This window comes from Melozone crissalis, unplaced genomic scaffold (genome assembly GCF_028551555.1).
Source record: "Melozone crissalis strain CALT ecotype California unplaced genomic scaffold, PUWL_Pcris_2 ptg000005l_1, whole genome shotgun sequence".
NCBI lineage: Eukaryota > Metazoa > Chordata > Aves > Passeriformes > Passerellidae > Melozone > Melozone crissalis.
In genome coordinates, this window is record NW_026535783.1 from 50200052 (window position 1) to 50344230 (window position 144179).

Genomic DNA, 144179 nt, shown 5'->3' on the forward strand with positions numbered 1-144179 from the left:
ACCTGGCCTTGAATATTTCCAGGAATGTGGCATCTACAGCTTCCCTGAGCAACTTCTTCCAATGCTTCAATGGACTCACAATAAATAATTATTGCTAATATCTAATATAAGCTATCCTCTTTCATTCACCCTTATCCTATAATTACACTGATAAGAAACCCCTCTCCATCTTTCCTGGTCCCCCTTAGGTACTGGGAGGTCTCCCCATTACCTTCTTTTCTGCAAACTGAACAACCCCAACTCTCTCATCCTTTTCACATAAGAGAGGTGCCACAGCTGTCTGGTCAGTTCTGTGGCCCTTCTCTGGATCTGCTCCTGCAGGTTCATGTCTTATGCTGGAGGCCCCTCCGGAGGTGCTGTGGCCCCTCAGGCAGTTGTGACATCGCAAAGCTGGCTGTCATCAGTCAGCCTGATGCAGGTGCACCTGGTCCCACTGGCTGTGTCCCTGACAGGGATGTGAGTAATCCTGGCCCCTGTGCAGAGCCCCAGGGAGCACCACCCGGCGCTCCTCTCCACCCAGACTCCTGGCCATTGGCCATAACTCTTGAAGCAGGAGCGTTGGGCAATTCCTTACCCACTGGGTGGTCCATCCAGGGCTCTCCACTGTAGAGTCAAGGGTGCGCACAGAAGCATCAAATGCTTTGCACAGGTCCACTTAGATGACATTTCCTTATCCACCCAGGGTAGGAGGCCACCAAATATGTCAGGCATGATTTGCCCTTAGTGAAGCCATGTTGGTTACTCACATATGTAAAGTCAATGAACAAGCTTTAGTGCTTTGATGCACAAAACCAATCTTTGAAGGCTCTTATCAGTACACAGTCAGTGTCTTACTGTGCTGCAGTCTTCCAGAAGAGGTGAAAATCCAAGATGTTCTTTGGGCTGTTAAAGTTTCTGTAAGGCATTCAGCGCACATGGAAGAATTTGACCAAATTTCAACCTTGAGGACTGCAATTCCCATTAGATAAATTTCCTGTGCCAAATTTTCCCTATGTTTTTCCTTATTGTTTCATGTCAAAAGTGGTCGTGCTGTAGCTATGCACTGGCATACAATTGCCTTGCTCCAGTGTGACAACAATGGCTCCTTGCGCTGACATTATCACCAGGGCTGCAACAGCTGGAGACCACTTTATTTCCAGCATGGCCACATAAGTAGGGATTATGATCAGAGTAATGTCACAGAGGAGCACACCCACACAACATCTCCCAAGAGCAGAAAGTATTTCTGCCTGGCCTGACATGGCCTGTTAAAGGTTGCTGAGGTAGAGATGCCCTGAAGGTATGCAGAGAGTCTATTATCACATAATTGTGGTCACAATTGAAAATTCAGCTGCCTGTTTGGCTGATGGGACATGAGACCTGGGTTTTCCCAGGTTGGAAAAGTGACTTATGCACCTCTGTCCTCATGCTTCTGCAGAATGAAAGCCTTGGTCTGCATGTAGGAGAAGTGCTAGAAATTTTTGAAAGACTGATTTCACCAAGAGAATGGCAGTGGGTTTTGTGATTATTTACAGCTTCATCTAAGTAATCTAAGCATTTCTTGGGCATTCAGAAATCTCTTTTTCCGTGCATACCCTCCTCTCAGCTCCTACTGTGCCAGAAGTTGGAAGTAGTCTGGAGGACTATAGCAAGAATGACTTGAGGACCTGAAAACATGGTTGGGATGACAAGCTAAATAATTTGGTTTATCAGTTCTTAAAAAACAAAAAAGAGTGCATGGACAAAGAGTTTGCAGGCATGGTGTTGAAGAGGATGATAACCAGTTGTCTACCAAATTTATGAGGGAAGAAACTAGGATGAATGAGTCTAGTGTGCAGCACAAGATAACTGGATTTGGAAATTTTTCCCCTTTCATGGGTGTCATGGAATCTCTAGGCAGAATGCACATTTATTGTAGCAAGTTGCACAGCTGTCCCTGTTCAATGAGTTCTTCTTTTGTACAAGGTCTTGCTTCCAAGAGGGCAGCCAGGGTAGATGTCCAGGAGCTTCTTCCAGGCCTATTCTAACTGCTGTTGTGTGCTGCAGGGAGCATGTACAGGAGCAACTTTGTAATGTTGTTGGGTCACTTAAGTAGGCAGTCAGTCAGGTCACCAGCAGATCATTTCACCTCTTGAAGTGCCCTTTGCCTGCAAACCTAAGTTGTAGAACACTTGTGTGTGGGTATGCTTTTTTTACCATGCACCTCATCCTATTATCAGTACATCTTTCAAATTCAGGCATTTGCAAAAGCAACAGAAACCTTTACTTTTCTGAACTTATTTTTTTGAACACTTTTTCAGAGTTAAATGAATTCACATGGTGCCACTGACCTCCATACTGTGCAACCTTTACATCTTGATGGAGTTGGACTCCCTGTTTTGCATTTTATTTCAGGGTATTCTGTGAGACTAAGTGGAACTTACTAGGAAATTGATTTTTTCCTAAATTATTTTTCTAATTTATGTCTCTTGTTCAGGTTTTCCATTTCATCTCTGATTTCATAGATCTCTGTGTTCTTGGTCTCAATTTTTCCTGCTGAGAAGTGCTGACTGCTGTGTAGCATACGCTTTTCTTGCAGCTATAATAGTAAAAAAAGAAAAAAGAAAATGACTGTCTTCATATTAATCAGGAAAGAACGTGTCCCTGGCAGCTTCTGTTCAATCTGAGCCCAACATGGAGGATGATATAACAACTTGCAGTACTGATTTATGTGCCACATCTGTTTCTGAGGAGTAAAAACCTGATAAGTGAGCTTTTGTCAAGACCTATTTACACATCTAAAAACTTAAAGGCATTTTTAATGTATAAGTGTAGATTTAGATGTAAATCAGCATAGATCCAGCCATGCAGTTTTACATCACCTATTGTGTTTTTGCATGAAACACTGTCCTTCATATTGGGAATCTTACCTCTAGCTGTGTAGGACTATAATTCGTGCATGTGTGGATTGGCACATGTGAATGGGGCTAAGCAATCCTCAGCAGGTCAAAAGCTCTGGAGCATGGTTTTCTTTAAGGTTGGCCTCATTCTCCAGATCTACATTGCTCAGTTTTGATGATTTAGCTTCCAAAGATTATTCAGTGTGAACTAATGCACATTCTAATAAAGCTACCAGGACTCCTGTTGCTGAAGTCCTCCACGAATCTAATGCCTCTTCAGATTGCTTTCAGAAAATTTGGAGAAGTGAATTCCAAGCAATTGATTAGCACCTATTGTGGCCTGATGTCTGTCACACCTACAACTCCTGGGAGCAGGTGCTGTCTTCACATAACTGATGTGGGCTAATTAGAGTGCTCTAGGCCTAAATGCAAACTTTGCTTTGGGCTGAATGGCTTATTTCAGCATAAGCCTGTGCTCTCTGACCCAAAACTGATGAAAATACTGGGTTTAAACTAAGGGACGACTGGTTTTTGCTGGGTTTTGCACTGAAATCACTTCTTTGAAAGAAGACACCAGAGCTCTGCATGCAGACAAGCCTTTAAGCTTCAGTTTGTTTGTGTGATATACAGACCAGAGAATACAAAGGGCATCCTTATTCTCCCACCAGTCCTGATTCACACATCTCTCTTTACTTGTTGTTCTCTGCTGGACCCATGAGGTCATCTCAGTTTGACTGTTCATTTGTGACTGCAGTAATAATATTTTAGAAGATTACACATGGTGAGAATACCTGTCCTAATACTGTTAACAGCATGGTGAAAGACAGGCTGATCACCTGGCCAGGGCTGAAAGTAGACTCTAGAAGTGCTGTTTTCCTTACCTGGGGCTGATGTCATTCTCAAGTCTGTTTGCCAGTGTAACATGCTGACATGCCATCAGATTTCCAAAATACTCAGAGGAAGGATTTGCACTGACAGCTGCACTGATGAGTGCCCCTTCTGATTCCCCTCCCCCAGCTCATTAACATGCATGTCTTCCCTTATTAGTGTTCGTCATTATGTGAACAGCTGGTAACTGTTCTGTTTTTCTTCTCATCAAAAAGAGGGCTTCACAGCCATGAGGAAAATTAGTATTAGGTACAAGCAATTTTTAATTCTGACTCCAGGTTCATTAATTTTTTCATTATCATTCTCATCATCATCATGGCAAGGGTGGACAGGTAGGCTGCAGGCCTGATCCTCATCTCACTGGGAGGAGTATGAAGGGAGAGAAAGTCTTTCAAAGGCAGCAGGCTTACACCAATGAAAACTGGGGTAAGTGCAGATCAGGGTCTGGCCCTCATTACATTTTTCATGTCTGCCTTTAAAATATGAGTAGTTTCTCTTCCAAATCCATTTTAACTGTAATTAACTGTAATAAAGGGGTTTTTTTTCTCTGCTTGTATTTCTGAAATACATGCTCCACCAAAGGTTTTAAATGACCCCTCTGCTACATATCTTATAATCAAGGTATAAATTATTCCCCTCATGTATTTAAGGAGAAGATAAGAAACTAAAAGATAATTGGTAACTAGACACATCTGCTGGGGTTCTCACTTTGATTTTTCTCTCAGTAGATGACTGGTTAAGAGGGAATATGCATTTTTAGTGGACCTGTGTTCAGGATTCCAAGCAAGGACAGTCAAAATATTTTGTGAACAGTCTGAAATACTCCAGCATTTAGATATCCAAGTTCCAGGCTCTTAACCATTTTGGAGTGATATTTTGCCCTGGATTTTTAAATTACTTAGGAGGGTTATTGTGTTCCGTGCTTTTCATCCAGCACATAAGATATTTTCCATTTTCTCTTCTCAATCTATAAGCCTGAGAAAATAGTAATTTTACATATGAACCCAAGCAATATAGGCATGATTTTTTTTCTGTTGTGGGAAACTTAGTTAGATAAGATGTAGTAGAGGTAAGAGAGTATAAGAGATGGACTTTTGTCTGACAGCACTAGTTAAACTCTTTCTAACTACAAGTGCCTTTATTATGGCAGTCTCCAGGAATAATGTCTGGTGGATCTAGAAATGTGGTAAATATATGAAATTTCCGTAGGAAAGAGAGGTCTCATGCTATCTCAGGTGATTTTTTTTTCTTTTAATAGTGTTTTTAAGTTCAGGTGGGCTTGAAACACCATGTAGCCCCTCCCTCAAGACCCTCTCCCTTCCCCTCCTACCCTGGTGGAATGGGGAGAAGAATTGAAATAAAACTTGTATGTTAAGATAAAACCAATGTAATAATTGAAAATAAAGAAAAAAACCCACTAATAATAGTAAATAATAATAAGCAATAGTAGTAAGAAGCAACAAAAAAAAGTGCTGCACTCTGCAGTTGCTCAACAACCAATAACCAATGCCAGACCATCCTTCCCAAACTTAGACTAGCCCCTCTTCTGAGTCACTCCCCCCAGTTTATATACTGGGCATGACCTTCTGTCATGTGGAGTACCCCTTTGGGCAGTTTGGGTTACCTGTCCCAGATATGCTCCCTCCCAGTTTTTGGTTTTCTTTTTTTATCTTCTCACTGGCAGAGCACGAGACAAGGGGGAAAAAGGAGTCTTTGGCTTAGGATAAACAGGACTTCGCAAAAAGCCAAAACATCAGTGTGTTATCAACACCATTCTCATTTGGAATCCAAAACACAGCACTGTCACAGCTACTGAGAAGAAATTAACTCTACCCTGGCTGAAACCAGGACAAACAGTACACTGTTTTTACACTTCCTGAACATTGAACCCAACTAATAACAGACTGTATGCCAAATATTCTGCCAAATAATTGCAGAAAAGAGCAAACATGACACATATTCTGTACATAGGTAAAAATACTCTCATATGTAAAATTAAGGGGTTTTTTTCTGGAAAAATAAGGAGCTATAAAGCTCTGATGTATGAACACGACAGATTAGATCACTCTCCACTATTTTTCCAGGTTAAATACAAGTGCAAAACAGTGAATAGCCTTGCATTGAAACCAAGTAAATTCAGTATGTTATGCAATTAAATTAAAATTTACTTTGATGCCATCCGTATACTGGAAAGCATTTCAAATTTGACTTCTGCTCCCTCCATATTTCCCTCCCAATATTATTATGCTGTCATTTTTTTTTTTTTTCAGTTGATTCTAATCTCACATTCCAAAGAAAATTAGTTTAAAACAAATTGGTAAAATAGTTTTAAATGAACACAAGTTTTGAACCAGTCAGATGACGTGAAAATTAAGGAAATGCTGGGAACAAAAGACATGAAGAAAAATAATTAAATTGCGTACAGTCATCAATTGTCCAGACAAAGTCGGGGAGACACTACGTTCTCCTGCATCCTCACCTCGCGGGACGGCGTTTTCGTCTCTGGAGCTGCTCATTCTGGGCCACCAGAGGGTGCTCAGACAGCAGCATTAGTGGGAATTCGCACGTCGTCCTTTCAGGGATTTGGGGCTTGTATGCAGCTGGCCTTGACTTTAATTCTCATGTTCCTACCTGTTTTGGCTGGTTTGTTCATTTGCTTTTTTTGTTTTCTCTGTGTCTCTTTATTTAGAGTTTCTGCAAGGTGAGGGGTACTTGCTGAACGGCTTAGTTCTTCATCATCTTGGAGTTATTTTAATTTTTAATGATCAGCACAGCACAAATACTCTTACTGCATTCCTCCTCCTATGGCCAGACATGCCTTACTACTCTGCAAATGTGAAATCAGCATTAAACAAGAGCTTCCAGGTTATTAAAGTAGATGTGATGGAATCCAGGAATTCAGAACCAGGATAAGCAAACCTGTAGTACATGGCTCACTCCCTTCTCTGTCCCCTTCTGAGAAATAAGCATATATGTCTTCTCCAAACATACCAACTTCTGCTTTCCATGCAAGGAGGCATTCCATATCCTAAAACTATTCACTGTGTCACCCATACTAAAAAGCCTATGCAAATGCACAGAACTTGCATAAGCCTCATGCATGATGAGTGTTGCCACCCTTCTGTAAGTAAATTTCACTGCATTGTATAATGTTATCCTGTGTTAAAAACTTCCACCAGGTGGGAGCATTTGTGGTGACTTAAAATACTTTGTGTGTAGACACTTCTATAGTTTCCAGGGTCAAAGATAGGAAATTTTACATAATCAGAGCATCTGAGCAGCTAGCAATCAGCCTCACAGATTAGCTAGGCTTTGGCAGTAATTGAGTAATCTGTGGAACACCACATACCTAGACAGTGCCAAGAAAACCCAAAAAACGTTATTTTTATTCCCCGTTTCTGCTTCAGTCTACAGGATAAGTTGAGAAACTCTAAAGAACCATTATTTAATTAAAAATTGGCTTGAGAGATTATAGGTCAAAAAAAACCCAAACCAAAACCAAGCCCGAGGAGATTCCTGGAATGAATGGACTGGAAGGAAAGAGAGCATCCAAAGAGCAAGAGGAAAAGTATGTATGACTGTAGGCTATTGGCAACTTCCAAAGATAGGTGAGGAAAAGGAGATAAGGTCTCTAAAGAAAGCACTCCAGAAAAGTGCCTGACCAGCCTGTGGGTACAGAACTGAGTGCCTTTACTGAATACAGCTCTGCAGGCATATTGTGGATGAAATTGTTCCAGAGTAAGCCAGAGTTTTTAGTTACTTGGGTTAGAATGTAATTTTTCAGGGACAAAGATAAGGAGTTTTCTTAGAGTTTCAATGAATTCACTCCTTTTGAGAACAGATTGTACTTCTGATTCTTTTTTCATTGTCCTGTGTAGAACTGGGTATCACAATTTCTTCAGAGAGGTTTTTCTGACCTGCTGAAGCAAATGTACAGTTGTGGTCGTATTAAGTACTGATGCTAAACTACTCCTTGTACAAAGGAAGATGAGAAAGTCATCCATCTGCCTTCAGTATTTTTGATCTCTTTTATTTCAGAGTCATGTGAGTAGAAGAGCAGCAGTAGCTGTGGATGATGATCTTGCAATGGGCAGAAGTATGTAATGTATGCAGCTAGATTAATTTAGTTTTGATCATTTTAATTTTGACTCTTGGTCATAAGACAGGATAAATATGTGGTGATGGTCACAGATAGGAGAAGGTAGAACTGCTTTGGGATAATTTTTCTCTCTTGGTTTTATTTTGATAATTTCTTTTTTGATTGATCATTTTTGTATTTAGAATCCTACTTCTGGTTGTGCTCAATCAACTGGAAATCATGATTGTCCTGTGAGTGAATGGTCACTGTCACTATTGAGTCTTCCAGCAATATGGAGGACTCTGATAGAGGGGGATATTATCAGCCTTTAAAAGAACTGATTGATGGATTAGCAAGAAAGCAGAAAGCTGATTTAAGGGGTCACCCCTTAATTGCAGGAAAATTAGGCAGCGATAGCAAACAGCATAATAAAAAAAAAATCTTGGCGGTGAGAGAAAGATGGTGTTAGAAGGCAATAGTTTTACAAACTATTACTGCTGTGGAAAAGGTTTTTTTGAATAGAAAGTGAAGGTGTGACCCTGTAGACAGGTGGGACAAAAGGGCAAAAACTGCAAGAGAGAAAAAGTTCACAGAGGTGGAGAAGGACACAGGGAAGGGAGAAGCAATGGGATGAATTTGGAAGTTTGAAGGGAAACTGAGGCAGGGTACTCTCTGCAAAAGCATATTTTAATAAACATTAGTGGGTACTGTCATAAGTCTAAGGCAGCACAGTTTTTTTACTGGGGTTTGTTCCTTTCTTTTGCTGAAGTTAAGGCATTTGTTAGTATCTGAAATAACCCACTATGGAAAAACAATCCCTCTCATACAATGCACTGAGAAACCCATTATGTCATTTTAAAGTCAGATTTTAAAATGGATTTGACTTGGTTTATTGATACAAGCCTGTAAAATTGCACACAGAGATTTGCAGCTGCAAATAAAGAATATTTTACCTTCCTGACTTGCGGATGAAAATGGTTTGGGTCAGCAACAAGTTGCAAGGAGTTGTATATTGTTGCAAATGGTCTTGCTTCCCTAGGTTTTTCTAGGAGTGTTTTCCAGAAGTAGGTTGGACTGCCCTCTGATCTGTGATCTCATGTGTTTATTCTGCTACTGGAAATAAGCTGGGGAAGAATGGCAGTGTTCATACCTTTTGTCCTTGAAGTTATCACTCAACTGAGTAGTACCTTTATCTATGAGTTCTGTGAGGAGTGCTTTGCTTCTGGAGATCTCACAATCTGTGTGATGTGATTTTCCAGGCTAGGGGACCTGTGAGAAATCAGCCTGTCTCTTAAAGAGGAGCTCATTCAGTTCTTGTAAGCTGAAAAGCCATGCAGAGCAATCCAGCACTATGGCAAAGAAGGTGGTAAGATAGGTAGGACCTGGTTGCCATTCCTCCAGCAATCCATCCATACCCATTTGGAGTCTACAGGCTGGATGAACTGCAGACTAGGAGTTCTTGGCTTGGCAGATAGCATGTTGCCACTTTGTGAGTAAAACTACTGGTATGCAGCAAGCAGTTCAGTGACTCTACCCCCCAGGTTTATGAAATTGGAGGCTGCCTTCAGGAATGAGGCACAAAGGGGTAGCTGCACCTCTTTGTTGCTGCCCTTAGAGCATTATGCCTTGAACACACCTCAGCTTTTTATGCTCTCATTTGCCATGTGCAAAGGACTTCTGTGCCTTTTGTACAGATATGTTTTTAACACACCTACTGCCACAGCTGGGAAGAAGGTAGTGAAGACGCTGCTTGGATGCTTCTTGGAGGGCAACACAAGTCATCTTCATTGCTTGTGGAAATAAACAGATTGCAGCTGTTGTACTAAAGACAGGACTGTGCAGCTCAGAGAGAAACGTGTGGTTCTGCTACCACCAGATCCTTCACAAATTGGTATGCTTTATTATGCTCTTAATGGGGTTTTGTTGGGTTTGATTTTTTTTTTTTTGGAAGTGTTGCTTTTGAAGTGTTTTCAATTCCTGCTCTGGAAATTGTTTTTCTCCAAGCCTGACATAACTACAACTAATATGTAGATACCCTGAGACTACTGTATGCAAAGGATATGCAATTTTAATGTTACATGAAATAGAATGGTTTGGTTGCTTTTTTCCCTGCCAGCTGCTGGACCTAAGGAGCCTTCACTGTATTTCTAAGATTGAATCACTTTAGACATTCCCAGAGTAGCTCATTTTCCTCTGTGTGCTACACTAATTCATCTAAATGTAGAATAGAAAGCAAAAATGCCAAAAAGAGAGTCAGACTTTCTAAACTGTATTTATTTGTAGAAAGCCATGACTTGCACATCTGTAAACACTATTTTTTGGTGCAATGGCTCTGCGTTAGACATTATAACATGCAACAGAAATTATTCATTCTGCTGTGTCTGTCTCATTAGTTGTTTAGAACCAATTGTGTTTGTGCATGTTCATTGCATTATTGCAAAGAGGTGAAAAAATTAGCTTATTTCTGTACAATGAGCTGGGTAGTGGTTTAAGCAATAACATTGAAGAGTTTTCAAATGCACCTGTTAAAATATTTGTATTCTAGCAGGTGCAGAAGCATTCATTTGTAACCATAGAATTAATACACATTTTGCACATATATTGTTTTTTGCCCCAGAACTGATGAGTTTTTAAAAAGTCAGTGACTCACGTGAAGTTTGTATTCATCATAGTTACCCTGGCATGAGCCCTGTGCCTGTCCATCCATGCATGGGTGTCACACAAGTACATAGTCTGTGATGTAATAATCATCTTTGACAAAGGATTGCTTACAACATGGTCCTGCTGTGGAGTGCTCTAAAATAGTGAATTCATGTTTGTGTGTTTGAAGCATTACCCTGAGAGATTACTGGCACAGAGTGATTCATGCCGCTTCCTTCTTTTGTGCCCTAGCCAAGTAACAGCATTTTGCCAAGTATTTGTAGCTCTTGAAAGCCATGTTCATGTCTTTCCAGGATGGAAGATATTCTCAGTAAGCACACAGCCTGCCAAAATGAGAAGAAGAATTTCCCTACAATGGCTAAGATGAATACTCCTAATACTATTTTATAGCAAAATTTATGTCAGTGAATACTCAACAGCAAATTCCCAAAGCTATTATTTACTGTTCATTTGTGGGGGACAGTAAAAAGTACAGAGAACTTTGCCCGAGCTAGAGAAGACTTTTTATTTTACACTACTTTTAATATGAGTTTTTTCTGTAATTCCTTTTTTTTTTTTTTAATTTAAAGAATACAGTGCAATGAGGAATTACTGAGTTCCTTTAAACTATTTCCCAATTAGAGAATGTCTCCTTCATCTGATTCTATTAGTAGTATGGCTTACTACAGAACCAGGACTGGATCATATGATCCACCAGTGATGCTTAATGATAGAACAAAACAATGTCCTCATGCTGACCAAAGGACCTGTCCTTATGTTTCCTAAATATACTTGAAAGTAAGAAAAGCTCATCTGAAATGTAGTGAAATGCATGTTCCCTATTCTAGACAAAAATATCTCAGAATAATTTATTTTGCTGGTCTGGCTCCTTGAATTGGGCATTTCACTATTTGTAGTTCTTCTTCAGTGTTGTGTAATGTTCTCTTCTGATTTGCACTAAATCTAGAGATAAGTAATATCCCTCATGAGTATTTGCCTTGTGTGATGTTTCTGGCTTTCTAGGTCATAGTTTACAAATTTTGCTGTGCTATTTCTATAAAATTTTTATATTTATATTTAATTTTTTTTTATTCATAAGAATATAAAATAGTTCCATCTGACCACGTGTGTAACAAAAAATGGATTGTCTTATCAACCAATGAACCACTTCAAGGCAAGAAAAGAAGCTACTGTGTGTATTAACTGATGCAATTTATAACATCAGCTCATATGTACTTTAAATATTATGGAATTGACTGCATACAGAGATTACATTGTGAAAGGTTAACAATGGCAAATTGAATAATTGATACATTCTGAAGCCTATAGATAAGAGGATTAGTGAAGTATGCTGTAGCCTTTCACTCTTGTTAGCAGACTCCTGTCAAAGTCAAATGATATCAGGACTGTCTGAAGTCTGCTGGAAACTCTTTGAACTGACACCCCTCACTCTCAAGTGACCAGCACTTCTGTTTCATCCCCCAAGTCCAGGCTGAAGAAGATGGACTGGGACTGCCCAAGAACCAGCCACCTAAAAAGCAGCATAAAGCGCACAGCTTTGTCACCTTCATATTTTATATAAAATGGCAGTGAATTGTCCAGGAATGTAAATCTGTAACTGTTGTTGCTATTTATTAAAATTATTATTAGTAGTAGTAGTAGTAGTAGTAGTAGTAGTAGTAGTAGTGGTGGTGGTGGTGGTGGTAGTAGTATTACTATTACTGAATGACGTTTGCTCTCGGAAGAAATGGTTCCTTCTTAGCCACAAGCAATACGTTTCTGAGCATGCCTCACATGATAAATCTCTGTCAGGCAGTGTCCTGTTCATCCAGCTGTGCTCTACTAGACAGTATTGTTAGATATCTGTTTACTTCAGCTCCTAACATCAACCCTTAATGATTTTTTTTCCGTTTGTTCTTGTGATGGTCTGAAAACCTGTGGAGAGATTAAATTCTAGCTGGTGTATAAGGACTGCATTTAAAAAATAATGAAGGAAATGCAAGGAAAGGACTGTGAGGAAACTGCAAAAAGTCTATGTTGCTGTATCCAAAACTTCATGCTGGGGGCCCTTGGAGCCCCCTGTGTCCAGATGACCACTCTGCCCTTATTGTGATGCCATGGCTGGGTAAGATACTTCTGGGTTTTTATTGCAAAGACAGCATGGCTGCACAGAATGGCAAGAATAATTAATTCATCCCTAATTTGTCCACCTGGGGAAGCAGGGTACCAGGGCAGACTGTGATGCTTTCTTCCCTGACAGTTACTGGAAATAACTGAGCTAAGTTGATTCTGAAATTTCCAGTTGGCTGACTGATACCTGGTGCTTGTGCAGAGGTTCTGAAGAAAGAAGGTTATGCCTTCTCTGAGACTACATCAGGGCTGCTGTACCAAGTATCCAAGAATATGGCTGTGTGCAGCTGAGGCTGTAGCTAACCTCCCACCCAGCTCATCCATGCAGGACAAAGACCTTGAGAGAGTTTCAAGGTCTCTCTGTCACATGAGCTCCCAGACAACAGTTCTTGCAGATGTATGGCCACAAAAAGGGGGATGTTCTAACCTGCTTTTGAGGAAATTCCAATATATGCACTGTCTAGCATTTCTGGGGAGCTCAAAGATTGTATTTGTTGACTGTGTGTCTTTTTCACTAGAAATAGGGCAGATCTTCACAGTCCCTAGCCTCAATCTGGCATAACCTGCTGATCAATGCTGGTTCTGCGTCTTCTGTCTAGAACTAATTTTCTGTACAGGTTTAGTGTGTTGGGTTTATTTTGTGTAGTAGTTGAGGGTTTTGGTTAGACAGTTGCTGTGACTTGACCACTACTTGTCCCAAAGCTCCCAGTCATCCTTAATGTTGCTCTGCATATTGTGTATGCACATGCTCTCCACTGCCTTGTATGCAAGCCTTTGATTTTTTTGGGGTAGGGATTGTTTTTTATGGTGTTGTCTGAGTATCTTATAGAGTTCCCTCATTGAGGCCTTGAGTACCTTTACAAAGCATTGACTATATTAATGAACTCTGTTCAAATGGAAAAGAAGACATTAGCATTTTTAAGGCATGGAGGGAAGAGTAATAAAGTGAAAGAGTCAAACCCAAAGATGTCATTCCCAAGATGATGCTCTCCACCTACCTCATACATGCTGTATACTAAGATATCTCAAAGATTAATATAGGCTGCTTGAAATATGTTTGCAGTCCCACCTCTGGCAGTTTAGATTTGCTCCAGATCGTGGCTATTCTACTCCTTCTCAACTCCAGGCAATTTGTGTCCCTTCTCCTTGAGTGTGAGGCTGGGTTGTACTGGAGGATCCTGAAGAGCACCAGCAGTGAGCTATCAGTTCTGCATGTGGATTTACCACTCTCTCTCAAAGAGAGCTGTGTAACTCTTAGCCATGCGAATCATGCTAGCCTCAGAGCACTTGGCTGGCCGTACTTTCCCCGGACGCTTTACCCCATAAGTAAATGTTCCCGGTCAGGGCAAACAATGATCCAGCGCAGGGACAAGAGAGGAGGCCCGTGGGGCGGGTAACTCGGGGAAGTTTCTGCGCCCCTTCCTCACGGGAGGCTCGGAGGCGAATCTCGTCTTCCTGGAGCGCTTCCAGCAGAGCGGGGCCGGGCGCCGGGCGGCGGCGGGAGCTCCGGGGGCGGGCCGGCCCCGAGGAAGGCGGCAGCGGCCGCCGTGCCAGCCCTGCTCACCTGCGCAGCGGCGCCCGCTCTCCGGCGCCGCTCCCTTCCGCTCCTTGGAGGATGAACGGGCCGGGGAAGAAGGTAAGGGAAAGCCGGGAGGGTCGGGGGCTGGCGGGACGACCCCGCGGGCTGCCCCCTGCTCCAGGGTGCTCGAAGCTGGGGCACCACGCCGTCGAGTGCTGACACTCCCCGGGCGTTCTCCCGCTCCGGTCGGCGCGACTTGAGGAGATGTGTCCCACCGCCTCGGCCGCCTCGGCGTCTGCCCGGCCCCGCTGAGCACGGCTCGGCTTTGCCGGGAGTTGCGCTCTGTAGTGCCCGGAGCCCCAAAGCCAAGGAGTCAACCTTTCCGGTGGTGCCGTGACCACCCGAGAGGGATTTTCTGTGCAGATATTCCCGGGGAGTAATAAATCAAGGGAGAAGAGTTCTTTTGTTGAAGTAATAATAACGAGCAAAGAAAAAGCTGCTTTAGAGGAAACGACCACCAAGCGCTGCTTGGGGGAACTGTTCAGTGCTGTCAGGAGAGCTGCAGCTGCATTTCTTAGCTTTTGAGTGTTGTGAAGTATTTGATTCCAGCCAGCCCACAGGTACCCAAACCAAAGGGTCTGCTCGAGAGCAGGAGCCTAAGCCTTTTAAATGTGGTGTGATCCATCTTGTTCTAGAAAATTTGCCCATAACTAGAAGTATGTGGCCACTGTCCTGCCAGAAGTTCGGCTTCTCGGGTAAATGCTGACACCCGTTGCTCCGGCTAGTGGCTGAAGACTGCTGTTGCTAAGCATTTCTATATGTTACTCTTCCTCTTCAAAACGTTGTAGTAAAAACTGCGTCTCTCGAAATAAAGCTGATAGTAAGGACACTACCATTTTGGTCCATTCCAGGGAACATGACTGCACGTGTTCATCCCCAGGAGGGAATCTGCATCCCTGTACCTCATCGCCTCTCAGCAATGAGGACTTCATCTTCCTCTTCCTGTAGGGAGGAAGAAACAACTGCGGACAGAGAAGGGCAGGCACCAATTAACTTCCTTGCTCACACACAAAGCGATGGAGAAGGTAGAGAGTAAGAGAAGGCCACCTGCCCCTCTGTTGCACTCTCAGAACAATTTGTGCCTGGCATCTCATACAGTGGCAAGAGGTGCTAGTGGAAGGGAAACCAGATTGAGTTTTCTCTTCAGCTTTGCTCCCTTGAAGCAGGTTTCTTTTCCCACTTGCAAAATGTCCATAATGTCAAGTATTTTAACTTCTGAGCAAAACTGAGATAAATGGCATTGTCAAAGCCCATCAAAAACTGGCTGTTAAAGGGAGATCAAAGTCAAGTTCTATGGTGAGATTAGCAAGCAATTCCAGGAATCTCATTCTATTGAACAGTACCTACTGGAGGGTATATTTTTTGCGACTGGGAGACAATTATTTGCAGCAGTCACAGAGACAGTGTAACAAAATCAAGGTAAATTAAAACACAGTTTTGCTGCCGTGAGTGATTTTTCAAAGTTATGAAATTAAAGGAATTTGGGGCAGGATTTTTTTTTAAAAAGGATTCTTTTGTTTTTTGGTTGAGTTTGAGAGAGGTCATTACTGTTAGTAATGTTCCTCTTCATCTTTGTTGAGTGAGTCATTGGATTTGTGGACTGAAAAGCACTCTTTGCTCTTTCTCAAGCAAAAGTAACCTTCACCTGTTGTATTTAGTATATTTTTGACTTCCAAGTGGCACGATTTCTTGTATTGTTGATAAGTAAAAGCATGAAGTTAGTGTTTGATAATATGTTATACATTATCAAAGTACCATAAAGACGGGGGTATTTTAACAAAACAGTGGTGTACCAAGAAAAGTTCTATTCTAGCTGTAATGACTATTTTTCTGATATCTAGTTTAAGTTAAAAATGGTGCATGGAATCTGGATAATTTAAATAGTTTTTAGGTATTGACTTTGCTGTAATCTGAGTGTACAAGATGTTATTTTTAACTGTAGTTAAGAAATTTGTTGGACCAATATGAAAAGACTGAGAAACTGTTGAGCCTAAGAGCCCAGTAAAATTTTTTTTTTTTTTTGTACAGGCTTATTTATATATTCTTAAACTAGTTTTACAGTAAATGACCCATGAATAGAGGTAACTGTCTTCAACAGTGGGTTGTCGAGTACCAGATTTTCAAGTCCCTGTAAAATAGGACCTCTGAAGTAGTATATTCTTACTGCAATGAACTGGGATTTATAGATGATACTTCCAATAATACCAGCATAAACTTTGCAATCTACTCAGAGCACAAAGCCTTAATATTGAAGTCAAAGTGAAGCCTGTGACTGGCTTTGGAAGGGATATAAAGTTTTGAGGAGTATATTTTCCTCATTCTGAAGGGATTTGCAGGTGTAAACACCACAGAGAATGCATATCCCCTGCTTTCTACTGGAAAAAACCAAAATTACTAGATGCTTCAGGGAAACCTCTGGTTTCCAAAAGCACTCATATGCTTCAATTCATCATGCTGAAATTAGTTATGTGTAAAAAACTGGTTTCCTGTGAGCATAAAATTTGTTAGGATATATATTGTTGCAGTTAAAGCCAGCAAAAGTTCTTTAGTAGTGGAAAAACTGATACATGTGAATATTTTTCAGTGCCTGGATCCACTGACTTCATTCTGGGGCCATACTAAATATGCATTTCTGCAGGCAGATTCTGCTTCAATATATCTGTTTCTTCTGGACGTCCTTGGTTGGTGCATGCTGCTCACAGTAAAGCCTTCTGCTTAAGTGCTCATCAGTCCGGGCATACTGCAGCAAGAAGACTTCAGGAGCATGACTGGAGTGTGCTGTAAGAGGTGTGCTAGAAGTGTGCTATAAGTGTGCACCCTTTAAATATTCCCTCTTTCTCCTTGTTCAGTAAATCCATGGTTGTCTTCTCACAGGCAGGATGCAGAAAGAGCACTGATGGTAGGAAAAGGAGTCTTAACTTTCCTTCAGTTCATACTTCCGTGACAGACATACTTCCCCTCTGCAGCCACTCAACTCTGCTGCAGCTTCTGCTCACACTGATCATCACTTACTTGTTCTACATTCTTGTGTCTCTAAGCTCCTTCTGAGCACTGTGCTTCTGAGGAGAGGATGAGAGTTGAGACTGTTGAGCAGACTCAGGGCATATCTCATCAATGTAAAACTGAAGAAGGGTGCAAGGTGGATAGACTTTTTCAGTGGTGCACAGTGACAGGTCCAGAGGCAATGGACATGAAAGAAGCTGTAAAATGGGAGATCCTCTCTGAACATCATCAGGGAACTGTAAGGGTGACTGAGCACTGGAATGAACAGGTAGTCCAGAGCTGTCATCTTCATACTTGGAGATACTAAAAAGTACATCCAGATACACCCATCCCAAGCAACCAGCCACACACCCTTCTTGGGCGTGTGCGGGATTTGACCAGATGACCCTTTCAAACTCAACCATCCTTTGGTTCTAGGACTTTTTGAGTCAGCTGTCAGGTAAAGCATTGTTACTCTTCACAGTTTCCTATTGCTTTTCAGCAGTCCACATAGCCCCCCATCCTGCAGCAGCCTTCACTCCTCTCAAGCATTCTGGCACGTTGCACAGAGAGGCTTATCCTCTTTAGTTGTGCTCTTTCACCATAACCCTAAAGTAAACAGCGTGGGGGTTGCTGCTTGAGGGCTGCATTGGCAATGCTTCTCCAGAATTGTGACTTCTATTCTTACAGCTTATTTTCTGGCATCAACTCAAATGTATTCTTAAGCAAGGGAAATCCATGTGAGAATTGGCAGATTCCTGCAATGCTGCCTGAAACCAATAGCAAAGTTGTCACTGAATTCAATGGGAGCAAGGCAGAAACTGAAATACTGGGATGTTAAGGAAACCTGACCGACTGACTAACAAAATAACTTATCTGATAATTGATATCAATTCAGAAGAAGGGACTGTGAATAGCTAGCAACACAGTTTAGGGTATGACATAATATTTTCACCAAGCTCAGTCTGCAAAGTCAAAATATGGTTATGTTCCCATCCTTTATTAAAAATCTAAATGCCATTGATACCTGGGTAAAGTCTCACGAAAAACATCTCAAACTAGATAGTCACCAAATCTTAGAAGTCTTTTGGGTAACATCGCTTACCCAAAAACAATAGGTTTTGGATGTATCCTGTAAGTATATGTGTTCTGAGTGGCATTCCTGAGCTCCTGGCTCTCTTCCAAATCTCAGTTGTACTGTAGGGCAGTCAGCTCAAATCCCCAGTTTAAGTTTCCCAACCATTAATAGAAAGGAAGAGAGACTTGAAAGTATTGTGATTAATGCATAAAACTGGCTGCTCCTGTTATTAAGTGAGGTTTTAGGACACATTCATCTGCAACTAAGTGCATTATGCTCTGGGAGGCAGTGAGGTCTCATGCAGAACTGCAGTCTAAGCAGCAAAAAAGGCTGCGTGGTTGAGTGATGAAGCACAGTCTCCTTCATTTACTTATACTGAGCCTATCTCCAAGGTTGTCCTCAAAGATAGCCACCAGCAGAGCACTGTGGCAGTGGGCAAACATGCAAATATGTAGCATGTACAGGATGTAAACTACAACTTGACTTGTGAACAGTGACAACTAGTGGGGAAGACAGTTACCTAAAAAATTGTGATTACCAGGGCCAACATGGACTCACTGTGGTAACTGGAAAACTGAAAATACTTTGTCAAACAAATTGAAGACCTCAGTCCGGTTTCTTGATGGACTAGTGCCTGTCTATGTTGCCATAATTGCAATGATCCATGCACTGCATCAAGACAGGCAGAGGCTAAGGCTCAAAGTCTTTCTGAACTGAGGCATTTTAGCTGTGAAATCATCACTTATAAGTAAACTGAAATCTAATTCATGAAAGTGCTTCAAAAGCATTAAGAACCAAAAATAACATATTCATTTTGTTGTACAACATCCCAATTCTTGCACCAGCCATGCTTCATGTTTCTAGTATTTTTACATCATTCACTAAAACTAGGTGGAGAAAGAGTGGTCAAACATCAGGTAATATTCCAAGAGGAAGAAAAGGTATATACACAAGTGTTCCTTGATGGCTGGTTTTCAGATAAATGCTTTATTAGGCAGGAAGCATACTGCTTGGATGACATTACCAATTCTTGAAAAATTTATTTGCCATTTGAAACAGAGGGATTTAAACTAAAATCTTGCAAAGACTTAAAACCTCCATGTTTAGCTTTATACCTCCTACATAGTTTCACTGTGGTCAATGAAACTATTCACTGTGGAAAGCTAAGAAGGTGTGTAAATCTCTGTAGCATTAAACATTTTTCTTGATTATCTCACCAGGGACTGGAAACAGGGATTGGCAGCTATCAGACACCAAGGGTAAAATGGCAACTTGTGTCACTGAATATTGACTTAATTGAAAAGCAGCATTAAGAATTGTGAAACAATTCTAGTCTTTTTTCCCTAACTTGCAGTGGATGCTATGTGGCTCTAAACTGCTTCCTTGAGTACCCCCAAACAACTGAGATTTGCTCACCCAAGAGTAGGGTGCATTTTCACTGTCAAAACAAGTCTTTGTAACTTTTTTTTTTAAGTATTTAGCACAACTGGAGTTGCTGGGGACATATGTGTGTATGTATATGTGCGTAATGTCCCTACGGGAGGCTTGAAAACAGACTCTCTGCCTAGGTCATGAGGGGGCTGCACCAGCAATAATCATTCTTCTCACCCTTCTTCTCATTCTTCTCCTCATCCTTCACATCCTTCTCCTCATCCTCCTCCGCCTCCCCCCACCCCAGGTGAACACAGCTCGGTGGTCGCCGGCGCTCCGTAAGACGCTGCCGAAGAGGGGAAGGGGCTTAGCAGGTCTGGGGACCCCGGAGGCAGCGCGGGGAGCGGGCGGGGTGGCGCCGCAGGGGCGGGAGTGGCCGGGGCAGCGCCAGCGGCGGGGGGAGGCGCCGGTGCTGGAGGCGCGGGGTGCGCGGCGCAGGGGCGGCGGCCCCGCAGCCCGGGCGGGCGGCAGGTGGGAGCGGAGCGGAGCGGAGCGGCGGTGCAGCGGGGCGGGGTGGCTGGGAAGGGAAGGGATGGGCTGCGCACCCAGCATTCACGTCTCGCATAGCGGTGTGATATACTGCCGGGACTCGGAGGAGTCCAACTCCCCCCACCAGACCACCACGATCTCGCAGGGCACCACCACCCTGCACGGCCTCTTCGTTAAGACAGACGCGGCCGACTCCATCCCCTCCGTCCTCGCCTACCAGAGCCGGCAGCCGCCGCCCTCCGCCGGCCCCCGCCGCAAGGAGCGCAGGGAGTCCGGCGGCGCCTCCGCCCGGTCCAGGACGCCCCGCTGCTGCAGCGTCGAGGCGGAGACCCAGACCAGCAGCTCCAGCGCCAAGGTAAGGTCGCCGCTCCGGAGGGATCTCCGGCGGTCCCGGTGCGGGTCCCCGCCGGCCGCGGCAGAGGGAGGACGGTGCGCGGAGCCAGCGCCTCCCCCGCCGGAGGATGCTCGGCGGGCGGGATGCAGCTGGCAGGAGCGGTGCCCTGGTGCCCACTGACTCACCGCAGCTGCGGCGGCCGGGCCGGGCCGGGCTGGCACTGCTGCGGGGGGGCCGCCTCGCCTGGAGCTCGCCGGGGGGAGCAGCAGCCGCCGGGCCCCTCGGGCTCTCTCCGCCTTTCTCCGCCTCGAAGCACAGCCTTGGTGCGGCTCCGGGGCGCCCTGCGCTGGGATCGGCCACGCACACCCCAGCAAGCGGGGAAAGGCTTGTTTTGAGCTTTGTGGCTGATGGCAGAGAGTACTTGGTGCTAGCTTTATTTACCTCATCCCTTTTTCTTCCCGCCGTATCTGTTAAAATGAACTGTTGCTTCTAGGCGTGGGTGTTCGGCTGAGAACCGAACCACTATGATCTGCATACGTACGCTGATACACCTTGCTGCTGTAGAGCTGTGGAGATGCTCCTGGAGGAGCGGGCGGGGGCTGTGTGTGTACGGTACCTGGAAGACTTGGTCCCCCTCTCAGTGGCTAAGGCAGGCACTGCTGCAACCTGCCTGTCAACGTCTTCGCTTAAGTTTAGCACTTCCAAAGAGATCATTGCGCTGGATTTTTTTTTTTTTCCATGAGGTTTGTTTGGTTTGTTGGGTTGTTTGGTTTTTTTTTTTTTTTTAATATCAGAGTAACTTCCCTGGAAGCCTTTTAGAAATTAAAATTTGTTTTGTTGCCTCCTTCCAAAGTTTATAAATTAAAAAAAAAAACCAAAAACACACACACACACACACACACACACACACAAAAAAAACCAAACAAAAAAAACCAAAAAAACCCCCAACAAAAACCAAAAAACAAAACTGGTATCATGATCTTAGCTGCATCTTAGGTTACTTTTCTGTTGTACTAAGAAAGCAGGATATCATGTCACAAAGCAATCCTAGTATTTTGTTAGAATATCAGTAAGAAATTCCAAAGTTATAAAATATTCCTTAATTATTTAAAAATTCAGAAGCAGTAGGAAAACTTAAGGAAAACATAAGTGGGAGAAATCACAGATAAAACCCCAAAACCCCCATGGCCCATTGTCAGTTTGTTAGTTCAAATGCTGGGTAAATTGTAGAATTGTCTGCAGTCACATTTACTGTTTTACTCATTCAGATCAGGAGCATGCATCATCAACAACTGGGACAAAATTCAAGCATTACTGGAGTAAAACAATTCTTGTATTTCTTGGATTTATAGATTTTTTTTTTTACTAGTCAGAGTGCAATACTTAAGACAAAATATTATTTTTTTTAATATGATTTCTTTTTTCTCCTGTTAAGAGGAGAGCAAAATCAAAACACTTTTACAATTAAGATGAGAATTTAAAAGAAAATAGGAAGAATTGGGAAAAAAAGTTTTTTAGAGTCATAACTTGGTTCTCAATAATTGTTCACTATATATTATTACATTAGGTGCTGTTACAAACAAATATATTTCCCAGCTTTCTAGTTATTTAAACTGCATGTATTTCAGATGGTTTTGACCTTTCTGATTGGTATTGTAATGTTATGGGTTCAACAAGGCCCAGTGCTGGGTCCTGCCCTTGGGTCACAGCAACCCCAGGCAGTGCCACAGGCTGGGGCAGAGTGGCTGGAAAGGCCCTGGGGGTGCTGGTGGCAGCAGCTGAACATGAGCCAGCAGTGCCCAGGTGGCCAAGAAGGGCAATGGCATCCTGGCCTGTGCCAGCAATGGTGTGGCCAGCAGGAGCAGGGCAGGGATTGACCTCCTGTACTCAGAAAAGGTGAAGCCACACCTCAAATCCTGTGTCCAGTTCTGGGCTCTTCACTACAAGGCATTGAGGTGCTGGAGTGAGTCCAGAGAAGGGAAACAGAGCTGTGGAAAGGTCTGGAGCACAAGTCCTGTGAAGAACAGCTGAGGGAGCTGGGGGTGAGAGAGAAGCCTGAAGAAAAGAAAGCTCAGGGGGGACCTTCCCACTCTCTGCAACTGAAAGGAGTGTGCAGCCAGGTGGGGGTTGGTTTCTTCTTCCAGACAACAAGAGACAGAATGAGAGGAAACAGCCTCAAACTGCTCCAGGGAAGGTTCAGGTGGTACATCAAGAAGAATTTCTTCACACAAAGGATTGTCAAGCATTGGGAGTGACTGGCAGGAAAGTGATAAAGTCATCATCCCTGGAATTGTTCAAGAAATGACTGCATGCAGCACTCTGTGCCGTGGTGATACAGTGGTGATTGGTCAAAGATTGGATTTGAATTTGGATGTCTTTTCACAGAATTAACTAGGTTGGAAAAGACTTTTGAGATCATCAAGCCCAGCCTATGACTTAACATCACCTTGTCAACTAGCCCATGGCACTAAGTGCCATATTCAGTCTTTTCCAATCTAAATGATTCTGTGGTTCAGAATTGTGATTATTTTTGATAGCTTCACTTCTTTTTACAAATTATGAGTTTGTTAGGTGTCTGGGGTTTTTGAAGTTATGTAACAATTATTTCAATTATTTAGTAGAAATATTTTCATTCTTAAAAGAATTAGGATCTGTAATTTTTTTTTTTTTTTTTTTTAGTTGAGTTAGAGCTGCCATTCTTACTGCCAGTCTCCTGGCCTGATTTTGTACATCATACTGAAGTATTGACTACAACAGGATTGGGTTATTACAGAACTATCATAAAGGCAAAATAGTATACTGTACTTGACAGATTATAAGAAGTGGAAAAGTGTGGAAACATGTTTCTGCAGTAGTACATGATAACAATATTTATTTCCATAAAAGCTCAAAAGTGAAGAAATATATCGTTTATTTTGGCATGGAAAGAGTGTCCAGAAATACCACTTGGTTTTTGCTGCTGTAGTGTTTGGTTGCATGTATTAGCAATATTGGATATTCCATACTATATGGCATCACATTTGGGGAAAGAAGGAGGAAGGCATGGGGGACATTTGGAGTGATGGTGTTTGTCCTCCCAAGTAGCCAGTGCACATGATGGGCCCTGCTCTCCTGGGGATGGCTTGACACCTGTCTACCCATGGGAAGTGGTGACTTAATTTCTTGTTTTGCTTTGCTCATGTGTGCACCTTTTACTTTACTTATTAAAGTGTCAAATTCATGAGTTATTTCAGTTTCACTCCTCAGATTCCTTCCCCATCCTCTGAGTGATTGAGTGAATGAGCAGCTGCCTGGGGCTTAGTTGCCCTCTGGGGTTAAACCACCACAAAATCTCATCTAAGTGAATTAGAGGACAAAACCAATATACTGGCTGTTAGCACTATTATATAGTAAAATATATATATATCTCTGTTCTGTAACTGCTCAAAACACTCAAACCATGTGTCTTGGTTTCAAAAGACACTATATTGCTTGGTGTGTCTTCATTTTGTGTTCTAAACTGCACTTTAGTTGTTTTCACAATCAAGTATTGCGCTTTACATTTGATCCTGCTTTTATACAATGTTTTAAAACTCATCCACACTATAGTATGAAACGAGCCTTAAAATAAATCAACCTGTAGTAATATCAACCCTATTCAATTCAAATAAAAAATAAAAGCCAACCAAAGAAAAAATGATCCAATGTCACTTAAAATATATGGCTTATCTAAACCTTACTTTCAAAGTATTTGATCTGTATTCATTTGGTGTGAGGTCAGTGTTACAAAAGATAATTTATTGTTTTTTTCTTTTCTTCTTCTTTCCTTAATGAAAAGTTATGAATTGTTCAGAGCATTGAGATGTGTTGGTCCCATCCCACTGGCACTGTTTGTGAGTAACCAGTCAGCAGTTTTGGTGGGTAGGTGTGTTTCTTTTGATCTTGAAAGCCTTGTAAACAGTTATGTACAGGTTGCCTGACAAAGATCTCAAGTGGACTTGTTACAAGTTGATTTGGGATAGGACCCACAGTTTCTGGTGCTCAGCCATACAATCTGTTCTTGAAGTACTTGGGCAGAAGCACTCAATTGAAAAAAACCAGCCATTCCTTCCCCTTGTACCCTCCTTAACAAAGCAAAACAGTATCATGAAAAGAAAGAGTATTAATATCTCAAATGTTCCATCAGCTTTCTATAAAGATACAAGGCATTTAACATCCATCACAGAAGCACAACAATGAGCTGAGAAGATGCTGACTGTATAATGGCTGCTTGACCCATTGCTCAGTTACTGCTGGTTCTGAAGTGCAGCTGTTCTGAAGTACCAGCTGTTTAGCAAGAAGTAAACAGTCTTTTGGACACTTCCTTGGGGATTTGAAAATGTAAATCCCTTATATATGTTTACATCTTTTAATTATGGCCAAGTCTTAAGCAGAAGTTGTGAAAAGTTCTGATTTTCTCGACATCTTGGACTTCAGCATTAACAAAACTTTACAGCAACAGACAAGTTTCAAAGCTCGTGTTGCTAACATATTAGCTAGATGGAAAAAACCCTGCAAACAACTTGCAGACTTCCATTGATTACTTTATCATATTTTTCTTCTTAAAATTACAAGAACAGCAGATGTAATGATTTGGTTCTTCTTATGCTGTCTTCTTTGTAGAAAAGAAAAACTTGTTTATGAGCCTCTCTTGATCAGTCACAATAGCAGTAGAATTTCACCATTTTCAGGCTTTTCTGTAGCAAGAAAAGCTCAGAAATAAGCAAAAATACAGTGGGACAGTATCTCTTACCAGTGCTGGCTGTGTTAAGTTCCAAGGTGGAAGTGTTGGGACATATCCTCTTCAAAATGTCAAGGACCTAGGTTTTTTTGGATTGCCTTGATTTGAAATACAGTTGTCTTTCAAGCAGTACCATGTATAAGAAAAGTCAGGGTACTTCTTGCACTTCTGGTTTTGTTTGAGGTGTACTATGGTTTAACTGGTTAATAGTAAGTTCTGTGGCATGTGGAACACACCAGATGTAGTGTAAACTTGGAAAATAAACCTCCCAGCTCTGTAACTTAGTGTGATGAAGGTTCATTTCACAACTCAGTAGGACACCTGAGACATAAGGCACTTCTTGAACATAGCTGAGGACTGCAGAATTGGCAGAAAAAAATTGAGCAGGCCAAAAACTGTTGAAATATATTACAGTGCAGGACCTTGTTATTTTAGGCTAGCTGTTCTCTGAGAGGTGCTGGCCTGAATAGCTCTTACCCTAAAGAAAATTACTAGCATAGAGGTGTTATTCTGTGACTAAGCCCAGGTATCTTAAATTAATACAGTAAATTAATACAGTTGCTACTCTGTATCTGACCTTTCCATTCCTTCTTCAAATGATGCAGGTGAACTTTGGCAAGCACTGTTGTTGTGCTCTTAAGCAATGCTAGACAGAAGAACTGTTACAAAACAGATAAAACCATTTCTTCAGAAAATATTAAACCACCTGGCAAAAAGAAGCCTGATTAATGACTTCACATTGAGTCACACAACATTCTGGACTTCCACAATTGCTCTGGATGATATGCATTTATATCACTAAATATAAAATGAGCACACGTGCATGCGCACACACATGTATAAGAAAAGAGAATTGCTGAAGGCTTGTAAGAGAACAATAAGCCTCAAGAGTTTCATCATTAGAATTCAACAGGTCCAGGACGCCTCTAAGTCCTTCAGTAAAAATGTATTTTAAGACTTTGTCTTTCAGTGCCCAAAATACCAAGTGGTGTTAAACTGACCATTAGCAGCATCTGTTTTCCCCTTTTACTGTTTGATATGAACAGAATGAGACTGAGATTTTATCTTCAGAGGAGCTTGGTGTGAATCTTTCAACATTTTCTCTATTGTCCATGTAACTTTTCTAAAAGTGCCTTTAGTGAACACTGGATGTACCTGTATGGCTGCTAGAAAATAACATGTGAAATGTTTTATGATGCAGCAGCATTTGCCTTTTTTTTGGTGAGTCTTGTCAAACCCAGGATTATAGCTTAAGAAATCAACAATCACATTTACTCATGTAAAGACCAAAGTACAGAGCATAGTGAAGAGCAGCCTGTGTGTTTGAAGTGGTTGAGGGCATGAGCTTACAGCTAACTACCACCTGATGATCTCTTGTGTAGTACTGTCTCCCTCTGGCACAGATCAGTAGGTGTATTTCTAGCCCAGAAAGTCACCAGCAGTCACCTTGCTGCAGGGCAGCAGCACAACACATGGCTGTCTTCTTGCTTGTTTGAGGGCATCTTCTCTTCTCAATGAGCTCATTCTACGTTATGGTCTGTGAGATTGTACAGACCATAAGGTAGAATGAGCTCATTGTGCAGGAGCTTCCACAGCTCCCCAAAACACCAGTGCTTTTGGCTTATGAAGCTTGAGTCACATTTCCCTCTATGTGAGCAAGAAGTTCTGTGCAAAGATACATTGTTAATTCTGATTTAAGGTGATGTTCTGTACAGCTTTTTGGTGGCAGTGTCTACTCCAGGTAACTTTCTTCACTTGGGAGGACCATTAGTCCATTTGCCAGTGAACTTTATTTTTCCCTTTCAGTTCAGCCATTTGTGTTAACCACAGCGCTCTCCTTCAGCATCCAATTATTTATAAATGTCTTTCTCACCCTTGTTGTCAGCTGTAAAAGAACAAAATGCATTAGAGACATGCTGTTCCTTTATATTATCTCTGACTCTTTGAATACCAAGGTACTCTGGAGAATAGTTTTAAAAAATCCTTGTATATCTCTACCCTGTAAATCTCTGACTTGGCTATCCAATGCCAAATATTTCATATCTTGGATGTAGAAAGGGTAGAGTGCAGATTTATGCTGAGAAACCCTGCATCTAAATGGTGCTACTTCAGAAACTGTCTCAATATTAAACTCTTAATAACATGAGTTATTCACTTTGAAAATGCATGTCTAATTTTGATGTAGATTTACAATTAATTGACCTTTTATCCTGGATTCAGATTGCATCTGAGGAGGCAGCTTTTGGTCCAAAAGGATGGGAAAACTGGACCAATGCAGTTGGTTTCATAGCATGGAAAAATGGAGCAGGAATTGCAGAGATCTGGGCCACCTGGATTCCAGTACATAGAATTCACAGACAATACAGCCAGGTGTGAATGTGTGTATAGATATTATTAAACGACATTTAAATAAGAATTCCAAAGGAACAATGGATAGTTGAGAGACTCTGCATCAGTAGGGTCAGTAACATCCACTGATGAAATGGACAGAAGGGAGTTTTAAAGCAATATAGGTAGTAAAAATCAAGCTATTCAACATCTGTTTGTAAGCCTAGGAGAAACTGCTCACAGTCAGTTTTCATATAGAGCTGCAGCCTGTCAGATTTAATTACGATTAATTTGTTTTTATTTGGAAGAGTGAGGTCTGATTCCTGTCTTGTTGTATGCATGTTTTCATCAAATAATGATATAGTTACAGGTGGTATACCTTTCAGTGCTGTAAAAAAAAATCAGTGTAATTGAATGTGGCATTGAACATGAGGTCTCTGGTGTTAGCTAATTCCAGCGCTCAATTTTCCCTTTTCTCTTAGGTTAGCCATTTTGCTACAAAAACAGCAAGAGAGGCTTTCCTCCTCCTCTGCTGCAGATTTAGAAGGTTGTCTGAGGGCACTGTGGACTTGAATGTTGTCAATGATCATTTTTCCCCTGCAGTTATCATGTCCATTATAAAATGTAATTTATCAAACCATTGTGCTAGCCCAAAAACCAAGAAACCTCTTTTAGAAAAAGAGAGAGAAAATTAGGTTTAGCTTTTTGTGTGCATTCTTTTCCAAAGTTAATAAAATTTCTTCTGAGACCCCAGAATAGGTGTTAATGTGATGACTCAGGTGTTTTCTGGATAGACACCCAAGCTCAAGTCTCTGTTTTGCAAGTGTGTAAAAAGGTCCTCCCACATGAGTACACTTCTCACTGGACTGTTGGCTGTTGTGGCTTTTTCTTTCTCTCACTTTTAAGATTGCTTCCCTGAAATCCATGCATTCCAAAGAGTCCTGCCTGATGAATCATTACTTCCTCCTTGTCATAAAGACAAATCTTTCTTAAACAGCTGTCTAATTATATTGTGAAAAATCACAAGATTTCAGAAAGGTTGGTTATATTACATTCCAGAATAAATCCATTCACATGTGTTAAATGTTTAGGTCTGTGTTAATGTTCTAAGCAGTGTTGTGGCTCATGAAAGAAGTCAGTAACTGCTGTGTCAAACACCTTTGCCATGGCCTTGTTTCAGGCTGCTGCATTTTACCCCAAATTGTAGTGTGTAGACTAGGATAGCAAGACAAAAAAGTTAAGATTTCTGGCATTCTCATGGTTGTGGTTTACTGATCTGCAGCTGCTGGACAGCTCTCCTTCCCCTTGGAGCTCTGGATGGCAGCCACAGGGTGCTGGTGGAAACCTGGGAAATCTTTGGCTACTTTTGTCAAAAAGGTCAGCTGGAGTACTATGATGGTGTGGTGGGTGGTTAGAGAAGAGATGGATGAAGTGAAGATCTGAAATGGACTAAGCAGGTGAGATATCATTGTTCAAGTAGTAAAAAAATGATCAATCTAGCCAAGCTGGGGTGATTGTGGATGGGTCCTGTGTTATGGGCTGGAGGAGTTCAGGGCAGAGATATGCCAAAGGGAATGGGGCTTAAGGGACATGTAGGTAGAGAGGTGTTTTGGAGGGAAATAAAAGTCTTTTCTTGGTGGCACTAGATTCTTTGATGCTTTGAGTCTTGAGGAGATGTGATGTCTGAATCTAGAGATTTCTGTCCAAATCTTAGAGCTGCACAACAAAAACGTATCTTTACCACTCAATGCTGCTGCAACAGAAATTGCCTAGATGATGTTCTGTGTACAAAACTGTACCCACTACTGCTTAAAGCCACTTGTTAGTCTGTGCTTGTCTCTGTTTTATTAATGAGCCCATCACAGTAGCAGAGGACTCCTGCATCTTATAGTCAAACATTAGAAAGCAAGAAAGAAGTACCTAATATTAGTCTAGACAAACTGAAGATCACTAACCACCTGCTTTCTGAAAGAAGTTTTGACAAAAAGAGGCAAAGATATTCTCCCCAAAACCAAAATTACAACAACAAAATAACACCAAAGCAAAACAAGTTAACACTAAGAATCATAATTGTTCCAAAACGGTGATATGACTGATGTAACTGGTTTTAGTATAACTTCTGTGATAACTTTGTTAAATGTCAGCAGGGACTTGTGTATTGCCATCCCAATTAGGACAGAATTCACACAATGCGTTAGCTCTGTGAGTCTGGTGCATGGGGATAATTTAAACTTCATGGTTTTTTGGTTTTGTTTTCTTTCAAATGTAACTGTATAAATGGTATCATTTTGTTTGGAGCAACGGTTTCTTTGATACATTCTGGGATTTTTTTTCGTTCTGTGTGACAGAGCTTTTACCACTCTAGTCCTTTAGGTGAGATTGGACTGAGCAACGGAACTGGGTTTTTTTTTTTTCCTCACACCATTACTGGGTTAAAAACTATGTGTTTGATAGATTTATTTAACGCTCACACTCAAGACAAGAGTTGTGCAAGTCTTAAAGACAATATATTTTAAATGTCATGATTTTAAGTTATATTCTGTGCATCCTGGTGGTAGAGATGTCAGACTTTTTCTTTCAGGTTTATGAAAGTGAAATATAAAATTACTGAGACCAGAAAAACTAGTGGGACTGATGAGTATTACAGTCAACCAGAATGGGTGTCTGGTTGCAGATACACATTAACAAGAACAGCTCATGCACATACAGATGTCTCTCAGCCCTCTGCCATTTTAGTGGCTTAGGGACTATCTATACAGTTCAAAGAGTTCAGTAATGAACTGTCTTCAAAGAAGGGAATCTTTTTCATGGGTTCCACTGCATTTATACAAGAGGCTATTTTTAGATGAAGCATTTTTTGCCCCTTTGGAGCTATAAGTTATCTGTGGCCTCACCTTAGATTTGAAAAATCTGCTGTGCTGGAAGTAACTCCTTTAAGGCCTCCTTTCATGTTCGCTTTATTGTTATTTTTCAGTTGCAAATATCCACAGACCTGTAGATAGTTTTATACTGGAAAAGGTGCTGTATTTCTGTAGCTCACATGTGAATTCTTGTCAGAGAATAGTGTTTTCCTGCATGGCTGATACACATGATTGCCCATCAAAGGATGACCTTTAATCATCTGAATTTTTGTGTATCATTTCCTACCACTGAAGAAAGAGAAGCATTTTATTTAAAAATCTAATGAATGAGCTTAAAATACAGTGTTTACTGTACAAAACAATGTTTAATGATGCAACATTAAAACTTGGTGCCATTTTGCACTTCCAGCCCCAGTGTAGAAATGTGAAATGCATACATATAGTCCAGTAGTACAAATTCAGAAGTTGCGACTCCATATGTTAGAATGCAAATCATGCATCTGGAAAGATAACACTGACATCAGTGAGATGCTGATCTGGCTTTTTTTAGATAGGCAGTGGGCAAAAGGCTATTCAGATTTTTGGAAAATTTCCCCACATTTTATTTTTAATTCAATAGGAATACATGACTGGGCTGCAATACATTCTCTTGTGGCTAAGGGGCTAACAGGGATCAAAACAGCTGGCATTATACCTCCTACACAGCCTTTAGCTATTTTAGCTGTAGTTGAGCTGTGCTGCTGCTCCAATTGGCTTTTTTCTAACTCCCCCTGATAACTGTTCAACATTTCTTGGTAGGTGAGGCTGGTAGTGGCCAGGCATTGGTGCAGCTACAAGATTTGCATCACTTGGAGATGTCAGCAGTGCTTTCTTTCATTGATCTGCCACTCTCCCTGTCACAGGATTTTTGGTTTTCACCTGTTCTTTCAGCATAGGATCACTGAGGAAGTGGTAACACAGGAAGAGGATAGTTTGCCTTCTTTGAACAATAGGAGATTTTTTTTATGTTTGTACATATACTTGCTGCATTCTTATCTGCAGGTTGGGTCAGCTGTCTGCTGGCATCTTTCCTCCAGTTTTGGTTGACTTTATTCCCAAAATAAATTTTATTTATTTTATTGCCCCTCTCCTTGCCCTTTCAAATGGTTGCAGAGGTATTGCCATTACTGAAAATGGGATCAAAGCAGGATACATTTAAATGTGTGAATTTCTTTGTTCTTTTTGGTCACAGTTCACAGCCTGCTTCTACTAGCTGCTAAGTATCTTCAATCATTCTTCCTCATTCTGAAGAAGGGTTGTTCTTTGTGTATTCCAAGTATTGACTGAAGTGGTTAGTATCTTACAATACAGGTATATCTTCTTTTTTACGATCAATATGCATGCCATGGACAGGCAAAAATCATAGCATAAATGTATGACAGAAAAAAGTACCTTCATGCTGCCTGTCACAGAATTAAGCGTAAAACAGGGAAGAGCCTTCTGTACATATTCTCTAATCTCCTTTCAAATGTTTCCTGCTTGCCTTCTTAAAAATTCACTTGGCAACTGATTTGTATGCTAATGGGAAATTAGTAAGAATTGGATTTTCTGTTTATTTGAAAATTTTGCTTCCACAAGAGAAATATTTCAACCACAAAATTCTGGGAAAAATATTTCATTTATTCATGAATTAGAACTTACTGTAGTCAGTTTGAGATTCTGGTTATACTCTGATAAAAACATTCACCTGATTTACAGCTTCTTCAAAAGGCTTTATTTCTAATACATTAATATCTTCTATTAGCTGGGAGGATCCAGCTGAAAAATTTCTCCCTCTCTGGTACTGCTAACTTCATGCTGCAGTGCGGAGGTCCAAAGGCATGTTACCATAGAGATACCTACAGTAGTTTTAAACCAACTTTAGGTTACTAAAGCTTGAGTGCTAATGATAGCTGCAACATCAGCTGCAGAATGCACACTGTCAGGATGGATACATGCTTCAGCAGGTGACTACACCTAACTACAGCCCAGTGAATTTCTTTTCTGAGGTTGGAAGCATAGGATTCAGACTTACAGCTCTTGCTGAGACTTAGCCACTCTTGTACTAGGGCACCTCACCAAGTGCATAAGCACCTCAGCTCTGACACTATTATAAGGGTGGTGTGACGCTATTATAAAGGTAGGTGGCATTGAGCAACTAGACCAGATCTAAAAAGGCCCAGTGTCTCCCAAATGGAATTGCAGTGCTTGCTGCTCTTCCTCCTTGCTTGGTAATGGACATGGGGTTTTTTAAAACGTTTTGTGATGATGTATTTCACACCTTGGGTAGAGGTTGCACTGTTAGATCAATATTCAGGGTGAAAAATAAAATGAGTGATTATTTACTCATCTCACCATCAGCCATAACATCTTGTATGTAGTTACAGATTCAGCTCCACTGTGTGTTTAATACTTGCAGATGTGTTCAGTGAGCACATACTGAAATGGAAGTTCATTCCCTTTTGAAGAAAAAGATTAAGTGGAGCACTAAGGTGAAGAATTTAGCAATCAATCTTTAAATAAATATGGTTTCTTATTTGGTTTGCTTCTGATCCCAAATCTGTCAAAAAAAACTAAGCAAGGTAGATGAGTAGGCTGTTGCTGATTCTGTTGTCATTAAGTTTCTTTTCGTGGAGAACCTAGTCATATGAGGCAGCACATGGATAAAATGCTTTCCTGTTATTGCTGGTAGCAACTGAAGGGTACAGTGTATGACAATGGGTCGTGTATGTTCTGCTGTACATATAAATTCATGAAGACTGCTGTGCTGCTTCATACTGTACACATTTCAGTGAGAGTAATAATCTCAGGTAGGAACAACTGCAAGTCTACCTGTCAGGGGCAATCACAGAAAATCATTAAACCAAGCCACCTTAAATAAGATGGGCACTCTTGCAGCTGCTTCTTTCTCAGAATCAGTGTTTAGTAGTAAAACATGCTTATAAATTTTTTCAAATTAGAGTGTATTTATCCTATTTGTACAGTCACAGCCTCTTCACTGGTCTTCCATGACAATGGAATAATTTGTCATGGGTACCAGTGAAATTACTGTGTTCATAGTATAATCTAGTTACTTTAACGTGTGTAAAGACTGTGCAAACCTGTGCCTAAACCTGTGTAAATACTGCATTTTTGGCAAGTGTCTCATGTAACAAAGAAAATTCAAAGTAATCGGTATACATGAGAAATGCAGGAATAGTTCTTATTTGCTGTAATCATAGGTAAGGCTTCTTCATTTTCCCAATGTGGTAACATGATCAATAATGACAAAGTTATTTTATTTTATTATATGCAGAAGTAGGGTAAACTCTTTTATGATCTGATATAGGAAAAGTTTGTAATTTCAGTGTCCCAAGCTCTGAGATGGCCTAATGCCTTTCATGCTGTGGCTTTTGCCTCCCCAGAGAACACTGAGGAGACAGTTTCTGCTTTGGGATGAGGATTCCTGCAACACCACAGAGGTTGTCTCAGTGTGACCAAGTGGGAGCAAACTCCCTTGGCTGGAAGGGTAGTTTCAAGGCACAGATGAAGATCCCACTCTCCAAAAAGATGGGAACTGTGCCTAGCCTTGCCTTTAGCTTGCCTTTGTAGACTTCCAAATATATATTTCTTAGCTTATTCTTAGTAAGTGTTTTGAGGCAATCATATTTTGAATGTGGTATAAGTGACTGGATAATTAAAAAAATATCTCTGCATACATCATCATTGAAATTAAAATGCAAGATTAGAGAATGACTTTTCCTTTAATTTTCATTTTTAATGGCATAGTATATTTTTGGAGTGTTTTTTCAATGAAGTGAAATATTAGAAAGCCAGTTAATACAAAGGCATTTCATTTAAACTTTTATGGGACAAACTGTATCTGCAAATGTATGTGTGTCTCTGCTAGAACCTGCAAGGGGAATTGAAACACAAGAAACTTTGATAACATTAAGGATAAGCCAGCACTTCAGACTTTTATGGGGAAATGGCATTTTCTCAGCATTTTTTTTGTATTCAGTGCCTATTTTCATAAAAATTGATGCTGAAATGGGTGTGCAGTGCATGCTTCTATAAACTCTCCATAGTTCTCATGACTTGCAAAATTACTTCTCACCTTCTTTCTCATCTTTCTGCTAACTTTTGTGGGGGCTCTTTTCCTGAGACCCCCTCTTGTCCACTGGAGTACACAAGGCAATTCCCCATCTCAGAACAGATCTCTCTGCATGGTAAGTACACCATGCTGACTGTAAAATTGCCTTTAAGTCTATCAGAGCTGTTGTCTCTGACCTACTGCAGATTCATACCTACTGCAGTGGTGTGTCAAGGCCACTTGTTTTTTTGAGTACACAAGGCAAATTCCCATTTCAGAACAGACCTCTCTGCATGGTGAGTCCACCATGCTGACTGTAAAATTGCCTTTAGGACAATCAGAGCTGTCATCTCAGACCTACTGTGGATTCAGGGTATGTTGATTCACACCACCTTTGAAAATACAACTATATCTACCTAGAGGACTTAAAAATGTCTTTGCTTTATTTTTAACGACAGTTTTCTGAATAATCTGTATCTGTTACGTGGTGGTCTCTATGAAAAACATAATGACTGCAAATTACAGAATGTGTCACGCTGTGCTGTGCTTCTCAGCTCTATATAAAAAAGGAGGTAGTGTTCCATGGTGCACATAGCATGAGTTCCCAGGAACAGTACAAAAGCAAGTAAAAGAGCTTTTTTTTTGGGAGGATTAATAAGTAAAAAATTACTCCTGTATGTTTTGGAAATGTCTAAGGCCTTCAGTAGGGAATGGATGTGGGCAGTGTCACACGTGCTTATGCTGGTCTGGTACAAGTTATCCTGTGTGGGCCATTCTCAGAGATATGATGTTAGTTTGGTGGCTTGATATGACCCTCTGCAGCTGTTATGTCTTTACAATCCTGATCTTCATTGAAGCCTGACTTAGCAAAATATTTAGGGGCACAAGTAGAACCATCCAGCTTGACTGGAAAAACCAGACCACTCATTTGACTTAACTTTTTCTCAGGGTCATTGTACCCAGAAGTCTAAAATAGCCCTGGGGTGGTTATGACACATGTCTGGCAGCAAAATTTGGAGCAGTTGGTTAGGTCCATGCCATTGAGGGGTAAAATGGGATTTCTCCAAGAACTGCATATGTGAAAATTCATTGTTTTAGTAATTTTATATGAATCTGAAGACTTGAGGTTTAAATTCCGTAAGGGATAGTAATGATTAATTTGCAATACCACAACTGAAAAGGTATGGGGTGCTCTTTTGTTAGTCAGTGTGAAGATCCAGCAATCTGCATTACCACTTCATCACAGGGTTTCTACCAGTGGGACTAGTGAGCAAGTCAGAGTGTTCTGTGTGTGTGCCCAGAAATGACCTTTTTATGTTCTTTGACTGTAACAATTACAGACATTTTATTACAGAGGAGAAGGCCTCCCAGCCCAGAGTCTCTTATTTGCTTTGGGAAAGCATTTGATCTTTAACAGCAACTTGCTATGTGAAGTAAAATGTAATTTCTGGACTCTTGGGTCAGATAGCTGGCCCTTGCAATTGTTGGAAGCCACCTCCTGTATCTTCTTCAGTTTCATCAAAGCCTTGAAAAAGTTTATTTCTGGTCTATGATTTACTGATGGGAGTCCTAAGCTGTCATGTCTGCTTTTTCTGTTGTATTCAGCTAAGAAACTTCTAACAGATAGCAACATAGCTCTTTGTATTGTTTGAATTTCACCTCATTTCTATGACTCCTGCAGTCAAGGCTCTCTGCTACCCTACCTAACTTGCAGTTGGTTTTTTTCTTCATTTTCTTTAATAGCTTTGCCTGTGGCATTCCAAAAAACCCTTTTCAGCAGTCTTGAACAGGACTAGTTTATTATATTTCTTTCTCTTGAAAATGTATGATTTTATATGTTTTTAATATATATTTTTATGAATATTTAAATATGGTTTTATCTGCACTCATTTTGGAGTGACCCCATATGTTTTATAAAATTATATTCTATTGCATCTTTTGTTCAATATATCTCAATATTTTTGTTCTTCCATAGAACTCTGTTGCAGCGTGACACAGAGTAGTAAAAGTGGCCTGAGTGCCCAGATCACTTTAGCTGCTCTCTTGTCATCTCCTTTCCCTCAGTTTATGACAATCAAATATTTCTTAACTTCTTTGAAAACTGGATGGGACCCAGTAGAAACTTACAGAAGTTACTGATTCCTGTCTTGTGACATGCACTTGTAATAAGTACAATATTAACAGGGAATACAACTTATTTCCCTACAGAGTACCTCCAAAGATAACTGTAAAATAAAGAGATATATGAGAGATATACAACAGAAAACTCAGCAATAGCTTTTTCTGTTTTAATCTCATGGACTGTAGTGTAACAGTGTGAATAATTTACACATAAGCAATTATTCATTGGAGTTGTCCATGATACAGGGTCTAATCTACTGAAGTGAAGACATTGTGCCTTATAAAATCTGTGATGGTGCAAATGTTTGTCTGTGAATTGAAACTAAAATATTTTATGGCTCTCAGGGGCTGGATTTCTTAATAAAGGTGATTGGAAAGTGTCAGGATTCTAATGTCCATGTGATCTCTTGAAGAGGAGATTGATACTCTTACACAGTTCATGGCAGCTATATGGCTCCTGTTGCTTAGTAAGGGCTTAATTCAGTGAAGTCCTGAACATTTGGACTATGCTGCCTTTAACTGCACAAGAAGCCCTTTTTGTCTCCAGAAATCTTGCTCATAAAATAGAATTAAACAATTGCTGAGTTGGGTTCAACTTCCACAGTATTGAAACTAGGCAATTGCAACTCTTCTTTGGGGAGAGAAAATTTGGCAGTTAACATTGCACACAACAGGCAGAACTTCCGCTTTTGATTCTTAAGGGCGGAAGTTTATGCTGTGGATGTGCAGAAGCCATGGGAGAAAACTGATTGGAAAGACATTTGCAAGAGGGTCGTGCTTCCCTGTGTGTACAATTTTTTTTAATCTTCTCAGTAACATGTGGGTAGTAAGTTGCATAATTACATCCTCGTAATGAACAATCCTAATGGTGGAGAAAAATGACTATATTATGTTCAAAGAGATGCCAGTACCTAAAAACTGGAGTAGTAGTAAGAGGTCTCTGTAGAACATTTGCATGAGTTTTGTAATGCTGGTTCTGAACCATGGCACTTAATTTAATGGCACTTCTCTTTGGTAAGACTGGAACAAAATGTCCAAAAACAAACTTTTCCAGAAAACTTTTAATTTCACATGCACATACTGTGTAAGTAGTGGTAAGTAATACCAAAATTATTATTGCTTATTGTGTAAGTAGTAATTTGCACTGGTTCAGCAGACCAGGTGAAGGTCTATTGTATGCCTTCTTTCCATGATTTTGCAGAGCTTATTTGGATTGCAGCTATGTGCAAAAGTTAAATCCTAAAATCAGATGCTTATGCTACCTGCCTTTATATGAATAGAATAATGGCAGTCAAATTTTCATGACTGCATTCAAGTTTGTAAGACTGGGTAACTAAGTTTCATCAGAGTATTTCTTGTTTCTGAGGTATGAATTCTTCAGGTGCATCTAACACCTGCTTCTCTGTTCCTCTGAGTCAGAGCTTCCCTTTTCTTTACCATTTCATGTCTGTCACTTATACCTACCTTGTATAAATGCTCCTTCTACTCTTCCTCACTCTTCATCTCTGTTTGGGTAGCCAAACATCTCTGTTTGGGTAATCTGCCCATGTGCCCTATTAGAAAAGTCTTTTGTCTTTGAGAATTGTAAAATAGGTGAGATGACCTTTGTAAACACTTTAGTCTTGAACGACAAAACACAGAGGGTGGAAATGCTGGGTTTGGGTAACCCAGTCTATTGTGGCTTAGTTTGATGACTCACAAGTGGGCAAGGCACTGTGCATATCACAGAGTGTGATATCTGGGTATCAGTCTTGGAGTATTTGAGATGTGACTGCTGCTGTCTGGATTTGCTGCAGTGGCTTTGTCAAAACTAGAATAGAAACTTGGACTGAATTAAATGTGATCATGAATTATTCAGTCAGCATAAGAGCCTTGGAGCTGTTTATTTTGATGATAATTTGGCTTTGATTTTCATTGTCTGCACAATTTTTAGTGTGAGACATGGCACAGACTTTCATGTTGATAATTTGTAGTTTCACAATAACAGACAGTGCTAAGCTGGAGGCTTTGTTACAGGAGACAGCATCACTCATGATACTTGAGATGGTAGGGTCTGCTCTGGGAATAATTCTATTTGTGGGTTTCTAACTAAAGGGTCAATGGCAAAGTAGTTAATTTTGACATGTATTTAAATACTGGTTTTGGATTTTCAAGTCAATGTTAGACTGTAATGGGGAAGGTGTCCATAGATGTCTGTTATCCTATAAACTTGGGAAGGTTTAATTTTTATTGGTGTTTGTACTGTGAATTTGCAATTTGGAGTGTTGTTGGGTTTTGTATTTTGATGGAGGTTTGGGGATATTTTCAATAGAGTTCCTAGGCATAATTCTAAGACATATCTTGTGGATGCTAAAGTTTTAATCAGAAGCCAAGCTAGTTGTTTTCCACTGCCTGCTCCCAAACTCAACAGTCAAGACAGAAGTGCTGCAAAACAAATGCTGTCTGACAGTGTGAAGGACCAGGGAGGAGAGAACATTATGTTTTCAAAGGACATGTGTCTGTCCTTTATGCACAATGCCCTGTTCTTTAATGGAGTTTATTTTGGTTTTTTTGTAAAATATAGGTCAAAGTTCAATGCTGAGGTTTTTTTTCCTAACTGCAAGACAATTCAGAAAACTTCAATAAATGACTCACTCTCATCAGAACATGCTTGTTCTGGGGTTTGTTGGGGGTTTTTTTGGCTTGTTCCAGCAAGAGGAATATAGTGTTTTATAGAGGTTTTAGGCTGAGATAGTATGTAGGTGGCTTTCAGGAGCTGGCAAAAGAAGATAGGAACAGACCTCTTTGAACCAGGAAAAAATGCATTCCAGCAATGCCCACCCAAGACAGGAAGTAAGAGGGGGTAATACAAAGCCAGCACTTGGATGGTGACATCCATCATGCATGTCTGAAGAAGCAGCCTGGTAACCACTGCAGCCTAGGGCTGGTGTTGGAAGCTAGCAGTATCTACAATGAATAGTGTTGGAAATATGGTAGAACAAAACCACGTGTTGGTTTTGCACAGCCTGGTTTTTGGTAGCAGGGGAGCCACAGAGGTGCCTTCTGTGAGAAGCTTCCACCATGTCTGGCAGAACCAATCCCTGGTGGCTCTGAGGATGGACATGCTGGTGGCCAAGCCTGGACCATTTAGAGATGTTGGTAATGTCTCTGTGGTAACATATTTAAGAAGAAAAACAAAACAGAGTGAGCACAGTTTTTCCTTGCCAGAGAAGAGGAAGAGATGAGAACATGTGAAGGAAACAACATGGAGACTCCAAGGTCAGTGCAGAAGGGGGGCAGGAGGTGCTCCAGGCACTGGAGCTGAGATTCCTCTGCAGGCCATGGTGCAGACCATGGTGAAGCAGCTGTGCCCCTGCAGCCCATGGGGATCCATGGGGGATGCAGAGATTCACCAGCTGCCCGTGCTGGAGCAGGTGGATGCCTGGAGGAGGCTGTGGCAGGGGGAGACTCTATGGAGAGAGGGGGCCTTGCTTCCAGGCTGGAGCAGCCCGTCCTTGGAGGACTGCACCCCGTGGAAGAGCGACCACACTGCAGCAGTTTGGGGAGGACTGTCTGCCCGTGGGAGGGACTCTCAGCAGTTTGGGAGGAATGCTGCTCGTGAGATTGGAACCATGCTGGGAAAGTTCACAGGGAGCTGTGTCCTGTGGGAGGGACCCCACGGCCTCACTGGGAAGGATTCCTACCCCTGAGCAGCAGAAGAAAACCTCGGGTGATGAACTGACCAAAACCCCCACGCCCTGTCTCCCTGCCCTGTCAGTGGGAAGGAGGGAGGGGTTGGGGGGAAAAGGTGTTCTTTAAGGGCTTGGTTTTACTTTTTATTACCTTCCTCTGATTCTGTTAGTAATAAACTCAATAAATTTAATTTTGCATTATTTTGCTCTTGGAGTGTTTTCTCCCAGTCCTTATCTCAGCTCATGAAGCCTTCACAAAATTTTCTCTTTTCTGTCCACCTGTAGCAGGAAGGGTGAGTGAGAGGTTTTTGTAGGTGCCTGGCATTTGGCCAGTGTCAACCATGACACCACAGCACATGCCTTGAGTCAAATGTTTTTTTTCCCTTTTAACCTTTGTAATAGGGTCCATAATTACCTACATGTGTACTTGCACACCAGGATTTCAGGTGCTGCTTCTGACTGCTCTCAGACTGTTGAGGTTCATAATCTTAGTGATTTTGTTTACTTTCAGTAAAATACTAAATAGTTTATTCTAAACAGTGGAAGCCAAGACAACTACATTTTTCAGGCTATCTACTACTATAAGAGTAATGTTAATTGAGGAGATAGCTCAGGTGTATGCAGATAACCTCCAGATGCATTTTCTTAATCAGTGTTTGGAAGGCAAAGTAAATTTTGCATTTTAAAATTATTCTTTGATTGCAGACTAGCAGTATGAGTCACAAGTTATGAGTATTTACCTAGGCCAAGAAGTGATGGAAGACTGTAATGACTATTTAGCTAATCTCTTCCTGCAAATTGTGTTCTAGCTATTTCTGTTCATATTTCTATGATTGTATTACCTGAAATATCCAGCATTGAAACTCATTTATTGGTGTTTTTGTATCATTTTTAATAGCCATGCCCAAGAATTGATCTACTATTAATCTATCTAGATTAAACCATGAGCCTGTCTGCCTGTTATCTTGTCTTGGGCAAGTGTAAGGAGCCTCAGGCAACAGAGAGAAAAGAGTGCACATGGAGAGGGATCACTCCCTGGGCCTCTCTGAACTTATAACTGAAGGGCCTGCCAGTTGAGGTTATGTCCCTACTGATGTCTTCTGCAGCAGCACAGGGGCCTACCTTTGGTAAGTTTTGTTCAACTGCTCTTTTAACAATGCCCCTTCCAGTGGCCTGCTCTAAGTGCAAGCATCAAATTTCTTGTATTGGGAATACTCTTGGTGAGTCATTCTTCATTCTGCTCTAGCTGCTCCTGATTTCATGGATACCTGTCCAGTTCCTTAGGAAGCTCTCTTCCTAGAAGAAGCCGCCTAAGATATCTTGAAATTTCATTATTATTCTTTTTGGTTAAATTTTTCTAGTTTTCATTAATTTATCTCAAGGAAAGCAAAAGATATGTACAACACTGGAAGTGTTGGTTCACCATAAATTTACATGGTAGTATAAAGTTGTTTTGTTTGGATCTTTCTTCCTATCCTCACACTGGTTGCTTTTTTGACTACCTCAACATACAAAGATGAAAATATATATATCTCTGTATCTATAATCTTGGATTTTGCTCTCTCCCAGACACCAGTGCATGTATTTTTGAAGCAGCTCGGTCTCAGTTGGTGTGCTTTTCCCCAAGGTAAAGAAATTTGATCGGATTCCCCAGTAATGTGTGTGACTCATGCTTCTGCGAAGTTGAGAATGGACAGTAATGACAGATGGATTTACAGAAAGAAGTCTCACCATGCCAAGATCCATAAGTCTGCACATACTCTGTTCACTTGACAGATGTTTGTAAAGTTTGTTTTCCCTTCACCTCTTCACATTGCAAGGGCGTTAACATAACTTACCTGCCAAGCATATTCAGTGAAGTGAAATCTGTGTGCTAACAAAATAATTATACTCTCAGAGAAACTTCTGTTGATAAAGTCAAAAGTATTCAAAATAACCTTGATGCATTCTGTAGTTGTTTTTCCTTTCAAAAATCTTACATAGTAGTTTGGAAATTAAAGCACTAGTCCAAAAATGGATTTTACTTCCCGTCTTGTCAGTACAGGCTGGAATGTGATTGCTGAGCAGCAGCCATGATGACAAGGGATGGGGAAAGCCATGGCTGACCTAATAATGCATTGCAACAGCACCACTTGAAGGGACTAAATTGCCTTCAGGGGTCCCTTCACAACAAAAGTTTTGTGATTCTTTATTCATTGGAGTTTCAGTGAACATCTTAAGCCCTTACCCAAACCCTTCTTATTCATGCTCCCAATGTCTGGGGGAAGGGGAGGAAATTTCCCAGTGCTGTGAGTTTTGAGACACTCTATATGGTCAGTGAAGAAAGGGATTGTCCTTATTTACATGTCCTGCTGCTTTGTGAGCAGAAAGGCATAAGCTAAGACAAGCTATAAACAACAAGGTTAAGGGGTATAAGAGACAGTGTCACCCTGTGTTTGTCCTGCTTTTGCATTTTCCAGTTTTGCATCTGCTTTTGGCCACTTGTGAAGAGAGGATGTTGGACCAAGATTAGTTGGTTTGACTGATTCTTTTGATTGTTCCTCACAGGTTTTTTTAGAAATGGGAATGTGTTTAGAAATCTCCTTTTTGGATTTTATAAAGGATCATCCTATCCCCATGTGTTCAACCAACTGTATCTCAAATACCAAATTTATTCTATGTTGATACCAAGAACCAGAATTTTGGTACTGGTCCTAATAGTAGATCATGATCCTTGAATCCATATAAGAAAAATCTGCATGGTGAGAAACTGTGTGTACAAACTGCATGACTGCTTCCAGATGCTGTTGAAAGCCCTAACCTGCAAATTATAGGAATAAATGAGATGTGGACTACCCTCTATGGATAGAGAATTTCTGAGTCTTTTGCAGCCTTGAAAGGTCTCAGAGTAGCTGCTGCTGTGAGGATTGAGGACTGCTCAACAATGGTAGTTTGTATGCCAAATGTAGCACCATAATGGCTGAGCTAGTGTCTTTTCTGCTTGTTTGTTCTGTTGTCCTATTATGATAATGTATTCACAAGGAAGCTGCTACCAAACTGTGAACAGAATTTAAAAAGTCCTAAAATAATATTCTTTCTACAGTTATCATTTTATATCAGATACACGTTTATTATCTTAAACCTCATAGGATTATTTTACAAGTGTCAGCTTGCTTGTTGAAGTCATCTAAAATCTCTATTAACTAGACACTGATATTAATTTCTCAATTTTTATTTCCCTTAGGATGATCCACTACTTGTGACCTGTTGGTGCTAACTGCCTTTTGTTTCCCTCTCTCTTCCCCATGTCTTTCAGAGGTTTACCTGCATCCCCCTAGTTTGCTTTTCTTCCCTTGAAACTGATTTTAAATTGAAACAGGAAGATTATATGAGCACTACTCACTCTAGTTGCTTAAAAATGGATGACATCTCCTGGGCATGACAAAGGGAGTGAGAAATAGAGAAGAAACAGATTTGTGGTTTTGACTATTTGTTTTTCTAATTTCTTATTGGAAACACAAGCTAGGAAACCATATAGTGAGGAATGAGAATGAAGGAAGAAGGAAATCTTAATATCTGTTCCTGAAGCTGATTCTGAGACAAAACTTCTCAGCATTGCACAAAAGGAATTTGTGCAAAGGAGAAGCAGAGTTTGAGAACGAAACACAAAAAAACCCAACCAACTTAGCCATTCATTATATTATCAACTGTGTAAATCACAGAAGTTCAATTTTAAGCATTTGATCCTTACTTTGAAATTTTTATGAAGGCTTCTGCTTATCTCCAGAACTGGTGACCATCTTATCTCTACTAAGATATGAATCTTGTCATATGGCTCACACTGAAGAACACGTACAGTTTGCAGACTGAGGCATCTCTATGGCAGGTCCCCTTAGGAACCCAGTCAGGCTGGTATTCAGAGCACAGGAGAGATGCAGGGACTGCAGTGGGCTGGTGGATCTGATATGAGATATTCTATGCCTAGCCATGCTTGGTTTAAAATGCTTCACTGCTAAATTAGTACTCTCCCTCCAGGTGAAGGCAAGATTGGTAGGGAAGAAGAAGGTGGGAAAGAAAGTTAGGGTCTAATGCTCCCTTTCAGACACAGGTCGCTGCAGAAAAGGAGCTCAAAGGTCATGGGTGAGAGTACGCAACAGGAGCTGAATTTCATCACCCAGAGGTGAAAGTTGTCATGGAAGGAAGGGCTAATCTTCCTCTTGACTTGTTCTGTTCCCTTGTAAATGTCTAATTCTCTTGTGTGCAGTGACATAGCTTTAACTGGGGGTATTGATATGGTCTCAGCCCAATTCTGCTTGCTTTTGAGAGGCAAAAGAACCACATGCAAGTTTGTGAACACTACCCTTGACCTACATGCAGACCCTGCCAAACCTACAGGTTTTGGGGATTTGGGGTCCCATGTGTTGCCTGTGGATGTATTATTTTTATGCTGCATGCCTCAGTGTGTGTTGTCACAAATGTTGTTAGCAGGCCACAACTTCCAACTGCCCGTGTGTATTTTTTATCTTAAGGGTCAGACTTCTCTTAGGAGTGCTTGCAGAGACTGCAGTGGCTGAGCCAGCAGTGATAAAACTTTATTTCTTCTAAGTAGTATGTGTTTGATCATTGTTTTCAGAAAATAAAATAGCATGACCTTGCATTAACTTCGGGGTTGAGCTGTCCAACTATCTAATGCTCCTCTGGACTCCGTGGAAAAGTGGCAGTCGTCTGGCAAGAGGGGAGCAGCTCATGGAGCAGAGTGAGTTGGCAACCCTCTAGTGGGGCTGAGGAAAATGAAGGGGACCAGCAGCTCAGCAAGCAGATGTAAAAGTTAACTGGAAACCACATCAAGGAGAATCTGACGGGGAAAAAGAAGTCGAAACAACAACTACAAAACCCAACAGAATCTGACAACAAGGTGGAAGAGAGCCATCTTTCCTGAAAGAGAGTTGCTGTAGTTACTGGGACAACAGCTGTTCTGGTGGGTGGAGAGGATAAAGAGTCAGTCAAATGTATGAGGCAGGGAAAGATGGTGTCTGAAAAAGCTGGGGAGGTCAGACCACAAAACCATCTAGCTCAGGATCAAGCTCCAGCAGTAGGAGTACGTACTGTAGGAGTGATTCATCCTACTTAGTCTCTCAGCCTTTGCCAAATTATCATTTAGGGGTTTCTTGACTCAGAGGTGAAAAGAGCTCTCCAGTTTTCTCCCATAAATCTGCCCCTTCTTTATAAACACAAATTGCTAAACAGGTCAAGTGATACTCTCTGTAACTGTAGAAGCTGACAAAGAAAGAGGGAGAGACTCCAAACAGAGAAAGAGTGGCCAAGTGTTAAACTATACAAAAATGCCTGTGGAGTTGGAGGCACCAGAAGTGAAAAAAACTAAAAGAGGAGAAAGATTGTGATATTGTTCTATTAAGGAAGACTAGACAAAGAAAAAATGGGGAAGGACAGAGGAGTGTATCTTTGCTGAACAGCAGAGTTGGGCACCGTTGTCTGATGTGCTGTAGCAGGCAGAAGTGCAGGACACCAGCTCCAGGCCAAAGGTGTTGGACATCAGCTCTTGGCCCTGTGTCTTGTAAGGGAATTCATGCAAGACTAAGGCCAGGGTTGAAGTCATACATGGTTGTGGACTGCAGTTTGGCTAGGAAAAAAAAAAAGCCAAGGGACTTGAGATAGAAAATAGTGGTACAATCAAACATGAAAATGGTAATAGCCAAGGAATAGGTCCCTCCAGCTCAGTTTCTTCTATCCACACTTCACCAACAGTGTGGATAGAAGAAACTGAGCTGGAGGGAAGTGCAAAACAGCCCTGGCAAAGATGCAGCCAGGGGAGCACAAGGCTGAGGTGAAAGCTGGGTCAAAAAGAGATTCCTATTACTGGCTTGCAAAATCAAAGAGACAGATGTCTGAAAACACTACAAAGCTGAATGAAGGGATGCACTAATGAAAGGGAAAGGGAGGAGGGCAGGAAGCCTTCAGGGCAGAAGGATGTCCAAAGGGACCTTGGCATCTGCGTGTTGCTTCTCAACTGGCACTTCCGTCCTGAGCCTTTTCAGGAGGCTGCATTCACCAACACCTTTGCTTCACTGCTTGGTTGGCTCTAGCTGCTATTGTTGCTCTGAAGCAGCACGGAATTATGCAAGAAGATTTTGTTGGACTAATTCGTCTGTACTAATTACAGTGGTGTGTTGGTAATTATTGATGATTCATAAACTGCATGGGCTGCAGCCATACTGGGGTAAAGACTTTTGTACTGGTGACTTAGAAAGGTGAAAATTCAATGAAGTAGTAATGCATTTTGCTTAATGACACTGCTATGATAGTAAGCTATTTGGTGATCACTGGTTTGCACAAAAGCATAAGAGCTAAGAAAGTGCTATTGACTTTGTCTAATTATTTGTTTCATAGCTGATTCCTGGGGAGAATGCTAAGGAGATTACAATGATACTGAAAATAATATTGGGCAGTTAAAAATGTTAAACTTCTTTTTTCACTGGTTTTATGCTTTTATTTTTTCTCGGTGGTTATTTCTTTGCTTTCAATACAGTGTCTGTTCCTCTGTTCACTGAAATTAGGGGTTTCTCACTGGCCTCTTTGGAATCAGGCTTGTCTCTGCATGTTTTACCAGAAAAGTCTGTTATGAGCTACTACACTAATTGATTTAGGTTGCTGATCTATTAGCAGTCCTTCCTGGCAGTCAGTCAAATAATGAGAGCTTTATTTAAATTGGAAATCATCAGTAATGTGCTATTCACTTAAGTGAGGAAATGAACAGAGGTATGGTCATGGTATCAGTAATACGCAATGTCCACATGGTCAGATTCTTCTGGGAGTTCAGACGATGTGGAATTAGTTCCTTCAGGCAAGTGAGAGATCTGTAGGGCATTTGTGAAGGCCAGGCACACATGTCTTTGTTTTTGCTGCCTCCTTTAGCTGAGTTTGACAGAGGAAAGTGAGTCAGTCACCTATACCTACAGCAGTTTGGGCATATAAATCCAAGGGTCTGATTCAGGTTGTGAAACAAGACTCAGAACTTAAAGACCAGAAAGGAGGACGTCAGACATATTTTTTGCTATATCTAATGGGAAGGTTTATTTATCCTTCCCATATTCAGGTTCGTTACCAACCTTAATTTGTCCCATCTGTTTCTGTGCATTGTATAAGTAATGAAGTTGAGCATCTTAGGAACTCAAAGACAATACATAGCAATCTTTCAGGTAGAACAGCACCTATTCTGCATCCCTCCATGGTTCTGACCCCATCAAGTCTGCACTGAGCAGTACAGGGACATCTTCACCTACATCAGGAGTCTCTGATTTTCTAATTTCACCTAACTTTCCTGCTATTAGGAAAGGCAGGAGCACCCTGAATCTGGAAGGAAGGGAGGAAGAGAAAGACCCTGATTTTTTTGTCCTTCTATTCAAGTGTTTTCTATTCATTCATGAGGCTGACACAGAAACAGCCGGGAGAAACACTCTGAGTCAGAGTCTGAGTGAGTGGATTATTTTGTTGCTGTTGTTTTAAAATAAACAGGATAAGAAAAGTGGCTACTCTATATAAAGTAATATCTGTAAAGGACTTGATAGATTTGCCTGCATTGATCTGTGTCTTGGACACAGTTATTCCATTTTTGACAATACAGAGTGACTAACTCTGAATATCTTCTGAAGCAGTAGAAAGTGGAAGGCATTCATTTACAATGTGAGTTCCCTGATATTTCCCTGGCATTAGTAAATAGAGAATAAAATAAATATCTGTGTCCTAACACACATGGATGTGTCTGCATTCTTCTTTTGTACCAGTGACTTCTTTTGTTGAAGAATCTCATGCTTTTCATCCACACCTACTGAGACAGTTTGAGCTATGGATTTTCAAAAAACACACTTTTGCTCTGAGACTGACTGAAGTCTGTTGTGTAGTCTTACAGATTTGTCTAATGAGATCACTTTGAGACTTTTTTTTAATCAAAGTGTATGATAATAAAATATTTATTTAAGAGTTTCCTGTTGAGTATCATTGGAGTTTGAATGTGCTGTTTTTCTCTTTTGGTTCGGGGGAATAGGAGATGTGAGCTTTCAGAGAGCTGTTTCTTTAACTTACTCTTAACTCATGGTTGATGATGGGTGCTAACTTCCCTTTCTGTTCAGATATGCTTACTGGAACTAAGCTACATTCAGCTACAGCAGGAGCTCTAGTGGGAAGTGAAGCTTTTCTGTGAGAAAAGGAGAGGTTAACTACACTTATATTGGGGGCAGTTTTTGCTTTGGAAAACAGTGGCAGGCTTTGTAGTTTAATCTTTTGGAGCCCTGCCCGTTACCACCTTCTGACGTAGGTTGCTGGGCTGAGAAGAATCAATGCGCACTGGTGCATGAAAGTCCAACGTGTCAGTTGTAGCTATACATAGTGCCATTGTCTCACGTGCAGGCCAGGCTGTTAATGCTTAACACTGCATTGTATTCTCTAAAAGAAAAGAGTAGAATACTGGGAACTTCATCTGTTTTAAATGTTTATACACATTCCTTTGAAAAATACATTTTTAAAGGATTAAGTATTGTCTGTATAAAAGGCTCAGACTAATGAACACCACAGAGAAAAATGCCACAGAAGTAAGGCTCCAGCATTCCTATGTGCCTTGGGAATCTGCCTACAATTAGGGTTTTGGTCAGATTACATGTCTTGCAGGGTGATTGCTTTAACTCATCTACACCTGGGGCACCTGGGGTAACTGGTGACCATGAAAGCAAGGAGTGTGCCCTTTTGGAGATTGATAACTTGCGGCTAATTCTCCATATGCAAAAACATTGTAAAGGTTTAAAGACTCTTCTCATTAAGTAGGTGCACCTGTGTGAGGGCATATGTATTGTTCTGTTGCTTAACAACCTTTTGTAGCTAATGGTTTGAAGTGAAACAAATCAGTAGTGTACAGGAGAAGTGTACCGAAATGTATCAAGACACAAAAAGTATTAACGTAGTCCAGCTCCTAAGAAGTGTAACAAACAAAGCAGCCACAGCCCACATGTACTGGCTTTCTTGCAGCAGGTTTAAATTATGGTGTGCTATCATATCTTCTGAAAATGTCATGGCTCACATGGTAGTGATATTTTTACCTGAAAACTGAAGGCTATGGTTCAGGCAAACAACTCTCAATCTGCAACCCAAACAAATTCCCTTTTCTCAAAAGTCACTTCTTTCCCTATCAATCCCACTAAAACATTATTATTTAGAATATTTCACAAGACCTTTAAAAAACGTTCTGTATTACATTCTAATGAATAACTTTTGGCCAGAGATAAATAGCTTTCTAGTCTCCAGCAAAAAAAAAGTCCTTCTATATAACCTAGGTACTCTGTTGGGGAAACAGGGAAAAGAAAGTGTTTCTTGCTTCCTTATTTAAAACCCTAGCATTTTTAACTTACAGGCAAGTAATACAAAAATAGGAATTTGGTAAAGATTATCATGTGAGATGCACTTCCAAGTAATGAAATTACTGCTGTTCATATGCGAGGGTGCTTTTTAGCATCTTTCATGGTTCTGTTTGACCTTTAATTCTTCTATGTAAAATGCTACCTTCTTAAGAATGACAATGAAAAAAAATCTGTATTTCTTTATCAGGCTTCAACTGCAGAAGTACAAGTTGGGCCCATGAGACTGACACAATACCCAATTCAGGTAAGATGCTCCTTCAGTTTCTGACAGAGCCAATTCAGTGTTGATAGATGAAGAAGTTAAGGTTCAAACTCTTTAGTTAACTATAATATTTTAATTTCACTTGTACAAGGACGATAAGAGGGATGATGTGTGTTTTGTGTATCTGATTGCTTGAGAAGACCTACAAGTAAATTAACTCAGTAAATAAGACCCTTAGATTTCCACTAACATCCCCTCATTCCTTGTTTCTGTCCTACCAGTAGGAGTGTGAGTGTATGTGCATCAACCAGGGAAAGAGCTGCCTCTATGGATATTACAACCTGTTCAGTTTTGCTATACCACAGCAGAGAGCTTCATGAAATTTAGGTATATGTTCAGTTTTGCTGGGTTTTGCACAACAGGACAGAGAACTGTAACAGGACAGAGAACTATGTTTTACAGACCACCAATTCAAGAAATGTCCTCCAAGAAGACAGGTTCAAATTCAGCTAAGGAACAACAGCTTTTATCCATACATCCTTCATTTTCTGTTCATTTTGTTCCTGTGATAGTATCAGATACCAAGTGTTATTTTTTTCAGCTTATAGTGGATGTTGGAACTCTCGGATTATAGGAAATTAAATAGCCTTTTAGTCTTTAACATTCTTTTAGTGATACATAATTCATCTGAATTAATTTATGAGTTGGTTAATTCTGTAAAATGCAGACACATTTAGTCACCAAGCACCCTTTCTGTGAAAAACATTTGTGTGGAAGAAAAGCACCATAAAGCTTTACATTTTTATGGCTTTACATTCAGTCTTGAATGTAAAGCCATATGAATGGCTTTATGAATGTAATCTCCATGATTATTCAATCTGATGAAATTACTTGTTTATATTGTAATAAGACTGAGGAGCAGTGACTTCAACAACAGAACAACCTTCAGTTTTGCAGGGAATTTTAACATAGAAATGTGTAACTTTTCACAGAAAAATATTTTTAGATCATGTTCATCTTCAGAAAGATTATCCAGAAGATATTTAGCAACTACAAATACTCTCAGTGCTTTTGTCAGGATATTACTTCATAGAAATTTGATTTGCCCAAGGCAAAGTTGGATTTTTCTTGTTTTCAAAAATTGACATTCTTCTTGGTATCTTTTTAGATGGGGGTGCTATTTTGTCTTTACATTTCACAACTGAGAATCTGTGTAAGAAAATAATCTGTTTTAGGCAGAAATTATTAAGTAAAATCATTAACTGAAGAATTTTCCTTAAAGATGTTGCCATACATTAACTTACTTTCAGTTAAGTAAAACATTTCATGTAAACCCACCTTGTGTGTTTGTGGAACAAGCCACATTACCTCAGATAATTTGTCAAGTAATGCACAGATCCCCACATTAAAAAAATGAATGCTAATTTTTTATTCCATCTTGACAATACAATTATGTGGTTCTCTGTGCATTGCAAACAGCTACTGAATATCACATTTTAAATGTCTGTTTGTGGATGATTAATCATGTTTACAATTGTCTGAGAAGTTAAGTTCCATTTGTTAAAACAATTGCCACTGAGGCTTTTCTTAGCAAACTTCATTTTATTCTGCTGTGTGTTATGCTGTTATGGGACACCTGTGCAACCTCAAAATGGCACATATTTTTTGTCTGAGAAGTGACCTCACTTGTGCCTGTGACCTGCCATAAAACCATTTAATAGATTCCCCACTGGACTTCATGACCATATATGTCAGAGTAAAAATTGGGTTTCATTTGTACAGAATTGTGACCCAGGTGCTCCTGGCCTTAAGAGGCAAAGGGAAGAGTCCAAAGCAAACCAGCCAGCTCCAACCCTCCAGACATCCCATATACACATTGCACAATTGCCTCAACTTTGTACCAAGGCTTGTAAATAAGAATTATTTGATTTCAGAAATGACCATGCTGAAAGTACACAAAAAATATGCTTTCTCCAGGGGACACTGGAGATGTGGTTTTTATAAACAATTAGTGCACATAAAAAAGGTGTTGGATCCTCTTGCAGAAATGTTTGCTCATAAGCGTTTCAGTGTGTTCCTATTCAAATGCTGCACCCTCTCACCTTTTAGGACATTTGTTTGCCATCATCTCTTTCACAGTGTTGACACTGTGATCTTCCCTCATGAGCTGCAAATGAAGCATGATGATGCACAGCATTTCGCTGTTGCCTCATACCATTATAACAGGTATCTCTGTAACTTTATTCAGAGATCCTATGTCTTTTCCAATTTGAAAGTCTCTTGCTGGGATATGATGATTTGAAAATGATTAAGTAGCTTCTTAAGTTGCTGTAATTTTCTTTCTCCTTTTGGTAGCTTGTTTATCCTCAGCTGATGTTTCTTGTATTTCAAACTCTTTGAAGCAAATTTCTGTCCATTTTCTGTATTTGTATAATAAACTTGGAACTAGATGTGCAATAGTTCTGTCAAGCAAATACGTAGAAAGAGAGTAAAAATTTCAGTACATTACCAAAATCGGAAAGGCCTCTACAGAGAAAGTCCATGGTATTCCTAAACTAGGGCAACACTGAGTAAAATTATCTTTTTACAGTAATACTGGCAAATCATGCAACAAAAAAAAAAACTACATGAAGTTTTTTTGGCATGGAACACAGATTGAATTTAAGCATTTCCTTGATCATGTTGTTTATATGGATTATTACATTTTTGCCTTGACTATGACAGCATTGTTCAAATATACTTCTAGTTATATTCTGTTTTGATGATTTATAGTAAGCTCCATACAAATGTTAATGAGAAAGTGTAGTAGTAATACCTTAAAACCACTTTTAAAATTAATATTCTCAGAAGGATTTGTGCACTGATAATCAGCTACCAGGGAGAGATTGTATGGTTTAATTAAGCTCCATTATTTTAAAGATGAAAAATTACTGCATTTTGCCATCCTTTATTTCCAAACTGGGAGTGCTGAGAGAAGGAAGGTATCAAAAAACATGCCACCCCCGCCCCCCTCAAATTTTCTTTCCCCATAACATTTCGAACTAGGAACAAAATAAAACTAATAGCATTTGGAACCAAACAGAAAATTGTATCAGAGTAGGGACTTCGCTCAGGAAGTAGAAAATCTGCAGCTCAGCCACGTCACTGCTTTCCAACTTTTTGATGGCTTGAAAAAAAACCCTCAGGGATTAAAAAGAGTGACAACAGTTACCTTGGATGTTAAGTGTCAGTAAACCAAATCTGCTTATTGATAACTGCATTTAAAAACCCTCCAATACATTGAAACTTTTACCTTCTTAATATTTACAGAAATTGTGAGCATATGATTTTCTTCCATTGTTTAATGAAATTCTGACTGTCACAGTAACAATGATTGATTTTTTTATTGTTTAGAATTCAACAATCCACGAAGCTAAAGATAAGAAGAAAGCTATTGTCACCTTTGCTAGCTTCTAGACTGATGGTGCTGCAATTCATGTGCTGACACCACAGCTGCATAAAGCAAGGTGGATAAAGGTTATTGGCCTTTCCTACAGGCATTTGGAGCAAAATTTTGCATATTTTTCTTGAGCTCATTGTTTCAGTAAAGTCAGGGAATGACTTTTATTTGTGAAATGAACAGGATTTTGCTTTATACATGACTAATCTCTGGCTGCTGACTTTTTGTGCAATTTTAATAGCTGTGGATAAACTTTTGACTTTTTGAGGCCTTGTTTTTCACAGCATATTTGCACTAAATTAGCCCTATTCTTCATCTGACACATAGGGTAGCACGGGTAGTTATCAGTCGCTATGGTAAATACCTGCAACTGTAATGGGGAATGTCTACATGATTTAGATTAATAAATGGACACTGATAAATTGTGTGTTATGGGGCAAGGATGAAAAATTTATTCTCTCTGAAAAAACACTTTCTTTTACATGAGAGGCACAGAAATACAGCTCTTTTCAGCTTCTATTCTGTATGTCAGCTTGCAAACAGGCTTCCTGCAGCATCTCCTTGATGTTCAGAGTGGCACCTCTGTACACTTCTTACCTGATCTTGTGTGAGCATTTCCTTAAGTGTTCAGTTGAAATTGTCTAAACTACTTTATATGCTTAGGGACAGTGTGGTACAATTTATTGGGTAAAAAATTCTCACATTTGGATATTTTTCCTCCTGTACATACCTTCTTGCCTGTTACTCTTTTCAGCTTTGAAATAATATTAGTTAACTCCACTTTTTGTGATTAAAGAAGAAAAGAACAGATAAAACTGTGTTTTTATTTGCCCATTCTTCAGGGAATGTAAGAGGTAATTAAGGCAGCTGAATTTCAGACAGTTCCTTACTATCAAAAGTGTGTGTAGCTTGGATGAAACAAGAATGGCAATGATGTTTGAACACTCTGGTTGGTTGCTGATTGATTTGGAACAGGAGCTAGGAAAAAATCATCGTGTGGTTTTGTCCTAAACTTTTAAACAGTCCTTGTTTAAAACCATTAACTATTTATATAGTTAACTATTGTTAACTATTGATTATTTATTGATAACTGTGGTATCCATTAAGAAAGGTGTACTACTGCATTGATTGTATTACAACCTGTGGTTCAAGCCTCCCACTTTTAAAGCAGACATTAAATCTTTCAAAGGGCAGAAGCATTTGTTAAGACTTGCTCCATGCAGAAGACTACTTTATGTGCTTAATGTGGTGCTGCTGTTTTTCATCCTCTGCAGGTTTTGCTAATCTTTGCAAAAGAAGACAACCAAAGCAATGGTTTCTGGTGGGCTTGTGACAAAGCAGGATACAGGTGCAATGTTGCCTGGACTCTGGAATCAGCACTTGAATGTTTCCTGGATAAGCACCAGGAGATAATTGTTATAGATCACAGGAACTCCAAGTATTTTGATGCAGAAGATATCTGCAGGTAACGTAAAGCACCTTATGCTTCTCTTAAGCTTTGGAATACGTTGTATGAAACCAAACCTCCTAATCTGAAACCAAAAAATAGGGAAAAAAATAAAAACAACAAACAAAAAAGGAACACCTAAAATTGTAGTGGAATGGAAGTTTGGGGACTGAGGCCAGGAGGTTTGCACATATCTACAACAATATAAAAACTACATTATGCCAAAGCTGAACTGTAGAATTTTCTTTAACTCATGGGGTTTCTATCAGAGCATAAGCCAAAGCTGTTGTGAAACCATTCCCTGCTGTGGGTGCTGCTTCTTTCCTGGCTTACTGCTGCAGCAAAATCTGAAGCTGCAGACTACAAAGGAATGTGTTTGTTTGTGTGAATGTTGTGCACAAGGTCAAGCACTGCCAGTTCTTTGCAAAAGTTTGCATCACTCTTCTAGTCCACATGGTTGTGCCTAAGCTGCTTTAAGATTGCAAGTGTTCAGTATTGGGATCCTTTGCTAAAATACACGGTTTCAGCTGAAGCATACCGTTTGCACCATACTGTGCTTCTAGTCTGCCATGAGCTGAAAGTTGCCATGTTTATGACAAGGGGCATTTTAATGCTCAAATATTTGTGCTGGTCTTTCTTCTAAAAGACCAACAGATAAACATAAAGATTGTTTATTCAGAACAGTGTAATATGAGTGAAAAAACCTTATCATTAGCCAGTAAAACACAGAGTGTTCTTCTGATAGCTTGTCATATCTTTTTTGATTTCTCAATAATATGCAACGTGGTAAAATTTTGTTTATTCAGTATTTAATGAACTGTAGTCTTTTGTAATTTGCTATGCCCAGTTTTCTTACTTTCATATCTTGATAGCACTTCCCACCCTCTAAACAAATTTTGCAATGTCTAGAAGGACAGTGGTAAATCTGAGAGGGGGTAGAGATGCTTGTTTAAATTAGTCAAGGGCGTTGAAGATACTTTGCATGTACTGACCTTTCTCAACTCATGCATTCAGGGCAGTCTGCCCCAGATAAGCCAAATACACAGGGGAAACCTTTGCTAGGTCATAAGAGTGGGTCTGAAAAGTGATGTTTGTACACTGAAGTTTTGGAGCTTTTGCCTTCTTACCTCCATAGAGCAAAATGAGAAATCTGGTGCCAAAATGAAAATGGCTTGTCTAAATGGGGATAGTTAGGTTTGGCAGTGCACTATTGTATTGTCTAGCCTCAGTGGTGTCTTTCAGTCCTGACTTTCATTTATATTTTCAGTGAAGGTACTCAGAGGAATATTGAGAAAGCATTCAGTATAACTAAGAAATTTTTGTTTCCTCAGGTCTATTCGTGCCACAGAGCTATCAGAGCATACTGTAATACTTGCTGTGGTTCCACGCACGTAAGTATTACTAGTTTGTGAAAGATTTTTTATTTTACTTTATAAGAACAGTTACCTAGTCTATAACAGTTTTTTAATAACAGAAAGTATCTTACTAGCAAATTTTACAGAGTAAATGTAGTATTTTTCATCTGAAATGGGCTAGTGATGTTTGATGTTTTATTTGAGTGTTCGACATCTTTCCTTTAGTGCTGACTAGTATTTTCCTGTCACCTCATGATGGGTTTTATAGTAAGAAAGCCAGACATATATGTGTTATTTCTAAGAGGAAAGGAAAGTACAAATTCAAACTAGAAAGGTGTGTATTACTTTCTAAAGGAAATAACTAGAGAAATAACAAATTGTTGTTTATTGAACTGGGTGATGGGGCAAACTTCAATCCAGCTGATGCTAAATTCACCAGAATTTTGTCCACAAACCCTTATTCAGTAATTCATAACCCATGCATTTAGGAAGAATTCTTACTTAAATATATATTTATCAAATATCTTCAAATACCTTTGTTAGAAATCCTACATACTACTGAATCCCTTACCATTCTTATTCATTTCCTAAATCAATTAGAATATTAGGAAATAGAGTGGAAGGAGAAGTATTACTACCAAGATTTGAAAATCAATTAAATTTGCTACTGAACAAGATTTTACTACTCAGCAAATACCTTTATCTTAATAATATTTTTTTAGATTTTTTCTCATACGATATCACAGAATGTCTTTTTTATCTTCTTTGTACTTTGTCTTGCTATCCCCTTCTGTGAATGTAGAGAGATACAAGACTTCTCTGGAGAATCTGTCAGGGTTGCCCCAGGAGTAACTATCCAGTTGTATAGAAGCTGCAAATACCTATAATAGAAGAGTGTAGCACCAGCTTCTGTAACAGTAAGATTTTTTGTATGTATTTAAGGAAAAATTCTTCTCACTGAGTTCATTATGTTTAGAGAACTATGTTAGATTCATGCCATCTAATCCTCAAGTGTTATGTCCTCTTATAGTAAATAATATACCAGCCCTGCTTAATATCTATATCAATGACCTGGACAAGGGATTGAGTGCACCCTCAATCAGTTCACAGGTGACACCAAGCTGGGTGGGAGTGCTGATCTGCTGGAGGGCAGGGAGGCTCTGCAGAGGGATCTGGGCAGGCTGGATCATGGCTGAGGCCAATGGTGTGCGGTTCAACAAGGCCCAGTGCTGGGTCCTGCCCTTGGGTCACAGCAACCCCAGGCAGTGCCACAGGCTGGGGCAGAGTGGCTGCAAAGGACCTGGGGGTGCTGGTGACAGCAGCTGAACATGAGCCAGGCTGTGCCCAGGGGGCCAAGAAGGGCAATGGCATCCTGGCCTGGATCAGCAATGGTGTGGCCAGCAGGAGTAGGACAGGGATTGTCCCCCTGTGCTGGGCACTGGTGAGGCCACACCTGGAATCCTGTGTCCAGCTCTGGGCCCCTCACAACAGGAAGTATGTTGAGGTGCTGGAATGAGTCCAGAGAAAGGCAGTGGAGGTGGTGAAGGATCTGGAGCATGAGTCCTGAAGAGTGTGGGGTGACTGAGGGAGCTGGAGATGTCTAGCCTTGAGAAGAGGAGCCTCAGGGAGACTTTGTTTCTCTCTACAAGTACCTGAAAGGAGGATGTACTCTCCATACCAGGTGGGGTATATTTTTTCTCTCCGAAGTATCAAGGGATCTGACCATAGGAAATGGCCTCAGGTTGTGCTAAGAGAAGTTTAGATAGGGCATTAGGAAAATTTTCTTCCCTGAAAGGGTTGCAAGCATTGCAACCCAGGCTACCCAGGACAGTGGAATCACCATCCCTGCAGGTATTTAAAATATGTGTGGATGTGACACTTCGGAAGTGGTTCACTGCTGTTCAGTGCTTAGCACTGCTGAGTTGAGAGGTTGGACTCGATGATCTAACAGCCATTTCCAACCTGAATAATTTTGTGGTCGTGTGATTTTGTTTTGTAGATCTGCTGACCAAGAAGAGACTTCTGTTCTCCCCCTTCTTGATGCAGGCTTTGATAGGGTATGTATAAATTGCCTATGTAATATAGAAAACATAGTAGCTTCATAAATTACAAACACTTCTGCTTCCTCAAATTGAAAAGTACACATCCTCTTCTGTTAGAAATTTTTTGATAAGAAACCAGTGGCAGTTGATTTAGTTTTCCTTTCAGGAGTATTCCAGAAGCATATGAAACAAAAAGGTCTGTGATCTAGGTAGTCCTTTCAGAATAGCAGCTGTGCTGACATTACCTTCTTGTGGTCTGGCTGGGTAGCGCGTGTGTTTTATGACTGCACTAAGAAACAGGGGTGGGAGGCTCTGATTAACACATCACAGCATGCTGACTCGTCACCCAGACCCCTCCATGTGTCTCAGGCTGCTGGGATTTCTCTTCTAAAGGGACTACAAAGCTGGTCCAGCTCGTGAAGATTTTTCCCCCATAATATCTGTCATGTTGGTTTGCACAAATTCTTCTCAGTACGGAGTTAGAGACGCTCCTGTACCAGAAGCAGAAGGGAAGATAACTGTTCATACTGTTCCTCAAAGGGCTTTGTAGGAGAGAGCAGAAAGGCAGGAGTTCTCAGCTCTGAAAATTTAGGTTGCTTACCCTCTCCCAACATTCGTGTGAATGGCTTTGGTTGGATATTAATGTTATGTTACTCTAAAATAAACCAGCTGCATTTTTTAAGTTAGCCATTCATAAGGAAGGATGTGTACTTAGGCATAAGAAGCACATCTGAAGAATTAGTTAGAATTAACTGTATATATTTTCTTTAAACTATACATATTTAGGAAAATTAACTGTAGTAAGGAAAATCAGAGAAGAGATGGAATTAATCCAAGCAAAAATCTCATTCTCCTTTGCTCATACTGAGTCCAGTGTCTGAGCCAACTCACATTCAGCCCAAGTTTGTTTATACAGCAGAACATGAACCAGAATTACTATTTTCAGATGATCTCCCGAAAATAGAGGTATAAGATCTTGCCTGTACTGCAAGAGTATTGTGGGGCCAAAGCATTTCTAGAGTACTTACATGCTCTGAAAATTGGAAATGTTAGTCTAAGAGAAAGGTCAGCCCAAGAATGCCAGTGCTTTATTAATGTGGTTTCTCCCTCTCCCTCTCCTTCTCCCTCTCCCTCTCCCTCTCTCTCTCTGGCTGAAATATTTTTCAAAGAGAAGTTTATTACTTCTCAGGTCTACTGTTTCATTTGAACACAATGCAGGGCAATGTGTTTTGTAAGCTAGATTAAAACTGTAGGTGTAGTACTGAATAAAGTCAGAGGAGACTCTCTGGTGTGAGACATGGCTCAGTAATACTCTCTGCCTTGGAAAAAAGAATCTTTTTGCACCTGACAGCTGTGCTAACTACTCTCTTTTGCTATCCCACATTTATCAGAGGGCTTGAATAATGTAATAATTGCCTATTGGAACTATTTTCAAGACTTTAAAATACATCTGATGTCAAAGTTTCTTTTTTGCTGTGGGGTGGACATAGGAATTATTTTTGCTTAGATGGCAATCAGTAGGGACTAAATGCATTATCACACAAAGATTTAAACATGACCCTCTTCAAAAGAGAGGTGGTATTTGCAGGGAGTCTCTTCCTCATCAGCAAAAATTAAATTTAGTTTTGGAAAATTGCAATCTGTTTAAATCATATTTTTTTCTTTATGCTGACTTATTTCTGGTTTTTCTTCCTTCTTCTTAAGAAAGTTCATTTCATTTCATCTGATTTTCCCTCTGTATCATTAACAACTCTTGTGTTTGTGTATTAATGCTGTTGCTAATCCAGGACATTAATTATGCTTTTTTTTCCCTCATCCTCATAAACCTAATAGTGGTGGCCTACTTAGGATGGGCTAATTTGAATAAGCAATTTGGCGTCCTGACTGATTTTTAGCTATGATTTAAATCAGCAAACAGGAGATCTTAATGTTTGCAGTTACTGAATTACAACCTTGTCTTGTATTTTGAACCTCTTTAACAAATGTTGATTCTCATTGACCAGATACTATTAAAACTTACTAGATTGAAATAAAAGGAGTCTTTAATATTAAAATGAATTCTTTTTGCTAAGCAAAAAGAAGAATGCATTACTGCTAGTTTATAATTCTTGTGGCTTGTACTAAGTTCTGCACAGAACAACAGTGGAATCCCATTATAATGAAGTAAATAATTTAAAACTATATGTTATTTAAATCAAAATGTAGTGCATAAATATGAAACTTTTTAAAAATAAAGTGTTTTTTCTGCCTTCTAATATCTGCAAGTTCAGAAATCTTCTTATTCTTGTGTCACATTAAAAGCACAGATAAGAAAAAGAAATGTTTCGTGCTATTTTCATGTCCCAGTTGATTTCTCAGTTTTGAGTCAGTCAGCGAATGACCAGCATTAGCACTATGAACTTAGATAAAGTGATTCTTTAGATCTGCAGAGGACTATACAACAGTTAAGAGCATGGTTAGCACTTTGATAAGCTGCAGTTCTTGTTTCTTAGCAAAAGATTTGTGCCAAGAATTTTGTCATTGAACAGCAGTGCTTAAATTTTTTCAGTAAAACACACTGCTATAAAATTTAGTTTATAAAGAGCCTTAGCATAATCTAGTAAGTCTATTTCATAAAATAGGTTGCCATCGTAGATAAATTTTATATTATTGAGAGTTGTTCTCATTCTTTTAAATTTAGCTCAAACGTATTTGAATACTTAAAAGAGCATCCAAAACCTGAAAATCTTAGTCTACACTGCTTTAGAAGAGAAGTTTGTTAGCAGGCTGTTTGGTATACAAAAACACAACATTGTTTGCTTTGTTTCTGCCAACTTTTTATGGTACCTTTCGTTTTCCCATGTGTTCTGTAGCATGGGAGGTGAAAGTTACAGAAATATTTTAAGATGTCAACATTAAGGAGTGGAACAGACCCATGCCAACAGTTGTTTTTAATGTTACTTTTGTTATATTTTACTCACAACTTGGAATTAAGCCACTGGTCTCCAAAACTCAGTTTTTCATACAGGACAGAAGCACAGATTTCTTGAAAGCTATTCTTTGGAGGTTTGCATGCTCCTCTGGACTGTGCATGCAGCTGTGCTGTGAGAACTAGAGACAACACAGGGCATTTCCTGTGATAACTAAAATCGGTGCATGTGATTGATCAATAAACTTTAACTGAACTCAGAGAATATACTTCTTTTGTAGCAACATAATTTTTCTGATTTCAGCAGGACCAAGCACAAGACCTTTTAGACTTAACAGAGAACATTCTCTCCTATCTGGAGTAAAAGTTTTTTTCACTGCAGTCAGATGCTCCTTACTTTGTGTACTTCTGAATTCACTGTGGCAGCTCAGTGAGATTACTTGAGAAGCAAAGTTGCTTCACTTTTGGAGCTTTAGCTGCAATATTTGCTTGGAAACAAATGCCAAATATATTTTTCTTTCTTTTTTATTAGCATGTATGTTTTATGTCTCTAAGGTTTTCCATTTCCATTCTGAATTAAGGATAGATGTTCAAAATAATACATCAAGGCAATACTGGTTTTGTGTGAGACTGTTTTTGGGGTTTTTTTGGAGTATTTGGTGGGTTGCTAAAACCAAATGGGAAAATGCAGCAAAGGAATTAGCATTTTTATACTTGCTTTGTATTTAGATATTTGTTTAGTCTTAAAAACGAGAAACTCATTCCTGAGGGAAAGATTATTATTCACAACACAAAGGGTACAACAAAAACTTTTTTCTACCAGAAAAGAAAGCATGGTTGGGGTTGGAAGGGACCTCTAGAGGATATCCTGCCCAGCCTCCCTGCTCAAGTAGAGCCCCCTAAAGCAAGTTCAGGACCATGCCACACAGTTTTTCAAGATCTCCAGTGATGGAGATTCTGCAATCTCTCCGGGTAACCTGTGCCCAGGTCACCCTCACAGTAAAAAAATAGTGTTGCCTGATATTCAGGCTCCCTGAAACTCCTTTGTTTCTGTTTATACCAATTGCCTCTGGTCCTGTCACTGGGCATCACTGGAAAGAAGCTGGCTCTGTCTTCTTGCAGTCTCCCTTCAGATATTTATATGCCTTGATATGTTCTCCTCTTCAGCATTCTCCTTTCCAGGCTGAAAAGTCCCAGTTCTCTTGGCCTGTCTCACAGCAGAGGTGCTTTATCACCCTTGTGGGTCTTTGCTGGCCTCATGCCAGCTTTCTTTAAAAAGTTAAAGTTTTAGATGCAGAAACAGAAATAACAGTTTAAAACTATTCCAGCCTATTTCATGTACTCTTGATTTGTCTTCCAGCAATTCATGGAGAACACCAGCGTAACTGCTTGTTACAATGAACTGGTTCAAATAGAACACGGGGAAGTGCGATCTCAGTTCAAATTACGGTATGTAGAGGTGTGAGAAACTGCAAACGCCAACCTCTTGGTCTAAACAATTGCATCATGTTATTTTCTGCTTCTTCCCAGCTAAGCATTTGTGTGCCTTGCATCTATATGTTAACTAATGCACTACTCTTCTCTATTTCCTCCTTCTGTGTTTTTGTAAAGGACAAACTCAGTGCCTTAGTAACTGTGGTACCCTGAGAAATCTTGGTCAGTGTAGGTGTGGGCTGTGAATTTAAGTGACGGTAAAACTTTATAAAGTCATCCTTGATCTCGTGTGTCTGAGCTTTCATATTAGGAGGCTTGAACTGAATGCAATCTTGATTCAGCTCTGCGTTTTTATTTTCTTTCTTGGCCAAGACTCAGCAGGCCAGGAGCACAGTTTTCTATGTTATCGAGAAGTTAAATGGGGCTCATTCCCACTTTTGCACTTTTTCCCCACATTGCACTTTTTCCTTAATGTGACTAATTTTGTATTTAGTATCGGTGCTTTTGCATGCATGTAGATATTTTTGCAATGCAACCATATGAAACTATAGGAAAGAAATGCAGAGAAAGAGCTGTTCTCTCTGTGGCATAAATTAATTCGAGTTCCATCTACAGAAAATACTATCACTTTTCTACAGGTTTCAGTGTCTCTGTTTCACAAGTTGATTTTTTCTAAGATTTCTTTGCAAACTGATACTAAAGTGACTTTATATTTTGAGTGATTGCATATTCATGCACACAAACTGCAATGACGGTAGAATTCCAGGGAAAAAAATTGGATTTTGGTTTACACAATTTTAATAGTTGTTTTCTAAAACTCAGCAAGAATGTCTTCCCCTTACCTCTGTCTTATTAGAGAAATGCCATTAAAAACTAATCAGAGCCGATCCTGGTTATGGCATTCAGGTATAATTTTTTTTTTCATTTGTGTGGTTTAATTAAGTGGGGAAAAGAGTGCTGCACTGCACATCTGTGCTGCTAGGTGATTATCTGGGGGTCTTCTAAACAGCTTTGTGAAAGTGAAAGGGAAGAGAATACAGAAAGTTCGTTGATAGAATTAAACTCAGGATATGTCACGTGTTCAGACAAAAGAGAAATGTGATGAAAAAGTAGCATCAGCCCCAGAGAGAAGTAAATGAGATCATGTCAGTGGTCAGAAGTAGCTTTCCATTCCTAGCACAGACTCCACTTTTCCACATAGCTGGTTCTGGTTGGAAACTTGGTTGGACATCTGTGTGCTAATTAAAGGGGATATGGGCCATTTAAACTTGTAATTTTGCTGGCTTACTTGCCAGATCAATTGAAAATACTAAGGCTTGAATAGTGCAGACATATCTGTGTGTTTTCTTACAGAAAGTCTATGTAATTACATTTGTTAGCAGCTGATGTACCAGACAGGCATCTATCACTGAGACAAATTAGTTCCTTCACACAGCACAAAAATCACACTTGGAAACCAGCTTGAATTGCTAGAAAATCACATATAAAATTACACTCCAAGCTCCTTTTATTATATGAGCAGAAACACTTCTGTCATCTTCTGTACAAAATACTTTTTCCCCACAAACCTTCATCCACATGGTTGCATGTCTGTGTTTCTGCATATGTCTCTTTGTGTATCCTATTTTGTTTTGAGTTACTTCTACAATAAGCAGAAGTAGTAATGTCCTGTATTTCTTAATTCTCTAGTCAGTGGTACTAATTCAAACCCTGATATGCAGCCTGGAAGCAAGAGGTTTCTTTTAGGTAATAACTGTGTACAGGAATATTTATGCATGGTGCATTTTAGCTCCCTGAAATGAGAATTATGTAGAAGAGAATTAGTTTGTCTTCAGACCAAATCAAAGACAAGGCACTGATGTCTATCAAAGCAAGTATGACTAAGTTGTTTCTTCCAGTTCTCACTCTTCTGGGCCATGGCAGGGTCTTGGAACTACATGATCTTCATGTCCCTTCCAACCCAAATCATTCTATGATTCTATGAGATATACATTTTTCCCTAATATTGGAAGCGTATATTAATTTTAATGCCATCCTGTGTAAGTCGTAATATAAGCAATTTGAATTCTGTACCAAGAAGGTAAGGCTTTTGTTTTCCTGCATTAGTTCAAGGATAGCCCTGAAAATAATAGGCAAAAAAGATCATCTGGGTCCTGAAAGATGAGGATGTATGGAAATCAAGTCACTGCATTATTATTTGAAAGAAGGAAAATTGGTAATTTTTTTATTAGAACTTTGAGATGGATCAAATTGTTTCCTTTAACTGTGTTGTATTACAGTTTCTTTGATAGTGCCAACCTACTTGCTGTACTATAAAACTTTGTCTATATGTGCTGTCATGATTTTTGTGCTTCCAATCTTTAATGATCACAGAACTTTCTGATGTAATAGTAGTGTGTTATTTTACTGCTAATTGTTCATTCCTGCTGTTCAGAGCATGTGTGTAGATACAAATGTACTCTTAAGATGCTGCAGCACCTATGAGCACATTTACAATGTAATCTGCAGTAAAAGCACGTTAACAACAGGGATGTCTGAGGCTGGATGTTCTGAAAAAGTCATAATAAAGATTGTGGCGTGGTCTAGTCAAAACAACTGCTATTTTGTGGTTCATCTATCAATAAGTACAATTTAATCATGTATTTATAGTGAACAAAATGTTCTAACAATAAAACTAATGTGCTAATCATTTGCTACTTGCAGGGCTTGTAATGCAGTGTTTACGGCATTAGACCATTGTCAGGAGGCTGTAGAAATAACCAGTGAAGATCACGTCATTCAGGTAGGGGGGGAAATGTTAACTGTTTTATAGAATTTGAAAAGAGGGACCCCAAAAAGATCTTGGGTCAGTAGTTCCTGTTCTATATCAATATTTTAGTTTTGTTGCCCATTAGAAAGTCTTGTGCAATGAACTGCTTAATTTCTGATTGCTGCACACTGATGCCTGCTGAATTTATAAGACATTTCCTTCTGTAACTTCATTGAAATTACCGCTTTCGGTAATGTTGTTTCTGGTAAAACCTGCATTCATTCTCTTTCTGTGCCTTCTGATAGATTACATATTGCCTTCTCTTACTTGAATAAAATGTTTCACCATTACACAGTATTTTTATATGAGAAACACTGAATTGTAGGGATGTGTGGTTGTGGCTTTAGCATATAACTTTTCACACTTTGGTACTTACATATAACTTACTAGTTTTTAAATAAGTTTTTTTTTAATATTGTCCTAATGTGCCTTTGTTTTGGCAGTATGTTAATCCAGCCTTTGAACGGATGATGGGGTACTGCAAGGGAGAACTTATTGGCAAGGAGCTTACTGAACTACCTAAAAGTGATAAAAACTCTGCAGATCTTTTGGACAACATAAACACATTTATTAAAAAAGGAAAGGTAATCAAATATGACAAACTCTTGTGAAATCACTATAGAGTTCTATTCTGATTGGTTTTATTGCTGTAGGTTTAAGAACACTAGATGTATTCTTCATGAGTACACATATAAGACCAGAATTGTGTTTCTCAGATGTCTAAGCACAACAGCCCATGCCAAAGACAAGTGACTACAGATATCATTAGCTTTGCTTTTAGGATCTGACTGAACTCCTACTGATTTGCTGGCTTAAGGTCAGTATCAGAATGTTTTCTGTGTTTCTGTTTTGCTTAGAGCCCATGGAGCTTTTCTTAGATGCAATGTAACAGTTTGTCCCTCAGTCAGTCTCTCAGGTGGCTGAATCATCCAACTAAAACGTGTAACTTCTGTCAAACAGCAGAGCCTTGGTGATTGTGTACTTAAAGCACCAAAATGTATTGGCACCCAGTGGGGTGCCAATTGCTTTCCTAATAACTACGGTTAGAATGTCTGCAGTGCACTGTGAACTCCTGTCCTTAAGGCGATGGGCCTGGCAATATGACATGCAACAGTCTCTTGTCCCATCTCCCCTGGCTTGCAGAAATACCTGTCGCCCTTCCCTGTCTCACATTCTGCTTCAAGACCTTTGGGGAGTTCTTGAGCCTTTGAGTCATGTCCAGCAGTGATCTGAGCTTTGTGAGTCACTGTCTGCAGGTCCACCTTGGTTCATTAGCAATACCTACAGGCCACTCCTGCTGTGCTCCTCCTCATTTTTATGGGCTGCCCTGCAGCTAGCACTGTTCTGTTCAAAGGTATCTTCTACCCCCTCTCCTGCTTCATCCTACCCTGCTGCCAGGTAGTTCCCCCCTTAAGATATTTCCTCTTTGAGGTTAGTTGAAGGACAAATTTAGATCAAGGATTTCTGAAGTTTAGTATATATATCGCATGGCAACTGACAACTTCAAAGCTGAATGGTGTTCAGGCTTATTTCTGCTGGTGCCAAAGGATATCCGCTGGATGTGTTGCAGTCACTGACCCTTATGGTGGCACCTAGCAAGAATGTTTGTCACCTCTTTAACTAGATGATACCTACAGTTCCTTGTAAAAATTGTAAAGTTCCTTGTAAAAAATACCTTCTCCCAAGAGGAACATAATTATACTCTCCTTATGTTAGTTAAAGATGCTGCTCTCCATTGGGTGAATAGGTGCTGCTCACTCTCTCTGTAATACTTGAGAGTACATTAATTTTATACAATTTTTAAAAATACAACTATGAAATAAAAATAATTATTTAATACATAAGAACTATGCAGTAATAAACAAGTATTTGACTGCAAGCTATGTATGCTCAGATGCTGTCTCTGTTTTGTGTGTTTCTTTAGGAATGGCAAGGAGTTTACTATGCAAGAAGGAAATCAGGGGACAGTATCCAGCAGCATGTGAAGATAACACCTGTGGTCGGTCAAGGAGGGTAACTAGCTTGTCCGGAACATAATTGCTTTCTGGGTTTTAGGGCCTTCTCTCTGCTTTCTGCATCTGTAAGTTTGACATGAACCTCCGTGTATTTAGCAACTGGGAAACCTCCGTGTTTGTGTGTGTGCTTGTACGTGTTCCCAGCTTCGCAGTTTAGAACAGACACATTGCCAAATTCTGCTCCCAGATTTGCAGAATTCCTGGACCGACAGAAGTATCAGGTGTCCTGCAACAAAAACCTCAATGTCACACTGAAGGACTGCTTGTCACACAGTTGTCTTGCTGGTGTTGGGCTTGGTATCTGTTTTCCTAAGGGCTTAGAGATCTCTCCTTTAGAAAATAGTAACGTATCAATTCACTTCTGTCTTTACGATGTGATGGAGTAACAAGTGATAATTTCTGTTGTTAGGAAAATAAGACACTTTGTGTCCCTCAAAAGACTGCATTGTACCAATGAAAACAACAAGCAGGTATTGTATTTCTTTCATGTGATAATTTTCATAGCTTTTAGTGAATGATATTTTTTGGCTTATAAATTTTTCCAAGAAGATGTGACCTATATTGTCGATGAGATTCTCACTGATTGTTGGAGCAAGCAAGAAAATTTCAACATTTGCTTGTATTAGTCTCTGTTTGTAGGACTCCTGAGGAAGACCATCTTTCATTTCTGGAGCATGGGCATGACAGTTGAGTCCATGATACTGTGGAGCAATACAGGTCACAGTTCAAAGGGAGCTCAGGGCCTGTTTTGTAGGGCTGCTCTTGCCAGTCTGATCTGCTGTACTTACGCCAACTAATGATCCGTGCTGAGTGGCCCCAAGGTTTGATAAGTGTGGTACTTTTATGAAGTGCAGCCCTCATGCTGGCCCTGAGGCTTCCCACACCTGCCAGAACAGGTGCTGTGGAAGGGTGCTACTCAAGCCACAACCCCAGTAAACCAGCAGCAGTGGCAGAGCTGGGTCGCTGCAGTCCAGACACAAATCTACACCAGCTACCCCTACAACAAACCTGATAGTGTGGGGAGCTGTTTGCTGTCATCTTCTGCTGGCTTCCTCCCTCTGATGGTGTCTGAGGCAAATGATCATATCACATACTTGGCTCCAGAAGTATTCTAGTAAGTGCCATGTTGAGTAAAGAAGTCTAGACTTCTGTGAGCAAAGGAGCGAAGCCTGTCTTTGGCATGTGGTCTCTAGGGGTGAGCTAGAGAGTGGCTGGAAACATTTTAGACTGAGCACGTGCTCTGTAAATAGGATATGTTTCCATGTCATTTAGGAGAGGGGTTATGTATCTTGTTTTATTTAGAATTTTACGTGCTTTTATCTGTCATGTGGGTAAAGACACTTAGGCATGAAAAGTATTTAGAAAGTCACTAGTATGCCCTTTCTTCAGTAGAACAATACTGAATATTAACACATTACTGGAAAACCACTACTTCTAGAAGAATTTCATAGGCGGTAGCATTTGACTGTTGAAACCATCCTCCTTGCACAAGTTTTTGTGGAGGTAGGTAGGAACAAATCAAGGAGAACTCTGCATAATTCTTGGAAGAAATTTCCATGTCCGTCATTGAAAAATAAGATTGATAGTATTTTAAACTGACTTCATCTTTGAACTAAACCATGTGTTTTAGTATTAGCGGCAAAATATCATTTACAGTCATAGGATGTTTTAAAATGCTCAGGCTAGAGTGCAACAGAGTTTTATAAAAGCAGTGATAAAGTTGCATGCATTTTTAATTCATTGTTTAAACCTCATACCTGTTGTTTCATTTATAGCTGCTTTGATGTTGATTTGCAAGTAAGACATAATCTAAAGGCTTTTTCTGTATTATATACGCAACTGAAGGACTGGTACAGGGAGGCATATATATGATACTCAGTGCAAGATAATAAGTATTACAAATTTGTACCCATATGTAAAAAATAGCAGTAGGAATATAAGAAAAAAAGTAATTTTTTTTGTCCTTCTTTGCCCTGTAGATTGCACTGCTTATACCAGTAAGAATCATGCAATCACAGATTGATTTGACTGGAAAAGCACCTTAAAGATCACCTAGTTTCAATCCCCTTGTCACAGGCAGGATCACCTTCCACTAGAATAGGTTGTTCAGAGCCAAACCCAAGCTGGCCTTGAACTTCCAGGGACAGGACATCCACAGCTCCTCTGGGGAACCTGTTCCAGTGTCTCACCACCCTCAAAGTAAGGAATTTCTTCCTGATAGCTAGTTGAAACTTACTTACTCTCTTTCAGTTTAAAACCATTGCCTCTTGTCCTATCACCAAACACTCTTGTAAAATTTTCTTTTATTTTCTTGTAGGCCCCTTTAGTAATTGGAAGGTGTTAAGTGACCTCCCAGAGTCTTCTTTTCTGCAAACTGAACAACCCCAACTCTCTCATCCTTTTCACATAAGAGAGGTGCCACAGCTGTCTGGTCAGTTCTGTGGCCCTTCTCTGGATCTGCTCCTGCAGGTTCATGTCTTATGCTGGAGGCCCCTCCGGAGGTGCTGTGGCCCCTCAGGCAGTTGTGACATCGCAAAGCTGGCTGTCATCAGTCAGCCTGATGCAGGTGCACCTGGTCCCACTGGCTGTGTCCCTGACAGGGATGTGAGTAATCCTGGCCCCAGTGCAGAGCCCCAGGGAGCACCACCCGGCGCTCCTCTCCACCCAGACTCCTGGCCATTGGCCATAACTCTTGAAGCAGGTTCCTGAAGAGGCCTAAGTCTGTTCTCCTGAGGTCCATGGTAGTGAGTTTACTGTGTGCCCTCATCAATGCCCTGAGGAGGATCTTGTACTCCTTCATGATTGCTGCAGCCCATGCTGCCCTTGAACTTCACGTGCCCCATAAGCCTCTCCTTATTAATGAGAAAAAGGGAAATTAGGAAACAAGGACTTGTGTCCACAGCAACATTCATATTCTCCTGTACTGCTGGAAAGTATCATCCATTCCTGTCTTTTTAATACTGGTTCATGAGAAGCTAATAAATTGAGCACTATAGACCTGGGAAGATTTACACATTTAGTGATCCCAGGGAATATGGCCTTCAAAAGGTTCTCCACAGATACAGAGGTCCGCCACAAAGGTTAAAGACTGCAGCCTAACAGAAAGTATGGTCTGTGGAGATTTTACGTCCCTTGGGGAAAAAATAAGGTGTGTTTGATAGAACTATGCAATTGTTGTTTCACTTCTGTCACAGAAATATCTCATGCCTGTAGGAGATCCTGGACAATGCAGTTTTCCTAATGTCCATGCTTTAATACTTGCAGCAGTAGAACTTCTTCTTAGACTAAAAAATAGGGTTCCTTTTCAAGCTACAGATAAATCTTTATGGAAGGATAAAAGGAAATCAAATTAAATATTTACTTAAGTTGCAGAGCAGTAAAAGTTGTCATAGTTCTAATTTTGATGTCAAATGTCTAATGTTTCACTAAATCAATATAATTTTAAACATCTTGATCTCAGCATTCAGACAGTACATGTTGACTTCAAAACATCCTTACATCATTACACCATTACACATTTCCACCTTAAAAAAAGTATATGTGTTTTTTGCCAGTACCAACATCCTCTGTAAGGGATATCAGAGACCACTGGAACCTTCATGTATTTCCATGCCAGATTTATCACATAGAAAAACCTAGCATGTTAAATTTATGCATGGAAAAAAAAATACCTAAAAGAGCATTAAGCATTCTTACAGTGAAGATTTATGAATGAGGATTGAGTTTCATCTGACTATTCCCGTGTGCTAAGCCTAGGTAATTATTAATGCTGCCATTGTCAATTTGAGACCTGGCAGGATAGTGTCCAGTGTTTTCACATTCATAAATTTACAAGAGAGGTGTTGTTTCTTTCAAGAACATATTGACCCAAGATTAACTGTGTAGCTGCCCTCATAACTTACCTTACATGGCTCTTTCAGGACATGCCGCAGAAGGGGAAGAGAAGTATTCAGAACAGAAATGTGGTTTATTTTTTTAGTAAAGCACTTGGAGGACTGTGACTATGTTTCTGCCAGTTGTGCAGTAGAAAGAGATATATCCATTGGCTTTGAAAGAAGCCCCAGTGAGGCCAGAACAAGCAGTTCAGATGCCTTTTGTCACTGTACCATATTTGATGAGATTTCCTTAACCTTGCTCTGTTTGGATGAGATTATTTCTCTGAGAGTTTCTACATGGTCACAAGAGAGGTGTTGAAGCTTTTAAAATTTTTTTGGATGAAGAGTCAGTTCTTACACTCCCTGAACAAGAATTATATGGAGCAATGACAAAGGGTTTCCCTTTCTTATTTTTTTTTTAATTCGTTACAAAAAGCCATGCCTGAATTTTGAAAGAAGAAAATTTCCATTTTCTTCTCTTCTCCTTTCACTGTCTGTCTCTCCCCCTCATAGCAGAAAGGAAGAAACAAAAGAAATCTGTGCAAGAATGGCAGAATGACAGAAAAGAGAATTTGTATCACTCTTTTCCTTTCTTTCCTGAATAATCCTCATGAGGACCCTGCAGCATGCACAGTCACAAACTGATACAGACCAGTAAGAGCACACAAGCACAACCTTGTCATACTCTCCTTTTAACTGATAGGTTGCAGCCATGGACTTCATGCTTCCATGTAATCTAGTGCTTTGCTACAGGCAGGTGATGGATTTGGTGAGAGCAACCAGTCACCATATGACAGTAATGGACTCCTAAATATTATGTGTACTGAATAATTTGTAATTACAGTGTAAAGCACTGACAATTATTCATCTGAAGTAAGAGGGTATGTGTATCTTCTCTAGTGACTGCAGTAAAAAAGTAAGCATTATTCCTAGTAAGCATTATTTCTAGTCTTTCTCTGTGACTCCGTTAGCTATACTTATATACATCTTACACCAATTTTCAAGAAATAACTTGAGGAACTGCCATTTCTGGTCAGCTCTCCTATCAACAGCAAAACACTTTCTTCTAATCACACAGCAAAGGAGAGTGGTGAGGTGATTAGCAGGTATTAAACTGTCATGAACTGGACAGTACTTTTGTTTTTGAGAAGAATGAAAAAGTAGAGGAACATTTAATCTCTGTTACTGCAGACCAAGCAATAGCTGTAAATTTTAATATATGGAAATATCCTATCTAAATTCTAAGAAAGCTTGAAATACCTACTATTGGAGCTACCTAAAATGTTTCAGAAGAACAAAGAATTAAGATTCCATGCCTAATTATTAATTCATGAGAATGATTTAAAACTACTTGAAAATAAAGGTCTGATGAATGACAACTACCTCTACACCTTGTTTCGTGGAGAATAGTTTTTAAAACTGAGTTTTTTGAAGTCCAGTTTATCAGTTATCCATGAAAGGATGCATTCAAAATTAGTGTCAATAGTTCTAAGAAAAATATTTTTAAAGGACAAAAAATAAGTTGTCGGTTTTATTTTATTCTTTCAGGTTCATATGCAACTTGCACTTAAAACAGTACCTAAATGAGTATCAGTTCTCTTGTAAACACAGGCATTAAACGGGAATTCAGTACATAAAAGCACTTGTATCTATGATTTTCTGCATGGCCTATCTGTTTGCTTTCATATTATTCCTCACATCTAATTACACCTGAAGAAGAGTCTTAGCCAAACAATTTTTTTTAGATAGCTGAATGGAAAATACTGAATATGGACAGTGTTGAATGCAGCCTGTTTAAAGTTTTTTGTATTCTTTTTTCTTACATATATGTTTTACTCTTATCTCCAGCTCTACAAGAGTCACCGTGAGGATAAGCACACAGGAGACAATTCGCAGTCAGGTTAGAATATTACCCTTTACCTCTACATTCCTCTGTGCTGGGGGCTGTGTCGGGGTTCTCTGCTAGAATGAATTGTTGTGTCTTCCCCCTGTCCGGTCAGTGGTCAGAGCTGATGGCCAAGGACAGATGCCAGCTGCCTCTGATACCACACCATGAATTGGACTTGTAATCATCAATAATTGAGTCTCCTGTGCAGACCTCTTGCTGTGCATTTGAAGTTCACTGTTTGTTCCTGTGGCTGGTGTACCTTGGCACCTCTTTGTGTTTGAAATGTGGAATGTGCTGATTTGTGCCAGCGCACCTGCCACAATGTGTCAGCAGGCCATTGGTTTGGCCCCAGCACAGGCTAAGACAGTTGTCTCTGAGGTGTCCAGGCCTGAGCAGCTCAGTTCCAGTCAGCACAGAGTTGCTGCAGCATGTCTGCAGCCCTTGTCTTGTGTCTTAGGTAGGTTTACTTACTCACAGACAGCACATTCCAGCACTCCTTGAGTTTTGCAGAGGTTTTGACTAGAAGTGTGGAGCATGAGGGAATAATTCCTTCCTCCAATGCTATGTAGGGTTTGGAATACCCCTTTTCCCTGAAGAAGGAGGTACTTCAGGCCACTTTTAAGCTTGTGACTCTAGTGGTCTCAGCCAGACTGATGTCTTATAATCATGAGTGAAAAGATTCTCATGCCTTGTTACCTTCTGGCACCTGAAGCCTTTCCTGCTATGAAAGGTGAGACAACATTGCTGTGCAATTTCAGGCAGCTTCTGGTTTTCACATGGGAGGAGGATATAACATCCTAAGAGCATGGGACATGACTGCTTGACATCCCCTGCTCTCTTAAGAAGCCTAAGAATACATAGAAACATCTGAGAGCTTTGTGATGCCAAATAGCAATGGGCAGGGGGAAGAGGAGACAATATGAAATTGGATGTCCTCATTCCCATTGTTGCTGCCAGAACTGATGCACAGTATGTTAAACCATTTGTTTCTGTATCCCTTTAACAAAAGCAGATTTTCTTCTTGCTGTTTCTGTCCTGCAAACAGAAAGATGAGGAAGCCCATAAATTAAGCAGGACACTTGTTACTAACACATTTATATTAGCTTGCTAATGTTTTAAGTTTGCTCATTATTGTGACAGATTTCAGCAAGCCTGGGAAGCCCCATGGTATGACACCACATTGATGACAACATTGCAGTGAAAGTAGGCAGTCTCAGAGCATGTGATGTAGGTTATCCTTCCCTGCAGTCCATGGCTGGGCTCCAAGAATAACTTTTCAGAGCCATGGGCATATACCAATATGTGACGAGCATAGAAGAGTAATCCATGTGTATCATGCTGTTTGCAGTGGTGTGAGATTTGTAACAACCTGGATGATAAGATTTTCTGCTCACCAGGTAAAGAAAAAAAATTTACGTAGGCATTTAAATATTTACAGATGAAACCACAGTATGGCAGAGAGTAGCTTTTATGCACCTGTGACTCTTTGGGTGGCGCTAGGAAAGTGTTTGACTTGCTAGTTGGTATTTAACACAAGGAAAGTTGTTTTGTCAGCTGTAGCCACTCAGAGCTATGTTTATGTGTAAATGCTTGCTCCCACTGAAGTGCCTTATGATAAAGTCATCCAAATGTTAGTGAAAGAATAAATAAAATTATTTAACATGCATTAGCTATGCCCTGCTCTTAGGTGTCAACAGAGGAAAATGCTTTCCATTTCTCCAGTTCAGACTACAACAAAGAAGACCCAAACTGTCTGTGGTAGAAAAAGAGAATTAAGACAGAAACTATTGCAGTAATTTTTAGGATGGATGAATTTTTAGTTCTGGAGAATTGTATGTTAACATTTCATTTTGCTAAAGAGAGGCTGCATACATCCTGTCTTGTGACATCATAATGAACATTCATCTTTATGTTAAGAATATCAAAATCATACTTTTGACTCTTCAAACGCTTTTATCAGCTTTTGAAAACCTGCTAGGGTCTCTGATCCTTGAGTGGCATTTTAGATACCTTGAGAATAGGTAGTATCACCACTTTCCACTCTTGGAAACAGCATAGTTGATTTTTTTTTTAAACTCCTTCCTGTCATTTTGTCCAGCATTTGAATTTGACTGGATGTGATAATTTCTCTGGCTTTAGCAAACAGTCATTTCAAGAATAAGTTTATTGCATAACTAATATTCAGAAGAACTAAATGGATTGTTTAAGAATTTTCAGCACGTTAGATTTTCCTTAAACACAGGGTATAAATATTTATTGCAAATAAAAGCAAAAGCTGTCAGAGTCTGAACCATGCTTTGGCTTTAAGAGTGTAGAGTAAGATGAGACTCTTCTCAATTGGCTAAAGTTTTAGGCAGTTAAACTCAGGCTTGTTCAGTGGTCAGAGTAGAGCAAAAAGAACTCACACAAGAGGTTCAGCCCACCTGCCTGAGACATCTCTCCTGAAGCAGGATCTCTGAAAACCTTACATGGTGGCAGCCTGCAAGACTGCTGCTTTTAGAGAGCTAAAGTTAGGTGAAGCAAGACTTCTGTTCCATAAGGCATCTTGACTTCCTTGCAAAAGACCCTTCCAGGTGACTTGAGACAAGTTGATTTAAATTGATAGACACCAAGTTCCTTGTTCTGATGTGCAGAAATTGCAGTATTTCCCCCAGTTGTGTGATATTGTTAAGGTCACTTAATTAAATTTCCAAAATTTTAGATGGATATTTTGTAGAGGCTTTACTTGATAACATTTTTAAAGCTTTTGTTTTGTACTTACAGAATCTGGTTCTTACAAGTGCAAGAACAGAAGGAAAGACTCAGTTGATGTTAAGTCAATAACATCTCAAAGTAGTGATGGTAAGGAAGCAAACTGTATGTACAATACTGTAAATATACACAAATATATATTTATAAATAAATAAAGAACAGACTTGGCTTGGGCAATAAAACTGCAGAACAAAAAAATAACCAGACAGATTCACTGCTGCTTAAACAGAGATTACTCCATTTTTTATAACTGCTGTAAAATTTCTTTCTGATGTGCAAAGTAGTGTCCCAGCATAAGTACCAGCGTTGCTATACAGTGCATGACAGTGCTGAATGCCTTCACAGGGAGGAGTGACTGTGCCAAGGGACAGAAGCAGCTTACTAAGAGTGTGTGGTGAAGCATTAATGCCACCTCTCTTAGAAAACTGCAGCTTGTGCTCCTAAACACGTATTACGGTTTATTCATGTTTAACATGAAGGAGCCTATTGCTGCTGGTTACTTGAGAGCAGTACTTCTGACCCCATTTGTGACTGCTTACTGGGTGGAACAATGGTGGCAGAGATTTCTTTCTGCCCCTGTGTGTAGCGAGAGAAGCACTGCTTGTGGGGAGCAGGAAAGGTTTTCATTAGAGCAACCGTACCACCAAGATGAGGGACACACAGACTTAAAGGAGAAGCCATGTCTGTGAGAGATCCATTGCATCAAAGAGCATGAAGTGTAAGTACAGCTCCATTCTGAAGTGAAGGATGGATGGAAAATCTGACAGCAAAAATAAGGGGTGGCTGCCAAGGAGGCAAACAGTACAAGAAATGAAACTATGTGGTACATTGAAAGAACTTGCAGGAGGAAAAACACAGGAGAAATGGAACACGAGGCTGTATTTCATTGTGCTATGCCCTGGCCTTCTGCACTCTTCAGATGCTGTCATCTGATTCACACTCTATGGCTCTTTAATGGCAGCTCCAAGTTTACAGACCCGACGCTACTCCTCAATGGCACGGATTCATTCTATGACAATAGAAGCTCCTATCACAAAGGTGAGTCCTGAGCACTGACTTTTCCACAAACTCCAGAGTTTCGAGTTGCACTCATAGGGAAGTATGTAGTTTCTGGACAGACAGAGGCTTCCTGCACTTTGTATTTAACAGAGTGATATAAGTAATTTTTTTTTGGCACTTTGGCACTTTCTACATCTCATCATGGCATTCCAAATGCTAGTCACAAGGAAGTATATTAAGAAGAGGAGGAGAGTGCCCTGCTACGTGCATGGCTTCTGGCAGGAAGGGGACACTGCTCTGTTGGGTCATGTGTGAGTAGGAGGATGTTCTTCCAGTCTCAACTTTGCTCTCACTATTGATATTTATAAGATACCCTGCAGAAGAGAGAGCATCTGCACCATCTTCTGTCTCCCCCAATTTCTGCAGCCTTTCTTCACTCTGCCACACAAATTCTGCTGTCACAAAACAGCTGCACAGTCACTTGTAACACACCAGGGTGTCAGGTATCTTCCACTTTCAAATAATTTTTTCCTCTCTCCCTATCTTTTCTTGCTATCATCAAGCTCTCACTTCCCAGCACCACTGTGACTGTAAGAACAGCTGGCTCCTTTACTTTTCCTTATCCTCAGTCATACCCGCAGGGAGGCTTGTAGTGGCTGTGCAGCAGCCTCTGGCTCCTGGAGAAGACAGCACTGGGACTTTCTTCCCATCATTCTTGGCAGAGCCAGGAGCAGTCACTGCTGCATTTCCAGATTGTGGCTGAGGAAAAGTATGGGTTTCAAAGAGCCATCCTCTTCTCCTACAGTCCAGTACCTTCTGCTCTCTGCCCTTGACTTCTACAAGGAGAATATCATGGTATAATATCAGCATATCTGAGTCACATCCAAGAGTTAGTTTGTTTGGATTTTCCTTCAGGGATTGAAATATTTGTTTCAGAGCAGACCTGGATATGCTGAAGTACCGGGACATTGCTGGTTTTTGGTCCACTCACTGGCAACTATTTCACACCGTTCTACTTCCGCTTCCCAGGAGTTTGCCAGTTAAAAATAGCAGACGGATACCAGGAAATCCGAGCACAAATTTACATCTTCAGAGTTGTACTTCAAGGGTTGTGGAGACTTACATTGCATTTGATGAGAATTAGCATAATCGAGACAAGAATAAAAATTTTGTAATAAGAAAAAGGTGCCATTCACTTTTCTTTGCCTGCCTCCTTAATCTGCCTTCAGGTCATTAACATAATTAACGCTGCCCAGGAAAACAGCCCGATCACAGTAGCAGAGGCATTGGACAGAGTTCTGGAAATCCTGCGAACAACAGAACTTTATTCCCCTCAGTTAGGTACCAAAGATGAAGATCCTCACACAAGTGATCTTGTTGGAGGTCTGATGAACGTGAGTAAAATTAGTAAAGACAAAACTGCTCGACCAGTGTCCTAGATCACAATTCACTGCTTTGCTCTGCTAAAATTTCCCAAGCAATGGGAAGGGGACTTGTAATTCATCACCATTTCAGTTAAGCATTTTGGCCTCTGTACTAGCAGTACTGCAGGATGTAGTAACCTATGGCCACATTTCAGTCCACTGTGCACATTCATCCTCAGATACCAGTGAACAGACTTGCCACCAGAAACTATATCCAATTTCTCAGAAGATACTGAAGGAGATACTTCATAGAAACTCTAGAAGCTTATATGGGATTAGAGAGATTGCTCTATAGTTAGTCCAGTGTATCAGTGAGGTTGATTCAGTCAAGCTCTAATTTTGGTCCTGCAACAGCTGCAAGAGACAAACTGTCAAAATTTTGTCATGGATTTACTCATTTTTAATAGACACTGAGCTAATCCCCACCAAAATAATATAAAGAAAATGAAAAATAAAATATAATCGCCAATTTGAATGATGGAGGTGCCAATGAGAGGGTCAAGGTGGGCAATACACTGTGTATTTAATATCTTTTCTGGAGATCTCATACCAGTGTTCCAGGGATCCTTTCATGTTTGTTTTGAAAGACCCTAAAACCAGGATTATGCTATAGTGCTGCAATAAGAGCATTGCTTTTAGTATCCAGGAATAGTATCTAAAATGCATGTAGTGTTTTTGAAACTAGTGATACAAAAAAACTAAGATAAACTTGCTTTCTTTTCCAGGATGGTTTGAGAAGACTGTCAGGAAATGAGTATGTGTTTTCTAAGAGTAAGCCACCATTTTAAACTTCCCTTTGCACGTGTGACTTCTTTTGTTAGTACCACTAACATACAGCTTCAGGCTAATTTGCAGTGGAATATATGTCTGTGGAAATGGCTGTCTAAATGACTGCAGCAGAAGTGCCAGGCTGCCTCAAATTTGGTGTTGAAACGGGCTCAAACAATTAAAATAATGCATTTCAAAATGTTAGCAAAAAACCAAATTGTCACTCAAAGAAATGTTCACTGATCTTTTTGGTTTATGTTCAAATGCTCTGTAATAAACCTTTCTATTATAGGCATTTACAGACTTTTTCATGTAAGGAAAAAAGTTGTTTTTCTTGAAAAAGAATTGCTTTCTAAATGGAATTCTGAGGAGGGGCTGTGGTAGTGTAGAGGGAATAACCCAGAAATGTGTTAATTCCCAAATTCCATTTCAACAGATATGAACCTGAGCCATACTCACCTTCCAGTGCCAAACACCATCAATGATGTTCCACCCTGTATTGCACAGCTCCTAGATAACGAGGAAAGTTGGGACTTCAATATTTTTGAGTTGGAGGCTGTTACAAATAAAAGGTATTGGACTCCTTTCCCTGGGTGCCCAGAGAAATTTTGTTGAGGAGCTGTAGCTCTGGAAAAACTGCAGCAAGACACAGCAAATCTGTGAGAGCTGTCTTGCTTGACACAGATCCACTCTGTCCCAGTGACACTGTTCAATGCAGTCTGATGTTGCCACATGCTGGATGCCCTCCAGATGGCCCTTTTTCTTGCTCATGTGCAAATGGTCCTGCTGGAAAAGCAAACCTCTCCCCTTCCTCACCTAAATCATCCCACAGTTTGGGAAGATCTAAGGCAACTGCAGCTTTTGATTATAGGGATAAAAAAATGGGATGGAGGATAAACCAGTGATAGGATCAACAGACTGGGATTTTAAAGCTTATAATGAAAACAGACGTCAGTAGTTTTGAGGTCATGCAGACCGCAAAAATAAGCACGTCATCCAGACAGAAAAGTTGCTTTCATTCCAAGATGCAAAGAATCAAACAGACTACCCGTTCTTATGTACTCTCTTTGCATAAAATAGCCATTTTAAAAATTTGCATTTGCCTGGTTTTAATCTGCAGATGTTGGGGTTTGGTTATGCCTTTCTCTGCTCACAGGCTCTGTAAGACATCTTGCAGGAGGGAAGAATGTAACTGATGGATAGGACTCTCTCACAGGCAACACAGAGTAAAAGACAACCCAGAGTGGATTTGGTTTTAAGAATCAAAAATATTAGAGGTTGTACTCTGTTTACTGTTTCACACTTGGGATTCCCAGCATTGTACACACACACCCACACCCACAGAGCACTTTACAATTGAAATTTGACCCTTTTTTTGGCTTAGGACTTCTTAGCCTTTGGCATGTGCTCATGTCATGCTCAGTCTGCTTTTTCTCCTCAGGAAAAAAAAAAAGGAATTTTGTTTGATTGACAGATACTAAACACACACAAAAAAAGGGTTTTAAGATGTTTTCTCTGAAGCCACAGGAATTCTTGAAACTGATGGAATTGTACAATTTCTACAAAACATTAAAATGACGTCTGAAAGGATGATAGATGCAATCACTTGTAACCTTGGCCCAGCTTTTTAGAGGTGATAGATATGCAACTTAAAAACTCAAACTTTACCCACCCCTTTTAAAAGTCTTGGTTTCTTTGTTCAATGTATCACTTTTAGAACATCACAAGTTCCTATTTTACAGCAGTGCTTTTTTCTTCTATTGTTTTTCAGGCCATTAGTGTATTTGGGCTTAAAAGTTTTTGCCCGGTTTGGGGTCTCTGAGTTTTTAAACTGTTCGGAAGCAACACTGCGGGCATGGCTGCAGGTCATTGAAGCCAACTACCATTCCTCCAACTCATACCACAACTCCACACATGCGGCAGATGTCCTGCATGCTACTGCCTTCTTTCTCGGGAAGGAGAGAGTTAAGGTAGAACCATCACCTAGGAGTTCTTTGGGTTAGGATTTCAGTGTGTTTGCCATTTTATGTGTGTCATCCAGAAGTCAGATGTTTAAATAATGGTCCTGGCTTCATAAACTCTCTCTGTCCTTGAAGTCTTCCTGTGATGCAAGCAGGCCCACACAGTTTCTCTGAAGTCTGTTTATACAAATTTACATTTTAAGTAGCAATGATGGAGGTGGGGAGGGAACCTGGCTCTTTTCTGTCTCATGTTAACTGGCTGTAGGTAACAGTTCTTACTAAAACTTCGCAAAAGCTTTGCAAAAGCTTTGGAGAGGGAGGTGTGAGTTATTCTTTGTGGTACTCAGCTATGGGACATGTGAGAAAGATTCAAAGCTGTGCCAAGGGAGGTTCAGAGTAGACATCAGGAAACATTTATTTACTAAGTGGTTAAATACTGGAACAGGCTTCGCAGAGAGGTGGCTGATGCCCCGCACCTGTCAATGCTTAAGCAGCGTTTGGACAATGGCCATAATAACATGCTTTAACTTTTGTTCAGTCCTGAAGTGGTCAGGCAGTTGGCCAATGATCATGTAGGTTACTTCCAAGTGAAACAGTCTACCCTATCCTGTGCTAAAACATAAGGTGTGTGAAGCAGAGTCAATAAAGAAACATTCAGGCAAGCATACGAAGTGGAAGGAAACCACTAGGTCATCTATCCATTGAAGAATTGTATGTGAAGATATTGCTCAGGTGACAGCAGTGTAAAAAGCTTCATTAAAGAAAGCATACGTGGATAAGGGTAGGAGCGGAAATTTTGTGGGAGGTAATCTGTGGGCACAGTGAATGGAAAATGACTGCAAGGAGGTAGCTTGCCTGCTTAAGTTTACATTTGTGTAATTGTGGGTACCTGGAAGTTATCAGAAAATATTTATTGTAATTTTTGTGCCACATTGTAATTTTTCTCTCTTCCTATAGGGAAGTCTGGACCATCTAGATGAGGTAGCTGCATTAATAGCTGCCACCATTCATGATGTAGACCATCCTGGACGGACCAACTCTTTCCTGTGCAATGCAGGCAGTGAATTAGCTGTCCTTTACAATGACACAGCTGTATTAGAGAGTCATCACACAGCACTGGCGTTTCAGCTTACAACAAAAGACAGCAAATACAACATTTTCAAGAATATTGATAGGTGTGTCTACTGGACAAGGGCAGTGTCCATGTGTGGACTGCTTATTTGGCAGTTTGGGGCAAATTGAGAGTCTACCTTCTAAACAGGAATGCATAGTTTAAATACAGATAATAAAATTTAACCTCTTCTGGAATCCTATATAGACATGATTTATAAAAAGGTTTTCATCTCCCCCTCACCAGCTCTGTCCTCCAACTTGTAATTATTGGAAGCTTAGAGAGATGTTTAATAATCTTTTATGAATTCCATTAACTTGGTCGAATTAACAGCCTCAAGGCTGCATCTTTGCTCACTGCCTTTTCATTGAAGGAGCCTGGGCACTACTTTTTTGGGATATGTTTTACACAACAGCATCTGGATGCTGCATGTTATGTCTGCACAAAGTCCTATGCATCCCAGCACTACTGCATTCATGTGGAATTGAAAGGGTGGTAGCAGAGGACATGAAACTCTGGGAGAGCTGGAAGCTCCCTGTGGTTGGCTGGGCATGCAAGTAGCCCAGGTGTTCCCACTGCATGACTCCAGCTTTTGTAGGGACAAGGTGAGAGAGAAAGAGCTCTGAAAGGGAAAGAGCCTGACCCCAAAGAGATAATTAAAAAACCTGAGATTTGTATTCCAAGCTAACACTAACATACAGCGGAACATACATGGACACATTGGTGCCATTCCTGGAGAAGTTATCTTAGTCTTAGAGCATTATGAAACTGAGATGTAAATTGTTGCTGATTTCTCAGGATTTTCATTAGGTAAAAATAACAGAGCAGGGGGGAACTTGGAGAGGCATGATCTTGTACATTCCTCCATCCTTAGACTGTTCCTAACTCTGAAGGCTGTGGCTGAGTCCCTGAGCAGTGTTTTGTAGCAACATGTGGGTAGGGATGAGGAAAGGGCAGAGTTCTGTCTGGCAAGCTCATGAGCAAGAACTCTTTTTCTTTCCTAGAAATCGCTACCGGACATTGCGACAGGCCATTATTGATATGGTTTTGGCAACAGAGATGACAAAGCACTTTGAGCATGTGAACAAATTTGTGAACAGTATCAACAAGCCTATGGCATCTGAGGAGACCAGCCCATATGTAAGTGCTTGCAGGACTTTATGCCTTCAGGCATTTCAGTGAGGTTCTTTCCAGACAACCTTAAGCATCATTTTCATTCACTTTGCATTAATTTGCATTATGGCAATGCCCAAATGACAAAAATGGATTTGTGGCCTCACACAGCAGTGTGAAAAAATATGCTTTTTCTCTTTTCTGCTCTTAGTTCATTTAAACACTTCATTTTATAAGCCTTGTGTTAAAAGCTATCTTGAATTCAGGAAATATATGAGTGGATGTTATTTTACATGGAAAATTCTGTGCACGGAGCCAGGTTGGCACCTGTTCCTATGGTCCTGTCTCCAAACAGTGGGATTTTTCTGAGCCCAGGGTGATAACTGAAGAACCTTCTCGACAGTTTTGTCTCTATGTAATCTGCCCCGAGGAATAACTTCCTGAGACCTCGGCACTCACCAAGAGATGTCCAGGCCTTTTTGCATAACAGTTACAACTCTCATGCTCCACCAGGGTTTATTTAATAAGCTGTCTCTGAGTTTCCCATCCCCTCCTTACCTTCTCTTGCCCCGTCTCGAGGCTGAGCACCCAAGACCTGACCAGGTTCTCCAGGGCACCTGGAGAAAGACTATCTGAGGAAACTATCTGTTACCTGAGGAAAGACTGTCTTAATGCACCTTAGTGAATATAATGCTTTGTTGGACACATGAAAAAAAAAATCAGACAAAACTGAAGGTCAGCAATGCTAAAACCAAATAGAAATATCTTCTGTTAGCTATCCAAAATAGGACTTTGTACTGTAGACTGTCGTGGGTACCATTTACAACTTTTAAGACAGCATTCTGTCATCAGAAATTACCTGCTTCTAAGGACTGCTGAGCTCCACTCTCCCACAATATGAGCTAGAAACCACAAATGCTGCTGAACTGATCTCACAATAAACATGAAGGACAGAACTACTTGCACCACAGACTTCTTCTTTTCCCTCAGTATTAGGTTGTTCTGTTCTTTACTGTTAGCCGTGGCTCTTTCTGGTTTTGGTCTTGAACTGCAGTTAAGGTTAACTTGACAGCTCTTTGCTGGGCTACCCATGCTGAAAAAGGATTAACTGCTAAACATAAAGTTAGAAGATTAATGCCTGAATTGCAAAAGTCACAGCAAAATAGTTCCCCACAAGCCACAAATATATTTAGTTGTGGTGGCAAAAAGTACTTACATTCAGTTTCTGACTCAATAGTTGAATTTAGCAGTGGAGGGAGGCCAAAATCCCACAAATATATTATTTTGAGAATAGCATTAATGCCATGTGAGCAGAGGTGGAGGCCTTTCATTACTCCATAATTTACCTGTGCCTTCTAAACTGCTCAAGATCCAGAATATGATGCCATAGCAGACTGGGAACAATACCTTATCGCCACCACCTGGTCTCCAGTTTGGTATTTTACTGTCTAGCAAGCAGAGAATTTCTGCAGTCAATCTGCTGCTCCTGTGATTTCCTACTGCTAATCTCATAGATTATGTAATATTTCACCCTCACCAGGAACTGAGATCAAAGATTATTCCAGGTTGAAGTTCAAAATCTGAGACAAAGAAAGCCGTTCCACTTGGAAACATTCTGGAACTGAATGTCAGAGACCTGCTTTTCTGTGTGTAAAAGAAATAGTTGTGCCAGTCAATTCAGCCCCATCTCTGCCTCAGTTTTCTCATTTAGGAATAAAAATCTAACTCCAGAAACTCTCCTAAGTGAAGCAGTCCCCTACCATCACCATCCCTGCATTTAAACATTCAGAAGTGAGGATTGTTTGTGAGCTTACAGTTGGTGAATGCATCCCCTCTCATGAGATGCATCCTCTATCAAGGGATTCATCCCCAAGAGGACCAGGCTGGGATGCAGAGAAGGTAACATCCTACCTGATAAAGAGCCTGTGGCACTTTATTTCACAAACTTTGATACTAATTTTAAGAATGACCACAACTGTAATATGTATTTGGATTAACATTACTTACTTAGCAAGGCACCAGTTCTCAGACATCACCTTCTTCTCCGTGTTCTTGGTGCTCTGCATGAAACTGTAAGGCAGTAGACTGGGTGCCTGCTTAGTGCCTAAGTCTGGCAGAGCTGATAATGATGCCGTCGGTCCTACAGGGATGACCCCTGTAACCAACTCTCCTTTACAGAATGATGGCAGCAACACTGAATGCACAACCAACATAAAGAATTTTCCAGACAACCAGACACTGATCAAGCGCATGATGATTAAATGTGCAGATGTAGCAAATCCATGTCGCCCCCTAGAGCTATGTATTGAATGGGCAGGTAGGATTTCAGAGGAGTACTTTGCACAGGTATGTATATTTTTATGACTTAACTATTACATTATATAAAGAAGTGCACATTGGCTGATCTGCTGTTCGACATAGGGTCTGCCTATAGTGTCACCACAGAGTCCAGATATATGTTTTTTGTTTGCAGTCTGAACTGGCCCCTCAATTTCATCCAGAAGAATTCACTCCAAGCAGTTGGCTAGTTTGCTTATCATGAAGCTTGTTGTCCAGACGGGTGGAAAGGTTTTACACTTTCATTAGTCCTACTCAAGTCAACTGGCTGAAATTCAAGATGGTCAGCACTCTAGCTTCCTGTTCCAATACCTTCCCTCAGATCTATGCCTCAGCTGAACTACTGGGATTGCCCTTTCTCTTCTAAGATGGAACCTCAACTACTATCACTGTAGGCAAAAAAGTAGTGCAGGCATGTGGGCAGTGTAAATACTTACCACATGGGATGTGTCCAGACAGTACTGGAAGCTCAGCTTTCCTTCTTCACATTCAGTTTTTCTGCCAGAAATGCAACCAGCTTCCTCTTTAATTAACAACCGATAAAATCTTAGCTTTTATTTCCCAGTAATGGTGTGGAAATAACAGCTATAAGTGGAGAGAAAGAAAAGTGGGCATGCCTACACTTCATATTCACACGTGACAGTTACTCCTGAAAGAAAATTGTAGCTACTATCTGAAACATGTCTGAATTTCATTTTAATCATAGTGAATAAATTTTGCCATGTCCAAAGAAAAATCAAAGATCACTTGCGTTGTATCTCCCTAGCAGTCAAGGTATCCTAAATGAGCTTTAAATTGCCCAAATTAAGCACTAGCCTGTTTGCAGCAATGTGAGATTCAGAGCTGTTCTCCTGTTTATTCACCTCTGCTAATTTTGGAGACTGTTCTGCTGCCAATTCCTGTTTTAAATGTTGCCTGTGCTACTTAGAAGGGAATGTGTTTCCAAATTACATTCTAAGAAACTGCTGAGGTGATTTTCTTGCACCACAGTGGGTGCAAGAAAACCAGGCCTCTTCCAGTTGGGGACAGAGTTAAAGGGCTTACCTACACTTTCATTCACCTGATAACCTGATACAAGCAGAGGAAGTAGCACCAGCAACAGTCTCTTCTCACTTAAAAGACAAATGGTTTGTAACACCCACTACAGATGTGGAAAAATGAGGGATCAAACCTGTTCTCTGCTAAAGGACTCTACAGCGGCATTTTCCATATTTTTAGCTGGTGTACCCTAATCACTGGATTACAGCAGTTTGTCCTGCTGGAGCTAAGTGCAATCACAGGACTGCAGTAATGAAGAGTACTTGTGAAAGGGAAGAGATGTTGATTTCAGTTCCTGTTCCAGACAAAATAACACACATGAAACTAAAGTTCTAAGGCTTGTCTCAAATCTCCTATTGCAATTAATCTAATGCCTTGACCTCTGCTATTCCAGCACGGAAGTCAGCAAAGCTCTAGTTGCTAACAGGAGTTTTGTCTTCTTAGACTGATGAAGAGAAGAGACAGGGCCTGCCTGTTGTAATGCCAGTATTTGACAGAAATACCTGCAGCATCCCCAAGTCCCAGATTTCCTTCATTGATTATTTTATAACAGATATGTTCGATGCATGGGATGGTAAGTACTGATTTTTCTTCCTTCCTCTGACACAGAGATTCAGAGATTCTTACAGTCCAAAATTACTAATATCAAGGTGGCCTTGCATCCACTTTTTTCAGAGACTGTACCCATATATAAGCAGTACAACACAAGATATTGTGCAGTCATGACACTGAAGTCTGTTTCACTGCACACAATAAAGCTGTGCACTTACCAGGCAATCTATGTAGAGAAGTAGTAATGGCTTATAACTAAGCTTTTTCTTTCATCTATGTGTTTTTTTCCTTTGGCACTGTATTTCTTCTGAGCTGCAGAATCTAAGACCACCAATGGCTGCATGTTAGCACAATTTAATGAAGTCAACATGCATTTGGAAAGGGATTTTCTTGAAAGAGAATCACACACACATACACACAAAAATCTTTCCCCTTTTAGTATTACTTTAAGGAATTGGAAGAACAAAAGAGAGTAGGAGAATGCCAATTTCAGATCAGGCTGGGCTGTTCTTCTGCTCATTCTATAAACATGGTAAAACTCTTTTTCCTGTTCTTTCAGCATTTGCACATCTGCCAGTTTTGATGCAACACTTGGCTAATAACTACAAACACTGGAAAACACTGGATGATTTGAAGTGCAAGAGTCTCCGGCTCCCATCAGAAAACAACAACTGATACTCAGTCAAGAAAACCAGACCTCTTGCTCTACCAGTTTCACTGTGAATCACTTACAGAAACTCTTGGCTACAAAGGGGATTAATGTTGCTTTTCCAGTGAAATTAAGACTGCATGACAAGAAGGAAATATTTTACTCATTTTTAAGCTTCTATTAATTCTACAGAAAAATGTTTTTAGAGGCTATATTAACCACAGATGACTAAGTGCTCTTCAGAAATAATATTTTGTGGCACAAAATGTACTTCTAAAACTAGTTTCTAATACTGAATATGCACTTGTTGAATCTTGTAGTTGATACAACTGTATTCACTAACACTTTACACAACTGTTTTTCAGAGAGAGGGGTAATCTAGTCACCAAGAGAATAAGCCTAACAAAGAATAGCCTAACAAATAAGGACAGAAACTTCCCACTTATTTAGCATAAATTTGTTCCAATTCTGTCAATGTTCTTCAGCTCTAGGAACCATACTTCTAAAGAGAACATGCACAGCAAAACAAGTAAATTTTAATAAATCGGATACATAAAAAACCCAAACATGACACCTTTTAAAACACCTTCTTATTACAGAGACTCTCTCACAGCACCACCTGTTCTTTCTTTTCTATATAAAATCTTGGTAGGAGTCAATATTCTCTAAAATTGATCATATAATACAGGAAAGTAAGCATGCTCTGTCTAGGTAGTGCCATCCACATGGTTCTCTGCCATCTTGCAGATGTTATCACAAAAGTTTTCATCAAATTTTACACAAAGAACTATTGTGGCACTTGATCACCATACTTTTTTATAAAAATGGTGTTTGTAAACACGGTCATCAATTTATTAAACTGATCTAAATTTTATGTCAAGTTCATTTATTGTACTACTTTTAGGATGAACCTATCACTTTTTAAAACAACTTTCCAGGCTATAATTTATAAAAACATTATAATTTGTACTGCTTTATCCTCCTAATAAAATGCTGATTGGTTTTGTGATGTAAGAAATATGTCTATCAGTTGGAAATCAAACATAGTTCTTCATTAGTTCCAAGATAAGAAATTTATGCTAAGACTTCCAAAGCCCAAATGTGTATTTTTGTACATCTCATTTTAATCACATGCAGAACATGAGTTTAAATTTTAGACTATTCTCAGACTATTTAGTAAATAAGTACTAGCAGAACTGCTGATTTTTAACACTGTGCACTCCAGGCTGCAAGCAAGACTGTCAAAGCTGTGGCTGCAGTTAAAGAAGCAGTCCACCTACCCTGTGCTGTATCAAAAATCAAACTGGGTAAAGGAAAAGGGGAAAAAAAGCAAACAGCATAGATTGCTATGGAAGAATAGTGACAATGCTGTTTACTGCAGGTAGCTTACATATGTGCCAACCTTTTTTGTATGTTTTGTACCAAGTTCTGAAACAAAAGGCAACATTCATAAAATGTATGTGCAGAAGAATGTATAGAGGCTATATTTTTGTTAGAATTGTAACAGATCCTTACTTTTGTCACAGCCAAGGCAGGTTCCTGTGTATCAAAATGCCGCATCGTATATATTTCAAGAATGGTGTTTCTGGTGAAGCATGGTTATACATTCTTTCCTGTTATCTATGGCAACATTCTTCAGTGGATTTTTATTCAGAGAAGTTGAACCTCTTTTTTAATACTGTATACTGTTTGCTTTTACCATTTCTTTATTTAGAACTAGTGCTCTTAGTGGTTGTACCTTAACTATTCTGAACATTCAGTGCAGCTTGCATCAGAAGAAAGAATTTCCCAAGATTTAAGCTTTGTTAATTTAATCTGTTAAATATAGCAACATTGTAAGACCATATCCATGTAAAACATTTAATTCATAATTTTTGTCACACTTCTGTCACACAGAACAAAATGTCAACAGTGGAAGGCATCAAAAAAAATAAAGTTCTACTTGTGAACCAGAACTGAGGCGAAGGCATTAATACAGAATCAATATATTTGTTGCAGGATCTTGTGTTTCTTCCCACAGTCAGATAAAAGAAAAAAAATTAAAAAAAAAAAGAAAAGAAAAAAACTGGGTGGATATAGGTCCTCTTTAATAGTAAAACAAATCAGCACAGATTAATCGTAATCTGCCAGTTGTGTCAGATCTCCTAGACTAGTCCAGTTCACTAACAGCTGCCTGTTTCATGCTGTTGTCAGTGCACAGATGTAAAAACAGCCACCTCACAGTTGTAAAAGTATTAAGAGTAGGTCAGACAAAGATATTTGCTTCCATGACATGAACATATGGAATTCAGTGTTACTGCAAGGTGGAAAAATATTTAGGACATCAGTTAGATGTAAAATTCTCATCAGGTCAGCATAATTCTGCTCACTGCATCTCCCAACAGCAAGTGACAACCTCATTTATTCTCTTGTTACACTCAAAGTTCATTTGTAAAACAAAGAACTGAGTACTTTTAAGTCAACCATCTTTAAAAGAAGAGACCCTTGGGAGATCTCCTGCCACTGGAGTGTATCTGAGAACAATGGCACTTTCGATAAATATAAATATTTACACCTACATGTAGGACTATTTAAAGCTGAATTACATCCCTGTAAAATGCACAGCGAGTTTTGTGACTAGAACTGTACAGTTGAAAAGGTCTGTTTCTCTACCAGGTATTCACTTAACAGCAGTCAAATAAAAAGGAAATAGCTGTTCTCATGCTAGAAGAAGACATTATAAAAATATGACCTTCCTTCTCTGTAGTTATAATTGATGGTAACAGGGACTCTCCAAAAAATCTGTTTCATAAGCTTTCACTGTAAAGGTGTCATAACAGTGTGTACACACAAGCACTACATACAACCAAATAGTTATTTTGCAATTAAAACAACAAAAAAGATCCAAAGAGACATTTTATCTCCCAGCTTCTCCTGGGTAAGCCAAAAATGCATCATCTGCTGAAGAAGACAAGCTGGAGCAATGTAAACTTAACATGCTTTCCTCTCTCAAGTTTAATACCATATACCCAAAGGAATGTTATCCTCAGCTGTAATCCAAATGCCTTTCCTACATGAGTCAGCAGAATAGCCAGCCTTAGCAAAGAACATGCAGCTCAAACTTTAACACAATTCAGGATTTAACCTCCCTGAATTGAAAGGAGATGGTAATTTAACAATTCTTCCATCTGTTTTGTGGTTTTGAAATATGTAATTTTGAGGTCTATACTGAAGTAAGATTAGCTGTACAACCTGACTAAGGTCAGGAAAAATTACAACTCAAAATCTTGCTGCCCCTCTGCCCTGCATTCCAGAGATTAGAGTCTCACAATAAGATTCAAGAGGCAAAAGTGGGCTTCTGAGTGGCAGGAGGAAGGAAAGTGCCCACTGCTGCTCAGGGAAGCAAGTCTAAAAGCCTCTGATTTCTCCTAGGAAGCTAGGAGCTTTCTCCTTTTGCTCTTGCAAGAATCTGCTTAGCCCTTTGTCTTAATCACACTTACTGCAACCACTGTATCTGAGGTCTGGAATTACAGCCACATAGTTTCCTGTACTGAAAACAATTCTCAGTGATTCAAAGGGAAGAGATGGCACTGAAAAGTTGCACAAGACTTATTCCCACACCATTTAAGTGCTGTATCTCCTGAGTAGACCTGAGGATAGTAGCATCATCTTCTACATAGTTTTATGACCACTAAGTTCCCAAACTTTCCCTTTTCCCTAGCTCTTCTCTGTTCAAATGGTAATGTACCACTCATTATCTTGTCCTTCCTCATGCTGTCTTAGTATCAGTTCTGGGTTTAACTGTTTCATTTTTCAGTTTGTTTTTTTTTTGCTGTTGTTGGCGGGGAGGGGGGAGAGGGGATTATTTACTTGCTTGTGTGTTGATTCCATTTTTTGCTTTTGTGTTTTTGTTGCTGTGGTTTGAGCTTTGTTTTAGTTTGCATTTCTTTCCCTACTCCTGTTTAGCTATTGTTAGCACAGACTCTTAGTATCTTAGTATCTGTGCACTGAGCTACTTATTTTTTTTAACCCTGAAATACTATTTACCTTACAAACTTGGTGCAGGTTTCTCTGCAGTCAGACTTCAGCTGAGAATTTAGTATTCATATGGCAAAACACAGTTTCACTACTATTGAAATATCAACTCCTACTGCTTAAGAAAGGATTCTGAAAATTCATGGCAAGGCAAATGCTTTTTATTAGATACAATTCAATTTGATGAACGCACTATGGAAAGACTAAGCTAAACTAATCACACTGCATGCTAAACTTGGTAATGGTGTAATGGTAATGCTGTATAAAGTCCAGTAATGTAGGCTTACCCAAGTGAAACTTCAGCTACTACTAGTAAACAGTTTCTGTGTACCTCAGTTTGCCAAAAATTAGAACCTGACAAACTGGCATTACCTACCTTTTTTTTTCCTTACCACTGATGCAGGATATTAACTTAAAGTGCAAAATTTCTATTTAAGAATGCTTTCTTTCAGGGCTTTCTGTATACACACAAATCTGAGCCATCAGTGAGGAAAGTTCAGCTTATAGAAATAAATTGGAGCAGGAAGCTTCAGATTTCTTCCCGTGCCTTCTTCCTGCACTAGCCTTCTTCCTGCGTAGCACTGTGGATGCCCTCAACTGCTTTAATTATGATCCATCTACTGTATTTCACAATTCTTAATTTTGACATTCACTCATGATAATTTTAAACATTTGGAATAATACTAGAAACTATTTAATGAGTCATTACTACCTTCAGTCTTTCAAGAGAACACCATTTCTGCTGACAGAGAGTAACAAAATGCAAAATCCCCCTTTGAGAAGAGTAGCAACTAAGAGAAGTTCCAATATAACACATGACATTAAGTGTAAGCTCTACTAGAAGTCAGACTCCCAGATTCTTTACACTCATATTTAAAACACATCCAGTTTACATATATACAGCCTATATTCAAACAATTTAAAGTTTGAGCTGCAAATCACCATTCTGTGCCAATTTTTTAAATAGTGTTAAACTGCGGAGGCTAGATTCTCGTTCACCATCCTTCCACAAAATAATGAGGTGGTCAGCAGAGCATGTAGCCAATCCCAGTTCACCAAAGTACAGGAACATCTGCAATGAAACAACTATTATTACCATGATGCTTGCATGAGATGGTCAACTTGCTTAATTATTTTGTGTATAGCTGGACTAAACAAATATATGTATCTGATATGGCTCTGCTTATAAACAGGAATACAAAATGACATACTGTATGTTAGAGATGCCATAAAATTGCTATACAGAAACAAATCCTTTAGTCACTTCATACTGAAAGATCTCCGTCTAAAAAAGCAGTGATAAGTAACTTAACTTACAGATAGGTAAGTTAAAGGACAGAATTCTGAAGAAACTTGTTTTAAGTCAGCAGTAGAAGAGTGAACAACTTGCACAAACTCTGATCTGGGTTCTTGGGAACAGAAGTGTTGTGTTCACTAGGTACACTGTCCCCCCTCCCCCCTACAACACAGTAGAGTTAGCAGCAGGCCTGGAAAGATCAAAGGACAAACAGCTGTGACAGACACATGCCTAGTCACACAGAGGAAGTTAAACAAGCAAGAAACATAATACTGGAGGGAAGTACAGCACCAGGGGAAGGATTTTGCAAGACCAATGGAGCTGACAAATCATGAATTAACCCCTGACTTCTGAGATCATCACAAGACTGCCTAAGATTAACCACTAACTGCAGTCCAACATGACAGCCAATGGAACCTGTGATGTCACTATGGCATACTCGCAATGCCCTAATTCTTCAGTTTGTTAAAGGGATCTGTCTAGGGGAAGCATTCAGGCCAAAGCCTACCTGCCCTGGGAATGCTCACTTAATAGCTACAGGGTTCCAGTAGACATAGTCTCCCAAGTCCTCATCTTGGCCGTCACATTTCATCACTACTCGACATTTTCTTCCTCAACAGCTCCCATATTCCCAGAGTTTAAAAAATCCCAAAATTTTCCATATGTAGAACACTGCAGGAAATCACATCCACCATCATCTCCATTACTTCTTTGCTCTGCATCTCAGCCAAGACCCAATGTATGCCTCTCACCTTCTTTGTTTTTCTTGCTGAATTACACACTAATGTCCCCTTGCTTAGAGAGCAACCTTCCAAGTGGTTAAGACCCCCCTCCAACAGTTTTTCAAAAGAAAGATGGCAGAAAGGGAAAGAGAGTCTTGAAGAAATCCCTTTAGCAGAAAGGTTCACCTTAGCTATTAAAGACCAGCTTTCAGGTTTTAGCAGCAGCAGTCTGAAATCCAGTCTGCCCCATGAATGCCTGTGAGCAAAGCTACTCCAGAACCACGCTATCCCCTTCTGGCTGCCCTTCTCCCTGCTCCTGCCAAGAACGTATGTAAAAATCCACTGTAACGAAGTGCTTTGTTACTCCAATACCTTGTGACAGAAAAGTGTGGAGGGAAAATGCCATTTAAAATGAACACCTGCTATTTTAGGCAGACAGAAGCATGGAACAATACTGGTAGTACTGCTTAAGTTAAAAGACCTCCTTAATGCTCACAGCATGGAGGGTTAAGAAATAACTCTGTGTGTTTTGGTTTCAGTTTTTTTTGTAGGAGTCCTTCTTTAGATTGTGAACTTAGATGAAATGTGGGTCATGTACACGTTCCCAGCTGTATTGTCTGCAGTCTCTAAATGAAGCCAAATACTCTGTCAGATTATCTCTAGCATTTATGTGCAAACACAGTCCTCAGGCATCAGTGAGCAAGTTGTCATTAGAATATTAAGTCAGTGTGTATACTGTTTTCACACTGCACTAAAGATACCACAAAATGTGTTCCTAGCCTCTAGAGCCAGACAGTTAAAAGTTACAGCTCAAAAAACACTGTCAAATTTATGTTACTTACTAACACTCACTTTTTCTCATTCTTACTAATGCTGACCTACCTGCACAGCTGATGAATGACCAATCAAATCACCAACCAGCTCCAAGAAATACACAGGTGTATTCTCCTGCATCTTCTTAGCAGCTTGGTTTGCCTGCTTGTTTGTCCTTCCAAATCCCCACATGTTGAAAAACCCTGAGAGGGGAAAAAAAATCTCTTATTTTGACAAAAATCACAAATATAAATTATTTCTTCTAGCTAAAGAGAGAACTACAAAAGCCACATAAAATCTAAAAGCAGGACACTCTGCATGGCAAAGACAGAAGCACTGTACTGTGCAGCTCTTTAGCATCTGGATTATTCATCTTGAGGGAAGAAGGAAATATAGCTACTTGTGCCACAATGTAATTTAGAAAACATGCTGAATTACACACTTGGATGAGACAATATACAGATTTAGGAACAAATACAAAGACTTCCTAAAAGAATGAACTGAACAGCAAAGGTACATGCAGGACAAGTTTATGCAGGTGTTTATCTTTGCTCAGCCCACCTAAATTGTTACTTGTGCAAAGAGCACAAAAATGAGGCACCAATCTCTCCTCTGTATGCTCTGCACTACAGCATCTAAGTGCTGGCTCATTGCCTCCTTCCTTCAGCAAAAACTATCAGCAAATGTGGAGTGTAAAGATAGTACTTCACATGTTCCATTTAGATTGCACAAAAGTACACAGCCACAGCACCCAGAACCGTGTAACAGTATTGACACAAGTAAGAAGGTTGGGTTCTGTTGACAACGCAGTTCAGACTTTATTCCCAATTCTTCCCTCAGTCCTATCAGCACATAAAACTAGAATTGTGCTAAATCATGGCCCTGGTTCAAGGGAGATAACTGGTGAGGTGAACAGCTTCTTAGGGGATCCCTAAAATAAAAAGAGTGCAAATCAACAGCAATATCTCCCTAAGGTTTTTTCCAAACATCTTAATTCGCTGAAGTTATAAATTTATAATGTGAAGCCAAACACCACTTGTCACTGCATAGATCAACCTGTCACCAGCAATGCTGAAGATGGAATATTCCTGAAAAAGTGTTTCTAAATCAACCTAGGCAGCAAAAATACATTTTCAAAAGTTACCAACAAGAGATGAATAGCTAGGTAAACAAGATACACCAGGAAAATTATTCACATCTTGAATAAAAAATTCCTACAGAAGAGCAATAGTGTTGCTGTTCCCAGTCCTTGACATGAACTATACTGTCCAGAGCACCTGTCAAAGGTCCCAACTGCCAGTGTGCAAGGGAGCTTGGCCAAAGAGTAGCAAGTACTACAAAGGAACTGTCATTACTCAAGCATAAGCAGGAAATACACAGGAGATGGAAGCAGGGTCAGGCCAGCTGAAAATACAGAGAGGCTGTAAGAGTAAGTAAAAATGAGACAAGGAAGGCCAAGACCCATCTGGAATTAAAACTGGCCAAGGGTGTCAAAGACAACAAGAAGGGCTTCTTCAAATACATCAAGAACAAAATGAAAACTAAGGATAATGTAGGGCTGTTCCTAAATGGAGGGAGGGACCCTGCAGGCCAGAATGCAGAGAAGTCAGGTACTTCGCTTCAGTCTTCAGTGACAAGACCAGCCCTCAGCATTCTCTGACCCAGGAGACCAGGGTAAAGGAATGTTGGAAGGAAGCCTTTCCCTTTGTCAAGGAGGATTAGGTTAGAAGCCATCTAGGCAAGCCTGACATTTCCAAGTCCATGAGCCCTGAGTGGATGCATCCACAAGTGCTCAGAGAGCTGGTGGACACCACTGCAAGGCTCCTCATGATCATCTTTAAAAGGTCGTGGAGATCAGGAGAGGTGCTGAAGACTGGAAGAAAGCAAATGGCACCCTGGTCTTCAAAAGAGAAACTACCAGCTGGTCAGCCTCACCTCAATCCCTGGGAAAGTGATGGAGCACTTAATTCTGGAGACCATCTCTATCTACCTGGATGACAAGATGGTGATCAGGAACAGGCAGCACAGGTTCAACAAAGGTAAGCCATGTTTGACTGACCTATTTGCCTTCGACAATGAAACAATTACTTGGATGGATGAGGGGAAAGTAGTGGATACTGTCTACTTGACTTCAGCAGGGATTACAACACTGTCTCCCAGAACATCCTCATAGACAAACTCAGGGATGTGGGCTGGATAAGTAGACAGTGAGGTGGATCAAGAACTGGCTGAACAACAGATCCCAGTGGCTCAAAATCAGTGGCACAGTTGGAGCCCTGTCACTGGCAGAGTCCTGCAAGGTTTAATACTGGGCCCAGAACTGTTTAACTTGTCCATTCTTGACTTGTAAAAGGTGGAATGTGTCTCCTCAGCAAATTCACTGAGAACACAACGCTGGGAGGAATGGCCAATGCTCTGGAGTGCTGTGCAGCCCTTCAGAAGGACCTCGGCAGGTTGGAGAGATGGGCAGAGAAGAACCGTCTGAAAGTCGACAAAGGCAAATGAAGGGTCCTGCACCTGGGGAGGAACAGCCTCAGGCACCTGGGGCTGATCTGCTGGGGAGCAGCTCTGTGGAAAAGAACCTGGGGGTCCCTGTGGAGAAGAACCTGGTAGACAAGAAGCTGTCCATGAGCCAGCAGTGTGTCCTTGTGACCAAGAATGCCAGTGGTATCCTGGGGGGCATTAGGAAGAGCATTGCCAGCAGGTCATGGGAGGTGATCCTGCCCCTGTACTCAGCCCTAGCAAGGTCTCCCCAGGAGCACTGTGTCCAGTTCTGGACTTCTCAGGACAAGCAAGCTGGTCAAGCAGAAGGCTGTAAAAATAATGAGAGGACTGGAGCATCTGGATAGGCTGAGGACACTGAGCCTGATCAGCCTTGAGAGGGGACCTCATCAATGCCTATCAATATCTGAAGAGAGGTATTAAGACAATGGACCAGGCTCTTCTCAGAGGTGCTGAGTAGTAGGAGAAGAGGCAATTGGCAGACACTGATGCACAGGAAGTTCCACCTGAATAAGAGGAAGAACTCCTTTACTCCTTTACAATGTTCAGTGTGAGTGACTGAACATTGGAACAGGTTGCCCAGAGGTTGTGGAGTCTCCCTCACTGGAAATACTCTAAAACCATCTGGACACAATCCTCTGCCATGTGTTCCAGGATCACCCTGTTTGAGTAGGGGGGCTGGACCACATGACTCACTGTAGAACCTTTCAACCTTACCCATTCTGTGATTCTGTGAATGTCTTTACTTGGGGAAAATGCTCCCTGTAACACAATCAACTAGCTCTGAGGACTGCAGTGCCCAGAGGCAGTATGTGAGTTTGGATACAGCTCCAAACTGTAAGTCCCAATATAATTCTAAGTTCAAAGAGGAGATGTGGAAAACACCTTTTTTTTTGCTGCCAGCTGCTTATCTGCAAGCTTTCATCACAAGGTCCTTACTCTCGTACGGTATAGAATTCAATACTGTTTGGTACAAGGAAGAAAGGATCAAGGTTTGTCAGGTCTTTTTTTTTTTTTAACTGGTTCATACAACTGTAAACTGTAAGTAAGCCTTATGGCACAGAATTGCTTCAGCTGGATCTTCTATCATCCCATATCAGATCTTGGAGTACCTGAACTCATACTCTCTTCAGCTTCCCTCCCACACCTGTAATCATCTGGTTAAACACAAGACATTATCACTCTTTACAAAGCCCGAAAGCCTCTCTATTCCTATATGTTGAATACTGAGTTTTTAAATGTTCCTTTCACTCCCCACTACTAGCAAACCTGTCGGAACTGGTTCAGCTGGCAGCTGCTGCTTTTCTCTGAGTTCCCAAATGCGCACACTGCCATCTTCTGAACAGGAGATCAGCTGCCTGTAAAAACAGTTGATAAGCAACACTAGCATGGATACTTACCTGTGCAAATCACCTTATGATGCCTCTATGAAAGAGACAGTAAGTCCCTCAGGTTCTATACAAGTTTACTATAACTCTTAAATGTAGCAGGGTGTACAGACGCTCCACAGAAAACAAAATTCATTAGTAGCAGAACAAAGTATAACAGATATTTAGAATAAGTGGAAAAAAATAAACCTTTTCAACTTCATATTGAAATCATACCACTATGTAAACCAAAACACAACCAGTCTAGACTCTGCAAACACAGTTCCTCTAACTTGTTTCTGTAAGTTTACTTTCATTAAGCAAAACCCTACTTTTCTTACAGAAAAATAATGAAAGGAAAGGTACTCTGTTTCATTACACATTTAGAACAGCTTAGCATACATGCAGTTACAAGACCAAGGCCTCAGTTTTTATCTTCTGGCAGAATTTGCCCCATTGAACAAGAACATAACGGGATCTAGTACTATTATCTATGGTATATTACAGCATATACATATATATGCAGCAACTTGTCCAAGTTGGCTGCCAAAAGTTCCAGCTAGAAATTCTGCATTAAGAAACACAAATGGCAAGTTTATTAATTTTTGTAAAAACACTTCAAGTGTTATAAAATATTTAATGAAAAATATATGCTATATGCCTTTGCTTTCTATTAGTAAAATGCCATTAAGCTACATTTTCACAATACAAACAAAAGTGCTTCATCAAACCTGATTTTGAAAATAGCTGAGGTATTTTCAACCTGTGTACCAGTCATACTGGAAATATAGGTTTTCCCACTGAATTACTATAACAAATTTTGCAAAATCAGATAACAAGCTCTACCTAATAAAAGCAGCTCAAACTGAAAATCAAGTCCCTGCCCTAGAAATCCAATGTAGCTTTGCAGTCCATATCTAGTCACCCTTCCAGGTTTTGCTTTTCTTATTGCATTAACAAAATGTACTATGTTTTTTGTACCTGTTTGGAAGCTTCTCAATGTGCAGCACAGAGGAGTCATGAGCAGTTCTCTGGCAGGCAATCACACGCTTCATTTGAAGATTATATACGTATATGCCTTTCCCAACAGCAGCAAACACACACTGGAAAGAAAATTCAATAGAACAACTTACAGAAACAGATACCGAAGGATCACCTTGCATATAATGGATTTCCAATGATACTATGACCTAGCTTGTTTCTATCCTCATGTTATTGCTTTATCCCAAACATATGAAATTGGCAAATTATAAAAAGAGAAGGATTTTTTAAAAGCAAATTTGGGATATAATCCTATATTCTAAGCAGTAATTTTATATCTGTATTTTTATCCTGTTCTTCAGAGTCTAAGCAGAAACTAAGGATACCAACCAATCAGTACACTTCTGTAATTAAATGCTCATGTTCTTACAGTAAAATAATGTCCGATGTTTTGAAAAGCCCTTCTTTTATCAAGAAAAACTACTATTATTCTTAACTAAAAACAGAGATGGATAAAGAGACCTTGCTCAAGAATTTGAGCTCTACTGAATTCAGAAAAGGAACTCTCTCATAGCAAAGTATTATGCAATACTGCATTTTGCATTCAATGCTCTTCTTCAAAAGATTGCAGGCATTCCACCTCATAACCATCATGATCCTAAGACACCAGAAACAGTTTACAGATCTTTGGACCTGGACCGCTTCATGTCTTTTGATGAACTTACAGAGGACAAGTGTACAATCCTGTGCATGTACACATGATTAGTATGCAGTACCAGAAGAGTGCAAAAGGTTTCCATTCAGTACATATTTGCAGTTTTGAACATGCCTTGTTTAGATGACAGTGTTTAGGAACATTTCCCTGAACAGCCAGTTTCCATTTACACAATCCAAACATTAATATCTGATATACAATTCACACTGCACGTCTGTCAACATTTTGTACAACTTGTAGCCTAGGGTCTTTTGACTAAAATTTCCTGTATACATTCATCAGTGTTTTGACATTGTTCAAAACTCTTTGTTCAGGTTTTTATTCTTTTTTTTCCCCTTATGTGTATCTGTTGTGGGAGTACTGAAGCTGAACAGATTTCTGATACCACCAATAGGAAATCAAGACAAAAACAAACCACTAAGCCCATTATCTTAGCTCTGCATAAGGTTCAAATTCAATGGCTTTCCACATAACTCTTCCAACTTGAGCCATATAATCTTACAGCTTTGCAAAAGATGCTCTTCATGGAGCACTCTTCTTTATTCACAAGCCCTGGCAAAATCCTGGTCATCTCAAAATCCAAGAAAATAAAACATATGAAGCATGAATTGTACAGTTCTATTAATAGGCAAGCTAAATACACATACCAAAACAGCAGATGTACTCCTTAGCACTGTTCCCTAGTTCTGAAAACTTTTATCATCCCATTTTTTTCTGAATCATATTTTGCCTACAAGCCCAGTGTCAAACTAGACAAGTGTATCTTCTCCAACTACTTAACTACTGTCTCTGGAAGACAGAGAAAACATATATTTTACACTATTTTTTAATATGAAAAGCAGTGGTCTGCTTTGAGATAGCACATAACAAAATAATATCTTAGACAAATACATTTCTGCGTCACACTTTAAGCTCCTCAAGGAGCTTTACAATACAGACAGCACTACCTCAAAAGTACCTTTGATTTTGGTATGTAATACTAGAACAACCTTTTCTTCCCATCATTCAAAACTCTCACAATTAAAAAAAAAAAATCACACCTATTTATTTATTTAGTTCAGTCTCATGAATGGAAGACAGGAGCCCCAGATTCCACATTGAATGTTTTGAAACTTCTGTCCTCCCTCAAATTCTTTCCTACTCCCTTAAAACACATCATATGTAGCTTTCAAGCATGGAATCAAAGTGTTCTGAAGCTGAATTACAGGACTTATCCTAAATAAAATTCATTTTTGGCTTATTGTAGAAATAAGCATTGATAACAAAACCACTGTATATGCCACCTTTAAGGGCAGTCACATCTTTTTAGCCCCCCAACTTCCCAAAGTATTTCTCACTCCAGTGTTTTAGGAAAGCTCTATTCAGAAAGAGGCAAATGCATCAGGTGACTGTTTGGTCCTTACCCTCTATTCAGGTTTTTCCACAGCTTTTATGTTTTTACAGCTTATATATCTGAATCCATTTCCATCAATCTCTTTCTTAATCATTCTCAATAATGGACCTACATGCCCCAAACAAAATCCCAGTGTAACTCAACAATGAAAGATCTTTTATTTTGCCACATTTAATTTTGTGAAATGTTGGTAACATTTCACAAAATTAAATATCAACCTGAGTATTTTTAGTGTTTGCTGTATGATAACTGAGTTCTAACTGAGTATTCTGACCAAGAATTTATCACTAAAGCATGACTATAGTAGACAGGATCTTGGAAACATTTGAGTATATAATTCTGGATAGTCCCCATGAACAGAAAGAGCAATACTGATTTACTAGTAAGCATAAACATATGCCTACTCTTAAACAGTACCCCATAGTATTCTCACAGTAACCTCAGCTGTAACTGCTCAAACAGGTGCATTACTGGGAAAACATTATTTCCAGAAGCTGGAATATAAAAGATGATGCCATCAAAACACACACCCATTTTTTACTTTTCTCTAGTGGTATTTCAAACAAGTAATAAATCTTTATTAGTCAAAAAGAAATGCTGCTGTGACAGTCCATTATGTTAGTTTCCATACCATCAACATATTAAACCCTTCATATAGGTCAACAGCAAATCTTTTATATAAAAACTACTGACCATATAAAATAGCTGTGCACATTTAAAAGAAGCCACTCATATCATAACAAGGAAACTGAAAATATAAACCACTCAATCTTCTGTGGTAAGATCATCCTAGCTTACTTAAAGTAATTTACTCTGAAGCTTTTTACCTCCTCATCAGATGTTAAGTGTTGAACTGAAGTTTCATGTGGGCTTTGGGATAACTTTATTTCTGGTTGTACATCTGGATGGACAGAGGAGTCCCAGAAGTTGCACTCAGATGCCAGCTTTGTCCAGTCAAGCGCATCCCAAACTATTAACTCACCTATATGAGAACCTGTCACAAAAGTCAAATCTGAAGGGAAAAAAAAACACACGTAGAAATCACATTATATTAAAAAAAAAGTTTATAAAAAGCTACAACCCTAGAAAGACAGCCCATTTATGTATAAAGCTATGTACAATGTGCAGTGCATAACTGACTGGACAAAAACCTCTCTCTTTGAGTAAATACTCATCTAATTATCTGACATAGCTCAGACAAGTGCTCATGTAAAATCAGAACCAGGAAGAAGAACGTTCACTGGCCACAGTGCACAGCAGAGTGTTGCAAAGGCAAGGAATGCCACCAGAAGTGTGTACAAATATTTGAACTTCATTTCTACATACAAAGCCCTTCTATTCCTTGGGGAAGCATCCCCCAACATCCCCCAGACACAACAAAGTACATCTTTGCCCTAAATAGAAATACTGATCACAAATTAAATGAATGAGTTAATGGCAATATTGAAGTAGCTGCTCATGACTTCGTTTATCACACATGGAAAGGAACTTCTACAACAATATTTAATGCAGGTAGCATCTTGTCTTTTTAAGCCAAACACTGCTCTCCTTTCATAATCAAACAGAAGAAAATAATGGCAACAGTTAGGCTCAGAAACATGTACCATAGAACCCAAGTTTTCTTTTTTCCAGCCTATTGTTGCCTCAGTAATACAGCCTCTTTGTGCCAGCCAGGCAGACACAGCTACAGCCAAGGATAAATAAACACTCTCTATCCCACCAGCAATACCTTCAGCAGAGCAGACAGAATTTCGGGTATTAGTTCAGTATTACCCTAATGAGCAGCATAGATCATATCAGCTTCCAGACCCTCTCTATAGAGGCTCTACATGCAGGCCCACATCTGCATACTCAGAATCTCCAGTTACCTTAGGACTACAGCTGCAAGGGACGTGGCACTGCATATCCCATTTTAAGAATAAGAAGGAACAAGACAAAAAAAGTAGCATTTTTAACTTTCACAATAGAAAGACCAAGAGTTCCATCTCCATCAATGACATTGAGTCTTCTACATTACAACTCACCCGGTTTCATTTCATTGTTAATCCATAAACAAAGAAATTGTATTTTGTCACATCACTACCTTTGCAGCTACACAAAAAGGTACATCCACTAGTTACTAAGTTTCACTCCAGTTAAAACTTTGGTTCAAATAAAAACTCCATGGGTGAAATATCCCACTGGTAACTAACAAAACCAGTAATATTAGAAAATTATTCTTACCATTAACACTGACTAATGATGAAATGTTATCCTGATGGTCAACAAGGCGCTTTACTTCAAGGATATTCCAACCTTCAGACCCATTGTTAGAAGCACTCAGCCTAAAAATTACTTCAAAGATAGAAAAATAAGTTTTTTCATTTGGAATAAGATGGAGCTATGTCTAAATAAAACAACATTTTCAGAGACACAAATTAAACATTGTGAGACCATATAAAAGCCACTTATAATCAAAAAACACGAAGCACTTACTTCAGTGTTACTATTAAGGCCTCACAAATACAGGATAAATACTTCAGCCTAGTAACTCTGATATTCAGACCACTGGTCAACAGCAGAAGTGAAAAGTATCAGACATCTTTATGGATAAGTTACTAAAAGTGAAATATGTTTTCTTGAGGACTCATCTATGTGAAACATTAATATTCAAAAACAATGAATATTAATATCCTCTAGTAAAGCAACGAATATTGTCAGAAATTAAGACTTTATTTAAATCAGTCTTGGAATTTCTTTTCTCTCTCAAGGGTACTATAAAAGCTACTCATTATAGCCTTGGATAGTTAGAGATCATCAATACCTCATACTTCAGATCCCAGGATAAGGAAGCTCTAGAGAATCTGAATATCTGAAAACTCAGGTAAGCAACCCCAGACCTTCTCCAGAAGAACAAATGTCAATCGCCATAATAAGATCTGGACAGGTGGCACTAACACTGAGGGAGCTGACAGAAGAGCTCACCAAGCCAATCTCTATCATTTATCAGTCCTTGTATACCAGGAAGGTCCCAGTCAAATAGAGGTTGGCTAATGTGATACCCATCTACACGACTGGTTGTAGGAGGACTGAGGCAACCACAGGCCTGCCAGCCTAATGCCAGTGCCAGGTAAAGTGATGAAACAAATTATCCTGAGTGTAATCACACAGCACATACAGGACAACCATGGAATCAGGCCCAGACAGCATGGGTTTAAAAAAGGCAGGTCCTGCTTGACCAACATGAGTCAGTGGGTGCCAAGGTGGCCAAGAAGGCCAGTGGCATCCTGGCCTGCATCAGCAACAGTGTGGCCAGCAGGACCAGAGCAGCAACTGTGCCCTTGTACTCCACACTGGTGAGGCCAGAACAGCCACTTGAGGCGACACCTCAAGTTCTGTGCTCAGTTCTGGGTCCCTCATGACAAGAAAGATATTGAGGTGCTGAAGTGTGTCCAAAGAACACCAACAGAGCTGGTGAAGGGTCTGGAGTACAAGTCTTATGAGACGAGAGCTTGGGTTGTTTAGCATGGAGTAAAAGGAGACCTTATCACTTCCTAAAACTACCTGAGAGGAGGTCATGCCAAAGTGGGCATTGGCCTCTTCCCACAGGCCACAAGTCACAGGAGAAAAGGAAGTGGCCTCAAGCTGTTCAAGGGGAGGTTAAGGTTGGACATCAGGAAGAATCTCTCCACTGAAAGGGTAATTAGACATTGGAATGGGTTGCCTAGGGATGGGGAGCAGTCAGCACCCCTGAAGGTGTTCAAGAAATCACTGGATATGGTACTTAGTTCTATGGTAGTTGACACGGTGGTGACTGGTCAAACCTTAGGCTCAATGATCTTGGAGGTCTTTCCCAATCTTAGTGATTCTATAATTCTAAATACAGAAACATTTTGTTTTGTATGCCATGCATATTTCCAAAAATTCTTGAGTAAGATTAGAATAGTCTCCTCTTTGTCAATGGTCAAAGAAAAAACGTTGCTGACTACACCCTAACACCATTTACTTTTCTTATACAACTTCAGCAGAGTGCTCTTCAAACATATCTCTGATAAGCAGCTCTTATGGAGGAGCATGAACACTGGAAAATGCAAGATACTCACTTAGCTCTTTGCCAACTGCTGCTGCAACACAATTTTTGGGCAATTCAACCAAAGCACTGATGCCTTTGAAAAAAGGGGGAAAAGAATATTTATTGATCACAAGAAAGCACAACAAACTGCTAATTCTTTATTAATAAAATTCTTAACAATCTACTTTCCACTAATCAAAACCAAAGTCTATTGACTTAAGTTAAATGGCATCAAAAATGAACAGTTTATCTCAAACAGAGGTAAGATCAGGAGTCTTAGTCTGAATCAAGCAGAATTCTGAACATCAAACTTGTGGTGAAGCTGAAATTAAATGATCTTTTTATTTTAAATACAATTAAGATATTTATTTTCTAATGCTGGACAGTATTAAAAACACCATGACAATTATTGCGGTTATTACTACACAGGCAGTACCAAAATCAGATACTGATACTACCTCAAGTATGCACAATTCTAAAACAACATGCAGAGCAAGAAAAAGAAGAATAAAGCATATGATAAAATGCCCAGCTTGCTATCATCTGTTTTCATCCTGCACAAAATTTCCCCACCCTTTGCCAAAGCACCATTAGAAGAAAATTCCCCAAGGAATAAGCAACCTCTTTCCCCACAAAGGAAGTCAGCGATTAGGACAGAAGAGAGGGCCCATGCCACACATTCTGTTGATTCCTTGTACCTAAGTTTCAAAAACACTCCATACTAAGCACCGCAGTCCAACTGGTATTTAGCATGATATTTCACACTGAACCAAAAGAAGTATTAATACCCTCAAGGATTTAGGAGGCTTCGCCTACCACTACTTTATTCCATGACAAAATTAAGGCCAATATCATTTCCACCTTTGAATGTGATTCACAGCTTTGTAAGCATCTTGGTAAAGTACAGCAATAACATGAAAAATTTTCTCCACATGGACTGCTTTTTATTAACAGAAAAGCATGATTGACAGTGATTTCTGATTATTATATTCTTATCGAAACATGCATTTTCTACTCAAAAGTAGTGATTCTTAACAATAAAAAAGTAACCTTTACTGCTCTGCTATTACAAATTTTCACTCTAGAAATATAATAAAACACCCACTCAATCAGACAAAAAGCCAGTCAAATGATCTGGTACATGTTACAGCAAACACATAAATCAGCATCTGAGCTCTAGCCCTGTAGTCCAAGATAATGTACTGTACTAGTTACTGAGATCTGAGATATTCTAAAATTCACACAGCACAGAACATTAAAAGTGGTCTTAGTTCAGAAACGAGAATTAAATTTGACATTAAAAAAAATAAATACATAATGTTATCATTAGAATTAAAATGAATTTGCCAAGTTGGTTTTGCATCATTATACAGATCAATTTTACTTGCACTTTAACAGCTATAATGAGTAATTTCCATTTTTACCTGCATCAGTAAGATGACTGGTCTTACACAAGAGATCTAATTTTTGGTTCCAAACACATAGATCACTCCCTCCAGACAACCATACATTGAGTCTTTGAAGAACTGTCAAACACTGCAGAACAAAAAACGATATATGTCTCCTGCAAAAGTTCTTCAGGGAATTTTTCAGTGAAATGATCATGAGCTTTAGTTAGATAAATCTGTAAGTACTATGAAATACAGTATCAAGGTCTCTGAGAAATACATATTTAATTACACACTAATATGTTAAATTTTTCATCAACAGTACGAAAACTTTAAATGTTGTAGGCTGCCTTTTCCAACACAGTAATAAAACCAAGTCACACCACTACCTTTGATCTACCTACTCTCAAAAAGAAAACTGAGGTATTAAGAGATCCAAAACAAAATTAAGAATTATGCCCACTTCTCAGCCATTATGCACCAATTCTTAAATAACATAATGTCATTCATTCTAACACACTTGCCCACATGACCCATGATCCAGATATGATAGCTTAATGTATAAAACAAAACAACAGACATTCATAGGGATTCATTCTTCAGTACCTTTACAGTAGAATGGAAACATGACACTTTTTGAACCTGTCTGCCACTAGTGCAGTCCCAAACCTGTCTTTATTCATTAAGGAAACTGAAAGGGTTCTATGTATCATAAATGAAAATGCTGTTTTGGTAACTAAATGACATATTAGGAGAGAGGTATGCAGAGACTCAGTCTCCCAAACCCTGACAGTCTTCTCAATATTCGTCCTAAATTATATATTCATAAAGGCCAAATATTTATATTCATAAAAGGCCTGTTATGGATTCATTTTTTTGTGGCAAGGGATCTATCTACATGTGAACAATAACTAGTGAAACCCCTGTGTAATCCAATTACACCCAGTGGGTATAGGTAGCCTTAAAGTTTTGAGATGGGCTATAGCCTGTGTCAGTGCTATCTTTAGAAGTAAAAGCCACAAAAGGTCCATGGAATTTTAAATTCCCTCCAGATCAAAGGATACAATAACTGTTCTATCAGCTGATGCTGTTATAATCAAATTAGTTTTTTCTTCAGCAACATCTGATGAAGAAAACGGTGCTATAGCTGTAATTTTGTGTGTGTGCCCATGAAGTTCATGAAGTTTTTCTCCAGTCTGAAAAATAAAAATATTGAAAACTAAGGTTAAAATAGGAAAATGCCTACAATAGCAGAAAATATAGGTATTAAATGACTTTTTAAAGCAAGAATTACTATGAGTTTAAAATTTCCCTTTCTAAAGAAATTTAATGATTTTCTACTTACTACCTTCAGTACTGTTCAAGACCTTAAATGAAATAACACACTATGAGTAAAGAAGTAGTACATAACGGAAATTATTCTCTGAGTAAAGAAACTCTAAAAGCCCTTAGGAACACAATTAAAACTCATTTAATTTTAAGGCAAATATTGGCTAATCATCCTTCTTAATAAATCCTACACCAATTCAGATTTGTTGACAAACCCTTAATTGAAAATTTTATTTTTTTTTAATTTTAACTATTGGAAAAACCTGACCTATATTTATGGCCAACCTCCTGCCAGATTTATTTACTATGCACATTGTCTATAGATTCAAGTGGGTGCTTTAGACAACTACAGATACTTCCACTAACATTTTAGTTAAATGCAAAAACCCTACAAACAAACATGCAGAAACAAATCGGCATTTCAAGCATAAAGCTAAAATACAGGGTAATTTTAACTGCAAATTTCTTGAGAGATGTGGATTAATATTTTAAATTAAAAGTGCAAAGATTTGCTTTAACAAACACAATAGAAGTCCTACAGAAATAGAAAATGGAACTCGGTTCATAAAGCTGGATATCCAAATGAGTTTTATGTTTACAAGCTGCTCAGAACACTGGGCATATATATACACACATGGTTTTTAATATTAAAATCCCTTTACTTTTACAAATTATACAATTATAGAATTATAAAAGGTTTTCAAAACCAGCAAAGCACTAGCGGAAACTGCTCAAAAGAAAAGTTTCAAGTCTCTCCTTCTGACCACTATAAATGTCACCGAAATTTTTCAGAAGATTTAAAAGAAAATTTACAGTCTGGAATTTTTTCTTCCTCAATTGAATGACTGATACATTGCAGATCCTTCATACTTCTTACTAAACAATGTAACTCATATACTAGACTTCCTTAACCTAGGTCTAATGTTCATCGGTTCTCTACAGTGTTGTCAATGATACGGAGAAACAGAGCAGTAGAGCAAAACAGCAGGTGTCACACTTACAGAGCACTATTTGTATGATACAACTAATGTCTTATTAAGGTTTTCAAAAGTTGTAAGACCTTTATCACAGCAAGCAATTAAGGGCATGTTCACGCATGGTATGAAATGTTTAATTCCTACTGACTTTGGTACCTTTTAAATACAATTTTGTGATAGCTCTCCATTAATCAGTCATACTAAAGAGGGATTACTAACAGAGTGACTGAAATGTATTTAAATCTTACATGTATATAAAAATCCTGGCAAAGTTGTAATCTTTCTACAAATTTGTTGAGTAACTAGTCAGCATTTCAGCATTTACAGCAAACACAGAACATACTTTCAAAGAGTAACTAAAGTCACAACTTCACACTTCTGCTTTTAAACAGAAAAACATTTTCAAACAGTAGCTCTGCAGCAATTCTTATTTATTCCACTTTTTTTGCTCCTAGACATTTTCACCTCTTCTCTACTTCTACCCTGTCCAGAGCACACAAGCCACCCCTAAAAAAGACAGCTAACCTCAGCATTCCACAGAAATATGATTCCATCATCTCCTGCAGATGCAAACCTGGAAAAAAAACAAACCAAACAAAGAACCATAACAAACTGAAAACTTCATTATAGCATAATGTAATGGAAAAACAGTCAATACTTACAGAACTAAAAATGTTTACACGATATATCAGATTCAGTCTTTAAAGAATAACCATGCATTTTAAGTCCTAATTACAGTTTCAAACTGAAATAGTGTATTTAAATAGGTGATTATCAACATATACCTAATATAAAAACAAGACTTAAGAATTCCAATAGTGTTATAAAATGTCTTCATGGGTCACCTCAGTCTTTTCCAGTCATGATCACCATCATCTATAACCTTATCTGTTTCCTGAAGGAGCAAAGAATGGTCAAATGATAAAAAAAAAAAATCTATTCTTAAAATGTGCTAGGAACTCTGTTTAATTTAATGTGTCAAAGGCTAGAGTATTACTTGCAATTTGATCTCAGTCCAGTTTTTGGAAGACTCTTGCTGAGGCTTAGCCTTCTTTAGCGATCTTCCAATCAATATGAGCCTTACTTCATGTTTAAAAAGTACAAGAACAAAGAAGAAAAAACCCCAAAAAACCAACCAGCTTTCTGTTACATTCATAGAGGATTTATTTAGTATCTTCAAAAACCAATATGAGAAAATTTTCCACTCACTGGTTTTAGCTGAGCCACTGAGAAAACAAGAAAATCCTTCTGTAAAATTCTCACTAAAATGATATTATCTAAAGACCTGAAGCGTGAAGCTTGGCTTACAATAGTTGACAAAAACCACACAATGGAATAGCTGCAGAAACTAAACAAAAACATTTCAGAAGCTTGAGTAACAATACTAGTCTTACGGAAAAGAATCAAGTGAAAAATATTATCATGTGTTTAACAATACAGAAAATACCATATTCTTGATAAACAGAATTTAGAATTACTGCCAGTAACAACTGAAACAACTCTATGAAACTCCTCAAACTCTCAGAATACTAACCAGCTATACAATTCACTCATTATCCATACACTATTTCACAACCTATCTTAAACATCACCACTAAGGCTTTAGTTTTACAATGATTATCATTATTTTAGCTTTAGTAATTTACCTGCCACCAAATAACAAACCCCAAAATGGAAAAAGACTTCTTTTTATAAGACTGCATGTGCAAGCTAAGAATACTGTGGTGTTTCTACAAAGATGAATTACACATATTTGAGAAAAACATACTTTGATAAAAGGTTATTTTACTAAGCTGTCTGGGGAAAAAAAAGACTGAAGAAACCATACAAGATTCTTCCATTTTTATATGAATCTTCTGGTGGACTACTACACAGAAAAATAAATGTTATAAAAATGCATGTAACTTTCCTGACATATATATATATATATAGAGATATATATGAGATATATAACATTTAAAATAAAAAGTGGCAAGCTAAAAATCCTCCATGGAGTCTTGTGTGGAATTTTATTTATGTATATATATAGATATATATAATATTAGAAAATAAGATTCTGTGGGCATTTCTGAACTGGAAGAGACCACTAGCAAGGTCTCTTCCAATCAATGCGCATGGGGAGGAAGAGAATCTTCAGACTCCTCCATCACAAAACACCTATAAGATATAAAACAAACTCTAGGCCATGTTAACTTCATGCAGTGTATTGATGACTATACTAGAATTTCCCTTTTGTATGTCTAATCGGTAAAAGATATAAATTACTACATCTCCTTAACAGAACTAATCTTGCCTATTACTTATGTTCTTAGACACTAACATTTTCTATTTAATTCTCCACATCAGTCAAGAGTCCTATATTTAATGACTGAATAAAGACTCTACAACCTTACTTTTAAAGCAGAAAATTATTCCCTCTCTCATAGAATTATGTTAAATTAAAGAACATGCAAGGTAAATTTAGATAAAACTAGAACAGAAACTAGTTTGTAATGTACAACTATCATAATTCATTCTCTCAGTCACACTTCCTAAGTGACAAAGGTAAACACAATTATTTCATCTTCTTAACCAGTTTTCCAGCTTTTAGATAACTCTGTCCTCAGAAGACAGATAACTCAGTCTTCAGAAGTTACAGATAGAAATTGTTATGAAATATACAGAAAGGTGCATATAGCTGAAACCTGAAGGAGAGAAACAAACGAAGTATCAGTTTCAAAGAAGTATACCAAGTTGAACCAGACCAAACTGGAAGAGACATGTAACGCAGGCATACAGTGACTTTTGAAACTAAGCAAACTAAGCAGTCATTCTGAATAAAGCAGCTAAAACTTAAAGTCTTGCAAAGCTAAAAAAATTGCATTAACCAAAGCTCAAGTGAATTTAGCACTATAGCACCAAAAGAAGTGCAACAAAAGATCAGAAAGAAAGGAAAAGCAACACCCATTGTTGAAGATGTCATGTCCAATTCTACAGCACATCTGTAGGAGTCTATTACACTCTTTCGTAGAACCACAAGGTAAAACAACAGCTATCCTCAATTCAGAAACACAGGACACATGCATCCTGTGAGAACAGCAGCAGACCGCATATTGTCCTGTAAGAATCTACGCATGTACAGAAGGCAGCACTCAGACCAGGAATAAACTGAAAAAGAACAGATGAATTAGCTAAAGGCAATTCTTACAACAAATGAAACTGTACTGAGAAATGTAACATAACGACCATTATTTTCTCATTAAAGTAAGACTTAAAAGAGAAGCCAAAAGATACAGTAACATAGCAAGAAAAGGAAGTATTCATCCCTTGACTTAACACCAGTTTTTCCAGCTCTCACCCCCAAAAGTAAAAACACAGGATTAAAATGTTACTACATTTTTACAAACATATTGCCAAGGACACTGTGAAACAACTTGAAATGGCATTTCATACCTGCAATCATCTATTTGCACTAGAAATCGTACTATATCTTGATGACCTTTCAACACAAGGAGCTCCGTGTAAGGATTCTGTATTTGTTCTTCACCAATTGTCTGTACAGAGGATTTCTAAAATTCATAAAAAAGGAAGTAAATTTATTTTGTACTAACATAATTATTTTCATCAGGTCTTTGTGATGTCTAACAGTCTACATACAGACCCATGTGCAAAGTTTCTGAAATACCATTTTGCCTTAACGAAAATCATAATAAAATATAATTTCCTGTTATTTCATATAAATAATAGCTTTCTATAGACTGTATTTTAAATTACGATATAGCATTTTCTTCTCAACAAAAACATTTTGTACCGATTTAATCACTGATACAGTGAGATGAAACCCAGCTCAATTATAAGCTGTCGTGTGAAGCCAGCTTCATGACTCAATTCACTATACATTCAGTTTTTCATTAAATTACACCTCTTACGAGATGGCTGTGAACCTCTCATATCTTTCATCTACTGTTCAATGTCAAAATCTTATATAAAGACAACATATTTAAACCAAACAAGAACAAATACTGTTCTGTTGCATAATATGTAAATCACCCACTGGTACTCTATTCACAAAATACCACAACAAACTGCTTAAAAAATATAGAGAATGATTAATCATTTTATAGAACAGCATCTGCAATTACCCCCAACTAGACTATTAATTAAAAGAACAATCAATCACTTGGAGCAAGGTGATCACTAGGCAGGGTCAATAAAATACTGCATACAGCTGCATTTTTAAGGCAGAATAGTTCTGCCAATTTCAATCATCATTTTATTTCAAGACAACCTTTTTGTAATTAAGATCTTAAACATTCTGAAACAACTTGCCAGACTTTTTTTTTAACCATCTAAACAGTGACATCACTCTCTCCCTTCTAGATTTATTTTACACAACAGTCAACAACACACTATTTCCAAGATTGTCCTTTCTTTGAGAATTTCAACAGAATGTACATTGTAAAAACAGCAACTACAGAATACTGTGCAACATCCATCACATGACAGGTAACACCACATGAAAGACAAATTTGTCATCCTCAGAAACTTGAACTTTTTCTTGCAGGATTAATAAATTATTTTCTATTACTTTGATATTGGTACTATGATATTATTCCTTGGGAATTAATAATGACATAGTTAATAAATATGGATGGAAACAAACCTGTTGTTATTTTAAAAGTGAAGAGTTCTTAATTTTAAATGAAGCCCTTGTGATTTTATATTGCTTTTGTGCTACCTGATGCAATTCACGAAGCAACTGTTCCTCATTTTGTTCAATCACATGAGAACAGCAGTTCCCCTTTAAAATAATGCAAGTAGAATCTGCATGGCTGTAATAACAAATTAAATAACTTGGAGTTCATCCATTATAAGCTAATCAAAACACTCCTTTTAAAAAATTAGAGTTCTAAAAATCCCAAGGAAATCTCAGCATACCAATACTACAGTCAGAAAACAAACATTCAGGAAACAATTTTAACACCATTCTGAAAAACTCCGAATTGGTATCATTAACATCCCAATTGTACAGTCTGATGTTGCTTCCTATTCAATACAAGATGGTGTTATTTCTTTTGAACAATATGTCTGATCTTAATTCTAACAATGCCTGTGAATACTGAAAATTACAGGGCTGACAAGGCACTTATATATGAGAACAAAATAACATCTTTTTCCCCAGAAATGTCATACAACAAGTTATGCTCTCTTCAGATATTCATTAATATTTACCCAAGTGTTGGGTTACATTAATGTTCTTTCTCTGAAGAAATCTATTTTTTATACAAACTACTAACTGGACTCTCCTGTACCAACACCAAATTTCTGGAGGTAAAATCTGGACACTGATGTTAATGGAATCTATTCCCAACATGGATACTTTTATGCAGGACTTGCAAGTAACATTACAGTAATCAGGAAAAAAAAAATTCATGTCAACCTCAAAACTTCCCAAGATGTGAAGCATTTAAAAAGTAGGATTTTCAAAAGCTATTCATGAAAAACACAGATATGAGAGCACACAGGAATACTGATCTATGGATCATGGAGCATGACAGATCAGCTCCTATAGACCACGATGCTCCTGCACTGAAGTGCTCCCACCACCAGAGCCACCATGACTGAGATAACACCATGGCTGGCCACCAACTGAAGAGATTCTGATTCCACAGTTAAAAAAAAAAATAAAGAAACAAGTAAGGAGAAATTTCCATCTCACAAACTTAGGACAGCTTTGCCAGAGGCTTCCTCTATTCACCCAGTGCAATGCCACTCTAACACACCTGCCTGAAGTCACAGCACAGGAAACAAGCACTGTAAGTCCATAGCCCACACACTGCTGTGGGCTTTCCTACCTATTGAAGAACTAATGGTGATGAAGATTATTAAATGAAACAATATTACACCATGCAGGAGGGGGAAAGTCTAGGGACTAACCCTCAGGAATACTTGTTCTTCAGATTTTCAGCTGAGAAGCAAAATTAGTACTATTGTTCCACAACTCTGTGAGAGTAAAACAATGAGAACAAAAGTCCTGTGGATTGGATTTAACTGAAGCATTAATGGCAGAATGGAAGAAGTGGGCCACACCTTGATTTATGCTCATGCTTTATTAAATCACAGGATATAAACCAAAGCTGAAGTCAAACTTTGAGGGACACACAATAATGCGGTTTTCTAGCGCATCTTAGAAAACTGCATCGTATTTCCTATCCTCCTTCTAAAAACAACTGCACACAAACCTGCAAATGTGACTGCATCCAACTGGCATTTTGACTGATGACAAAAGTCAGAGGTATTTCCACACATCATCATTCCAACCTGGTGCAGACCCAAATTAAGTACTGACCTTTAAAGTAAACCATAATATTGGCATAACTTGCTCATGAACAGCAGCTGAAAAATAATTATTTCCTCATACATGCCTAGATTACAAAAGCACTAAGCGCATGGAGCACAGCAATACTTTTAATTAACTCTTGTTAAATCCATGCTGAGAACTACAGCAGACTCAGAGACACGAAAATTCCAGAAATTTCTCCGTCTAATCCAGTAACATCACTCTTAATCTGAGCAGCAGCAAGGATGTCACTGTAGAGTACACTCCACAACAAGGCATATTTCATGGATGAGGTACTAAGAAGAAATGCTGATAAACTACTACAAACTACTGTGACACATAAATAACAACTTACTGCCTATAACTTACATTATCGACCTCAGAGTCCTGAAAGCAGAACTTGCAAGAACTGCATGAGAGCTACATACCATAACTCCCGCAAAGAAGGAGCTTAGCTCGGTCGTTCTGCTGTTCACAGAATCAATTAGGTTTGAAAAGACGCCTGAGAACGAGCCCAGCCTATGATAAACACCACCTTGTCAATTAGACCACGGCACTAAGTGCCAAGTCCAGTCCTTAAACACTTCGAAGGATGGCGATCCCACTACCTCCCTGAGCACTCCACTCCAATATCCAATCACTCCTTCTGTGAAGAAATTGTTTCTGATGCTCAGCCTGAATCTCCCCTGGCGCGGTTTGAGACTGTGGCCTCATCCTGTCACTGGTTGCTTGGGACGAGACACCAACCCCCAGGGCTACTCCCTCTTTTCAGGTAGTTGGAGAGAGGGACAATATCTCTCCTGAGCCTCCCTGTTCCCAGTATAAAACCAACCGAGCTCCCTCAACTACTCCACACAGGACTTGTGGTCCAAACCCGGCACCATCTCTGTTCCCCTTCTCCCGACACGTTCCAGCACCTCAATGTCCTCCTTGAACTCAAGTGCCCAAACCTAGACGAAAGCCTTGAGGTTCGTCTCTGTGCTTTCCCAGCTCCCCTGCTTCTCTTCGAGGACACCCGCAATCCGTTCTGTCAGTCCGACTGCCTCGCAGGCCGAGACTCGGCCCGGAGCACGGCGCATCCCGGGGCCAAGACCCACCCAGCGGGAAAGGCCACGGCCCAGCGCATCCCGACCTCACGGCACCACCAGCCCCAAGCGCAGGGCTCCGCAGAGAGCCGTCTCACCTCGGCCAAGCCCTGCGGCTCCCGGCCGCCGCCGATCAGCCAGCGCAGCATGGAGAGCGGGCGCGGGGCCGGTGCGGGCCCTCCTGCGGCACCCCCGGGGCGGCACCTGACGGACAGGCTGCTCAATCGAGCTCCGCGCGGACACCCGCCCGCCGGCGGGCGGGGCCGGGCGCGGCCGGAGCAGTCGATGGCCGAGCGTATGCGCCGTGAGGGTCGTGCCGGTGTTACTGCGCGGCCTCGTACGGCGGGCAAGTGAAATATTTACTGGCCTTTTACCTCGCTGTCTTCCGACTGTGAGAGAAGATTTATGCTATTACCTTTTGCCATATTACCATATTGCGTATTACCACATTACGGTTATTACAGTTATTGCCATTTTGTTGTGACGGTCGTCAACTATTTCTTGAAGCGGAATGAGCACCAAAATATTTTCTAAGTGGCAGATTTCCCTTGGCTGGGGCTGTTTCCATCCTCCCTCGCTGGGGTATTTGATGCTTCTGACAGGATGAAGTGACAAACATGGGTGAACTTCCCTGATTCACTGTCCTGCTCCTCTGCTGCCCTTCATGGAGTCCCAGAGCGCCAGGATGGGTTGGGTTGGAAGGGACCAGAGTCAGCCACCGGTCCAAGTTCCGTGCTCAAGAGGGTCATCCCAGAGCACACGGCACAGGATTGTGTCCGGACAGCTATTGACTATCCCCAGGGAGGGAGACTCCACTGGGGATACTGGAGACCGTCACTGGGCAGTCTGTTCCAGTGCTCAGTCACTGCACAGTCAAGGAGTTCCTCATGTCCAGGTGGAACTCCCTGTGCATCCGTATCTGCCCACTGCCTCATGTTCTGCTGCTTTGCACCTCTAGGAAGAGCTTGGATCCATCTCCTTCACACTCTTTAGACAGCTATAGACGTTGATGAGGTGATGCATTAATCTTGGAAGCCTTTTGAGTTTTAGATGAATGTGCGGCAAGATCACAAAACCCCTTCCAAAAGGCCACACAAACCCTGTTCTTGAGCAGACGCAAGAAACCATGGAGGTATACAGATGTGTCCAACAGGCACCGCCCTGAGCGTCTGAATATACACAGGTCACTTGCCCTGGTGGCTTTTTGCCAACATTTCTTCACATAACTCCAGACAGTGCCTGAGATTTCCCATAGGGAAGGAGATTATGGTGCTTTTCTAAATCACAGAATCATTGAGTGGTTTGGGTTGGAAGGGACCTTGGGGTTCATCTAGTTCCAACTTCTCTACCATGGGCAGGACCATCTTCCAGCAGACCAGGTTGCTCAAATCCCCTTCCAGCCTGGCCTTGAACACTGCCAGGGTGGGGCATCCACAACTTCTCTGGGCAACCTGTGTTGTGGCAACCTCACAGTAAAGAATTTCTTCCTAATACCCAATCTAAATCTACCCTCTTTCAATTCAAAGGCATTCCCCTCTGGTCCTGTCACTTCATGCCCTTATAAAAAGATCCTCTCCATGTTTCTTGTGGGCTCCCTTTAGGAACTAGAAGGCCACCAGAGGGTTGACTCATAGCTTTCTCTTCTCCAGGCTCAACAATCTCAATATTTTCAGCCTTTCTTCACAGGAGAGATGTTCCACCCCTCCTGAACATCTGCTATTGACCAGTCTTTGTGTATAAAGCATGGGATGCGAGGATGAAATGATACAGAAGTAACATAAGTTCAACAAATTTTTGTGGCGTGTAACCTGAGTTTTGCCATTTGTTAACTGCTGTGAACTCCTTGCAGCTTTGTAACCAGCTGAAGTTGTTAACAGTCATAAACCACTCTTAAGGCAGTTGTTTAGCAAACAAACTTTAGCAGACTTCTGCTTTTTCATTTCAGTTCAGTCATGCTGACTTCCATCTTAGAGATGCAGTTCCTGCAGGCTAAGGGCACAGCCAGTGAAATTACTTGGTGCATGTGGATACACCTGCCAGGGTTTCCATGGCAATCAGCAGTTTTGTCATCAGCAATCTGGTCCCTGGCAGTGTCCCTAAATAATTTGGTATATTCTCCAAACTGGCAAGTGTTGAGTCATTTTGTTACATTTTATTTATTGGAAGGAACGACTGCACAGCATGACACTATTTACAGTTTTATGATCTATATGACCGCTGAGGTGAACTGACCACAACCTCCTTCCACCATCCCCCCGTGCATCTGCAGGAGGAAGACAATTTTTGAGTAAAATTCAGCCCAGAAAGAAGGAAGACACGGAGAGAAGGTGTTGTAACATGTTTTCCCTTACTTCTGATTATCCTACTTACTCTGATTTGATTGACGAGAAATTAAATTGAATTTTTCCCAAGTCGAGTCTGTTTGCTCTTGATGGTGTATGGTGGCTGATGTCTCCACGTCCTTATCCTGACCCATGAGACTTTTGTCGTACTTTCTCTCCCCTGTCCAGCTGAGAAGGGGAGTGATAAAGCAGCTTGATGGGCACCTGGCATCCAGCCAGGGTCAACCCACTGCAGATGGACTTCAGGAGAGTGCTTTTTGTCTCTTTAATTAGAAATTACTTCAGAATTCTGCTTCTGAGCATCTTTTTATTCTTTACTTAGACTAACAATGCTGTCTGCTTCCAGAATTTTTCTCCATTTTCTCTTTCTCTGCCTTTGTATGTTGTATAAATTTCTGTACAGTTATTTTCTGAATTCTTCTTGCAATCTTAAAAAAACAGTTTTGTTGTAATCATTTCAAGCTTTTGATGTATTGTACACTTCCAGGAAGAGGAAGCAACTTCTCAGTTTCCCAGTGTGGTTGGTACAGGTGCTGTGTTTGTTGTGGTGCCTAGGTAAAAAGTGCAGTTGATCACAGCATTGCATTTGCTAGGCCAAGATGCAGTGTTTTCTGCAATTTATGGCTTGTTGCTCTCAACCATTGGCAAAGGATTGTGCTCAGACTCTTAACTATGCAAAAATGATGGAGTGTTGGAGGATAACACTCACTGCAGGAAACGTGCAGCGCATGTTGTGATTACAAGAGTACGCTTTCCACCAATGTGACATTTCTTGTCCCCAGGCCTTAGTATCTGAATAGAGGAATACTTTTTCTTCCCACCTTCTAGTACAATGGCTTCCCTTTTTACTTGCTCCAGTGGCCTCTGCAGTAGTGACTAGGCATAGAAAGTGTAACTAGGTTATCTCTTGCTCAGTTAACTAACATTTCCAGTATGTCACATTATTTGTATATGTCTTTTTTGTATGACATATACATTATTTGTATATGTCATCTTATTTGTATATGTCACATTTGTATATACTGAAGCCTATTACAGTTTCCTCAAGTTACACAGTTCAAATTTTTCTGTAGATTTTATTCATTGAATAAAGTTCCTTGGAACAGGTGAACAATTTACAGTCAGCCTTACTGTAAGAATTATTTGGAGGGATTTTTACAAAGGAAGTACTAGAAAACATTGTTTTAAAGGTGAGTTCTTTAAATCAGACCATATAGCTTTGAGATATAATTGTGATTCAAAATTCATGCCTAATCCACCCAGTATGTTCCTTTATGTCTAATAAATAGATCAGTTGAAAAGTGCATGCAAGGATTTCACACCCTGTCAAGATCAAATACAGTCAAAGCACTTTACATATTAAAGAAACAGAGTTAGAAGCAGCCAACAGATGCTGTTTCAATGGGCAGCATATGCTACAGTCCTCCACAACCAGTATATATGTCTTAAAAGTCCATGCTGCTGTTCCTTGTGTTCAATGGTGGTTAAATACACCCCCTCAGGAAATGGCTAACTTTACAGTCCCAGCTCAGGTGAGAGTTCAGAGATCTGGTATTCTTACAGAGAAATTATCCATTTCAATTCTGCACTCCCTGTTGGAAGTGCACAGATTAGCATCATTTGCATTCTTCTGGTACTTAAGGCCGTGCTGTCTAACCAGTTCACTTTGTGACTGAAGGTGATCAAAAGTGCTGAGAAAACATGGACCTTGTGGCTCCTGCCAGTTCAAGGGCACAAGTCAGTGTGCCACCAGAGCACCCTCATGGCATTCCTTGCAGGATTCAGTCCATTTTGTCACATGACCACCCATCTTCCAACTAATCACCAGCATTTAGAGGTTTAGGAGAAGGGTAGGAGATCAACCAGCAATACCACCTGAACACATTGAGTTCCTCCTCTTGGCTGAATCCCAGTTGCACAAGACCTGGCCTAGGGACATTAGATTGATTTAGGTGAGCCTGAATCTAAACTCCAGGAACTTATGAGGGAATGGAATTTCAACCACGGGTGGTAATTAACTTGACCCCATTTATCCTAAGGGGATCTCTGCAGCTCCAGCAATGGTGTTATGTCTGAGAGAAATGTTGTACCTTGACAAAAGATTCAACTGCTTCCATCATGAAATTCTGGAGCTGCTCACAGGCCAAATAAATATATGGGTTCAGATTCATAGATTAAAATAAATAGTTTTGTATTTTTCTAGATTTTTGTAGCTGCAAGAAAAGGCTTTGTCACACCTTCTAGTCAATGGCTTCAGCTACTCTTGAAGCTACAGTAGAAATTCACATGTTGCCCAATTATATGGGATCACCCTTGTATGGTGTCTTTTGTCTCCATTGATCAAATGACCCATGATGGGTCAATGACCCTAACACAAGTAACCCAGCCTCTAAATATAGGCATCCTTCACAGTCCACAGGGACACTCAAGTTCCCAGATGCTTGACCCTAGAGCAGCTCACTAGATGGAAGGAGGAATCAACAGCTACCTGAGTGCTTCAGAGTCTTAGGACTGTGATGGAGCTCATCATGCAAGCCAAGTTGTGCAGTGCTCCTATCCACCCCTTCATGGAGAATTTCAGCAGACTGGAGAGAACTGAGGAAGGGTATCATGCTGCTCCTGGCCAAGGGAAAACTAAATGGTGACTTGATTAAATTATTAAGAAAATCTCCTATCTCCCCTTGGCCTTAGATTTAACATTTCAATGTGTGAAATACGTATTTATTTCTCCTGTCTGGCGAGATTGAGAAAAGTTCACCAAAAGTGCAGATGAATACTAGTAGTGTGGGGATGCTATCCTAGCTACATACTAACAACCTTCATTTGTGTTAAGTTGTAATTTCTGACAAAGATCCTTATCAGCTCCCATTTTCATCATTCTGGCCCAATCCATGAAAATAAAGTCGAGGAAAGTCTTATTTTTAACACTATTTTAACAGATTAAAGTTATTGTCTGTGTATTTCTGTTTTTAGTTCTTTGATGTTGCAGTTATCTGTGCTTGAACAATCCCTTTTCTGCCTCCACAAACTGTGGCCTTCATCTGATGCAATCTAGTCTTTTATATGTGTTGTCAATAAATAAACTTATTTTTCTGTTTCTTGTGTTTGGTTTACATTTATCTGTGAAAAATAGATTACCTCATACAGTGCATAATGCTGTGTTTCTCTTCACAAAGCAAATTGGTTTGCCTCTTCAGTGCCTATTTCTTGTATTATGCTCTTGCTGAAGATCTAAGGAAGCGAGTGCCAGAAAATGGAATAACACCTGCATGAATTCCTCAATGTCTGAGTGTACTTTGTGAAGAAAATGGAGTGAACAATTTTTTTTATCTCACAGTACAAATTACATGCTGCTCTGATCTAAAGTGTAGTGTGATGGCAATATAAGCCCCCAGGTGGCATTCTAACCTTGTTTTTCTAAATCATTTGTTTTCATAAGGAGTGGATCTGATTCTTTTGTTTAAAAAGAAATTTTCTTCACCCTCATGGTAGATTTGAACAAAGAAATTAAAGCCATAAGCTGATCCTTTTTTTGTTGTTTTTTGAGGTTTCCAATTTGTACATGTTTTGTAGATTCAAATGCAGTAGCTTCAAACCCAGCTTGAAATCTGATTTGATGGAATGATGTAAATTATACTATATTCCTGATACTAAGGTCCGTAACATGATGATGTCCTGCAACAGCTATTCAATAAAAGATACCATTTGAATTTTGAAAATCACAATTGCAGTAAAACAATTTGCAACAAATTTATGAGAAAATCATAAATCCAATTGTGACTAATACCTTACAACACATGGATGTTAACTGATGCTGAGTTACAATGAAATCCAGGCAGAATTCAATATTATGACTGCATGAACCCAGTGTGATTCTGGTTGGATTTCTATTTCTTTCCAGGAGTACCAGGTAGGCGTTTGCGAAGAGCACAGCTTGTACCTTGTACCTTAGGCACCCTGTTTATGTACCAAGGGTGCTGATGGTTCATCTTGAGGTCCCTCTTTCACCACAGGCAGGATGGCTCCCACAGAGATTTATTTAGACTACCTCACACAGCTCCCCAGCTGAGTTGCTCCCTGCTGAAGCATTTCTTTCCCCACCAGGTTCTCAGTTCAAAGCTGGGTCAAGTGTCACTTTCACAGTATTTATTCCCTTTCAACTCTCTCACACCCAGATCTTACTCTGCTAGTGAATACTTACGTGCTTTCTTCCATACTATCTGGTACATGTGGAGGAGTCCCCACAAAAAAAACTTCACAATCACCCCTAAAATCCTTTCTTCCAACCTTTCTCTGCAACAAAACCCACAACTTCCTTAGAAACCACTGGGCTGATGTGCTGCAAGATGTCCTTACAGCTCTGACCAACACTGTCACCTAGTCATATGCACCGTGGGCTGCCCCACCTGCAGCTCTTTGCAACCTCTGCTGATATTTGGATTGCAACCTCTTTGAAAGGCAGACCGGTTTAGCTTGTATTCGTGCAACACTTGGGCAAAAGGAATCTTTGTCCCTCTTTAGGATTCCAGTGGGATATGGAGCACAAATACACAGTAATCATATTTAATAAAGCAAATGGAGCTAATTTAAATTACTGCTTAAAATATATCAGTATGTATTAGGTCATAAATAAAAATCGACCTACATGCTGCTCTGAATATCTTTCAGAGTGGGAGGAGTCACTAAGTCAGAGTATCATCAATCACATTTCCTAAAGCAGAAAAACCCAAATTGCTGCTGCACTGTAAGACTCTAAGTAGCCAGAAGGCACAGACGGAATGTTTGAAATTCAAACTTCATCTGTCTTGATTGTGTTGCAGCCCTAAATCTCTCAACAATCCTTCTGAAAAGTCATTCCTGTATATTTTTCACTATAAGGACCAAGCCTTAATTTATAGCAAACTCTTGCAGGTGGTGGTATCTCTGGGCTTTGGACTGGACAAATGTAAAACTTCTTGAGTTTAAATGAATTTTGAAACAAAGTCATGTATGTTTGTTCACAAAGGCTTATGAGTTAGCCTTTGGGCTGTCTTGTACTATGCACATTATACTTATATATATAAGTATATATATATACTTATATATTTCTTATATATATACTTACATATTTCTGTTTAGTTATTTTCCCATTTGTCAAACTCATTTTTTCATCCTTAGTTTTCTAGTGACATTTAGTTATTAATATGTTTAAGTACTATGGATAAACATAAAATTTTAACCCCCTGTCCCCTTTAAAGTAAGTCTGAAATTTATCACAGGGTATTCTCTTCTTCCCTACTTCAGAAAATGCTTGAGAGAATCCTGTGCCCTTACAAAAAAGAAAAATCCTCTTGAGAGATAAAGTATAGCCTCATAGCTATACAATAAAGGAAACATCAGATAAACAGTAAAGTTTCATACATATAGCAAAGAGGTCCAAAATGGAAGAAGCCTCACTGTCTTAGCTGTAGTGAATACTCTGGCAGCTACAGCAAAATACCTTCAATACCTACAGCACATTAAGTAATCACAATGAGAGCATGGGTAAGTTCTTACCTTGCCAAAGAAGAAGCTGTTGAATGTCCTCTACTGTTAATTTCTTGATTCCCTTAGTTTGTGGCCATATGAGTACACTGGCAGTGTGATGCAAATGTACAGCTAATCTCTGCAGCTACAATGGTGAGATACTGCTAGTACAGATTTATAAGGACCAGCATACAGGATGCTAGACAAGACCTGATGCACCATGTCAGCTGAAGTCTGGTTCTCCACTCAGAGAACACCAATTCACACCCATGCACGAGAACAGAGCAGCCACCTTAACCTCAAGGCTCATCATATCATATGACACCAGAAATTCAGCTCAACCAAACATAAGTGAAAGGGGGACAACAGCACTCCCTTGTGTATCATAGAGACAGTAGAGGAGGCTGGGAGTTGGGAAGAATTTTTAATCCAAAGCAAGACTTTGGTCAGAGAAGCTCTTATGGGGCTGCACAATGGCACACAGGCAGCCTCAGAAAGGACCTATATGGACAGAAGTCCTGGAAAAGTCCTGTGCTCCCATCATCATGCACGAGGCTGGAAGAAGGCCATTAAATACCTAGGGACATAAAATTAGATTGATATCAAAGATATATATACCTTGCTCTGATCTCTGAACTGAGTGTGGTGGTAATAGGGAAATTTCAGCATGCATTTAACAAGATCCAATCTAGCAAAATATTTCTATCTCATTTGCAATGTACACCTGAATTGTCTAAAATTCTTCACCAAAATATTAAAAGGCAAGTCTGTGTGTAGAAGTGTTGCCTGAACACTGTGGGCCACATAACTGGATAACTAGATTCCATGCCCTTTCTGTTATTGAAGAGAAATCTTCCTGCTCAGATTAACAGAATAAAGCCAAATCCTTGCACATATTATTTTAATAATTTATTCCAAGTAACTTACTGGGAATTAGGTAACTAAATATCTGAAGGAGTAAAGGCTCAGTCATGAAAGACAAAATATGGTCTGGCTGCAAAGTCTAGTCTCCAGTTAAGAAATACACTGAAGTACAGGTTACATGAGCACCAGATATTGAGGGGGTTTTTCTTTCACATTTCAGTCTGCAAAGTTTGCAATAAAATCTCATCCAAGTTTACATAATAAGTTAAAACAAAAATTATAACTGATGAGCCATAATGATTTAGAAGATTAGCTAGGGAAAAGTTCCTTTCTATGCATACCATGGTTAAAAAATATTACTATGTTAATTTATACTGCGTCAATAAGTATAATGATTTTCCAATTCTGACTCCCTTCTCTGTATGAAACTACTGAAATGCTGCAAGAAGGCACTGGTATTATAGGCCATATTCTTTGCTGCCTTGTCATAAAAATTCCCCCTTGAAGTAATGTGTAAGGTTCAGTCAGGAGGTCCCCATTTTCTTTGCCTTTGATCTCTTAAATCCTTGCACAGTGTACAGTTGAAAACTTAGAAATGCTGTTCTCAAGGCTAATTTTGTGACAGAAGAGTCTGGATGATGTTGCATTGAGTGTGTGACTGTCAGCTAACCAGCTGTGTCATTTGTCCTGTTGCTGTGTGGCTTTCCTTGCCTTCTTCCTGATGAAACTTGCTGTGGTTGTTTTCCAGAGCAAGTACGAGCAAATGCTGCATCTGGACTACAAGAAAATTTAGGTGAGACCTGCAATCTTCCATTAAGTGTGTAAATGATTCACAAGAGCCTGTTCTCTTATACTTTTCTTTACAAAAAGGGTAGAAAAGGGGCACAAAAGCTGTTCAAATGGGTGACTAATGATAGTGGGAACCTTGGTCAACAGAACAAGCTGGTGTGAAAGCAACATGGATTTCAGGAGAATTGGATTCTCTGACTTAACCATTCTCTGACTCAAAATTACACTACACTTCCTGTCTCCTCTTAGAATAGGAGAGGCTGTGTTCATACCAACATTTGGCAAGGTTATCTCTTTTTATCAATACTGCTTTCTTGAGTAGTGCATTGTCTCTGCTGTGTCCTGGTTTGAGAGGCATTTTAATAAGCTTTCAGACCTTTCTAAACATTTTCTCTTCTTTTCTCCCAGGTATTCTTCCAAACAAGTCTATGACTTCAGAAATAAATAAGCCAGAAAGAGCTACATACTTTGTTTGGTAAGTCATATCTTGCATGTAACACGAATCAAAACACTTCACCCAACCATTTCTATGGCAAGCTTCCACACAAGCTGCAGCATGTCTTCATAAAGGCAGATGTTCTCCATGTAGGGATTTCACATGACTGAATCTGGCACATATGTTGTCCAGCCACTTCAGGGCTTGATTCACCTCACTGTTTAAAAATGTTTAAAAACATCTTGAATTTTTTTCTGACTCTGACATCCAATGACAAGGACCATGGTATGTATTTTTATGCCAGATTTCAATAGCTAATCTGTTCATTCCCAGACAAGTCAGCAAAGTGAGAATCTAAGTATTCCTATGTACTTTTCTGTGCTTCTGAACTGTTCTTTTTCCTTCTTTCCCAGACATAATCTTGCTCTCCACCTCAGTATCTGGGGTCTCCTTCCTGACTAGTGTGAGATTGCAAACCTGTTCATGCCTCATCTTTGGTTGACAGAGACTACAAAATCTGTGGCATAGTCTCACCTTCTCTCACTACTCATCTTCAATTAAATAAAGAATCAGAGGATTCTACCAGAGACCATGTGTAATTTCGTGAGAGGATTGTACTTGAGGAAACCTACATAAGTAAAAACTGAAATTTCTGATATGACTGAAATGTAGACTTTGAGGACAGATTGTTTTAGCATTTTGTCATTCAGCACGCAGTTGAAGAGAAAAAAAGCCCAGTTATTTCTTTTCCCAGGCAAGAGCTGCTTCTTACAAGAAAGCACCAGGTAGGCAGCCTCAGCATGTCTGAAAAAATTAGGGGACAAAAAATATATGTTTCTGCCCAGGGGCTAACAGCTCCTGCCTTATGTGAGGGAATGGGGAATCACTACATCCATTGCTCCTCTCCTGCCCCTGAGTACTTTCAAAAATTATGGAGAAGGAGTTAGTGCTCTTGAATAGATAAAAATGATGTGGTGCCATGACCCAGCAGTGTTGACAATGGCAGGCTCAAGGATATCCTCCTGAGTAAGAACTGGGGAAGGGTGGAGATGAGACAGAATTGGCAAGGACTCACTCTGTCAAGAGCTGAAAAAAGGAAATCTTTGGTCTCTAGCTCTTCTCATCTGGAGACACGTTAAACACATTTCCCATCAAGAACTATCTAGGGTCTAAATGCCAGAGAACCTTTGAAGAATAAATCTCATACTTTTCATCTGAATGACCACACTTTGGGGTGTTTTGGTGTGGAGTGCCAGGATTAAGGTCCATTTTCAGAAGTGCTGAGTGCTGGTCACCAAGGAAGGCTTCCTGCAGCTGCCAGTGCTCACTGCCTCTGGGAAACACAACTCAAGGGGTTCTAAACAGCCGAAAATGAGGAGCAGCTTTTGAAATGTGTAAACTTCCAAAGCAGCTGAAGCAGCTGTGCCGCTAATCAGGCAGCTTGCTACACTGCCATTCAGGTCTTCCCCAGCACCAGCTTTTGAAAAACAGACTTGATTGTTGAATAAATAGCATGACCATTTCTGCAAGTGCTTTTTTGTGAACATGGGCTTGGAACCACCACCACCTTTTTCCGTGTGGCTGTGATTATGTCCAAATGTTACCTTATCATCAATTCTGGACTCAAGTGAGAATTCAAGAGATGTAAAGGAAAAGGATGAGATTATTAAAGGAGAAGACACAGCCCAAGAATTCTCTCACCATTCAAGGAGTGTCACACACACACTCAGGCCTTCCTTGCTAGGACTGGAGCCTGTTCTCAGTGGGGCTGATGGGCTCCCTTCCAAATGCTTGCACACACGCTCAATCTCAGGTGAACTTCCTCCTTCAGGCTCTGTCCTGGGTTTTCTGCAGCAGAATCTAAGGTGTCAGATTTATGAAAAATAAATATTTTAATAGAGTGATAAAGCAGCAGATCAGCTTAAGCTGATCCAGAAGCAAAAAACCTCTGGGCAATTAGACCTCCATGATTTATGCACCTGCCCTCACGCACTCTTCATGTGATTTCAAGTCCAATGGTGATTTTTGGGCTGGGATCCTCTAACACCTTATTGGATTCTTTCTCTATCTCCCCACAGCCAGGCTGTTAACTGCTCTTATCATGTTGAACTGTAGATTCTGCTGATGCCTGCAGCCTCCTTGTCTTCTGGTTTGTGTTTCTTGTGCACTAATCAGTCAGGACATAGTAATGAAAAAAGGCCTAGACTTAGGGACAAAAACCACTGTGCAACAACTAAACATCAGTGTGTTATTAATATTCTTCCCTAACTAAAGGTAAAACACAACACTGTACCAGCTAGCAAGCAAACCAACTCTGTTCCCACATATGTGGGTGGAAGTCCAAGCTTACAGCTCAGGGGTGAAGTTAATCCAGCTGCTCATACTGAGCAAGTAGAGCCAAGCAAACAGCAGAATTAAATCGCACAGTATTGTAATTCTGAGTGACACGTTCTTTTCAAAAATCACTTATTTAAGCTGAAGAAAAGATATGTCTCAACAGAAAAGGTTTTTTTTCTTCATAGTCAAAGATATCCATCTGGATTTCTGTGCAAATCCTCCTCTGTATGCAGCTGGATATTCATTTTAGGATTATCTGGAGGAGATGACATGGCTTTTGTTTGTTTGTTTGGGGTTTTTTGTTTGTTTGGGGTTTTGTTGTTGTTGTTGTTGTTGTTGTTTTCATTTTAGTGGGCCTCGAACTTCACTCAGAATCTTCATAGAGTCAAGGAAAATTGTGTATACACCCTTGGAGACAGAGCTCTACTTTCTTATGCAAGGTTCTAGAGCTCCTAAGGGTCAGTGTGCGCAGAAAAGACTGGTTCCTAGCCATGGTCGTTGTCACGACCAACTCTGCCTTCAGACCACACCCATGAGTCGCTGCAGCTGATACCAGCACTGCAGCTGAGCTGATAACAGCACTGCCGCCACCCGCACTCCAGTGTCCTCTCAGCCTGTGAGAGAGATTGGCCTCAGGGTATAGTGGGTATGGTGGATACCTTTTTGCTTTCTCAGGTCTGGATTAGAGACAATTTTTGTGATTTTCTCAGCACGAGGTTACCCAAGTGGGTAACCTTGTGCCTGTGGGTAACCTTGTGCCTCATGTTGTGTCATACTCCCTGACAGTGACTGAGGCTCCTGCTGCTTTCTCCCCGTAGCTGCCAGCAAGGGGAAGTGTTTTCCCTGGACTCAGGCAGCCAAGAGATACTAACAACTGAGTGAAGACAAAATGAAAAATACATAATGCTTGTAGGCAGACATTCCCGTCTTTGCCAGGCGCCTCAGCTCCTCTTGTCATCTCCCATGTTAGACAAAGAGCCTGTCAAAGCCAAACAGATTGGTAGATTACAAAAGCTCCTCTGACCCACTCTCTTCTCCCAAGAGGGTTCACTTCCTTTCAGCTTTCACATCATTAGCACTCTCATGGCAGGCAGGGGGTCATTTCTAATTTGTGAATGCCCTTGGACCACAAGCTGGGATTTTTAATTTGTTTACCTTGCATATTAAACAGTGCTTTCAAAGGTACTGTCAATAAATCCTCTATGAATCAGAATCTTCACTCTAGACCTTGTTGCTACTTTCACTTTTTGATTTGACTAGATGAGATTAAAAACATTCCGTAAGGGCAATCTCAGTCACCAAACACAGTGCCATCACCAAAAACCCCAGAGTGCTGAGGGCAAAACTCTAGGGCTTTGTGATACGAGGAACAAGCATGACTTTGCAAAGGAGAAGTCAAACCAAGCTGCTACATCAGATCCTCAAGTGGGGACTCAGTCCCAGGGGTTGTGGCAGTGAAAAATGCCTCCTGGGATAAGCTCACACAGAGCCTCCAGCCATCGAGAAGGGTGAAGGGTGGTGCATCACCTTACCCAGGGTACCTTTGTGAGTACCTAGACCTGTGTTAGCAACCCCCAAGCCCACACACGAGGAACCAACAGGGAAATCTCAATTAGTTCATCAGCTTAGCCTTCCCTCAGAGATCCATGCTATGAAGACAAGTATAGTCCTTAACCATAGCTGTTACAGTCTTACATCTTCATGAAACCTTGCTTGTAACCTTGTCCCTCCTATCTCTTCTCCAGGGTAAAAGAGGGAGTTTTATTTATTTTTCTTATTTTGAATTCACTAAACAGTTCTATTAAGTTTATATGGCAAAAAAGAAAATGCTTGCATATGTTTGAATGTAAATGCATGATAGTGCCTCCGTAGTGTTCACACTTTCCCCCACTTTGGCTGACTGGTGGTATTCCAGGGCTATTGAACTCTGGCACTGATCACATATAGACCCATGAGGAATTCAGCAGTTTCAGTTTACGGGGTAGCTCGCTCCTACTAACCTTGCTCCCACTTTTAGCTCTTGGGAGGTTTGCTCACACATATAGACCAGGTCTGAGTTTCAGGATATCTAAGATGTTGGAGTAAAACTTAGTTCAACTTCTCAGAGAAACAGTGGCAAAGCCATCTCATTTAATATGTAATAAAATGGTCATTTGAAAGAGGCACAGTCAAAACTGTCGCATATTTGGTCCTTTCTATTTTAAAATTAATGCAAAATTTTGGCCCATTTCCCAAAGATGTGTAAATTAGAGCAAATACGTAAGGACCCAAGAAATCCCCATTGAGCCCAGATAAGTTTAGTCATAGGTTAGTTTCCAGGTCCTCCTACTCTGGTACATTTCAGTAAATTTCACTGGATGCTTCATAGGAAGCTGCAACAGGAAAAAGAAACAAAAGAAGAATATAAAAGAAAAACAAACCACAAACTACCTCTCAAGCAAACCACAAACCACCTTGACCTTCTCCAGGGCAAGGGGTAAACTTTCTTTCAAATAATTCTGTTCAGAGCTTGCTTTACATCCTGAAGCATCAAGGATATTCCCTAACCCAGCATGGGAAAAGAGAGGAGTGTTGTCAAGCTAAACACACACTTGAGAAAACACTGTCAGCCAAGGCACACTATCTCAAAAGATAGTTTGCATTTTCCTTACCACCTGGGCTTCCCCTCCACTTCATCATGAGCAACTGCTGCAGTGGTCACAGCTTACTTTTCTACCCACCCTTGTCCGTGGTACCTGGGTCCTCCAGGTAGGACTGCTCCAGCATGGATAGGAGTTGGTTACATCATGCAATCCATCCAGAGAGTAGCAGGACTCTGTGAACAAAAAAACAAAGTAAAAAAGAGGCAAGAGGGGCAGTGGGTAGCCTCGGGCTGAGAACACAGCCACCTCTGTTTGCAGAATGTCTCAGCCTTTATCTTCCTAGCTGGATATTCTCTCCAACACTGCTCACTAGTACTTTCTTTCCTGTTCAGTGCCATGATTCAGGGATCATGTCCCGCTTGTAGTGTTTTTGCACATGCTTTTCCACTGCTCCATGGAAAGTCAACAAGTATAAATGACCCTCCATGTCTGCTAACACAGTGGCACAAGGAATGCCATAGGGCCTCCGTGAGCTGGGGTGTGGAGCCACGCTGCTGATGGGAACAGCATCACAAGGACCCTCCCTGCACAGGACCCTCCTGCAAAGTGGTGCACTGGAGTGGAGGGACTGTGCCCACACCGACAGGGACAGCCAGCTCCATAGACTGAGCCCCCTGGAAAGGAGAATGAGAGGCCAGAAGAGCCCCTTAGACAATGAATTATCTAAATCAGGCAGTAAGATGTAACACTGATTGGAAAGCTTGTTCAAATTGCTTTCACTGTGATTCATAAACTCTTCATGTAAATTCATATGTTAGGATGAGCACAAAAATTAGAAAGCTGGAATAAGATTGCTTTAATTTAAATAAGAGACATGGTTGTGAATATTAGGCCTTTACACTGTTAGCAGTAACCCATCAGATGTTAACAAAATCTGATATGCAACAGTTTTACATATCCCCTTGTGGGAGAAAGATCAACTTGCAAACCGCTTTATAAATCAGCCACACTGTTAGAGTTAGGCTACTGTATCTAAATGGCTTTTAGATATGCTTCCTGTTTTCAGCTACCATATTTACAAATGAAAGCTTTTTCAAACCACGTCTTTTAATATAATTTGCATATTTAGTAATACATTGATTAACATTAAACACGGATTATTGCAATTTATTTCAGAAACAGATGGGATACATTAAGTGAAAAGCCAGAGCATTTAAACAGAGCACACTCCCAGGCTGACTCCTGATGATTGATGAATACAAAAACTTTATTAACTAAAAAAAAGAAAAAGAAAAAGAAAAAGAAAAAGAAAAAGAAAAAGAAAAAGAAAAAGAAAAAGAAAAAGGGAAAAGGAGAAAGGACACTTCATGCTGAGTCCTTTTCAAGCACTTCCCTCACTTAAGAGTACACAAAACTGCCATTAAGGGGAATTTAAATAAAATAGTGCCACTCAGATGTGTCCATGGATATATAGAAAGCTCTGGCACAAGGAAGACAAAATTCTGCCCTGGGTGTCAGCTGAAAGGAGGGAAGAGGAGCCGAGGGCTAGGCCCCACGGCGGGCTCGTCCCCGGTGCCAGTAGATGGCAGCCGCCCACAACGCACATTTCCAAGGCATCTCTAGGGCTGGGGTTTTGATGTTTTTTTTTTTCTTTCAGCGTTCACGGGAAACTTCGGCTGGGAGAAAGCTCTGTCGGGTTTCCTTCTCTTCGCAATGGCCTCTTAGCACCTGGCTTTCAAATACTGCCTTCAGTTGGCACCCGATAGTAGGAATACCCTGCAATATGTTGTGGTGCTCTTGTGTTTCTGTGTGCAAGTATACAAGTGTAATTTTAACACAAAACCAAGATGCACATAAACTGTATAAAATTATCTATGAAGCAGTCACATGTACAAGGATATGCATGTTTTTTTAATAGCAAAATGAGTATTTAGAACAGCAATACAAAAAAACCTGTAAACCTGCTATTCATGTTTATAAATATTCTCCTCAAAGAAAAAATTCATGTCCCTAAAAACAAGTTGGCAAGTCTTTCATCTTTATTTAGGAATATACATTGCAATAGTCAAGAAGCGAATAGGCAGTGTCATTGAAAGGTAGGTCTGTTGGTGGTATTAAAACATGACAGTTCATGAGCCATGGAAGTGTGGTATGGAGGGGATTACTTCTGTATGTGCCCTGCCTCTTACACTCTTATAAGAAAATGTATCCACTGCCGGGCACTGATTAACCCATAGCCTGACCCAGTGCATTGGTTTGTATCTTATTTAAATTAGCTTTCTGTATAATTAATGATGCAGCCAATTAATCTGACAGAGCCTGGATACCATAGCTAAAATAAGCTTTGACACTTCAATAGATCTTTTCAGGTAGATTACATAAATGTTATTTCTATACTACCCATTCAGAGCCTGTCCTTTTGTCTTATATCTCTAACAGGAATGGTCCTTCTCAAAGCAGGAGGTGGAGATCTCCAAAGGGAAGCGGTTTTACCTTCCCCCTTCAGGTTATTTTATTTCCAATGGGCCTTGTTTTCCCCTCATGCAGTTGCACATGATCTTTGCCGTTTAGTATAGTGAAGAAAGGGAAGGAGGACATTCTGTCCTCCACACAAATACAAACTCACAGGCTCAGTTGTGTTCTTTTCTTTCTGGATGGAGAACATTAGTCACTCTAGAGCTGGGAAAATAAGACTCCATGAATCAGAGCATATCATGATCTTGGGGGAGTAAGAATGGCTCCTCTTGAGCAAAGTCTGAGGGAAGAGACCTAGGAAATGGAAGGCAATTTTATCTAAGATTCACCTCGGGGGTCTACTCCAAAATTTGTCCAAAGAGAAGGTGCAAAATCACCTGGGACTGATTGTACTGATGCTGGAATTTAACTCCCAAATTCTCAAATTTTTCCGAGTTCTCGGTGAACCCAGGGGAAACTAGCAGAAGGAGCCTGTGTGCTCAGTCCTCTGTGAGTCAACTCAGTACCCCTGCAATCAGGTGTCTGTGAGATGAGAGGACACTCCTAACTGCAGGTCTGGGGCTGGGCAGGGAGGTCAGCCACTAGTGGACATAGGGGAAGAAACTATTCCTTTTTTTATCTTTCACTGCTGTTCCTCCCTCTCTGGCTTTTTGATCCTAATGACTCTTGTAGTGGGAACTTATTTTCAACACCTCCACTTCCTGTGAAGGGAAGGAGAGCTGTGTGTGACACGGGCATCTCCTGCACAGAGCCCAGCAGGAAGATGAGCCTGTACACACCCATAGTTTGGGTGCTCCTAGGTAGCATGGCTGGACACCCAGCGTGGCTGAGAGATGGCACATGGCTTGCCCAGTTTATACCCTACTATTTGAGCTCCCGTCATCTCCTTTCAATCTTGACAGTAGATCATGTCTTGACTGCCCTATTTAAACCCCTTAATGTGCAATCCCTCTGATTTCTGTTCATTTAGCTTTGTGCTGCTGTTAGAGTATGCAACTCTGGACATTTAGGTCACAATTTCAGCAAAGATGCTGTGTACAACTCTATCGTCACTTAAATATCTTTCAGATTAATCCACTGTTTAAGGTTACTTGAGTAAGTTTCTTTACATTCACTAGAATAGGGAGAATCTATTTAGAGGAAAAATAATAGAGGGTATTAATTCATGAGCTTGTTAATACATATGAGCTCTCCCAGCTCTGGGAAAGAAATTCTTTGTTAATATTTTGGGTTGCTGTGGCACAGAGCCAATGTTTCAGTTACATTACAAAAAGCACCCAAAAATTACCAATACCTCTTTTCCCTGTCTCCAAACTTTTATTAAATACTCAAAAGTATTTAAAAGGTCAGTTACCCATTTTGCTGCTATCAGGAGATTACTCTAACATGATGTGTTTGTCTCCTATTGTGAGTAGTGAAAATCCCCCTGTATCCAGTGTGTTTTGTTTGGATTGAGATGGCATGCAGCTGATGGCTGTGACCTTCATGGTGGCTTAGATCCCTGGCTGGCACTGATTTTTGATTTAGTGCCGATCTGCTGCGCTTGTCACAGGCTGCAAGGTGCTTTCCATGCACTAATGGAACAGCTCAAGGGCAGAGGGGCCCTGTAAATGTCTATCTTTCACCAACACTGTGCTAAATAGAGAGCTGAGTTTTCTACATGTGAATGACAGAACCTGAGATTATATACAGGAGTGAAGTGGGAGTTCTTTCACCTGGGCTGATGTTCGGCAGTAAATAAATGTCACTGTAAAATGGGAAGTTTTTATTATTCTGAGTGATAATGAGTATAAGTGTACCATATTAAACAGCATACTTAATATTGCCTATATATCCACATCTGAAGACAGGAACTAGCTCTATACAGCCCATATCCTCAAGAGCAGTTATTTCCTTTGAATACCAGAGGATTTGTACCAGAGTTCAGTTTTGACTCTGTCTGCATTAATAAGTCATTAATAAATCCTGTTCCTTAATGACATATTCAGCTGAAAATGAATTCACCCTGAGCTCTCCCTCTCAGGAAACCAGCACACTGGATTGCAAATGGCAAAGGATTCCAGGTTAACTCTTTGCTTATTCACTGAAGTTAGGAATTGGTGAAGGGCCAAGGCAATGCTATCCACGTAGGAAAAATCTCCTACTGATAGAGGCTTCTTTGACTATGAGTGTGGGGAAAGGCTATCAGGTTTGCCTCATCATCCCCCTTATAAGGAGTAATGCAAATCTCATAATTTTATTTATTTATTTGCTTACCTACTTACTTACTCACTTAGTCTCATATTAATCTTCTAGTTTATTTTTAACAGAATAGGTCTTAACAGGAAAAATGTACTTCTTACTCAGGACTTCCTGGGGAGCTCCATTGTAGTTTCCATATACTAGATACAAGCTGGAATATTCAGATAACATAAACAAATGGAATAATAAATGCATGCCCTCTTAAGTATAATGAACAAGATCATACCATCAGATTCTGCAAAGGAATCCTGAGTGAAATCAAAATTAAGAACTATGCATGGTCTTTAGGTGGAATGAGGAATTCTGCTTACAAGCCAGAACTGTCTCTGTCTCTCAGCTGATCATCTCTCTCCTTATAATTGGAAAATTATCTACATTTTAGCTACTTAACTGCTTTTTAAAGTTGTTGGTTTAATCAGTAAGGTTGCCATCACTAATTTATAAGGTGGGAGATGAAAGGAAGAGGCCACTGCTTCCCTATTCCTCCTCTTGACAGCTAAGTGCATTCTCAAGACTACTCAAAACAGCGTTTTGCTGCCCATTGCCCCATGGAGTAGCAAGGGGTAATTGTAACCTGGGAGCACTTTGGCTGTGGAATGATGCTCAGGACAAGCTTTGCTGACTTCAGTATATGTCCTGGGTAAAACCATTAAAACAATTTGCTGGCCAAAGGGGTAAAAAAATGCCATAGCAAAGCAAAATTATTCAGGTCATTTTTCAAACCAGTTTCCTTGCTTATGAAAAAAAAAAAGCAAGCAAAGCTATGATGTTGAATTAATGTATTATGAATATATATAAATTATTAAATCAACCAGGGAGTTTTTGTAAGAAAGGTAGAGGGAGTAACATCCACTGTAGAATTTTGTTATACAGGAATTTATTGTCATTTTCTCCAAGCCCTTTTCTTTTCCCAGCAGTAATGAGTACTCTGTGAGTTTTGTCTATAGGGAAAGACCCATAGGAGAGGACCTACAATGCTCTCATTTGGCCCATAAATGTACTTTCATTGGTTTTGACAGTCAGAGGCCAAGCAGGATCAGGCTATAGGCTACTGAGCCTCAATTTCCTCATCTATGACTGAGAAATTCTATTTATAAGGGTCTTTTGGGGCTATTTAATTGCCATTATCAGACCACAAAAAAGCCTTACCCAGACAAGAGTGGGAGACTAGCAGCCCCACCTAGGGCTGAGCTCTTTCTTGGTCTTCAGCGTGAGCCTTGGCTCAGAGGGAGGTAACTTGGAGGGATGTGGGTGACGCAGCACAGTTCTAGGCTGTGGAGAACAGGGCTTCCCCTCCAGCACCTGCTGCTGCCTGGGATTCATTCGAGTGCTGTGGTGGCTTGGAAGACCTTGAGAGGGACACCTGGAGCTGTCAAAGCATACAGTGCCCAGAGCTGCCAGGCTGGCCTTTGCCTACACCCAGATTGCAGCTCGGCACACAGCTCCCTCCACCACCCGTAAGGGAGCCAGCGTCTGGCAGCCCCACACCACTGCATTCCTCCCCTCTGCAGAAACTCAGACACCCAAGAAGTTCAGTACCTCAACACAGTCTTGTCTGACATGAGTGGAGGGCTTAGGACGCAGTTCAGGTACACTGAAGTGCACTGGTGTGTTGCGTCCAGGCCAAAGTGCGGATCTCTGTTGTGAAGACACAAGTGCCACCTCCCCTGCACCTTGCACCTTGCCCTGGGGCTGTCCCCATAGTCCCAAGATACCGACACCCAAATTTCTGGGCATGTCTGTTTGAATGGTGCTGGGACAAGGCTTGTCCTGGTGGTAAAATTGGGATCCTGGAAATGCTGCTGCAAGACAGGCTTGGACATCAGCAGTCAAGATCTGGGGTGGAATATCATAGCTGCTGACAGGCTGATGGGAGACTGCAGGCAGGCATGTGCATTGATGGTCATACTTAAAAGACAATATTTGCTTTGCTGTGCACATGATGGTTTTACACAAATTAATATCCCTGGATACTCATATATTCTCTAGCATGGAACTAAGTTAGAGGAGAACAATTAAATTACTCAGTTCGCCTCTTCACTTCTTATAATATAAGAAGGTAACAGATCTAAGATGTAAATGCTTTTTGCCCCAGCCACAATAAAACTATCATTGGAAATTCAAGACCTATATCCACAGCATGTGAGAGCGTGGATTTACCTAACATATAAATGACATTATTTGAGAATGCTTCACCTTTACATTAACTTTTTCCTGTAAAGCTGTGAAGGTCAGCGAGACCTTGGTTCATCTGCTGCATAAGTGCCAGTTGTTTAATGCAGAGCTGCTGTGGAGCTCCTGAAATATTCTTACCTCCTAAATTTGTGAATCAGTAGAGAATCTCGTGTGTGTGTGTCAGAGCCTTTGCCAGCCCTCCTTCTCCCCTACTGCTATTTAGGCTTTCGAATGCAGCATATTTCCAAGTGTTTCTCTGAATACACCTGCCCTCTGGTATTTTGAGAAAATTGGGTGTTATCTAAAAACTTGCTTTGCAAAACTTACAGAAAGAGTTCAATATGCTCTTTCTTGTCCAAATTAACAATTTACAACAAATTAACATTATGTACTGACACGTACAGTACATAATGCATGTGAACCCTAGATTCCTATGGACGATCCTCTCTGCAGAGCTGTCAAAAGATGGATAATGCAGTCATCACATCCTGTGAAACACCTTTTTCTTCTTCTTAATATTTTCACCATTGACTTTTCGAAATTTTAAACTGGGTCTTACATGCATAAGACCAAATTCTGAGGGAGTTTCTGGGCCCACTCCTGATCTGTCTTTTTGCGTTCATGAGGCTGAACTCTCAGTTGCTCAAATGGCTGGAGAGTCCCAAAGTGAAGGATATTAAAACCTAATTTTCAGACTTAATTTTAGAAAAAGCTGCTTCAGTGTTATGTGGTACAGAGATATCTCATTAGCTCTCACCAGATCCCTGCCTTTGGAGGGCTCTTTCACTGTGCTAATGGCACTTTGACATTTTGTGGATTACTCTTTCAGGTTCCATAATCAATTTAACATTAACATTCATGTAAACTATTAATGAAATAATATTAAAAAAGAAAAATGTTCCTACAATACTGCAACATTTTAATGCCTCATTAAAATCATTAGTAATGCTAATATTAAAGAACTTACTTCATCTTTCAGAGAACCCCAAAATAAATCATAATCAAATGTTTGCTAACGTACAGCCAGAGAAATAATTTATACATTGCTGGCATATAGGCATCACGTACGCTAAAGATGACACTATAAGGTCACATTATTAAGCACTCACAACTAGTTCTGGCTTTGGAAACTCATTGTACACAGTATTATTTTATAATTATCATTAAACATACTGAATATTGTTTGTGGTTTTTATTTATGAGGGAAAAAAAAGGATATAGTGTGCCCCTCAGCTAGCCAGTGCTTTCATGGAATTCAAGTAGCAAACAATGACATGCTTCACTGGCCTCAATGACTTACAAAGGCCATTTATATTCAGTACTCTCATTTAGTCTATCTTTAAAAATGAGTAAGAGACATATATTAATAGCAAGAAACTGGGAGAATGATTGCATCACTACCCATCTCCAGACTTATTGCAACACTTCATTCTCCAGGAGTAGAACTGGCATGGGAATGTAAATGCCATCGATTATATTTATATAAATTTTTCCTACATGTGTAAGGCCAGGCCTGTGGTCCTCCCTTTGCTGGCCAACTTCTGCACATCATCCTGAAGAGTGGTAGCCACAGGAGTAGCCTTAATTCAGTGAATTGTAAGGGTGAATACCAGAGCAGAGTTCTGATTTGAGGCACAGCAGAGCTTTATAACAGGATGTAACAGGGACACCTTTAGCAGTGGGCTGGGAGGAAAGCTGGCTTCAGGTGGTCAGCACTGCGTCACACCAGCACTTCCTAGGGAGTGGTCTGGAGGAGCAACAAGGCAGGTGCCAGTGCTGAGCTGGAAAGAGCTCTTAAATGAGTCTATCATTTGGTTTAAACCACTGTGGACATCCATTTACACCAACAAGCCACCCATTCCCAGACCAGCAGTCCTGTAATGTAAAATGGCAAACAGACAGGTAAATGAGCATCCAAACCCACAGCAAGGAACCAGAGAAAGAATCCCGCCAGCCTTTCCCTTGGAGCCAGTTTGGCAGTGCAGGTGCCAGGACCGGCTGCCAGCCCCCCTCAGGGCGAGCCCATGGACACAAGCTGCCTCTTGGGTGAGGGCTGCCCGCTCCAGCACAGGCTGGGCAAGTCAGGGCTGCTCCCAGGGCAGCTGCAGTTTTCCCTGCCATGAGCCAAGCTTGTTGCGTTCAGCTGGAGACATGCCATGCTGCTCCACTCAAAAAGGGAGTTAGCTGGGCTTGGATGTTCTCCCTATTAAACCACAGTATTCAGTTCATCCCTCATTCTGGAGCAAAACATACACAACTTTTTAAAAAATCACCTCCTCACTGTTGGGCTTTGCTGGTTGCTGTGGCAGATATTGGAGACCACATCCACGAGATTAAAGAGGAGCTTTGGTCTCAACTTGCAAAAATGAAAGTCTCAGCCTTTCCCAGACAGTGACAGTGTCTCAATCTACTCACTGAGCACCACTCTCCTTTATAGCAAAGACAGTGTTGCATGTCTTCCCTTTATTTCCAGGATGAGCTGGAAATGACCCAAGCCCTCATTGCTGGACAGATTTTGCTTTGCAAAACCTCCTTGAGGAAGCTCAGCAAATAAATCCATTGGCATAGCCTTCTGAATTCAAAATCAGAGGGCTGATTCTGGTATGGTTTACGTTCTCTTTTTTAATTTGTCATTTGGTTTAGATGAAAGGTTAATTGCATTTTCTCTTAATATATTTAATATATTGTAGTAACAAGCAAGCTCTAGAAATGATAAAATAATTTGTTAAAAAACTCAGCTACATCATCTTTAGCCATTCATGTTCCCTTCAGAGAGAAAATTAATTGTTCCAATCTAGTAAACTACAAAAGAAATACAGCCGACAAAGGGTGAAATATGAACATCAATGGTAAGTTTCAAATTTACCCTATTTATTTTGAATGTAAGATCTCGTGACCCACTAAAATTCAGTTCACAGTGTTTTATGAAAAATAATGGCTGAAATTGAATGTCTTAATTTACATTTAATGCAATTAAGAATGGTTTAAATTATGACTGATGAACAGCACACACAGATGTCAGTCAGTTTCATCAGAATAAATTGAAGTCAGTGTCAATGAATGCTCCACTGATAAATCCCACTTTACATAAAATTAATAAAAATAAGGAAATATAATCCTTAGCTAATTGCAAAATGTTCTGGAATTCCCCTGAATTTTGGAGGGGGTGGGGGAGTGTAAGTAGAGAAAGCCACAAAACAGAGTATGAAGCGTGATTCATTGTTAAAGGTCTCCTGTCTGAAATTGTGCAATGGTCTGAAAGTATACTACAAAGGGTGGTTTTGTGCAGAAATACCTTGCTTTGCTGAAATGAGTTGTGGAAGAGTGAGGAAGATGTCTGTAATGTGCAGCTGTGCATGACCACAAAAGAGCTGTCCTCCTTGCATATTCCTAGGAAGTGCTGTGCCTCCACACCGGGTGCTGCATGTGATTTGGTATTTCCCCTGCTTTTGCAGCTTGTTGGGGACCTGACTTACCTTTGCCAAACCTGGTGCTAGCAAGAATTAGCCCAGAGTTTTCAACCCTGTGCAGTAAACACAATAGAAATATCATTTAGCACTCTCACACGTAAGGAGTATTGACTCCTCCAAACAGGCATAATTTTCCAGCTCTCTATTGGCATGGGGTCTGGCACTGCAGCATCATGGCTCATTGTGGGTCCCCTAAACACTTCCACGGTTAGGAGGGTAATTTTCATAAAATTAATATAAATTCACACTGATTTATAGAATATTTTTGAGGTAAAGCAATATACACTGGAATTTCACCAAACATTTGATAAATGTTTTTCATGCTAACACATGAGGGCAGCTTTCATTCTGCCTTCTGCATTGAAGAGATACTGGTGCTTTCTAAACAAATACAGAATATTTTTCAGTCTGCCTTGCTGGAGCGAACATCAGATGTAGGGAGTGCTGTAAGCTCAGCATTTGGCTTACAAAGTAGTTATGGAGCAGTCCTGCAGTCCTAATGCAGGAAAGAGAGATCCAACCAATGTTGAAGTCAGGAGGCTTTTGAGCATTTGTACTGTTTCTGTAAGGAGTGCAGAGGCTGATTTTAACAAATATAAATTCTCAGGATAAACAAAAATTCTTTCTGTGGAAGACCAGGGCAATGCTGGAAAACATTGAGCTTCTTCATCACAAATGCTTGTGGTGATCACTGTCACCAGGAAAGCTCTGGAGAACAGGGTTATCTGACACACAGGAACTCCTTCCTGTGATTTCACAGGTAATCATTAACACTTTTATTTGTAGAGGCTATAAGTTACCAACCATTTGTTCGTGAATGCATAAAGGCAAACACGTCTGAGATAATCCCCTTTTCACATCAAATTATTTTCAGCCACTTGGAGAAGTTTTATGTGAAGGAAAAACCATAATTTTCTAAGACCAAGCACCACACCTTCTAAAATATGGGAAAAGAACAAATTAGATGTTACTGTAACTAAACCTCCCAACAGTATTTTACAGTTACAGGCTTACATTTTCATGTGGCAGTTGTAGAACAAGTGACAATAGAGAAAGCTGAAGTTGGCACTTAAATGAACGTGGTGTATATATTACGTAGGTAGGAAATTACTCCTTACCTCTTTCAGGATATGCCTACTCCCTGTTGTATGTCTGTTCTGTGATAGCAGATTAATCAGGATGCCTTAATTGTGTATTCTCTCTGGGTGCAGGTGTTCATTATCTGTATGTTAAAGAGTTGAGTGTCCTACCTGTCCTTATACAATATGGCAACTGGGTCAGTGTGTGCCCTACATAGGTCAGAGGGAAAACATATCAAACTAAGGGACCTGGCATGATTTATGCCGCTCCTTTCTGGTGCCCAAAAGCAAAAGGACACAAGTTTAGGTCACTGCAGTGTCCTGCACTCCCACTTATGTTTTCCTGTGAAATGTTTTCCTGCCATGCCGAGCGCAAGTTGCTGGGCTTGTATTTCCATATCCCTGTGCAAAACCAGATAATGACCCAAAAACCATGGGAAGCATTTGCCACCAACAGGAGCTGAGCACCACCTCTCCCTTCTCAAACCCATGGGAGCTGTGGGTGCTCCACTCCTGGCGTTAGCCAAATCATTCATTTCCCCTATGGGCAGTATGGTGTCAAACACAGCTCATTTAATCCTTGCCAGAGACTGCAAAGGCACCAATTTAAGCACTTACCTAGGGCCACGTTCTCAAAATGGAGGTGCCCAAGACTGCAAACCAAAAAATGAGGATGTTCAGAAGTGCACTCAGAATTGCATGCAGTATTAGTACAACGTGTCTTTGCTATGCCCTTATTATCTTGTAGATACATAGTGTAATTTATGCTAATAGACTGACTCCCAAATTTACCCTTGCTGTGTTAGTTACTTTTCTAGAAAGTACAAACGGCACATTGTTAGCAAAGGACCAGAAAAAAATGGAAACAGAGGGCAGGGGAGCAGCCCCTGGTGATCCATGCCAGACTCCAGCACACAGAAAAGTGCCTTATATTTTATTCTCCTTATATTTTCTCATGCTTTTTCAATTTAGTTTTAAATTCATAGGGCTTCATGTGATGGAGCTTCTCTGGTTCCCGTGAGAGATTGCTCCAGAGCTGTATTATATATTTTGCTCTCAGGAAGCTTTTTCTGATTCTTCAACCTAAATGTTT

The 144179-nt window shown here is 40.0% G+C and overlaps 2 protein-coding genes across 2 annotated transcripts; one reads left to right on the top strand and one right to left on the bottom strand.

Moving 5' to 3' along the window:
* The first annotated feature begins 20196 nt into the window (after positions 1-20196).
* PDE8B (phosphodiesterase 8B) lies at positions 20197-88230 on the top strand. The gene is made up of 22 exons (XM_054290084.1): positions 20197-20508; positions 49909-49965; positions 54637-54827; positions 56141-56200; positions 58164-58221; positions 62475-62563; positions 65252-65330; positions 65801-65941; positions 67282-67370; positions 67782-67842; positions 73096-73147; positions 75899-75976; positions 76848-76924; positions 78115-78279; positions 79035-79080; positions 79514-79649; positions 80849-81047; positions 81996-82213; positions 83154-83289; positions 85441-85608; positions 87082-87211; positions 87749-88230. The coding sequence occupies exons 1-22, from the start codon at positions 20197-20199 to the stop codon at positions 87862-87864; spliced, it is 2658 nt and encodes an 885-aa protein (XP_054146059.1). The 3' UTR covers positions 87865-88230.
* Positions 88231-92434: 4204 nt separating this feature from the next.
* On the bottom strand, positions 92435-116994 carry WDR41 (WD repeat domain 41). The gene is made up of 13 exons (XM_054290089.1): positions 116890-116994; positions 112820-112935; positions 109913-109961; positions 108146-108277; positions 107688-107750; positions 107118-107229; positions 105725-105787; positions 103866-103976; positions 102470-102654; positions 99535-99656; positions 98456-98544; positions 94754-94887; positions 92435-92924 (listed from the first exon to the last, which is right to left on the bottom strand). The coding sequence occupies exons 1-13, from the start codon at positions 116938-116940 to the stop codon at positions 92772-92774; spliced, it is 1380 nt and encodes a 459-aa protein (XP_054146064.1). The 5' UTR covers positions 116941-116994; the 3' UTR covers positions 92435-92771.
* Positions 116995-144179: the final 27185 nt, after the last annotated feature.

Coding starts and splice junctions, on each gene's coding strand:
- PDE8B (XM_054290084.1), top strand. CDS start 20,197: ATGGGCTGCGCACCCAGCATTCACGTCTCGCATAGCGGTGTGATATAC. Junction 76,925..78,114: donor TAGAAGCTCCTATCACAAAG/GTGAGTCCTGAG, acceptor ATCTGCCTTCAG/GTCATTAACATAATTAACGC. Junction 78,280..79,034: donor TTGTTGGAGGTCTGATGAAC/GTGAGTAAAATT, acceptor TTTCTTTTCCAG/GATGGTTTGAGAAGACTGTC.
- WDR41 (XM_054290089.1), bottom strand. CDS start 116,940: ATGCTGCGCTGGCTGATCGGCGGCGGCCGGGAGCCGCAGGGCTTGGCC. Junction 107,230..107,687: donor GTTTCCATTCTACTGTAAAG/GTACTGAAGAAT, acceptor TTTGTTCTGCAG/TGTTTGACAGTTCTTCAAAG. Junction 99,657..102,469: donor ACTTAACATCTGATGAGGAG/GTAAAAAGCTTC, acceptor TTTTCTTTCCAG/TGTGTGTTTGCTGCTGTTGG.